At 33.9% G+C, this 116,500-nt stretch overlaps 12 protein-coding genes and 2 long non-coding RNA genes across 19 annotated transcripts; 9 read left to right on the top strand and 5 right to left on the bottom strand.

Moving 5' to 3' along the window:
• Positions 1–8,363: 8,363 nt before the first annotated feature.
• Positions 8,364–8,958, top strand: LOC106426861 (50S ribosomal protein L7/L12-like). Its single transcript, XM_013867590.3, has one exon. It carries the CDS (start codon positions 8,364–8,366, stop codon positions 8,853–8,855), a length of 492 nt encoding a protein of 163 aa, XP_013723044.1. The 3' UTR covers positions 8,856–8,958.
• On the bottom strand, positions 8,846–11,568 carry LOC125580500 (probable amino-acid acetyltransferase NAGS2, chloroplastic). Its single transcript, XM_048745006.1, has 9 exons — positions 11,056–11,568; positions 10,880–10,967; positions 10,608–10,816; positions 10,375–10,526; positions 9,860–10,301; positions 9,682–9,779; positions 9,498–9,609; positions 9,269–9,428; positions 8,846–9,198 (listed from the first exon to the last, which is right to left on the bottom strand). Exons 1-9 carry the CDS (start codon positions 11,425–11,427, stop codon positions 8,981–8,983), a joined length of 1,851 nt encoding a protein of 616 aa, XP_048600963.1. The 5' UTR covers positions 11,428–11,568; the 3' UTR covers positions 8,846–8,980.
• Positions 11,569–12,626: 1,058 nt separating this feature from the next.
• On the top strand, positions 12,627–14,845 carry LOC106426867 (heptahelical transmembrane protein 4). The gene is made up of 4 exons (XM_013867597.3): positions 12,627–12,855; positions 13,051–13,270; positions 13,340–13,592; positions 14,104–14,845. The coding sequence occupies exons 2-4, from the start codon at positions 13,059–13,061 to the stop codon at positions 14,755–14,757; spliced, it is 1,119 nt and encodes a 372-aa protein (XP_013723051.1). The 5' UTR covers positions 12,627–12,855; positions 13,051–13,058; the 3' UTR covers positions 14,758–14,845.
• A 3,889-nt stretch (positions 14,846–18,734) lies between these two features.
• On the top strand, positions 18,735–20,120 carry LOC106426822 (light-inducible protein CPRF3-like). The gene has a single exon (XM_013867553.3). The coding sequence runs from the start codon at positions 19,128–19,130 to the stop codon at positions 19,866–19,868; it is 741 nt and encodes a 246-aa protein (XP_013723007.1). The 5' UTR covers positions 18,735–19,127; the 3' UTR covers positions 19,869–20,120.
• A 1,021-nt stretch (positions 20,121–21,141) lies between these two features.
• On the bottom strand, positions 21,142–23,307 carry LOC106426792 (growth-regulating factor 2-like). 2 transcript variants are annotated; one of them, NM_001316085.1, is given in 4 exon segments: positions 21,201–21,759; positions 21,844–22,093; positions 22,256–22,447; positions 22,605–22,989. In NM_001316085.1, coding segments are annotated over 4 exon segments (1,386 nt in total).
• A 9,252-nt stretch (positions 23,308–32,559) lies between these two features.
• Positions 32,560–33,000, bottom strand: LOC106426805. Its single transcript, XM_013867534.3, has one exon. The coding sequence runs from the start codon at positions 32,998–33,000 to the stop codon at positions 32,560–32,562; it is 441 nt and encodes a 146-aa protein (XP_013722988.3).
• Positions 33,001–39,528: 6,528 nt separating this feature from the next.
• LOC106426845 (AP2-like ethylene-responsive transcription factor ANT) lies at positions 39,529–42,402 on the top strand. The gene is made up of 8 exons (XM_013867573.3): positions 39,529–40,096; positions 40,238–40,763; positions 40,855–40,937; positions 41,080–41,088; positions 41,193–41,281; positions 41,396–41,520; positions 41,609–41,685; positions 41,769–42,402. Exons 1-8 carry the CDS (start codon positions 39,760–39,762, stop codon positions 42,188–42,190), a joined length of 1,668 nt encoding a protein of 555 aa, XP_013723027.2. The 5' UTR covers positions 39,529–39,759; the 3' UTR covers positions 42,191–42,402.
• Positions 42,403–43,993: 1,591 nt separating this feature from the next.
• Positions 43,994–46,681, top strand: LOC106426862 (squalene epoxidase 3). The gene is made up of 5 exons (XM_013867591.3): positions 43,994–44,385; positions 44,676–44,787; positions 44,861–45,035; positions 45,323–46,265; positions 46,355–46,681. The coding sequence occupies exons 1-5, from the start codon at positions 44,182–44,184 to the stop codon at positions 46,469–46,471; spliced, it is 1,551 nt and encodes a 516-aa protein (XP_013723045.2). The 5' UTR covers positions 43,994–44,181; the 3' UTR covers positions 46,472–46,681.
• Positions 46,682–54,059: 7,378 nt separating this feature from the next.
• Positions 54,060–56,756, top strand: LOC106432488 (1-aminocyclopropane-1-carboxylate synthase 8). The gene is made up of 4 exons (XM_013873327.3): positions 54,060–54,925; positions 55,075–55,206; positions 55,319–55,479; positions 55,583–56,756. The coding sequence occupies exons 1-4, from the start codon at positions 54,779–54,781 to the stop codon at positions 56,550–56,552; spliced, it is 1,410 nt and encodes a 469-aa protein (XP_013728781.2). The 5' UTR covers positions 54,060–54,778; the 3' UTR covers positions 56,553–56,756.
• Positions 56,757–62,116: 5,360 nt separating this feature from the next.
• Positions 62,117–65,367, bottom strand: LOC106426789 (transcription factor MYB87). Its single transcript, XM_013867521.3, has 3 exons — positions 63,335–65,367; positions 63,111–63,240; positions 62,117–62,974 (listed from the first exon to the last, which is right to left on the bottom strand). Exons 1-3 carry the CDS (start codon positions 63,468–63,470, stop codon positions 62,323–62,325), a joined length of 918 nt encoding a protein of 305 aa, XP_013722975.1. The 5' UTR covers positions 63,471–65,367; the 3' UTR covers positions 62,117–62,322.
• A 413-nt stretch (positions 65,368–65,780) lies between these two features.
• LOC106426827 lies at positions 65,781–69,777 on the top strand. 4 transcript variants are annotated; one of them, XR_001285380.3, is made up of 3 exons: positions 65,781–68,849; positions 68,927–68,965; positions 69,271–69,777. It is a non-coding gene; the product is annotated as an uncharacterized LOC106426827 (long non-coding RNA). The 4 variants fall into 4 exon arrangements; XR_002654950.2 differs by having other exon boundaries at positions 65,787–67,952; positions 68,098–68,849; positions 68,927–69,777; XR_007318212.1 differs by having other exon boundaries at positions 66,049–68,367; positions 68,686–68,849; positions 68,927–69,777.
• A 12,518-nt stretch (positions 69,778–82,295) lies between these two features.
• Positions 82,296–83,854, top strand: LOC106426807 (homeobox-leucine zipper protein HAT22). The gene is made up of 3 exons (XM_022694402.2): positions 82,296–82,942; positions 83,039–83,118; positions 83,208–83,854. The coding sequence occupies exons 1-3, from the start codon at positions 82,490–82,492 to the stop codon at positions 83,521–83,523; spliced, it is 849 nt and encodes a 282-aa protein (XP_022550123.2). The 5' UTR covers positions 82,296–82,489; the 3' UTR covers positions 83,524–83,854.
• A 3,139-nt stretch (positions 83,855–86,993) lies between these two features.
• On the bottom strand, positions 86,994–88,727 carry LOC106426844. Of its 2 annotated transcripts, XR_002654771.2 has the most exons (3): positions 88,001–88,727; positions 87,398–87,837; positions 86,994–87,253 (listed from the first exon to the last, which is right to left on the bottom strand). It is a non-coding gene; the product is annotated as an uncharacterized LOC106426844 (long non-coding RNA). The 2 variants fall into 2 exon arrangements; XR_007318210.1 differs by having other exon boundaries at positions 87,398–88,727.
• A 14,197-nt stretch (positions 88,728–102,924) lies between these two features.
• Positions 102,925–106,358, top strand: LOC111201828 (EPIDERMAL PATTERNING FACTOR-like protein 2). Its single transcript, XM_022694165.2, has 3 exons — positions 102,925–105,536; positions 105,623–105,657; positions 105,732–106,358. The coding sequence occupies exons 1-3, from the start codon at positions 105,455–105,457 to the stop codon at positions 105,981–105,983; spliced, it is 369 nt and encodes a 122-aa protein (XP_022549886.1). The 5' UTR covers positions 102,925–105,454; the 3' UTR covers positions 105,984–106,358.
• The last annotated feature ends 10,142 nt before the right edge of the window (positions 106,359–116,500 follow it).

Raw genomic sequence — 116,500 nt, 5'->3', positions numbered from 1 at the left:
TGATACACATTGTTTACGTATATATATATAGCTTTTGCATTTGAGAAAAAAAATAAAAATATGAAAAAGTAGTGGGAACTGCTTTTGATATATGTGGCTTTCACTAGAACTCTCTCTCCCTGCATCTTTTGATGAAGTTTTTTGCCTCCCCCATGTTAGTATTGGTACGATCTTTTAGCTTCGCTTTTTAAGCTAATCCTTTTTTTAATGTGCTAGTAGCTTCTTTTGGTCTGTTTTCTTGTTTATAAAGTCATGCAAAAAGCAGATTAATACAATAAAAAATCTACTGGTTGTCCCATTTTGCTTTAACTCGAATCAAAACCTTGTTGGGTCCATTTTGTTACCGGACTTGACCATTAAACACATCTACTAAAAAATGCCTAACTTCATAGGAATGTCTTTAATTAATCCCATGATGTAAAGGTTAGTTTTGAGGATCATTTTAAACTATTTAATTTTTCCAATTCGTCAGTGATAAAATCGAGTGTTGTAAGAAGTAGAAACATGATTTATGTTAGTGAAATTAAAGGAAATAACGCATCTGCATTGACTAGTGTGTAATGCAGCATGTCCAAACAACCGTAAATTGTGTTACTTACGGGCTACAGCTAAACTATATCATCAAAAAAATATGTAAGATTTGATAAAACTTATTTATAACTTATAAGAATAATATATTTACGTGCCTAATTAAATCAAATCATAAAATAAGACGGTGGAGGTGAAACCAAAGTGGTGGTAGTTTAGTGGCAATCTTTTGAGATTTGGTGTATATCAACATCAGTCATGTGTTCGATTTTCTCTGAGAACTAAATTATCACTATTTAGTCAGTTTGGGTTTGAGATTCATCCCAAATGGTTTACATGGTGGGCCGTAACAGATGATCTGTCTATTTTCTGGCATTAGTTGCAAAATATTTCAAACTCGGGTAAAACAGTGTGGTATGCTTTCATACTAGTCTACTATGTAACACTAACTGCGTTCCTCTCGGAGCTGACCGAATCAGCCGATAGGACTTATGGAAAAAAAAAATAGATGGTGAATATTAGTTCCCTCAGTGTCCTTATTATACAAACATCAAATTGAGGGTCCTTGTGTATGTATCACTTCTACATGGACAATACTGTTAATTTCTTTGAAAAGCTTGATTATTAAAATCTAAACACGAATTATATATTTGTTTGTCAGTTTAACGTCGAGTTCAAACAGGAAAACATGATTTCATTCGTCTATCAGTCTTTTTGGACACAAAACAACAAATCATATAATATGTCGCAAAAAGATTCACTGTTATAAATCCATGATATGGATATGTGGATTGCCATTAACCATTAAGGAGGTTTACATCTGACCCGACTATCCGGTCCGTCTACACCCGTCTCCGATCCGTCTACATCCGACCAAGACTAGTCAAGATGAAGACTCATTCAACCGGAGCATTTATGAGCTTTGACCAAGTCTAGATATTTGTAGTCAAATGTATTAAATATGTAGATTCTCTCCTTTGTGTAAACCCTTATGAACCTCCACTATATATTGATAGTGAGAGCTAATGAGAAAGACACAACTTTCACAACAACACTTCTCTCATATTTCTAACACGTTATCAGCACGATTGTGCTCTCCACCTGAGAAATCTCTCTCAGCCGGCGATCCTCTTTCCGGCCAGCTCCTCCGGTGCTCAGCCTTTGCTCCACCGGCGCTCAGCCTCCTCTCCAGCAGGCCACCTCTCTCTCTCCGCCGGAAAACTCCCCTCTCTCTCAAATTCCGGCCAACTCTCACGGTGGTCCTCTCAGATTCTTGTGGTGAAAAAGGTAAACAAATCAAAACCTTGAAATCTAAAGAACACCATTATATCTGAAAGAAATCTAGGATCTATATGAATCCATAACTTATAAACAATCTATGGATTTAAAATATTGATCTTGTTTCTATGATCCATATGATCCATATGAAACTTGATTCTAAAAGTATCTTGAATCCATAAAACTTAAAATTCTCTAAAGGTTCTATGTTTCTCTAAAAACTTATAAACTTATCAAAATACCTAAAGATCTACATGAATCTTGTTTATAAAAACTTATGAATCATAAAATTATTAGAGAAAGCTTAAACCTTTTGATTCAATCCTTTTGTTTGGCCATTTTACCAGATGTGATAAACATAAGTGTATAATCTGGCCAAAACAAAACTCCATCAAATCCTTGCTGTGCCATTTTCGGCCAGATCTCCTAAAATCAGTCAACCCATCAATAAAATCGAAATTAAAATCATTCATTGCATATCCTTGACTATTAATATTTATTTTGTAACTATCAAAGTTTTAAAAACCTTTTATGATTTTATAAATGCATAATCGATTTTATAAATGCTTGTTTGAATTTATTAAGTGCATATCTTTGACTGAAAATTATTTCTAAAGTTTTATAAGCCATAGTCTTGATATGTCATAAGGTAGAATAAAATCTGGTTGAAATCATTTGAAATCATTTGATCATATTGTTAATTAAACCAACCATGAACAGATTTTATATCATACTGAATTTTGATCACATAGTTTGCTAGTTAAAATAAAACTTGATCTAGTTTCATCCTTGAACCTGATTCTATGATTAAATTATGAACTGATCATTTGTATACCTGATAGTATCATTTAGTAAATCATTAGATCGAACTTGAATCATCCATGAACTGACCTTTGCATGCATCCAACTATCATATTGTTAAAACTGGACATAGGTATCACATAATTGAAACCAAACATACATGTTCGCATAGCTTTAGCAATGATGATACTAGTGCGTCTGAAGTGGTTCATGTTGTTTGCATCTAAATGATTCACACTGTTTGCATATAGTTAGACAAAATCGGTTTCCATTTAAAATTTAGTACATTTGCTTTATTCAAAATTATAAACCAAGTTTTAACCGATTTTGAAAATCTACTTTGGTTTACAAATATCTTGAACATTATAAAAGTTATTTGTCTTGTCCATGATGCATTTTAATCCATCCATATTGATTGACAAAATTTTTATCTTAATACATATAAAATATTTTCTGAAAATAAAATGCATAATAAATCATCAATCTCCTTGGCATATAAATTCAAGTCCTGAATTATATTATGAATCCTTACTCCTTTATGGATATTTGATTCAGATGTCGAAAATCAACAACCTTGAATATGCTTCCCTCAATCTCTCCGGAGATAATTACCTCCAATGGGAGCTTGATACCAAAATCCTCTTAAGGTCCAGAAACCTTGGTGATACTATCACTGAAGGCACTGAGCCATCAGACAAGGATAATTACAAGGCACTTGTTGTCATTCGCCATCACCTTGCTGAAGGTCTCAAGGACCAGTATCTCACAATTGAGAATCCTCTGGAACTTTGGACAGAGTTGAAAACCAGATTTAATCATCAGAAAACTGTGATATTGCCAAAAGCCCTTTATGATTGGAGAAACCTGAGAATCCAAGACTATAAGTCTGTGGAAGAGTATAACTCGGCTTTGTTCAAAATAGTCTCAAAGTTGAAACTTTGTGGTGAGACTATTACTGATGCTGATATGTTGGAGAAAACATTCTCCACATTCCACACCAGCAATGTTGTGCTTCAGCAACAGTACCGAGAGAAGGGTTTCTCCACTTATGCTGCCTTAATCTCTTGTTTGTTGCTAGCTGAGCAAAACAATGAGTTGCTCATGATGAACAGTGAGCTAAGGCCTCCTGGTGCTAAAGCATTGCCTGAGGCACATGCGGCCGTAGAGCCAAAGGATGAGACTCCAAGAGAGTCATACCATGGTCGCATGAGAGGCCGTGGTAGATGGCAAGGTCGTAACCGTGGGTTTCAACCACGTGGCCGTGGATATCAACCACGAGACCATCTTGGTCGCAGCCGAGGCCGAGGCTATAGCCAAGGTCATCAAGCTAACCGTGGGTATAAGTCCGACTTCAAAATCCATGGCTCGAGCTCGACCAAATCTGCTTGCCATCGTTGTGGGATGACCAATCATTGGGCTAATAAATGCAAAACTCCCCAACACCTTGTTAAGCTCTACCAGGAGAGCATAAAGGGCAAGAACTCTGAGGCAAATTTGGTCCATTATGATAATGAGAATGATCTGGATCATGAGGATGATCAAGCCCATGACAAAGATGATCATGAGGACTTTGAGACTTCAGACCTCCTTACAAGTGGCTGAATATGAAGATTTCGATATCATATTGCTTTTGTCTTTGCATTCTTGATTTGGCTTTATGTCTTTTTCCTATGTTCTATGACTTTGGCAATTTCATTTATGAAATAAAGTTTTTTTTTACTTTATATATATGCCTTATACAAAGTCACACTATATTAAAAGAGTGCCAATATCAATACTATAGCAGGCACGGCCAGCCTTATTGAAGGCCATGGCCCGGCCACTTAGTGATGCCTAAAGGCACGCATTTAGAAATTTCTAATGCATTATATTCTCCAAAATCAAAGAGAAATCTGTTAAGTTTCAAAGACATTCGCATGAATGATCTACATGTTGAAACTAGGGGCGAGGGAAAGAAAGAATTCCTCTTGATTTATGAAAATGCCCAAGGCCATAAGAAAGTCCTAGAGACTATCCCTGCTATATCAATAGGCCTCTATTGTGCCAATATAAAATCGAGTGAGGCTAACACTTCAATTCCTAATGAGTTCAGAGAAGCCTTTAAACAATGGCATGAAAGGCTTGGCCATCCTGGCAGATCCATGATGCGCAAAATAATCTCGAGCTCAACTGGCCATTCCTTGAAAGATAGGATAACTATCCCTATGAGCATTACATGTATTCCATGCTCACAAGGAAAATTAATAATAAGGCCATCACCTGGAAAGGTGAGTAAGGAAACATTAAACTTTCTGGAAAGAATACATGGTGATATATGTGGACCAATACACCCACCTTGTGGGACATTTCGATATTTTATGGTCCTCATTGACGCATCGACCAGATGGTCGCATGTTTGTCTATTATCATCTAGAAACTTAGCATTGGCAAGACTATTGGCACAGATCATAAGACTGCGAGCCCATTTTCCAGATTTTCCACTAAAGACTATACGTCTTGACAATGCAAGTGAATTCAGTTCCCAAGCTTTTAATGATTACTGTATGTCCATGGGGGTAAGTGTGGAACACTCCGTGGCACATGTACATACACAGAATGGATTGGCCGAATCCTTCATTAAAAGAATCCAGTTGATTGCTCGACCATTACTCATGAGGTCGAAGCTACCAGTATCAGCTTGGGGACATGCGGTATTACATGCTGCTGAATTAATACGCATAAGGCCATCCAGTGAACATAAATATTCTCCATCCCAATTACTCTCGGGTCATGAGCCAGACGTATCCCATATCAAAACATTTGGATGTTCTGTGTACGTCCCTATTGCACCACCACAGAGAACAAAAATGGGACCTCAAAGGAGGATGGGAATATATGTTGGTTTTGATTCTCCAACCATTATTAAATATCTTGAGCCTACTACTGGAGATTTATTTAAGGCCAGATATGCTGATTGTCATTTTGATGAATCAGAGTACCCAACATTAGGGGGAGAAAATAACAAGCTGGGAAAAGAAATTGTATGGAATCAAACATCCTTATCATGGCAAGATCCTCGGACTCAATCATGTGATTTAGAGGTCCAGAAAATAATTCATATGCAAAAGCTAGCTAATCAATTGCCTGATTCCTTTGCTGACCCGAAAAGAGTGACTAAGTCCTATATACCAGCTTGTAATGCACCAATAAGTATTGATGTCCAAGATGGACACAATCAAGTGGCTACAGAGTCTAAAGCACGTCTTAAGCGTGGTAGACCAATTGGTTCCAAAGATAAAAGACCTCGGAAACTAAAGAAAGGTGCAAAAGAAACCGAGGTCATAGATTGTCCAGACAAGGCCGAAATGGCCATGCCTAAGGTACCAACCAATGAGACTCGGGACGCCGAGCCTCATGGTACTGAAGGTGCTAATGATGAGATCTCAATTAATTATTTAATGTCTGGGACAAGATGGAACCGGAAAGATGTCGACATCAATGATATATTTGCATACCAAGTAGCCCTTGATGTTATGGACTTAGATGAGGATCATGAACCCACGTCTATACTAGAGTGCACTCAAAGATCAGATTGGCTCAAATGGAAAGAAGCCATAAACGTGGAGTTAGAATCTTTTAAGAAAAGGAATGTCTTTGGATCGATTATCCGGACACCTTATAATGTTAAACCAGTGGGATATAAGTGGGTATTTGTGAGGAAAAGAAATGAACATGGTGAAATTGTAAGATACAAAGCACGGCTTGTTGCACAAGGATTCTCACAAATACCAGGCATCGATTATGAGGAGACATACTCCCCTGTGGTGGATGCAACTACATTTCGATTTTTAATAAGTCTGGCCATCAAAGAAAATTTGGATATGCGGTTAATGGATGTTGTAACCGCATACCTTTATGGTCCACTGGATAACGAAATATATATGAGATTACCAGAGGGTGTTGAGCTCAAAGCTAATAAAGGTTCTCGAGAAGAACACTGCATAAGGCTGAACAAATCCTTATATGGACTTAAGCAAAGTGGTCGAATGTGGTATAATCGCTTAAGCGAATACCTTGCCAAAGTTGGCTATAAGAACGACCCTATCAGTCCATGTATCTTTATAAAGAAGTTTGCAAACAAAGGATTTGTTATCATAGCAGTGTATGTTGATGATTTGAACATCATTGGAACCCCTGGGGAAATCGCCCAAACAGTTGAATATCTCAAGAAAGAGTTTGAAATGAAAGACCTAGGTAAAACTAAAGTCTGTTTGGGGTTACAACTTGAGTACATAAAAGGAGGAATCCTTGTGCATCAAAAGGCATATACAGAAAAGGTACTCAAGAGATTTAACATGGACCAGGCTCACCCATTGACCAGCCCAATGGTCGTGAGGTCCCTTGGAGTGGACACTGACCCATTCCGTCCTAAGGAGGATGATGAGAATGTCCTGGGTCCAGAAGTGCCTTACCTCAGTGCCATAGGAGCGTTACTGTATTTGGCTAGCCACACTAGACCAGATATATGTTTTGCCGTGAGTCTCCTAGCCCGTTTTAGTTCATGTCCGACCCAAAGGCACTGGAATGGAATTAAACATATCCTACGTTACCTTCAAGGAACTAAGGATTTGGGTCTATTTTATACCAATGAAACCAAAGATGGTTTAGTAGGCTTTGCTGATGCAGGCTACTTATCTGATCCACACCATGCTCGGTCCCAAACCGGTTATGTGTTCACTCATGGTGGTACTGCAATATCATGGCGTTCCATGAAACAAACTATAGCAGCCACATCATCTAATCACTCAGAAATCTTAGCCATGCATGAGGCAAGTCGTGAGTGTGTATGGTTGAGGTCTATGACTCAACACATCCGATCAGATAGTGGAATGGTCGAGGACAATGGTCCGACCATCATATATGAGGATAATGCAGCCTGCATTGCTCAACTCAAAGATGGGTATATCAAAGGTGACCGAACCAAACATGTACTACCCAAGTTCTTCTTCACACATGAGTTGCAGAAAGCCAAGGAGGTCAGCGTCACTCAAATCCGGTCAAGTGAGAACTCAGCCGACCTCTTCACCAAGTCACTTCCCACCAGCACATTCAGGAAGCTTACGCAGCAGATTGGCATGTGAAGACTCAAGGACCTTCAGTGATGTCCAAATCAGGGGGAGTAATGTGTGTTGTACTCTTTTTCCTGTCCTTGGTTTCCCTTTTTACCACATTGGGTTTTGGGTTTTCCGGGAGAGGTTTTAATGAGGCAACGTTAGCACATTACAAGCCCGATATGGTTATGGCATCCAAGGGGGAGTGTTATAAATCCATGATATGGATATGTGGATTGCCATTAACCATTAAGGAGGTTTACATCTGACCCGACTATCCGGTCCGTCTACACCCGTCTCCGGTCCGTCTACATCCGACCAAGACTAGTCAAGATGAAGACTCATTCAACCGGAGCATTTATGAGCTTTGACCAAGTCTAGATATTTGTAGTCAAATGTATTAAATGTGTAGATTCTCTCCTTTGTGTAAACCCTTATGAACCTCCACTATATATTGATAGTGAGAGCTAATGAGAAAGACACAACTTTCACAACAACACTTCTCTCGTATTTCTAACATTCACCAACTTGTTTACTAGTTGATGTTTATGTTCAGAGCCTTATTAAATGGGCTACGTGAAGCCCATACGATTTAATGAGTAAAATGAAATGAAACTGGACCGACGGAGAAAGTCCTAATCAAAAACCTCCTCCTCACCGGCGAAAATGCGAGCTCCGATCTCCGGATTGCTATCTAGATCCATCGGTTTCCTCCACCGCGGTCGTCCTCTATGCGCCGTCGCCGCTTCACCCGAAGCTAGGACGAAGAAGCTCGAGCGAATCGCCGACGACTTGCTCAGTCTCAACAGGATCGAGCTCTACGACTACTCGATCCTCTTCAGCCACAAACTCGGCCTCAACCGCTACGGTTCCGCCGTGTCTTCTCCCGCCGGAGATCTCCCCGCCGATGCATCCGCCTCCGCCGAAACCAAAACCGCCGAGAAAACGGCTTTCGATGTGAAGCTGGAGAAGTTCGAATCCGCTTCGAAGATTAAAGTCATCAAGGAGATCAGAGCGTTCACGGAGCTGGGATTGAAAGAAGCGAAGGAGCTCGTTGAGAAAGCTCCGATCGTTGTGAAGACAGGTGTCACTAAAGAAGAAGCTGAGAAGATGATGGAGAAACTCAAAGCCGTTGGTGCTACTGTTGCTTTGGAATGAATTAGAGTGATTATTTAAGTAACTCTTATGATAAGTTCAGAATCAAACAATATGAAAGTGTGTTTTTACAATATTGCTCTGAGTTTTACTTTTGCTTGCTTGATATGTTTTTTTTTTTTTCTGCATTATATCCTCAATACTGAAATGCCACTCCTATCAGGTAGTAGCTTCTTCATGTAGTACTTTGATCTTCTAGAGAGGTTGATTCTTTGCCTTCTGGTCTCTGGTATGACCTCGATTGAACACTCTTGAAACCCGCGTCTCACGAACCAATCTGCTGTTCTTGTAGTAAGCAGAAACAGCTTCTCTAACCCGAGCGACGAAGCTTTCTTCTCAATGTAATCTGCAGAAACAGATTCGTGTGTGTGTCATTGATGTTTTCTCTAGCTTTTGATAGCTTCAAACAGTCTTACCTAGCAGTTTATCGCCTTGGCCTTGACCGCGGCAATCTGATGCAACGGCAATCGCTGCAACTTCTCCGCATTTGTCTTCAAAGAAGGGAAACAGAGCTGCGCAAGCGATGATCTGACCTTCTCTTTCCACAACCACGAACGATTCCAAAGCTCGCAGTAACTGCACTCAGAGATCAAATCATTAACACCAGAACGATAAAACACTGAGATGGGTAAGTGTTTAATTAACCTCTTCATCGGTTCTGCGAATGAGAATCCCAGATTCCTCCAAGGGTTTGATGATATGTCTAATGCCTGCAAGATCATCCACTTTGGCATCTCTGGTTCCTTCGTACACATCACTGCGGGCAATGCACATAACAGACTTAACAACACTGTAAGAACGATAAAGATCAAAAAACAAATGTGTATACCTAGCAACCATAGTCCCCATCCCATCTCTTTTGAAAAGTTCTAGCAATAGAACTCCACTTATAGTCCCATCCAACAAGTGAACTCTTTTGACTCCACCCTAGAAGCAAAGCAAATGGTCTCTGTTAAAAAACGGTGGCCAATAAGAAACAAGACCAAGGTTTTTCATTAAACACTCACTCTGCAGACAAAAGCAGCAGCAGCCAACTCGGAGAGATAACCGTTTAACCGACTTAGCCTCTCTTCACCACCAATAGCAAAACCTTGCTCACCAGACCACAACCCGTTCCCATTCTCAAACCCAACACCGTTCTGAAAGATTGGAGTGTGGCTTCCGTTTCCCCAAAACGGTGGTCTCCCGTTATGAGGATAGGTATCCTTACCGTTGGTGTTGTTGTTGTTAGGAGGTTCGTGGTAAGTGATGCTTCCATCTCCAACTGCTTTTACATAATTAGCAGCAATGTCGCTTTGTTGCGCCCGTTTCCTCACTAACATATCTGCTTCTTGAAGCGTCAAGAAACTAATCAGATGCCCACTCTCATCAAGTATTGGACCGTCCATTATGCAAATAAGCTTGTCTGCTCCTATAGCTAATGCACAAGCTGTAGCAACCTCATAGGTACTGCCAAAAGTAAAAGGTCTGTCAATTCTAGAAGAGTCTAAATCTTTTTTAAGGTTAAGTAGAGTGAGCATACTTGCAATTCAAGACTTCTCCGGAGCTCGAGTGGCCCAGATTCCTCAACAAAACTACAGAACCACCGTCAAGCCTCTCACAAATCCGGTCTACATCTATCTTCTTCACTTCACCCGTCGCTCCAAAGTCAACACCATCAACAACACCTCTTCTCTGCACCACATCAACAACAAGACAATCAGTCATAGAAACCGAATATAATGAACAAAATCAAGAAAGTGGAAAAAAACTCACTTTTGCTGCAAAGAAGTTACCAGTATCAACCCTGACACCTATATCATGTAAGCGACTACTATCACCATGCCTACGGATATTGCAAATGGAAGGTCCAGGAGATAGTTTGGCCTCGAGCATCACTGATATTGCTCCAGCAGCTTCCTTAGCAGCCTGCAAAGATGCTTCATCCGTTACTCTGTAACGTCCCACATATGTAGCCTCGCGTCCTGCAACTCACTTATTAGGCTCCTAATTGAACAAAACTAGATTCAAGGTTATCTATTTCTGACCTCTCTCAGACAAAAGCTGGTCGATTTGCTCTTGAGTTCCAGGGACTAGGACAAATCTTATCCCCAAATGATGAAGAAACGCAATGTCCTGCACACAGCTTTCACTGAGACAAACAGTCGAACACCTTGTGTGCTTTCTTTTACATAAATAGTATGAGGGAAAAAACAGAAGAAACCTTTAAAATGGGGTCACAGTAAGGGCCGTTAATGATCTCGCCGGAGATAACAACGACGAAGGTGCAGCCGCGGTGGGCCCATAGATAAGGCCAAGCTTCACGGAACCAACGCACGAACTCTTTGTCGTCTACTGGATGCTCAGCCTCCACATCGCCGCCTGCACTCGCCGCGTAGTCGTACATATTGCATTTCGCCGCCAGATGAGATACAGAACCAACCGGTTTAAACCATCGAGGGATAAACCGGATTTTGCTAGGTTTGAGCTTATTGTTCGGTTTGAAAGACGAAGATTCGGTTCTTGTTTGGCGAAATTGAAAAGGAGCGTAGAAGTTTGAAGAAGAAGCAGAACCCAACAATGCTCCTCGCTCCATTCTCTTTCGGAAAATTCAACTAAATTTTCAAAAAAAAGAATTAACAGACAGGAGACGGCGGTCTATAGTCGGAGATGGCGGCGGTAGTTGCCAGATTCTTTTAAATGTCTGGTCGTGAGAGTTTTGTGTCTTTACGTGGGGTCAATGTTGTTCGATTCCGGTTAATGAAATGGTGGGAAGTTGGTTCAACCGGTCACTCCTGCAGTATAACCAATCTCGGTCTGCATCTTAGTCAAAATGGGCTTTTAGTGAATGTTTTGGAGTGCTCTACTGGGCTAAACCCATTTAAAGTCACCAGATTGGGCTTATAAGGAATGTCTTAAAGTTAACCCCTGTTAACCCATTTAAATTGTCACTACAGTACGGTTTTGAGGAATGTTTTAATGTTAAGATTGCATAAACCCCCTAAACCCATTTAAAGTGTTACTAAAGTGGGCTCTGAGGAATGTTTTGTAAATTGTTACTCTTTTCCTTACGCCAAACATGATATGACTTTTATATGAAGTGATCCTGACGAAAGAGTGTCAAGTTATATATATTTTGGGATTACGTACCGACATAAAAGTAAAGGTGGAAAATAACAAGCCAGAGAGAACACGAATATCTCTCGGTTATCCGAATCAAGTAAAAGTATATAATATTCCCACGAGACACCTAAAGATGCTCACTCCTGCACGGTAGATATTTCGTTATGGTGATTGTGACCTGTTACTGTTAGGTCTTTTCATTTATGCAAATCATACATAGACAATTCACTATGTATGTTTTTATTTTACTGAAACACTTCACTATATATGTTGCGATGAAGTCATTATAAATCCCTCTTTTCCCTTCAAATACTCAAGAAAGCATAGCATGATGAATTGTTGATTCGTGTTAGATAGCATTTTCATGTAGTTTATATCAGAATTTTTATCTATTTTCGTATAATTTCGTGCCAAATACCTTAACTTATTTTATAAATCATAAAACCTCCAGAGAGAGGGAAAAAAAAAACATTATTGTACGAGTTGTTTGTTAACCGAATTCGATGTTTTCCAAATTCCTCGTACGGCAAAACGTAGAAATTAAATTGCTTTGGACCAAACTAAAACAAACAGAAAATAAAAGGGGCCCCACGGTAAAATGCAAACAAAAAAACAAGTGGTCCAAATTTGAAAAGATATAAAAATATCAAACCAGAAATATAATAATAGCTTTGTGGTCTCAGAGCCTCCATCGTCGTCCTCGTCTTCCATTTCCCTTTTACTCTCTTCCTTGTTTTCTCGCTTTAACATACCAAAATAGAATCTCTCTCTCTCTCTCTCTCTCTCCATAAGATCTATTTTGATCCACTTTCATTCTCTCCCTCTCTCTCTCTCTATTGCTCGTTGTGATCTCCTTCTCTCCAAGTCTTGACGAAATCGAACAACACCCTTCTGGATTCAGGTAATCTTCTCTCATTTTCCTTAAAACCCTCTTTATATTTAACCTTATTTCGATCAAAAGTACGATCCTTTCGCCTTCTGAATCAGCTCAATCAGCTCCTAGTTCTTCGGAAAGTTTCAAGATTTTAGCATAAAGCATCCGTCTTTGAATCAGATTTTACATCTGTTTTTTTTGGTTGAATTGATCTAATCTCAGAGACAAAAATGGGTGGCGAGGCAGAGGTCAAGGAGCGTTTACAACCCAAAGGGAAGAGACTCTGGCAGAAAGTGAAGTATCAGCTCGTGGAGTATCACGCATTGCCTGCTTACCTCAGAGACAACGAGTACATCCTCGGTCACTACCGTTCCGAATGGCCCATCAAACAGATCCTCCTCAGCATCTTCACTATCCACAACGAGACCTTGAACGTCTGGACGTAAGTATTGGATCAAAGCTTTCTTGTCTTTAAACGTTGAGAATCTTGAATTTTGGGGAATTTTTGCAGGCACTTGATTGGGTTTTTCCTGTTTCTAGCGCTTACTATATACACAGCTACCAAAGTCCCCAGCGTTGTGGATCTTCACTCTCTTCAGCACCGTTTGCCTGATCTCTTGAGGAAAACGGATCTTCACAAACTTCACTCTGATTTAATGTCTCGCCTTCCTTCTAGTCCTTCTAAGTGGCATGTCATGGAGCTGCTTTATAACTGTCTCCCTGAACGATTCTCTCATGGCAACTCCACCGACATGTGTGTCCTGGTAATCAAAATACTAAAAAAAACACAATCTTTCTTGTTTATTGCAGAAAATATGATCAGTGTTCTATAATGTGGCGTTTTCATGTTATATCGTGTTTTATGTGAATTTATATAGTTAGGAAGCATAATAGTGTTCAGGAGGCGTTTACGGTAGTTGACGGGGTGCCCTTTTCATGTTATATCATGTTTTATATGAATTTATATAGTTAGGATTAGTATTCTAAAAATCAGTCTAGGCAGAGCCTAACCCGCCTAGTCGACAAATAAGGTATGAGCGACACAATTTTTTTACTGACTTTTTCAAAAAATCAGCCTTGATGCCTGCCTAAACAATAATCCTCTATACGACGTCTAACCACCACCTAGCGATTTTTAGAAAATTGGTTCGGAGACGTAATAGCATTTAAACGGACATTATATGAATTTTAAATATTAATATTCAAAAAGTTAAACTATTATTATCTCAAAAAGTTAAACTATTATTATCTTTTTCTTTGTAAATTGCATTGCAGCATTCTGTGAAGGAAGATCTTGCAAACATGATAGCTCCTTTAATCTTCAGACCAATCACCAGATGGCCCTTCTACGCATTTCTAGGCGGCGCTATGTTCTGTCTATTAGCAAGCAGCACCTGCCACCTCCTCTCCTGTCACTCAGAGCGTGTCTCTTACATAATGCTAAGGCTTGACTACGCTGGAATCGCAGCTCTGATCTCCACTTCCTTCTACCCACCTGTCTACTACTCCTTCATGTGCGATCCATTCTTCTGCAACCTCTACTTAGGATTCATAACGATCTTGGGAATCTCCACGGTGCTCGTCTCGCTCTTACCTGTGTTCCAGAGCCCTGAGTTTCGCGTTGTGAGGGCCTCTCTTTTCTTTGGAATGGGATTCTCTGGAGCTGCACCGATACTTCACAAGCTGATCATCTTTTGGGACCAGCCTGAGGCGCTTCACACGACGGGTTATGAGGTTTTGATGGGGTTGCTTTACGGGTTGGGAGCTTTGGTTTATGCGACTAGGATTCCTGAGAGGTGGATGCCTGGTAAGTTTGATATAGCTGGACATAGTCATCAGTTGTTTCATGTTTTGGTGGTTGCTGGTGCGTTTACGCATTATAGAGCTGGGCTTGTGTATCTCAAGTGGAGAGACATTGAAGGATGTTAAATTTGATGATTTTAATCTTCTTTTTGTAGCTTCACGAAAAAGTTGGATTGTGTAAAGTCTATGTGTAAGCAAATGTTTTTTTTTTTAATTTACCCTTGATCCTAACCCTAACACATAGGGCCGGTCATGTGTAAAACAAGATGAAACATAGGCCTCGAACCCTCAATTTTTTTGAAGAAAATTGCATAAACTTGCTCCAAAATCTTTGAAACATAAGCAAGTTTGTAATAAAACAAATGCAAGTTTGTAATAAAATAAATTTTTATTGAAATCTTTACTAAATCGTTATAGCACCAAAATCTCAGGATTCGCCATGCCAACACAAAACTCTAACACTAGATGGTTCACTCGACTCAATGCTTTGCACCATATAGAACCTTAATGAATCGCAATAAGAAGAAGGAGAAAGAGTCGATGAGGGAGGATCTTGGAAAGTTTTTAGAGAGTTTGAAATAATGTCTTAACAACACAGGGTTTTAATCATGTTAGATTGGCGGGTTGTGGTGATCACTGGAAAGGCCCAAAATGTTAATGTGTTACGTGAGGTTAAAGCCAACCTTGGGTTTTTATTGTTTGGGCCAAACTTGCCAATATAAAGGCCCTATGCAATACAGGCCACACCATGAAGAACTCGAACATCACAGATTCACAGGTGGTGGTCTACTTCATTTTGTTTGTTCTCGGCCTATGATGGAACTACGCATGGGAAACAAAAATCTCAAACGATCTCACGAGAAACCGGCCGACCTTAAAGTTGTAAAGCAAAAGAACAGTAGACACGTAACAATATGCATAAATAATATTTGACCATATGCATGCATGGACATACACGAAGCACATTGTCCGTATAAAATAACCGAGCTATAATCAAGGAGAACCCTAAATACCAAATGACGAGACGCGCAAAATCTCAACGAACAACCCACCACAGACATAGAAAGCAAAAAGACATTTCTAAAAAGCCATAATTAGTGGATTCGTTACGTTGCTTTGCATCCATTAACTCATACGTAAACACGCACACAAATAAAATAAAAATATGTATTCTGGATATGAAGCTGACGTTGGAAGGTGACAAAAACCTACAACATTAAAAACAGAAATAGTTGCTGTTACAACTTCTCATAGTAATGTAGAAACAATTTGTTGCAATAGAGCGCAGAACTTTAAGATTGATTTAAGCAAAAAAAATAAAAATAAAAAAAATTGATTGATATATATTTAGAATTTTATAAACGTCATATATTTACAACTAAATAGATGTTGTCAAATAGTACAATTTAAAGGGAAAGAGTGTTGCATGTTAACATCCATTTCCAAATATGACTTAGCGACACGTTAAGTTTTGTACCAATTTACAAAGTTGTCGTTATATTGCTCATTTTCAGTAGTGGTGAATAACTTTCTATGCGTAAATTTTGATAATTCTATAAAAGATAGATCTTACTTTAATAAGTGTTTGCCTGCCCCTCGACTTTAATAAAATATTTAATTAAACTTTATATAAAATATGACCTAACCTGTATCCGTCGGCTTATAACATATAGACAAGCGGTGTACGTATCCAGATTATATACGCATCGAAACTGATACCCCCTCCGTTTTTTAATATAAGTTTAAAAATTTATGTTCCAATTATATATAAGTTTAAAAATTTGTGTTCCAATTATATACGACGTTTTCGATTTTCTACGTAAAATCTATTAATATTTAATATTATATGATTAATGATGATATACTTTCTATTTTATTATTGGTTGATTTGTAGTTAGGTAAATAATTAATGATGTTTTTGTCTAGAAAATATAAAAAATTAATAAATTTCTTAATCTATGTGCGCATTTCTAAAACTGCAACTGAGGGGTAAGTCTTTTCCTCAAGCAAAAGAGAAGTTCGTTGATTAACGGAAGGGTAACGAATAATGTATTCTGAATGATTCGCAATATCGCATGTACATTATTTGAATTATATCCAAGAAAGTACTTATAAAATTTTCCAGATGCCAGTAATATATAAAGAACTATCGATGGAAGTATATAGTTTTCTATTATTTTTGATGGGAGGTTTTAAGTTTAGAGGTTTGTATTAAATGTAGTAACCCCATTTCTCTTCATAATAGCCGACATATGTATATGTGCAATGTAATGTTGATTCATACTATAAAAAATGAAATTGGGACATTGTTGAAAAAGCTAATATCTAAAGCTTTATTATTTGAAAAAGCTAATATGTGAAAAATGAAATCGGGACATTAAAGTTTGATTTCACATGAGACCGAACTAAGACTTATAATGTACAGATTCACATAATCGTATAACGATATATATTTATATATATGCACTGGAACATCGATCTCGATATAAATTAAATTGGAATTATTAAAAAGCCATTATATGAAGCTCTTTTTACTGGACACTAAAGTTTGATTTCACATGAACCTAGCATGAGACTGGCTAATTAGAAAAGTATATTTGTATATATGATGTCTTTTATACTTTATTATATACGTATGATCAAAAGCATGTGGCTGGTGCTCCACATATACTTTTTAATCCTAAATGAGCTAACTAAAGTTAATCAGTTTTCTGATATAATTATAATAAATGGTTATAGTTCAACAATTAAAAACATATGTTGATCATTGTAAATGATTTTTTTCTTAAATAATTTAAAAACTTATTGTGTGATCTAATAAGCACAAAATTTCCATCCTCGTTAATTATTTTTGCCTTACAACAAACAACAGAAATTAGAACGTTCTTAAATGAAAGCTACTGCAATATATATATATACGTGTGTGTGACAATATGAAGTGATATGATGCATTTTAACCATAATACAATTCAGCGTTAAAATTAGTGATTCTCTTTATGTATTATTTGAGATTAGAATTTCATTATGATGTCTTTCCACTTTTTCTTATGCCGAAACCTTGGAATCGGAGACCCGCCAAAGCACGAAAGCCAAAATCTTTCTCTTGTATACGTCATTAGTCCGATCCTTTGTAGAAACTACCCGTAATAACAAACTCTTGGTTTTTTTGGGTTCTCAATATTTCTATTGAATCAACTAAACCTAATAATAATCTAGCTCTAAATTTTCTATATACATTGGTAGATTATTAACTTCTCACATTTCACTGTTCTCAATATTTCTTCTGAATTACCAACTAAACTTAAAAATCTCAAAATTTCTATATACTTTGAATCGGCATATTGATGGTTTATCATTCAATGTTACCTTATAGCAAGCAAGTATATACTTTTGGTCGTAGGTTATAGCCTTATAGGGTTCTTTACATAAAAGTATTGGTCTCATATCTCATGCAAAGCACCAGTTGGGTTCAGTTTATGTGAAAGTGTTCCTTAGATTCTCTATTTCTTTTCGGTTTAATTATTTTTACTCCACTCTTTGTCTACTTTTTTTCTTTCTTTTGTAGATTGAAATGATGATTCTAGTCCCTCTTCAGTGTCCATCCCGTGTAAAAAGAAATCAAGAAGATTTCTTTTTCTTTTTTTTTAAGAAAGATGACTAAACAGTGAACATCCAAGAACCAACTCTATCGTGGCTGTCAGTATCATAACAAGTTTACGTTCACAAAAAAAAATATAGGGGGGTTTCTGGATTTGAAGAAAGAAAAAGAGTTGATTGTGATAATATCTTGTATATAAAAATTCCTTATTTGACAAAAAAAAAAAATCCTTATATGTTGAAGTAATTAGAAACCCATGGCTGCAGTGAAAAAATGTTCATTAGAGAGAAATAAAAATGAATTATGATCAAATAAATAGATTGGACTACTTGGGTAATGTTTTCCTTAATGAATATAATATTTTAAATTAAAGTGTATGTTCAACATTTTTTCCTGCCGACTACTGGAGCCACAATAAACAATCCCAAATAAAATCAGACGAAGTATTCAATTTCAATTTGAAAGGTATACCTTTTCTAGAAATATAACAAAATCTGTCATTTACAATTAGGTCTGTATAGATATTAGAACGTGTAAAATGTGGATTGTTAACTTCATCACCAAGCTATTACATACATTTGGTTTATTTGAAAATTCAAAATTTCTATAAAACAAACGATTGCTATATGGACCTCAAACGAGCAATGGTGCCCCACAAAATATTTAATGCTTTTACAAAAGTTGGCTCCAAAAATTAAAATTGCAAGTTTCTAACCCCACCATAGTGCAAGATGACTCAAAAGCTGTTAATACGGTTGGTATACGGTTATATACAGTATTTACATATGACTAAAATACCCCTCTTTGTTTGCCCATAAATATCAGCCTCCAACAATGCAATTCTTCCCTTTTCCCCCGCTAATCACTCATCTCTCTATTAGAAAAAAAATAAGCAATTATGTTGTCCACAGTACCGGCAATTTCCTTCCTGGAACCGGGGACGGTTAATCACTTTTCAGGTTTCCAAACCGGATTCACTCCTTGGGAGGGGGACTGCTTTGATCTCCTTTCCATGAACCATTTTTTTATTGAACCGGCCGTTCCCAGCCCTTGTTATGGTGAATCCGACTCTGGTCTCGTTAGAACTAATTCTGGTTTTGATGATATTAAAACCGGTTCTGACGAATCTTGTGCCGGTTTCACCAAACCCGGTTTTGACGACACCGTCAGTTCACAGGGCCTACTGTGCACTCAAGGAGACAAACTGGACCCGGATGACCCAAAACAATGGACAGCCATCGCGAATTTTGAACCGGGCGAGAAGAAGCATAACCGGAATAAGCTGATTCAACCGGAGATGACCGACGAGAGGAAAAGAAAGAGAATGGAGTCAAACCGGGAATCAGCGAGACGGTCAAGAATGCGTAGACAGAGTCACATTGATAACTTAAGGAACCAGGTAAATCAGCTCGATCTGGAAAACCGTGAGCTCGGGAACCGGCTCCGGTTAGTTATATACCACCTTCAACAAGTGAACACGGACAATAACCGGCTCGTGACGGAACAAGAGATGCTCCGGTTAAGATTCTCGGAGATGAGGCGGATTCTGATTCTCAGACAACTTCAACAACAACAACAGTGGGAACTCAATAACAGGAGAATGATCATGTCTGAACAAAACCCATCTACGATCATATGATTAAGTAAATAAAAGATTTGAAAATCTTGAACACTAAGATCAAAGAAAAAAATATCCCTCTATGTATATGAAAGGTTAGGAAGAGAAAATGATAGTTTTCGAATTTTCCTTTCTATTTTGCAACTCTCTGAGAGAAGAATGAAAAAACTTTTTTTTTGTTGCACTATCATAGGAATATATAGTGGTCATGGTATTGTAAATAACTCAAAGAGTTATCAAATTATTGCAATGATATAATATTATTCGTACTTAGTGGAAAGCTTTTGTGCGCACTAACATGACATCAACGCCAATGGCCCAATGGCCAATGAGGCTCATTATGTTAAAGTAAGCATTTACTATTATTTGTATTATTATTAAGTTAAAGCGCTAAAGTATTGAACCAGCCAACATAAAAATTTAAAAGGTTTTTTTTTTTTGTCAACATTTAAAAGTTAAAACCCCTGTTCTGAAAATCGGCCGCGCCTAGGCGGCCGCCGTCACTCTTCGGTCTCGATTTATGCCAAATCGGTTAAAAAATTCGGATATCCGATTTTCTCCGCCTATACCGTCTAAATGACCGCCTAGGCGGCCGCCTATTCTATTTTTTAAATTATTTTTTTATTTTTTATTTTATTTTTAATAATATTTTTATCTATTTATTTGATCTAAAATTTTATAAATATCATTTATATTCATAATTTTGATGAAAATTACACTATATTAAGTTTATATATTTTATTTGTGTGTTTTATACAATCTTAAACATGAAAATGTATTAATGTTATACACAATTAAAAATTAACATGTTTTATAACATAGTAAACAATCTAAAAATTCCGCTCCGCATAATTTTCGATTAATCTCTGATTTTCTCTTTAGGCGCTAGGTCCAACCCGACCGTCCGACTAGCGCTTCCAACCCGACCGTCTGACTAGCCCTCCCGAACATGGGTTAAAACAAGCCATCTCAAATTCCCAATGCTAATTAAATTTTATCACCACTAAATAGATAACAATCAATCTGCCAACCATCACTAGTTCACTACTCATATCGGCCCAAAAACTGCTTGATCTTGCACTCGGCCCAAACTATTCTTCTTCTAGGCTTTGGGCCTTTGCCTTTGCCTTCGAATGGTCTTGTTGGTTTCATTTGTTGTCACAATTACAGAGCAAGAAAACCCTAGTTTGGATCAGACCTAAGGAATCAAAGGTATTTTAACTTAAGAATCAAGACGGATATTATATTAGGTTATCATTAAGAAATCCAAAACGAAGAACAAAAAGAAGAGCAATGCACCAAGAAACAAATTAAAAAAAAAAAAAAAAAAAGACAGCCCGCTCATGACTAGTTTCAGGTTGTGTAATGAAAGTAGTCAACATTGTTGTTTCTGTTGTTGTCCGCAATGGGGCTGGTTACAGAGCTGCTGTTAGAAAGCGAGCAAAACGTGGACTTCTGCAAAACACCTGTAGGAGAAGATCCCAACGTGGGACTACTCGTTGTGCTGTTAAGTACTTCCCCTAAAGGACCTCCTAAGGAGTTCCCCCATGAGATTGGTATCCACGTATTCACCTTTCTCGCAGACTCCAGTGTCTCCTGCTGGCTTTGGATCGGTAAGTCTAGCCTGAGAGGCGAGAGTGCGGTTTTGTCTTGAGCGGTGGAGGAAGGAGATGATGATGCAACTGGAATTGACATTGAAAGCTGCGTCCAATCCGATTTCAGCTCTTCAGGCCAAGAGCTCTGGTTGTGATGATTCCCCGAAGGCTTCTCTTGGTTGCTGCTAAAGTCTAGGTACGAAGATGTGAGCAATGAGGAAGAGGTCACGTGACCAAACCCAAAAGGGCTGTTGTCGTTGTTTCTCTGTTCCTTGGGTTGCAAGTTAACGTTGGATGGATATATCACATTCTGGACTCTGTTTTTTGCAATAATAATATGTAAGCAAGCTATTAACAACATGCCAAAGTATTGAAAAGATACGTTATGTATATATATATACCTGTTGCTAGGTATTTGTGATGCAGTGTTACGCGATGCAACCGCTTTGGACGCAGCGGTTTGGCCAGGTTGGACTTCCACAGGCTTTCTTGAACGGTGACGGCCTCTGTTGATGTGTCTTTCGCAGTACTTCTGTTCAGGAACAGCGTCTTTTGAGCACCGCCATTTCTTACCGTCTGTTCTACGGCATCTCCCTGGCTCAGGATCCATTTTACCTCCTGCGAAACCTAGATGGAATGTTCCCCATCCAACTGCACAACAGCCAGAGATTTAAAAAAAACATTTGTTAAACTCACTAACCAAAGGTTTAAAAGAGTTTTCAACCAAAATGACATTAGAGAAAACACTCTAAGGACTGTGTTATGAAAGACACAAGCATTGGCCACAAATCTTGAAAGGAGTAAAGAGCTTACAGGAACTGGGAGGAAATGATCTATAAGGGTAAAAGGACTTTTGGATAGAGATGAGCAAACTAGAAGGAACAGGGACATTGGCTGTGATATACTTATAGATCAAGGCCTGTTGCTCTAACTCAGCCCATTGAGTCAATGTAAAAGGCCCTTTCCCTTGCATGCTCATCATCATTCCACCAGAACCATATCCTCCTGCCAGCATTCCACACAAAAATGTGATTAAAAAAAAAAAAATCAAATCAAAGCTTTTAACAGTTTTACATAAAACCCATTTCACCAAATCCAATCTGAACCCAAACCCATGTTTTTGTTTTTCAGAAAAACATAATAATAATTAAAAAAAAAATACCTCCTGAGCTTCTACAATAAGGAGGTGGAAGCTGGTGAAGAAACGGCGAGAGAGAGTTCTTGTTGTTATCCAAACCGACGTATTTACTGAAGTCGAAAGCTTCTGGTTTATCTGAGAAGCTAAGCATGTGTTCTTGCCGGCGAGAGTCAGAGGAGAGAAGAGAAGCAGATCTTGTAAGAGGAATGCCTTGATGAAACGACATTGGTCTGCTATAAGCTGCGTAAGAGGAAGGCAAGTGTTTGTCTTCAGCTATTGTTCTAGCTAGCTTCGAGCTTTGTTGCAAGCAATCCTCACCGTCGAATCCGGATCTGTCTTGTTTGGATCCTCTAAGCTCTTTTAGACCCGGTGACCCGTTAACATTGCCAGTTACCGACCCAAGATCCATTTAAAAAGCTATAAGAACTAATAAAAAAGAAGCTAGATAATGACTTGAGAGAGACTTGCCATAGGAGGTTGAGCGAAGCTCAAGAAGATGAGAGATGGGGAGAAGAACGAGGCGGAAGTGTAACGTTTGTGTATACTATTAGAGATTTTTTAATGTGAAAGAGATATTATTATTTTTTATAAATGAAAAAAATAGTAATACTTTAAAATAATTGGTTGAGAGAGATGAAGCTTTGGGAGGAGACAAGAATGGTGTACCTAAAAAAAACACATTCCGGATCTCGGACATGTTACAACATATATATCCATGCTTTTTATTATTAACCTTGCTTTATATTCTTCTTCTTTGTTTAGTTCTTTTGCTTCAAGGGTACAAAAAACTTTAGCTTATAATTTCCTCCGTTGGGACTGGGAGTATTATTACAAGTAATTTATATGGAGTATATATATCGACGTTGGTTAAATATTTAATATCCGAGTTGAAGTCTTAAGTTTTGTACAACATGGTCCCAAATCTCATCATTTAAGTATGGTCGTAGTTTCTCTGTTTGAACGTAAGATGTTCAACAATGTAGGCTATTTGAAGTATTGGGACATTTTTCCCAATTTGTATGCGATTTATTTATTGGGTTTTTATTTTGGTTTTTACTTAATTTTCTTCGATTGTGATCTATATGCATGCTAGCTGTAACGGTGTTGAAAAAAGGAAAAAGTAGCTGTAACCTGTGGATTTATTAGATAGTTTTGGTAACATTCGTAGGAAGTTATTTATGATTTATAAAACAAAGTAACATTGTCTATATGATGTATACTTAAGAGTGTTGTAATTCTTTTTTTTTGGGTAAAAGAGTGTTGTAATTCTGAACCGTAAATTTGTGATGGAGCTTCACTAGAATTTGAAGAAGGAAACAAAGGGTATACTTTGAGTGGGATTTACAATACATATGTATAATGTGTATCTAATACACTTTAAGAAAGATCTGTTGGCATCAGTGATATTTTTAAATCTATGAAAAAAAAATTGTCCTATTCAAGTAATGAATAATAGAATTGAGTGGAGTACCAAATATTTACCAAGAATCACGTGGTTCCAATGATATTTTTGGACCATCTTTGTCTTCGCCTTGATGATTTTGGTTATATGGAGTGGGCCACTTTATTCTTGATACAATGTATTGAGTGATATTAACATCAACCGTGACTGACTACTACATGTTCGGACACTAGGTGTAACTAAGCAAAAAAGTATAACCTTGTTTGATTAACGGGGCTAGTAAGCGTTTTTGGGTCGACCATGAAAGTACTACGATAACGTTACAAATTATCAAAGTTTACGTATAGCTAAAATAATTTATTTACTACTTTAGCAATATATAATTATGAGACGTTGTGTCCAAGCTTGCATAAGCAATTTGAACAGCATACTTCTTTAATTTATATCTCATGAGATAATATAGAGGATTAACACGAATACAAGTGCTATCTATGTATACACATATGATGTAAAATAGATGTCTATTGAATGGTAAAAATAGTTTAATCAGTGCAAATCAAACAGATTATTCAAATCGAATGGGATAAGTGCAAATTTCTTTAATATATCATCATAGGAGGTGCGTCAGAGCATATTTATCTCTAAAACCCATTTGGGGTTTTTTTTTCCCTGATTTAAAAAAAAAAAAACGAACCAATCGTAGGCTACCACGTGTCAGTGGGATCCGCGAACAGTGTAAGAGGCATTCTTTATTTCGTGACTTTTGACAACGTTTCTTGTTTCTTGTTGTTTTATGGGACTCACACCGACTTTTTTGTTAAAAATCCTCCCTAAAGACCTCCGATAAAGATACTATAAGATTGTCGCTTTGGTTGAACTCTGGTTTAACAAATGTACAAATAAGAAGCACAGAAAAGTAGAGAAGCACAAGACTAGTTGAGAATTCGGCTGCAACAACTAACAACCGACAACGATTTCGGAGTTCACTATAACTTGAGGCTACGAGTGATTATCTTGAGAGAATGTCAAAACAAAAACAAAAAAAAAACATATATAAACAGTAATAGTTTGGAAATATTATTAGATCATGATATATGGTAGGAACTTTTGTGAACTTACATTCACATCCAAAGTTTGCAGTTGAATTGGCCATTGCAATTTATTATAAGTTCGAGATCAGTTGAATTATTTCGAGAAAGAAAAAGGAAATGCATATGAGAATATTGACGCAGCTTATGGAGAAAGTTGAATTTAATAATGGAAATAGATAGAGTGTTTTACTACCAATACCATCCGACAAGAAACGTATATGTTAGTTAAAAGCTTTGCTTGAATGTCCTAAAGGGAAACTAACTCCTCACAATAAAGTCACGAGTGGTGCGCATGCATCGATGATGTAAATAATCACTAGTTCAGCAAACATACGATTACAAATTAACATTTGATCGAGTTTACGTTAACCATAAAATTCTGTGACATCGTTATTTGCATTACTCCATTTTCACACTATTTAATTTGTAAGATTAACGATAAAACGTGCAATCCCAGCTTTCTAATACTTACGTTGTAGAATTCACAAATATTAAACAAATATTTAATTTTAATTAGCAATATAATATTTTCATGATTAGCTATTTCCCAAAATTTTAATCGAATCAAAATTTAATAGACACGATTAAATTTCTTTAAAATTTAAAATTTATCATTATTATTTAATTAAATTGCATTTGAAATGTAAACAAGTATATATATTTTTTTAAAAAGTCTAAAAAATGGAGGACGAAGTATTATATCAGGGTTTAATAATTTTACGGTTCCGTATCAAAGAGATTCTAAGTATCAAATTAAAGACTTTATTGTGTTCGTAGCATCAGGGATTTTTAGAAAAAATAAGTTAGCTAGTACAATGGTTAATCATGTCTTTAGCCTCCTCTTTCGCTTGGGTTTCGACCTATATCCTCTGCTTCCAAAACCAAGATAATAAACAAAACAAAAGACGATAAAGCCAATTCTTTATGCAACCAAGGCATTTTGGGGGGAATGGATGCAGACTTTTAAAATCATAAAATACCCTAATAGTTACACTTCTTGATAGTCTACAAAAGCAACAGATGTTTCAAATAAGGACTCGAAATTGTATTTTAATCTTTTCTCGTTCTTATATTTTTCTCGCGTGTTCTGAACTACGCTAGGCGTTAGTCGGACGGCGATCCCAGAACTAACGAGTTAACAAAAAAATTGAAGATTAAACAGAGTATACGCGGAGCCTAGTTTTTATATATTTTAATCATATAGTACGTATATATGATAAATATGTGAGGATGTACCAACAAGATCATGTAGTCTAGTAGTCTGTTTTCCTACTTACAGTTTAAAGCACGTGGGTTCAAACCAGTGTAAGCTCATTTACACTCATTTTTTACGATTTTCGTTTAATGAATACAAAATGACAATTTTACCCTTATTTTCAACCTTTGTTTCTAGGATCTACAGAGCTTCAATGTCGCGTCTTTCAATTTTTTTTCACGATTTTAGAGATTTTGCAAGCGATTCTTGTGGGTTTTATAGGAATATGATAGATCTATAACATAAACTATGATTTAGCACCCAAAATTTCGATCTTTTGCGTGAGTTTTCAATTTGCCGCCTAAACCCACCGATTTCACCTCTACGCCACGGTGACCTTCCGATGACCCTTTAATCGGACGAGTTCTCGGCCAGGCGGGCACGTTTTCGAACAGAGCTTTTTTCATAGACCAAAATAGATACTAATTTTTTCACACATATATATATACAGATATTTGTGCGAATTTTACATTGATCAAGCATGTTCTTATGGATGTGCTTCTTTTTTTTAAGAATGTTAAATTTATTCGAATAAAAAAAAACTTTCTTACAACATGCGTGCTTCTGTTTTTGTTTTTATAAAGATTTAATCTGTGTAATGAAAAAACCCTTTTAAGAATATTCAGTCTTAAATCGATCTTCAAACTGCATCTGCAATTAATAATCAGTCTTTACTGTTATACTGTATAAATTAATTCTATAAACACTAACTAAACCTCTTAAAGGTTTAATTTCATCTCAATTCTCAATATGAATGTGTTTCGTTTTCAGTGACAATAATACAATCGGAGTATATTTTATTAGCTAATTAATTAAAATCGGAGAGATAATAATAAGCAGGAGGAGCGTGATGTTGTCAGAAGTATTTAAATTTGTGGAATAAATGTTAAAGAAAAACCCTAACTAAGGAAAACAAATCGTTTAACGGTATATACATATATAAATATGCTTGCGAATATTATGGATTTAGCGCTAAAATACTCCACAAACAACAACGATTTAAAACATTAGCGCCAAAACCATATATAAATTGAATAAGTTTTTTTTCTTAACTGTATTTCGACAAGAAAAGTTTTCATCCGATTGTTTGGAGTTTTGACGTCTCAATTATTGATTTCAGAATGATAATATATTTTACTTCCCCAAAAAAGCAATTGACAAATAATAATTAGCCAAAAAAGAAACAAAACATTGGGAACAAGGAAAAAATAGTGGTTAAAAAGGTAAATTTGGGTAAGATGTGGTGAATAAATGAAGTCGAGCATTGAGTATCGTGTAGGAGAAGAGGGACCCATTGAGAGTGTCGACGTGATAGGTGAGAGATATGATAGGCTCTCTAGTCTTCTTAGGGGTTAGACTTTTAGATTAGTAGACAGCTAAGTGGTTTTGTCGTCAAATCCGTTTTTAAGACTTTGGTTTTTGGTTTTGGTTATAGTCAAAGCCTAAAAGCTCATGCGCTACTCTACTAGTACCATGCATGTGCATTTACGCCTAGAGATTACTCGCATCTCTTGTTATTCTTTGATGTCAAATGCTTTCGGCCGATGGAGTGGGCTTCACAGCCACCGTCGGTTCGGTTTTGTTTTTTAATTTATTTTTCCGACTTATATGTCTTTCTGGGAGGGAGAGGAACCGTTGGATTCTCCCAAGTTTGGCTCCGGGACATGGAGGTTTCTACGGCTCCGTCGTCTCCGACTGATGACCCCGGGGTGTGGAGGCTCTGAACTTTGCGCCGCCGGCTTTTGATATGATGGTTCTGTTTGATGGATTTGGTGGTGTGATGTAACAGAAAAGATCTCATCGCTGGACGATTTGAAGCTCTCTGTTGGTTAATGTTTCTGATTTGGGAGAAACTCCTTCGTTTTGTGTTTGTGGCAAAAGGTGTTGAATGAGATCTCGATAGGCGATTGATGCTCTTCAATGCTTGGAACACAGAGATGAAGGGGTGATTTGAAACTGATGGTTCGTTGATGGTTCGTTGATGGTGATTCTGGTCCCGGTAGGTTTCCGGTGTCTGTTGTGGCGCCGTCGAGGCGGAGCTCCGGTGTAAAACTCTGATCGGTGGAAGCATGGAGGCGATGTCTTGGTGTTCGACGCGTGTCTTCTTCTTCCTTTCGCTATATACACGTGTTTGTTCACGTGTTTTCGTCCTGAGTGGTTTTGGCCGGGCTTTCTATGTGCATGGACTTTATGTTTTATGTTGCCCGTCTGTGGGCTTTGGTTGTTTAGTTTTATCGTTTGTGCCTTTGGCTTATGTTCGTACCTTATATTTTTGGTTATTATAAATATCATATCGCAAAAAAAAAAAAATCAAGTGACCAAAGTATATATAATATAAGATGACTTGAAACAGAAGTGGTTAAAACATTTGAGATTTTAGATCTGATGCGAGATTAATTAGATTTAATCAGCTATAGGATATCACTACAAGAAATCAATGAAATAGCGATGGAATTTTCTGTAGCTAGAAGAGATAATCTGTAGCGAAAAAACAAATAGCGACAGACGGCAACGGATGAAAGCGGTGGCCTCAGTGTCCACGCTAAATGCGAGTCCTCGCCAATTCGTAGCTAGCTTGCAACGGATTCGCGACAACAATGGTCTTCGCCAATAGCAACAACATGGCCACCGAATTGTCCGTTGCTTATTGGCGACGTTTTTGGCAAAGGATTTCCATATCTAATAGGTACAATATTTAACTACAATCTATCCGTAGCAAGTTGTAGCAGATATATAACTACAGATTTGATTATAAATGTTGGATTCCAACATAGAGAAAGAGACAAAGATTTTGGTAATGTCATGGCAAAATAATTGATAACGCCTGAATATTGTTAACAATACAAAAATAAGACCATATTGTTTAAAGAGATTATAGTATTATTATAAGAAAAAATCTAAAATTCCCAGGCGTAACCAAAATGTTGATGTCAAACTTTTTATACACGAGAAAAAAATCTAATACTAAGAGGTGAAATTAAAGACAACAAAAGTTGAAAATGTTTGTGTGGAGATGCTGAGATGGATCTGACATAGCTTCCACTTCAAATCAGAGAGGAGCATGGACTGAAGAGGAGTGGAGAGGAGCCATGACGATGGAATATCAGAGAGAAAATTGAACTGTGGATGAGCATAGAGGAGACTGGACTGTGACCGCTAAAGAGACAACCGGAGATGAGCCTGGGCTACCACTGGAGAGGAGGAGACCACCAAGGAGATGACCGGACAGAAGACCACGCCTTACACAACGGGAGCATAAGGACGTGATGGAGATCGCAGAGGAGATAGAATAGATGAAGAGATTAGCAGATCTGGAGAAGAAATGAGAGATAGAGAAACAAAAGAGATGAAAAATAAGAGATCGATAGATGTGAACAAATAGGAGAGAAAGGAAAAAAAGAAGAAAAAATATATTAAAAAGCAAAGCATTTTATCCATTAGATCAAACTTCATCAATGGTTGAGATTTAACCCTAGGTTATCCTCGTCTTCTTACACTAGCCAATACTAATCTATCTTTCTTATTTTAATATTATACATATATGGCTGATTTAAATATTTGTATATAAATACAATTGTTATATAGTGTGTTGAAGTGGCTCGTTGGTAAAAGCATGTGTCGGTGCTTCTTTTAACTAGGCATAAACACTTCATATGAAAACCAATCCAAGATAAAAAAAAGAAACAATGGTTATATCATGGTATTATAGTTATTATTTAATTACAATAACTAAAAATTCTAAGCTGGGGTTAAATTTATGATACAATTAAGTTTTGTAATTTTGGGAATATGGTTTTGGGTTTTGAGAATTGGGTTTGGAGTTTAGGGTAATACATAGGGTTTTTTTTGGGGGGGGGGGGGGGGGGGGGGGTTGCTAATATTTTTCTGGCTAATGATGTTTATTGATTACTATCAAAGAGTACTATATTGTATGCAAAAAAAGATGGACAAGAGCGGAACAACCTCCGATCATGAAATAAATTTATGATTAAAATGAGGTTTAAGATTAAAGTTTATGGTTAAGGTTTTCAAAAATAAATATTTGGATTTATGATTAAAATGACTAGATTTAACTTCTCTATATAAAGTTTAACCCTTAAACTTTATAATTAAGGTTTGAGATTTGGAAGCTTAAGGTTTGAGATTGATATTCGAAAATAGATTAATATTCGAAAATAGATTAATAAATTTATTAGTTTTCATAAAGAGTAGATCTTAGTTTTTAGTTATATTATAGTACTTTTGTAATTGAGTTTGGGGTTTGAGTTTTGTGTTTATGATTTAGGTTTAAATGATATATTTAAGGTTGTGTGTATTAGTTTAGATTTTTTAGTTTTTTTCTCGCAACAACTTATTTCTAGCTAATGCATCACTAATTAGCTACAGAATATCTACGAAATCGATCCTTAGTCATATAGTTTCGGATTGCTACAGTTTAGCTACAAATTTAGCTACAAAAACAAAATTATGTGTTCCGTCGCCATCTTTCGCCATTTCTGTAGCTAATATATTTGACTACGGAAATTCTTTCGCTAGTCCATAGCTATTTCAATGAATTCTTGTAGTGTATCCATATTTGTTTTTTCATATACCCATTAACTACAAATGCTTTACTCTGTATGTAATATGCATCTGTTGTACTAAAGATATGAATACGTCGTAATAACTAAGAAAGTCTGGTCTAATGGTATATGCATTTGTAGTATACGAGTAATTATTTGGGTGGTAAGGTGAATCAATATGGTTTGTGTTTGTTGTTAGGAAGCATGGTCGTATAAACATGCATGGGTCCAAATCGTATCTTCAAACAAGTTTTTTTCGCTAAAGAAACAGATTTTATTAACGAGAGACCAAAATGAACGTATGCTTTACATTAAAATGGAAGGTTCGTAGAGATGAGGCGGAGGGAGACATGGGCACAAATAAGACATCAAAGCATGGGCTCCATTCTATAGTATTTTCATATGCCCCTTCTCTTTATTGTTATTCTTAATAATTATTCGATATAAATCGTATAATTATGGGTCTCCATTTCAATTTCATCCATTGTGTCCAGATTACACTCATTCAACGTACACGTCGCTCTTTCCCGTTATCTCTTCTTTTTCTGTGTTTCCATACTCGTGGTGATTTTTGTTCACGCATATACTAGAAAAGTATCCTTTATCCGCGACAAAAGAACAAGATAAATATACTAAGATATTACGAAAGATCTATAGTGACGTCATATTGTCAAGTGTGCATTCTGGTTCTGGTTAGGAAAACCTAGTCTTTTCATTTTGTAAACTATAAAGTAAGAGTGGACCACTAAAGACCATTTAAATCAAGGACCAATACATATTCTAATAAATTGAGTGTAATTTTAAAGGCCTTTTAAGCATTCTTCTCGATATAAAATAAACAAGAAGTTGTAAGAAAATTTAGCGCCAAAGCATTAATGGGCTCAATTGATCAAAGTAAGTAACTAAATAAAGGCCCATTTGAAAAATGGGTCCAAAATGATTTACTACTATTTCTGAATATAATTTTTTGACGTTGCCTGAAACAAAATTTTATAAACGAAACTGCAATCGATCCGTAAATACTCCTTTTGTAATCTATAACAATAATACGTAGATCTTGACAAAAAAACAATAATACGTAGATATGCAAAATAGTTTTCCTTGGTATCTTACTGTAATTTTAGTTTGTAAATTTAAAATTATCAAAGAAATTCATCTCTGTAATTAATTTATTCAACCCCAGACGCAAAAAAAAACTTGCTATATAAATGAACCAAAAACATGGATCCAGAATTTGAAGACCAGGTCTGTTCGTGGATATAATTTAACAAATGATTCAACCTGTCCACCATAAATTAAAATAACAATTGACAAAATTTAAAAATTTAATAAACGAGAGTGGAAGAAAATGAATGGCTGTCATATTCAATACATTCCAATTCTAACTATTGGATATTTTTAATTTGTTTTGTTATAAACTAAATATATATACAAAGGGTAAAACCAGGCACAAAGCCCTCTCTTTGGTCTCATTCTTATTGCTTTTTTCATGAAAAGCCAAAGCCAAAGCCAATAAACAGTGTAAAGAAAAAATATTAGGAAGACAATTCAAAAGGGATCTTGCAGAACTCGTGAGGGGCATGTATCAGTAAAAGAGGCACCTTCCTAAATTATTAGGTTTTTTAGAGTTTTTTTTTTTTTTTTGTAAAACCTGAGACTTTCATTAAACTTAAACATTGTTTAGAGCCCATAGGGCTTGTTTAGCAACATTATCGGCCCAAACATTAGCCGTACGATTAATAAATGAAAAAGAGATTGACTTAAATGAAAGAAGCAGAGAGTAGATATCTCGAAGCACACCGAAGATCTCAAGCTTGTTCTCCCTCTTCTTGATCGTATTCATGAGGATTTGAGAGTCAGAGAGTATTGAGACTGCATCGAGGCCGTGAGAGAGGGCAAAGTTTATGGCAGTTATTACCGCCAAGGTTTCCGCCATGAGGGGCGAGGAGACCGAAGTCAGGCTCGCTGAGTGCTGCGTTTTCGAGATCCGATCATCAATGATCCAACCAAGCCCTGCTTCACCCGTTGATGGATTCCATGCCGCATCGGTGTAGATAGACATGAGTCCAGCAGTATTAGGATTTGGTTCGACTCTGATCACCGGGATCATCGGTTTTGGGGATGGGCACGGTTGCGCCCTTATCCATTCTTTCGCTTCTGTAATCGCCTTCAAGATTGTCTCTTTGGGAGTTAGGAGTCATTTTTCAAACAGGAACAAATTTCTTGTTTTCCACAGGGACCAAACGATCCAGGCTGCAAGGGTTCCAGGTCCAATCCCCACTGGTGGGAGGGAGGGTAACATCCTAGCCTTTTCCCAACCCTCAATGGTCGTAGCGGCATCTTGTAGGTTGAAATGACCTGTAAGTGGAGCCAACTCCCAGACTTGTACCAAACGGACAGTGGAAAAGAAGGTGCGCGACTGATTCTTCTGTATTGCAACGCTTACAGAGAGTAGATATCGGTATGTTTCTGATAGCGAATTGTTCTCCTACTGGTAGAGCTCCATGTAGGGATATCACTACAAGATATCGGTATGTTTTTGGAGTTTTCTTTATTATACAAATTTTCTTCTGGACGACTTTTGTGACTATAATCAGAAGCATGATTGATGAACCCCATGGATTTAAACTTTTGTGACAAATTCAAAACTCACATACTTTGATATGTGATAATCAAAGCTTCTTCTAAAATTTTGGAGTAAGATTCATAACAACTTGAACGTAGACTTTTTACTAACATAAACATTTTGCAATCCAACTTATTACAAGTTTAATCTTATAGACTTCTGGCCTTGCAAGTTTGAGGAAGCATTATATATTCTCTATTTTATTTACGTATTATTAATAACCAGTGCATATAAATAAGTATAGATGACCCTGAATCAATGGTAAATTATTTGAATCATGAATCTAGAAAAAGATATTAAAATTAATAAAAAATGGAAGATCATGGATTGCTCCTATTCTACTATGCATGATTTTTTTCTTTGCAAATCAAATCCATTAGTTTTTTTTCTTTGCAAATCAAATCCATTAGGGTTGAACCCAAAAAAAAAAAAAATCCATTAGTTTTTTTTTTCTTTGCAAATCAAATCACAATTTTGTTACCCTTTAGACAAAGGAGAGGGACTTCGCCAACTTTACATATCCCCAGTGGCTTTTTGTCAATTTTCGCGAAAGAATATCTAACTAATAAACAACATTTTAACAAAACAAGAATCTTCGACCAAAAAAAAATAACAAAACAAGAATCTCTGATTACAGAGTTTTTTTCAACGGAGTGGAATAGCTATGACCTTTTTGCATGTATAGAATACGTAGGTTTGCTTTTTTTTTTTTTTTTTTTTTTTGGAGCAAAAATACGTAGGTTTGCTTCTTACAGAAAATACACCATTCCTTTATTCACTAATAGTAAATGTGAATGAATCTAATAACTAACAGGAATAGTTTTTTTGTATACCAGACGCGATGACGCCAAAGGATGGATCCAATCCATGGGTAATGGATATGCAGAATAAAGAGAGAATGACATAAGGATTCAGATGTGACATGACATATTGGCCTCGATTACTTGGACTATGACATTTCAGACCTACCGATTTTTGCAGTTCTTAAATAGTCGGATAACATTTTTGTCATTAAAATACTTACAATGTTAAAAGAGATCATTACAATTTTGTTTTATAAACAACCCTGTCCATTTTTGTTTACTTTACAGTATCCTACCTGTTTTTTGTTGCATTAATATAGTTAGATTTGTGTAATTCTATATAGTGGTGAATTTTCACGATTAGTAGCAGTTAGAAGTGTACCAAGCTTGCAGGTTTTGGGATTAGTGTTGTGCCAAAAAGCTATAAACTTGCTTTAGCTACGTAAAAAAATGTTGCTAGTGGCTTAAAGCTATCAATACTATTAAAAGAGAAGGAGTACTAAAAAATCTACTTATAAAATTGTTTGCACTTATTCATTTTTAGTCTAACATATTACTTATAATCAAATATTATAACTAACCCTAAATATAACAACCAAATAATGTCCTTAACATTTAAAAATCTACTTTAACTCACTCAGCCTTTGATTTATCTTTCAATATAAACCAACATTTAAACCAACTTCCTACAATTATATCTATTTTATCCTCTTCCATTATATCAAATATTTGCAATAGGTAAGGTCATGTTAAATATATATTAATCAAACCAAACCTATACTTTTAGGTCGGTTTCAGTTTATTTTTTTAGTCGGGATAAAATATCCAGGCATAAAAGAAAGTTATATAAGAGTGTACATATAAAATCTCAAATAAACTAATTCATATATTATATAATTTTAAAAAAAATTCTCTTCTTTGGTATAACATGATTTTGTATTATAATATAATCCGAAAAACTTGCGCTTCGAAAACGCGGATCAAAATCTAGTAATATAATTAAAATCCAGTTTAGACAGGAAAAAGAAAGAAAGAGTTAAATCAATAGTATCAGTCCTTTCGGGAACATCTGATTAAAATCAATTGTACTGTTTTGTGATAAGTAATTAAATACATATGAAAAAGGCCCCCAATGGAGTTTATTTTATTTTATTTTCAAGCATGCGAATCGCAATAAAACACAGAAAAAAATAAATAAATAAATAAATAAAAGTAGAAGACACGCTCTGTTAAGTGGTCGCTGTCTTCACTCTCTAATCTTCTCTGTGTATTTGGCAGTTGAATTTCTCTGCATCCAAAATCTAATTTTAGATTTCGTGTTGGATTCTCAATACCTTCACAAACCCCCAATCTACCCCTGTCATCAAACGTCAACGTTGATACCTCTCTTACATTATATTTAAATACAATGTACGATATAATTTAATTTATTATGATTTTAATGATTTGTCTATAATTGTGTTTCTCCTTTCTCTGTCACCATACATGCAAAATCTCCTGCATTCTGTCTCGTTCGGGTAATTATGTAAATAATAGTGGTCCTAATAAACATCTTAAAATTTGATCCGTTCGAGTAAGAAAAGTTTTTTTTTATGTACGTGTGTTTAAAGTTCAGTAACTATCCACATGTGAGATATATATTTTTATATTGGAAGTATTCAATTAAATGAGTTTGGCATTAATGTTTATACGCTGACATTACCAACCAAATGTTTCTGCTTTTATGGATAGTTCTATATGTTGCACTTGATTATAGATACTATATAAAACTAGTTTTATTATAATCTGTACCCTGAAAAGTTGGACCAGAATGATATTCGTGGATTTGTTTTGCTCTGTTTAACCAACTAATGTGATTATGAGGGAGTAAACCTATTTATTGGTGTTTTATACACGTGTATTGACCTAGTACAATTATACAAATCTCAGTGAAACTAAAACTCAATATATGGAAGAATCTATCGAAAGTAGTTTTCATAATCAAACCAATAAATACGTACACTTCGGGGGTATAATGAAGCCAAAGAGTCGTCTCTGTCCTAAAGAACCTACAGCTGCTTCGCTCGTGAACATAGAGAAAATTGAATAATGCGATATATCGCTATGCGTTTACCGTTAGCGTTTTCTACCTAATTTTTGGAGGTTTTGTGTTATGTCGTCGTTTGATAAAAAGTTTCAAAAGTTTTACAAATGCTTTGAGAGAGAAAAACAATTAAGAAAACTGTTGAGCAGAAGACAAAAACAAAAAAAAAAAATTGGATACACAAATGGTACAATTTAAATTTGATATTTGGTGGAAAATTGATGATCATTACCAAAATCAAAGGAAGGGGACAAAGACCTCTTCGTGCATATGATTTCCTTCCAAAACAACTGCTCCCACTATCCTTTCCAACAAAATCATTCGCACTAGAAAATCTGTCTCTTGATCACTCTCTCATGCAAAATAATTTAACTCTCCTCACGTTATTTCTTTCGTAATCTCATAATATTGCTGTTTCCGGTTTATTATGTGACGATACTATATCTGGATAAACACCTTCATTAATTTTCTGCCTTATTTCTATTCATTTTTGTTTAAGGATATTAATATTCATAATTGATCGTATGTGATATCAAGTATTAAGATATAGTTGTCCCTTGAATCAATTAATTACTTCGTTTTCATGCTACTTTTTTGTCACTGAAAATTATGAGTGGCAACCCAAACGAACAAGTAACAAAGAGAAATTATAGAAAAAAGAAATTATATAAAACTGCCGGTATATAGAGTCGTCGATGCCTTCTAGTCGAAGGAAATTATATTCTCCTCATATGCTTTTTTTTTTTTTGAAACTTTTCTCCTCGTGTGCTCATTAAAGGATAATACAATTTAATGCTTTAATCATTAAAATAAAAGTTTTCGCTTTTAAAGATTAACCACCGCTTAATCCATCATTAGGAGAATATTAATTTTGATTAAAATTCTTTATCCAAATTAACCCTTTTTACAACAGAATGAAATTTGAGCATTATTTAATAAATTTACGGCTTCCAATAATTATATGTTTCAGCGTAACATTTTATCGGTTATCCAAATAAATTTTCTTATTAACAACATTGCCTGATTTAATCTAGCCTTGCAAATCATAAACTAAAAAAAAGTTTTTTTTCTTAGTTTGTTATACTTATTTAAATCCAGAAATAATATTTATTTGATTTTTATTTAAATTTCCTCTGCTGCATACTGCAGGTATTTGACCAACGACTATACATTAAAAGCAAATCATCCAGCAGAAAAAACGTTTTCATGTGGTCAGAATCAGATAAGTCTTCAATTTTTTTTAGGGAAAACTCTTAAGAAAGGTTGATAAAATAATGTAAAAACATATAATCACAAGGTTTAAACTATGATATAATCAACGACTCTGACGATTTTCTACCCAAGTTTATGTTTTATTTAGCTACTGCTTTATTATTCACAATAATGCAACACGAATATAGATAAGTATTGACTAAACTATTTCCATTATAAAATTGGAAAAGAGTGATAATTAAGTCAAAGTGATTAAAGATGGATGTGGAGTTCTTCCGCAAAACGGCGCCGTAGAGGTGTCTTATCCCACAGTACAGCTGGTTTGTGGCAGACATCATAGGGCCTACGTATATTTGAGCTTTACTGTACGTAAAGTTTTGACATATCTAGTTAGTTCTCACTGTTCACAAAAGTTTAGTTCGTAACGTATATAATTATGCGTGTATTCACATTACGTAAATTTCGAAGTTCTACGAAATGTGGAAGAAAATCATAAAAAAATACTCCTACTAATTTGTTCAATAACAGTTTTAGTTTAAACCAATTTATTTGTTTTATGCATCGGGATCTAGTTCAGCCCTGTTAGTTTACCTATAGCGGGACCTGCGATATGCAACATGCGACTGATCGTAAGTCACAGGTTGTTGTTCGTTTTGTTGTCGCGTAACATGCGACCTGCGATTGGTCGCATGTCGCAAGTTGCAGGTTGTTGTTTCTTTTGATGTCGTGCGACTGATCGTACGACCAGTCGCGGATTCCCATTCAAATTGCCAGAAAAAACAGCGACTAAAAATTAATAAAATTTTGATCGCGGGACTGGTCGCAAGTCGCAGGTCGCAGATCGCGCGACACGTAAACGAACATAGTTTTAGTCGCAGGTCGCAGGTTTAGTCGCATGTCGCAGGTCGCAGGTCGCGCGACACGTAACCAAACATAATTTTAGTCATAAGTCGCAGGTCGCATTTCGCGCGACACGTAAACAAACATCACCTTCGTCTTTTTCTTAAAAAAAATATCTCTTTAATCCAACCTGCTAAACTCTTTTCTTTTTTTTTGTAACTGAACCTATTAAACTCTTGAATACAATGTGTTGCTGGAGGTACAAACATGTCACATATATAGAGACAGCATTGTGTTGACGTATTATTGTTTGATGTATTGCGAAATCAAATATAAATACAAGTAGCGACCAGTTAGTTTAAAATTTTGGAAGGTTACAAAATAAAAAAATGAATTCAAAGGATGCAGAGCTACATATGTCGGGTCATTTAGAGCCGTGACCCAAAGGTTCATCTTAATTTCGACGGTCGGTCATGAGGAATTTTGGAGTTTTCTTCACCCTTTTGTGGACTTCTGTATAGTTTTTGTCGGTCTATAGGTTTGTATTCGTATCCACTTTGTTTTTTTTGTTCCTGTAATGATACGTACTCTAACGATTAGAACAACGTTTCAATTCCAATTTTATGACTATTTTCCGTTTAAAAAGTGATTTGTGCTACACAAGAAATACGATAAAAACAAAAAGAACAACCCTCGAATACAAAATAAATAAATATGTAGAATCATTTTACTACGATTTTTCAGGAGTTAATCTTTTTGTAAGAGAGAATTGTTATTATAATATATTTGAGAAAAAATATCCTATCTCATATTTGTACAATAATGCTGTTATCAGTAGCAAAGAGTGTTTTAGTTAGTACGTAGTTGTCTATTTACGCATCTCATAGCCATAACAGAGGTAGTATTAACTTTGAAATGTTACCAAAGACTATAGGAAAACATAATATAATGATAAGGTGGAAGATGAGGAATATGTAGGGCTAAAAGCGAGAAAAAAAAATGAAATTAAAAGTAAAGAAACGTCTTTCTCAATAAGAACACAGATCCCAACGGATTCAAATAACAAATCCTTGTGCGTTGCTCTTCGCTCCATATAATAATAGCCTCTCATAAACCCTTATCTTAAATCCTAAAGCCCCTTCCTTCTTTTCACTTCTCCTCCGAAACAAATAGAGAATAAAGATGTTGTGTTCGTTCTTTAGTCAATGATTGCGAGTTAACTCACCACTTCGAGAGATTAAAAAAATAGAGAGAGGACAAAGATATATTGAAGAGAGAATAGCAGCAAAAAAAAAAAAAATAGAAATGAAGTCTTTCTGTGATAATGATGATAGTAATACGACTAATTTGCTAGGGTTTTCGTTGTCTTCAAATATGTTGAAAATGGGTGGTGGAGAAGCTCTTTACTCATCTTCGTCTTCTTCAGCTGCAACTTCTTCTGTTCCACCACAGCTTGTTGTTGGCGACAACAGTAGCAACTATGGAGTTTGCTACGGTTCTAACTCAGCAGCAAGGGAAATTTATTCTCAAAGGGAAATGTATTCTCAAATGTCTGTGATGCCACTCAGATCTGACGGTTCTCTTTGCTTAATGGAAGCTCTCAACAGATCTTCTCACTCAAATCATCATCACCACACTCAAGGTGAGTAGAAATGTGAATATCAAATTATCAACAAGTTGAGAATCTTTTTTTTTTCTTGTGTCATGTTTGATGGGAACATGTTTGGTGTTAAGGATTTATATTGTTTTTACATTAAATCGTTTTTTTTGTTTTTTTGATTAGTTTCATCTCCAAAGATGGAAGATTTCTTTGGGACCCATCATCACAACACAAGTCACAAAGAAGCCATGGATCTTAGCTTAGACAGTTTATTCTACAACACCACTCATTCGCCAAACAACAACACCAACTTTCAAGAGTTCTTTAGCTTCCCTCAAACAAGAAACCACCACGAGGAAGAAACAAGAAACTACGAGAATGACCCTGGTTTGACACATGGAGGACGGTCTTTTAATGTAGGGGTATATGGTGAATTTCAACAGTCACTGAGCTTGTCCATGAGCCCTGGGTCACAATCTAGCTGCATCACTGCCTCTCACCACCACCAAAACCAAAACCAAACTCAAAACCACCATCAGATCTCTGAAGCTTTGGTCGAGACAAGTGCTGGATTTGAGACAACAACAATGGCTGCTGCTTCTAAGAAGAAGAGAGGACAAGAAGTGGTCGTTGGACAGAAACAGATTGTTCACAGAAAATCTATTGATACTTTTGGACAACGAACTTCGCAATACCGAGGCGTTACAAGGTTTTATTTTCTTATTATATTTAAATAAAATATTTGACTTTTGTTAGTAAATTTCTTGTATTTATTATAAGGGTTAATTCATGTGAAACAGACATAGATGGACTGGTAGGTATGAAGCTCATCTATGGGACAATAGTTTCAAGAAGGAAGGTCATAGCAGAAAAGGAAGACAAGGTTTATTATTTTATATAATTTTATTTTTTTCTTCAAGCTTGATATTGAAACTTTTGGGATATAAAGTTTTATTGGACATGTTACTGACACTGAGTTCTTATTTTCTCTATGTGTGATTATGATTTGATGATCCTCTTCACAGTTTATCTGGGTAAGTACACACTTCAATCTTCATGGATTCATTATTCCTCCTAAATTTTCTAGGGAAATAATAATGGATTTTGACTGCTTTTTGTTTGATTAAATCTTTTTTAGGGGGTTATGATATGGAGGAGAAAGCTGCTCGAGCATATGATCTTGCTGCACTCAAGTACTGGGGTCCCTCTACTCACACTAATTTCTCTGTAAACCATTTTCTCTTTCTTTTTAATTTTTATTTATTTCCAACTGTGTATCTCTTTGACTTTAATGTTTTTATATTAACGCTAATGGAGCTTTTTTGGGCGGGTTTAAAAAAGGTGGAGAATTATCAGAAAGAGATTGATGACATGAAGAACATGACTCGACAAGAATATGTTGCTCACTTGAGAAGAAAAAGCAGTGGTTTCTCTAGGGGTGCTTCCATCTATAGAGGAGTCACCAGGTACCTTTAATTTCATCTAAGTAACTTTATACTAATATATAGTTTTATTTATTTATTTCATATTGACTTCGTGTTTCTATTATAAAAGACATCACCAGCATGGAAGGTGGCAAGCCCGGATCGGTAGAGTCGCTGGAAACAAAGATCTCTACCTTGGAACTTTCGGTAATTTTCACCCATGGATGTATGGTCAGTAAAAATCCTTTTCACTTGCTTGTATCTCAAGTGATATTTTTTTACCCTATTAGGAACTCAAGAAGAAGCGGCGGAAGCCTATGATGTGGCAGCTATCAAGTTCCGTGGCACAAACGCGGTGACTAACTTTGACATAACAAGGTACGATGTTGATCGCATAATGGCTAGTAACACTCTCTTGTCTGGAGAGATGGCTCGAAGGAACAGCAACAGCATCGTGGTCCGCAACATTAGCGACGAGGAAACCGCCTTAACCGCTGTCGTGGACGGTGGTTCTACTAAGGAAGTGGGTAGCCCGGAGAGGGTTTTGAGTTTTCCGACGATATTTGCGTTGCCTCAAGTTGGTCCGAAGATGTTCGGAGCAAATGTGGTTGGAAATATGAGTTCTTGGACCACGAACCCTAATGCTGACCTCAAGACCGTTTCTCTTACTCTGCCGCAGATGCCGGTTTTCGCTGCGTGGGCTGATTCTTGATCCAATCTAATGGCTAACTCTGGTTTTCTTGGTTTAGGGTCCAAGTGTGTAAGTTTATCTCCGGGTTTATCCGGTTTGAATTATTGTTCGGTTTAGTTTATCGATATAAATAGTCTGCTTAGGAGCGTTATATGTTTCTTTTGAGTTGTATTCATGTGAAACAGAATGAATCTCTCTATAACATATGTTATCAATGCATTTCTTTTTACAAACCTTGCATCTTAGTTGCATATATAAATTATCAAATGAGTACGTAAATTTATATTGATAATTTTGATATTGTAGTCATCTGATCATGGAAAAGATCTTGGTGAAATCGTGGAAAATGATTTAGACCAACTCAAACAACACCAAATTAGTAGCATGTATGTTTTGATACTCAATTTACTTAGATAGTTATTTTTTGAAAACGTGAACATTTAGAGACTGATTTGATGGCATTGATGGTTTTGGTAATCGATTAGAATGTTAATATCGTATAAAGATAAGGCAAAAATATGAAAAGAGAATGTGCATGGAGATGAAATGACCCATATGTAATAATTAGGTTTCTAGTCACTTCAATATATTTTCCTCATACTTTGTTCTTTCTAGTACGTCGAAACAAGAAGATGAAAGTGAGTTAAATATGTAATGTGTCTCCAATAATGCGATTTGCTTTATTGACCATATCGTCCCACAACAATCCAACATACCTCACCACCTCATCTCTACATTCCCTTCTTTTGTCTCTTTTTCACACCCCACCCCAGTATCAGCTTTTACCTAAAGTTTCACCAAAATTTTAAAATATTCCGTCCTCCATGATTTTTAGGGAACTTTTCAATAAATAAAACAATTTAAATTAGTAAATTTTTGAAAAAAGAAAAAACTAGAGAGAATTTATTGATGCCACTTACTATGAAATAATGATGCCTGACGTAATATCACTGTAGCCCCATACGTGGGATAAATGAATGTGTGGTTGGTTCAGTTTTGTTGAACTTGAAAGCTGAAAGTTGAAACCATTGATTTTCATTTTACATACGTAATAATGTCTTTTGCACATGTTGTTCCACACGTGTGCATGAATTGGCCCAAACTCGGTCGTATGATGTGGAAGAGTTGGTTTTAAACCCGTAGATATGCGTATTATATCGGCCCATGGCCCATTATTATTTCCAGCTTAGGCCCAAACATTTGACTCGTTAAACAATTCAACTTTGTGTTGTGGTGGTTGATTGGTAGGAATAAGATTGTAGGGGTCGGAAACATTTAAGTCCACATAAAGTCATATCACATATGCTTAGATATTCTGTCCCAGTCGTATTTAATTGCACTTTAATTGTGTCGAAAATGTAACGTTTGTTTGTTATAGGAGATATGAAGGCAATATCATCCCACGTGTCTTCTTCTTCTGATAATTTTCGTTGTCACATGTGGGAAGGTCATCGTGATCGACAGGTTTGGGGTATATTGGTATAAACAACAAATTAAACCATACCGTAAGAATAATTATAATTAGCATTTCACTACAAAAGTTAAGGTTAAAAGAACTTGAAACACACAAGACATGTCATTCAACCATGTGTTTAAGGTTTGGTTATATTGGTACAAGAAAACAAATTAAACCATCACTGTTAGATAGTATATGATAATTAGCATTTCATTACAAAAATTAAGGTTAAAAAGAAGTTGAAACACACGGATATCTAACTGGCTAATGTATTTAGGTTGATTCTGTAATTACTAAAAATATCTTTAATAATTATGTTAACAGGTATTTATTGTAGGTTACGTCTTACCTATATTTTTAATTATTTTCGTCCTTGTAAACTTATGAAATTATTAAGAAGCCACGAGTTCGATTCACAACCACAACCTCTTCATCCTTGACATAATAATACCAACAAGATCGTTTTCCTTACACAAAAAAAAAACTACGCGTCGTTTCGTAACAACCCTCCTCGAATCACCGACATTGATTGGTCGCTCGCGAGCGGCGGAGATAAATGGCCGTCGATCACTTAATCCTGACAACATGCTTCGCCTCCTTGTTCGCGTCTCTGCTTCTCTACCTCCTGCGACGTCGGAGCAAGGAGATTGTGAGCAGAAACAACGAACCCCTAACGGTGAAACCTGGAAACAATGACGTCGATATCATCATTGTCGGCGCTGGTGTTGCCGGCGCTGCCCTTGCTCATACACTCGGCAAGGTAATCAAGAATTGTTTATTATTATTATTATAATTTATTGGTATACGTTTGTGTTTGAATCTTATTAAATTGTTTATTAATTTATTAGTATTCATTGTCTCTCAGCGTCATTGAATTCTTGCAACAGAAGCTATGTTAGGTTTAGTTCTCTTAAGGACAATCGTCTTAAGGATGTTATTGTTTTCGAGGATCAAGTTGCGATATGAAACATGGGTTTTGCTTGTTGCTGATTTTATGGTTCTCGTCAGCGTCACGGAACCAAAGTTAAAGTTCTTTTTTGGCTGTTGTAGGAAGGGAGAAGAGTTCACGTTATTGAAAGAGACTTAACCGAACCTGACCGGATTGTTGGTGAGTTGCTTCAACCAGGTGGATACTTGAAGTTAATCGAACTCGGGCTTGAAGGTAAAACCAAAATCAACCAATATAGTTCATCTCTATATTATTACAACGCTGACTTGACTTGTGTGTGTTGTAGATTGTGTGAAGGAGATAGATGCGCAGAGAGTTCTTGGTTATGCACTCTTCAAAGATGGGAAACACACCAAACTCTCTTACCCTCTTGATCAGTTTGATTCTGATGTGGCTGGTCGTAGCTTTCACAATGGTAGATTTGTGCAGAGGATGCGAGAGAAAGCTTCTACACTTCCCAAGTAAGAAGTACACTTTTTTTTATTAACCCGAGGTATTCCGAGCATATGGAAATACATAAATCAGTCCATGAGGAGAGATGCAGCTCATAGATAAACCCTCTATTCAAATATTTAAATGAGGCCTAAAGCATAGCTTTATATCCACATGACCACTAGATAAAGTGTTAATGGGGTGCATTCTAACCCTTGTAGCTCGCCAAAGTCCGCCTAAACGACCACCTTGTGGTTTACGCATTTATTTAGGTTGCTTATTACTATAAAATCTCACTTGAATTATTTTCTTTCAGTGTTAAAATGGAGCAAGGAACAGTGACATCATTAGTAGAAGAAAACGGAGTAATTAAAGGCGTTCAATACAAAACCAAAGAAGGACAAGAACTTAAATCATATGCTCCACTCACCATCGTATGCGATGGTTGTTTCTCCAACTTACGTCGCTCTCTTTGCAAACCTAAAGTAGAAGTACCATCAAACTTCGTCGGTCTCGTCTTAGAGAACTGCGAGCTTCCCTTTCCAAACCACGGCCACGTTGTCCTCGGCGACCCTTCACCCATTCTCTTCTACCCCATAAGCAGCTCTGAAGTCCGTTGCTTAGTGGACGTACCTGGCTCAAAACTACCTTCACTCGCAAGCGGCGACATGGCTAAACATCTCAAAACAACCGTTGCACCACAAGTACCTATCGAGATCCGAGAGGCCTTCCTCTCAGCTGTTGAGAAAGGTAACATAAGAACAATGCCGAACCGTAGCATGCCTGCTGACCCCATCCCTACGCCAGGAGCTCTCCTTCTTGGTGACGCGTTTAACATGCGTCATCCTTTAACCGGAGGCGGTATGACCGTGGCATTGTCTGATATAGTCATCCTACGTGATCTTTTAAACCCTCTTGTTGACTTAACCGATAAAGAGTCGTTGTCCAAGTACATCGAGTCTTTCTACACGTTGCGGAAACCGGTTGCGTCGACTATTAATACACTCGCGGGGGCTTTGTATAAAGTGTTTTTGGCGTCTCCTGACGATGCGAGAAGCGAGATGCGTCGAGCTTGCTTTGATTACCTTAGCCTTGGAGGGGTTTGCTCGTCGGGTCCAGTGGCTTTGCTGTCGGGTTTGAACCCGAGACCTATGAGTCTTGTTCTTCATTTCTTCGCTGTGGCTATATTCGGTGTTGGTCGTTTGCTTGTGCCTCTTCCTTCAGTTAAACGACTGTGGCTTGGTGCTAGACTCATCTCGGTACGTTGCTTTTTTTGAAAATACTAAACTTTGTTTTGTGTAGAGGTTTTAACGTTGCGTCTTTTTTTTTTGTCATTGTTGTGAAACAGAGTGCTTCGGGGATTATATTTCCAATAATAAAAGCAGAAGGTGTGAGGCAAATGTTCTTCCCTCGAACCATTCCTGCTATTTACAGAGCTCCTCCTGCTCATTCTTCTCCTCAGTGATGACATCATAAACATTGCTTTCAAGATTTTTCATGTGTAAGAATATAGCTACGTCGTGGTTGGTTTTGATTTGGTTTGAAAAATGTGTCACGTTCATTGGAAAGAAAATAAGACTTATCATGTAAAAGTGTATCTCTCTCTCTCTGTTAATTGTTAGAAACTTGTGTGTTTTGCACTATGAAGTTTGGTTAAAAAAATTTCTTTATCTTAGTCTACTTTTTGCATATTTTTAAATTTCGGTGATTATCAAATACAATAGCAATTTGACCCCAAAAAAAATATCAAATACAATAGCAAAAGCATAAACACCAAAACTATTTATCTATGCGCAAGTACTATTTTTTTTTCCTACATACACACGAGTTTGGGGCTATTAGCTGAGTGCTCACACTTGATGGGCTATACTACATGCAGTATAATTTACGTGTGAATCTGTTATCTGTGATATGGGTTTGGATTGGCATGTTATTAGGCTCTTACCATGATGTTCAGTTTTTTTTATATGATTCATTATTACTGTGTTGGTTTTCTGTTTTCAAGTCTAGAAAAACTTGCAGTCGTTATGTGAATTCTGCAGTGACTTAGAATGGTCTTCTATATCAGTTAAACATTTGATATATTTTTTATTTTAAGGAAAATTGTGAAAACTGTTTAGCAAAAACTTCAGAATATCCAAATGATTAATAGAATGTCAATCACCTTCAACTTAAAAACAAGAGGGAATGGGCGATGGATGATATGAAAACTATTGAAAGGGGTCAAAAATGGTTTGGAGCTATATACATTAAGGAGTGGAGCCCATTAGTAGCCCATTAAAGCTACCATTCATCATTATGATGTTGAGTTTCTTTATTATCATCATGGATGGCATCACCATATTTCAACCTTCCTAGGGGAGGAGTCGGATTTTTTTTTCTTCAACTAAAATGATTTATTCATTAGATCAATGAAAAAAAAATAACTAAAAGGAACAGAGAGCTTCTTGCGAAATTGAAATCTTTTAGCATTTTGAGAATTAGTTTTTTTTATTGTATTACATTTGTCTCATTATTGTTGAAGGACATTGCCATACAACAAAAAGACTACATATTTATGTTTCTCAGATGATGCATTCCATAATTTCAAACAAATATTTTGATACCAAATATATTGTATCAAAATATAAATTTTGAAAAGAATCTACTATGCTGACATCGTATTTCTTCCCCTTGTCTCTAAATCTTCTTTTAATGATTTTAATGTTTAAACTAATTACTTTCTTCGTTTCAGATTACTTGTCGTTTTAGATTTCGACACACAGATTAAGAAAACATTTAATTTTGTATATTTACTAGATAAAAACATCGTTACCAATACATTTAACCACATTTCAACTAATTAAAAAATAGATCAAAATATAAAAATCAATAAATTTTGCATTGAAATTATAAAACGACACTTGTTTTGAAAAAAAAAATTTTATCCTACAACGACAAGTACTACGGTGAGAGTATAAGCAAAGGGAGAAAATTATGTGCACTGAGCTAATAAAAATTTATACGTAAACCAATTGTAACTAGTCTTTTACCAAATGTTTGTAACTAATTCCTTTCAATCCAAAATAAGTGTCGGTTAGATTTCACATTTTTAATACAAATTAAAAACATGTCGAATGGTTTTATTTTGACTTGAAAAGTTAAATTAAATCTCCTCTATTAAATTTATATATTTAGTTTTTATAACAGGAAAAATACTATAACGAGAATTAATTTGAAATGAAAATAATAGTAGATTCAAAAATAATATTCCTACATCGATTTTAACCTATCACTCCCATACACAAACATGCCCCTACGCACGCTCCTACATAACGTGACTTACGTCTCCCATAAATTAAACTCTCTTTTTCTAACAAAATATTTCCTCACACATTGCTGTAAACCATTAATATCTCTGTTGACATTTTCAAAATTTTATTGTTCAGTCAATTAAATACGTATCTGTCCCAAATTTTTTTTTTCAATGTTTCCAATGTTTTTAACACATATATCATTGTTGAGAATATTGTTTTATAAAAATACTCATTTTTCTATCTAAAATTTTACTCGTTACTAAAAGCTAACAGTGCACCAAGATTTTTTTTAATGGTGATAAGAATGTTTTTAGAATTTTTGTTGTAAAAGACGATGCACACTGCTAGAGACAACGATAGTAAACAATTATGAATATTTGATTATAGTTAACCGTTTCAAGCATAATATGAGTAATTTGTCTCAGATTTTTATGGATAATAAGGATTTAGTTGACATAGTATGCGTAATTTCGTTGACTTGGACAATGTAGGTACATGTCGACCAAGTCTGCAACTTGTTAATGAGACCCACAAGGGACCAGGGAGTGCCTGATAGGAAGCAGATCAAGCATTTGCTTCGGAGCCGGTTAGAATAAATATTATTCTGGGGCCAATTATTCTAAAATCGTCATTGGTTCAGTGGTTAAGTACTATTTTTTGTATTATTTTTGCCAAATTTTTTTTATACTTCTGACCTAGAAAAAGTCAGGCACGGCCCCTGTAAGAACACATGATCAAGGCCTAAACACTACACAAATATGTAAGCTTCCAACTAATTCGCGTTTTGTTATTGGAATCATTCCGTGTAGTGTTGCGTGTTTTTGTTGACTCCAACTTGTACGGACATTAATTAACTCCACTCCAACTTGTCGCATCTTTTTAACAAAAACTAATCCATATACACATTCAACGTAATGAATTTCATTGACCTAACTACTTGAATAACCACCATAAGCAAGACTTATATGTACAGAGTAATATGCCACAAATACTGGTTAGCTTATGCATATCGAATATATTTGTAATACTTGTTTTTTATAAGATGGTGCATACGAAAAGATTTTAAATATTTGATTTTTAGGATTAGCCACTAAATTTTCAAGCCATGCCAGGGGAAGAAAGAGAGTCTACGTGTCGAGTGGACTTGAATATGGTTGTGGGCATGTCACTTCAATAGTCTTTAAATCATGGGAGTAGGTTTTTGTTACGGTTATGCTAAGCCAATTTTGGATTAGTCCCTAAGATTCTTATGTTTCATGTTTACAGCGGACAAAATAAACCGTATATAGAAGTCAAATTTTTACTTCAACCAAAGCAAGGATCAAGTCAAATTTTTACTTCAACCAAAGCAAGGATCAATTTCATTCAACAGTACTGGATAGTATTGTCGTTTTTGGGTCGCTTACCAAACACTATTGTCATCCGAGTCAAAAGTACGACATATAAAATTGGATAACATTTGAAATGTTGTCAAAACTACAAATATCGAGCTGTTTTTGTTTTTATTTAGAAGGGAAGGGAGACAAAGGAAGTAATGTAAAATTGAAGTGGAGGGGTTGAAGAAGGGTCCTACGTTATGGAGGAGGTGAAGCAAATTGGTCCATATAGTGTCTCTCCTAGGACATTCTTGAGGATCGGAGCAACGTGAACGTCACGTTAGTTGGCACTCAATTTGAATATAGGACCCAGATTATTTATCAGAAAACAACAAAATTAACTATTTATACATTGGCAATACTATAAAACCCACTCCAAGGAAATTCACATCGTGGCTATTGATTTTATATACATATACTTTGCATACACATAATATATGACATTGTCATTGTGGGACATACATGCGTTTGGGCATTCACGTGCTCACTCTTCAGTCTTCTCTTACATCCCTAGTCATATTTCTTAAAATTTGGGTCATTCGCCACGCTATATTATTTCATGAAACAAGTGCATTTTATTTTTAATCAAATTACTAAATTAAACCAGTAAACCCTAATTTGAATAGTATGCCATGTATCAATCTCCATAAATATACTAATTCACCGTCATACCAATGCTCTAAAATGTTCAACTATATTGCTTGTTTGTTTTTCCATTCCCCTCGAAACATTATAAATATCTTCAGTAAAAAAACATTATATATAATCTTAATCCAATCTTTAATTTGTGGAAATAATGTTTCAATGCTGATTTATCTCATTGTCAACTTTAAAATTAATTATACGTATTAAAAACATAATGCTAACCATATTAGTTTATGCTTTGGGATTTGCACCCCTTTTGGAATTATACAGCATCTTGTCTTCACTTCTTGTTGTTCGGCTTAAAGGTCACAAAGCGCATCAAAGAATCAGATCAAAGCAAGGCCTTGTCGGAAGATATACATATGGACCCATTTTTGTTGCATCTCAAGATCATATAAGGACCCTATATAATCCCCTCTTTATTCCTTGTTAGTTTTTTTAAAAGGATTTTTTTTTGGAACGACATTTTCCCCTCATTGTTCATTGTTAGTTATGGTCGATTTTTTAATAGTCACTTGGTTAGTTTTTTTCTTGTTATTTTATTAGTTTTTTCCAGTTACAAACATTGCACTGAGTTGTAATCTACTGTTGTGTTAGTATTACAAAACAATAACACTAACACAATAATAGATTTAATGTGATGATCTAATAATCATTTCTTGACTGGTATGAAAATATAATATCATATCTAACATATAAACTTATAAAAGTTATCGTAGCGGTGCTACGTGCACACGTGATAAAACCTTTCAAATTTGATTAGTATATAGAATTATATTTATGTTAATAGTAATATAGTATTGATTTTATTTTTTGAAAAAAAAAATTAAATCCGGATCTATTAAAAACACAGACCTAATTCCCATGTGAGAGGTATAACCCACAGATAGATCCTCTTCCGTGTATTCAAATGGACCGTAAGCATGGATCCATATCCGCGTGGTCACATGTAGAACTAATAATTTCGCACTAGAAAAGAATCGATCCATGGCTTGGACCAACAGAGCAACTCGTCCTCCAATGGAATATATAAATTTAACCGGACTATAACTTCTCAAAGGTAAAAGTACTAACTTTGAATTCAGCCGATATTGGAAATGCAGTGAAGAAACAAGAATATCAATATTACATCAATGAGGTTTGACAAATGATACATATATGCGTGCCTCCAGCCGAAGAAAATTCTTGGCAAGCTATTAAATGTTTTGATTCGGACCAAAGTTTGACTAAATCGACATATAATCAATGAATTATCAAACTTAACATACATACATTTGGAAATTCCGGTCACTCCAAGAGGAAAATCGTACAATAACACTTTTCAAAGAGTCAAAAACTTGTCGCGAAATACTTCTTTTTATAATTTACAAACTCTGAACGTCAAAAAGTGAGAAATGAAGCATCGTACGAAGATGCGAATGAACACCCGAGTATTAAAATTTTGAGAAAATATACACAGAGGACTTCAAGAAATCAAATATTAATCGACCTCTTGTTAACATTCTGTTCTAGAATCAAATATCAAGATATCATATTAGTTTAAAATACAGTACTAACTAATTACTTTCCTAATGCAGTTATGAAATGTCAATAGTTTCTAATTTACAAATTTTGTTTTAATAAGGTATTTTGTAAACAGGACATGAAATATTATACGGGTCAGGAACATTCGAGTTACTATCAAACTATATAATTTCTTTTCAAAAAATAAATAAACCAAACTATATAATATATCAGTAATTTAAACCGCATCGTTCCTTTTTTTTTACAAATAAAATATTTTACTCTGTGGATTTCTAATCAAACCGCATGAAAAACCTTTTTTTTGTCTGTATGGATTTTAAATCAATTAAAAGAAAATATAGTTTTTTTTGTAAGTCTTTAATATATTCGCTAAGAAAAAAAGCAAAACCCGATAGGGGATCCCATCATGTTACATTTCGCCTAAGTTTGATATTTTTCCAAGGACAAATCAAACTAGTATCATGTTTTTCATGCAACATTTATCACACGTTGAAGAGATCATTTTTACTACGCTGTTAACGACTTGACGTGTTGATTAGATAAAAGTTTGTTGAATGAGCAGTAGTTAACAAAAAATCATATAAATGTTGCACAAAATATTTAATTATGAGAAAATAAAGAAAATATGGAGATAAGGAGGTGTAATAAAAATTTCATGAAACATAATAATACTCCCTCTGTTTTTTAATATAAGTCGTTTTAGAGAAATTTTTATGTTCCAAATTATATGACGTTTTCGGTTTTCTATGTAAAATTTATTAACACTTAATGTTATATGACCAATAATAATATACCTTATATTTTATTATTGGTTGATTTGTGGTTAGGTAAATAATTAATGTGTTTTTGTTTATAAAATATAAAAAAATAATGATTTCTTAATCTATGTGCATAATTCTAAAACGACTTATATTAAAAAAAAAGGAGGGAGTATTTATTATCTTTTTCTTTTAATGGACATTAAAAATTGTAAGAACACCAAAATTTTGTAGGAGAGATTCTTTAAGTTTATGGACTCTATACAATTGTTTTTAATCATCTTTATAAAATATGGAATGACAGAAAGGTAAACATTTGAAAACTTAAAAATAAAAGTGCCTAATGTATTGAACTGGTTTCATAATTAAGGTGTGGTAATCACAATATATATGCTTACAATGAGACACTGATTATTAATCAGGGAGCTACAAACTAAGGGCGCGCGCGTTTACTGAACATTTAATTAAGTTTTTTTTTAACATGTAACTAAGTTGTTGAACAATAATTGTTTTAGTTTTATTTTCATTATTGTTTTTAGCATGTTACCAGCTGAAACAATATAAAAAGAATTAGTATAAAGTAAAACAAAAGTAACAAAAAAAAGAAAAGAAGAAGCAAACGCAATATAGCCGACACGTGTTTAAACTTTAAACTGAAAAACATGTTGCTAGTTAATGTGATTCGGCATCACAAGAAGGATCAATTTTCCAATAACGGGAAATAGTAAGATGACAATGAGATATATATGAAATTAGAAAAACGAGTATAATTTTCACACCTTAAAATAGTTAATTAGTTACTGGTCGGATATCCAACTATATACTCTTTTTTGCCAAAAACAGGTACTTATGCATTTATTAGTAAGAATTTATATGCTTAAGTTGGGCTTAGTATGTTCCGACACGTTTCCGGCGAGAAAACTAACTATATCAGTCGTTCAAAGATTTCTTGTTCTTCTTGTTCCCATTATTTTTAAAACCTTTTAATTTCGTTTGTACACGTCATCATGCATAATTGCTAGTATTTTTATTTGGTTAGAGAACATGATTACTATATTTCCTTAGCCTCGATGTAACGTTATATATCATTCCAATACTTTTTAGCTTTCAATTGTAGTATTGTCATATTTTATAGAGAGATATATTTGAAATATATAAATTAGTTTTACATAAATAACTAATCTTTTAAGATATATAAATAGACGATTAGTTGAGCGCGAAATATATATACAGCCGACACACGTCACAACATGTGTGGATCATGGAGCAGCGTGGACCAACATTACATAACACGGTCCAAAGGGTTCCTAAATGCAGCAATGACAATTTCACATGTTAACCTTTTTGACCAACTCACATTCCCAATTCTTATTATTTTTATCTGTAGCCAATATATGTTTTCTTTCTCTATAGGTCGCCTTATATCTCATTTAACAAGTTGAATTCTTTTTTTTTTTCATCAACGTATACAGATTCATACTCACTCTGTAAACCAAACCGGGTGATCTGCATCCATGTGAACGACAAAAAACGGTTGCTTCCTAACACTGCGTGCTAGTTTATCCGATTTTAAATTTTGCGTCTTTGGTACATAGATAATCTCTGATCGGGTGAAACAACAAGTTGATTTCTTGTTACATCACATTACTGTTTTTCCTTCGATCTACATAACTATTTTCATCCGACAAAAAAAAACATAACTATTTTCATTAATTAACCAAATTAAATAATTTTAATCTGACAGTAATATTAGTAAGTTAACTTTAAACTCACACAATCAAAAACAACTTTAGAAGAGAGGCGTAAACCGCTGTGGTAAGCGTAATAATAACTCTTGAAGTTGAGCTCGTTTGAGTGAGCAGGGACGGTGGATGGAAACGCGTGAATGGATTATTATTCTTTTAATTCTCTTAATTAATAAATACAAAAGAATCGACATGCGTAATTAATTCATATGCTAGACACACAAAATTTCTGTGCATGAAAAGTTGAAAACTATATATAAACATCCACACATGCCTAGTGACTTCTCGATCATAGCTTACCTACAACACTCACAATCCAATCAAAACACCAACTTTTTGTTCTCTCTCTCAAATCTTTGTTTCCATATCTACGTTCTCTCTCTCCCTCCATTTTATTCTCTTACACTCTCGCTCTCTAGAGCTAAACAATGGGTCTATTGTCAAGAAAAGTTACTTGCAACGCTCATGGCCAAGATTCTTCGTACTTTTTGGGTTGGGAGGAATACGAGAAGAACCCTTACGATGACATCAAGAACCCAGACGGCATTATCCAGATGGGTCTCGCAGAAAATCAGGTAATTTAATTAATCACGTACACTAATCACTAAAAGTTTAAAACGCAACGTATCGTAAATATATATACTCAACAATGTATAGCAGAAACTATAAAGTTTTTGAGAAAGAAGTTTATGTATATCTTATGATCTTGCTTACCCTCTTGCAGTTATCTTTCGATCTTATTGAAGCATGGCTTGCCAAGAACCCGGAAGCGGCAAACTTCGAAAGAGAAGGCCAATCTATTTTCCGGGAACTAGCTCTTTTCCAAGACTATCATGGCCTGCCTTCCTTCAAGAAGGTAAGATTATATATATATATATATATATATCGAAGTATTTTAAAATGAGCGGACAAATATTACTATAGTTTAGTAAACATGTTTATTTATTTTTGTCATAACTATTTTTCAGGCCATGGCGGATTTCATGTCGGAAAATAGAGGAAACCGAGTTTCTTTTGATCCGAAAAAGCTTGTCCTAACCGCGGGTGCTACTTCGGCTAATGAAACTCTGATGTTCTGTCTCGCGGATCCTGGAGACGCTTTCTTGCTTCCTACTCCATATTATCCAGGGTTAGTTAACCTTTTATTTTTTTGTCAAACAGTTGCTTCATTCACAAGTCACATGAAACTTACGCTTACTAGAACACTTTTCTTTTTCATTTTTAAATTACAGATTTGATAGGGATTTGAAATGGAGAACCGGAGCTGAGATCGTACCGATCCAGTGCACGAGTGCAAACGGATTCCGCATCACTAAATCCGCACTCGAAGAAGCCTACGAGCAAGCTCAAAAGCTTAACCTAAAAGTTAAAGGAGTCCTTATAACCAACCCATCTAACCCGTTGGGTACTACGACAACACGAACCGAACTAAACCATCTCTTAGACTTCGTGTCACGTAAGAATATACATTTGATAAGCGACGAGATCTACTCGGGTACCGTTTTCACTTCTCCTGGATTCATCAGCGTCATGGAAGTCCTCAAAGAGAAAAAGCTCGAAAACACCGATGTTTCTAAACGTGTCCACATCGTTTACAGTTTGTCTAAAGATCTAGGCCTGCCTGGTTTTCGCGTTGGAGTTATTTACTCTAACGATGATATTGTTGTCGATGCAGCGACAAAAATGTCCAGTTTCGGTCTAATCTCTTCTCAAACGCAATACCTCTTATCAGCATTGTTATCCGACAAAAACTTCACCAAGAACTACCTCAGAGAGAACCAAATTCGACTCAAAAAGCGGCACATGAAGCTCGTGTCGGGTCTAGAGGCTGCGGGCATCGAGTGTCTCAAGAGCAACGCCGGACTCTTTTGTTGGGTCGACATGAGACACCTGCTGAGTTCTAACACGTTTGAGGCCGAGATTGAGCTATGGAAAAAGATCGTTTACGAGGTTAAGCTTAACATCTCTCCCGGTTCTTCATGCCATTGCAACGAACCGGGTTGGTTTAGGGTTTGTTTCGCGAATATGAGCGAGGAAACACTAAAGGTTGCGATGAATAGATTGAAGATGTTCGTTGATGGACCGTCATCTAGTACAAGAAGTCAAAGTGAACATCAAAGACTGAAGAGGTTAAGGAAGATGAAAGTCTCTAACTGGGTTTTCCGGCTATCGTTTCAGGATCGAGAGCCCGAGGAACGGTAGTCTGTGTTTTTTCATTTAATCATGGTGTAATAAATATGATATTTAGGTCACTATTTATGTGTGATTGTCCGTCATATGTATTTTTATCATAATTTTATATTTTGGTATAGTTTTAGAGAGAAAGTTCACTCTGTCCGAACGTGAAACCGGATATTGCAGTGTGGCTTTTTGTATAATATTTTTCATATCTTAATGATAATATTTGAAAAAAAAATTGTCAAAAATTGCTTCAATTTTACGTTAAAACGTGCCACGTATTAAACATTTGCCGGCGAAATTTCTGGTTGAGAAGCCGTAATTTGAGTCCAGGCAATAAATCCGTTCATTAATTATTTTGTAATTAACTAAAACTTACTTCTTAGTCCTATAATGTTCACATTTGTTAATTTTCTGAATAACAAGGAGAATTCCTTTATTACTCTAGTTGACCATAGACATAAGTTGGTGCATTCAATATTAAATTCTCTAATCGCTTTAACTGGTTTTGAAGTGATCGATTTCGCTTAAATGACTTGTCAGTCAACGAAAAATACCATTGAAAGTCAAAAGATATACCCATTTTATATACTCACAGCCACGTGTGCATTCACAGACGTGACGATCTATACAATTTGCTACTTTCTCCGCTCTTCGTTTATAGACATTAATTATAAATATTTGAATTGATTAGATTTAATTGGTAGAAAATAATTTAAAAAATAAATAATAAATTAAACTATAAGCATATATTATATTCTTAATAAGTTTGAAATCTCTAAAAAATCTTACCTTCGAAAAAAAGATAATACTATATAATTAAAATTAATTACTACTTCATTAGCCGATTAATTTATAAGTGAGTAAATGGCGCGAGTACATTAAATGTTTGGTAGCAGAATAAGACCAATCTCAACTAGTACATCCTCTATTCATAAACTAAAGTGGAAAAAAATATACTCCCTCCGTTTTTTAATATAAGTCGTTTTAGAATTGTGCACATAAATTAAGAAATCATTAATTTTTTATATTTTCTAAACAAAAACTTCATTAATTATTTACCTAACCACAAATCAACCAATAATAAAATATAAGGTATATTATCATTGGTCATATAACATTAAATGTTAATAAATTTTACATAGAAAACCGAAAACATCATTTAATTTAGAACATAAAAATTTCTCTAAAACGACTTATATAAAAAAACGGAGAGAGTATTGATATGTACTGAGGAGTAAAAAAACTAAAAGGATTCATGGATTATAATATGTAATCAACATGGGAAGTTAAAAGATATATTGATCTTGTTACAGTTCACGTGATTGTTCTGAAACGTGGAAACCCAAATATTGGTTAAACATTTGTATATCATCCGGTATTTTAAAATTACTAAAAGAATATTGTACTCCTTCAAGATTATTCTATCAGAATAACGACCACAAACTCTTTTCAAGAACAGTAACACTCCAAAATTTATATTCATTAAATATGAGCGTATATGAAAAACCTAAAAACACTGTTATCACAGTTTCTTAATCTCGAATCTCTAAACACACATTTATACATTGTATGTAAAAATAATTTATACTAAATATTAATTACTTTAATAAATTTATATAATCGTGATGGAGTAACCGGTAAATAAATGCACAGATGCGAAATGGATGTCTTTGGGTAGTTGTCAAATGTCAATGTGTCATGTGGGATTCACATGGCAAAAGAAAACAGAGAACATCTGCTAACGTTTTCTGATTGGTTACTTCGCAAAATATATTCTACCATTTTCGACCAACCTTGTATTTGTATATTTGTCTTTGGTCGATATGTTATGTTTGCGTAGACCGACGCATCCTGGGCCACATGACCATGGTGCACGGGCCTCCGTTGCTTCCACGTCTCAACTATTAATATTTTTTGTTTGGGTTAAATATTAATATTTATTCGTAATGGTTTTTTTGCAGTATGACCATGGTTTTTTTATACGTAATGGTTGCAATTGAATTTTTATAATATGATTAGTTGTTATACATGTCATTCATTCCAGCATATATTTGCTACAGCTCTTTTACCATGTTAGTATTATAAAATACAATCATCATAGATATACGACTGTACATTTGGTTGGTTGAGTATTGGTGGAAAGTAATAATAGTAAAATTATATCAGTAACTTTCACATTCAAAAAGTAGATATAAATGAAGACATCTCTCTGGTAACCTAGAGAACGAAGAGGAACACTATGTTCCTTAGCATTCCTTAAATTTTTTAATATTCACCAGGAATAAGTTTTCTTTTTTATTCCTTTTCGTTTTTTATTTGTAGAGAATTATAGAACAAATATATTTTTTATTAATTTTGATAAGGAACCATCATTCTTCAAAATTTATTTCTACTCATTTTTTTCTTATCCATTCCTATTGTTTGTTTGATGGTTACCAGTCGCACCTATCTGTTTTTCGTTCACTCGTATTCTTACTAAGTTTTTTTAGGTTGAATCTTATGCCTACAACTACAACCGAAAGCTAAACACCTCTTTGTAGTAAAGAACACTAGGCAGACAAAGATCCCATAGTCACATTTTTGTGTTGGAGACCAATGGCATTATTTTCTTCGTGGAATAGTATATGTCTTGATGTTTGAAACTTTGAGGACATGACGTTACGTTTTTCAAAGAGCTTTAAGCTCTTCTCTATTATTTCAGTATTATAAGTAATTTTGTATTCGATGAATAACAAAGTTAAGTTTGAAGTTCGATTTATGTAAGTAACACCTTGATATGTATCTAAGTTTTTTTTCACTACGTTGTATGTGCCAAATCAATTAATCTTGCATCTATTATTCAAAATTCAACTCGAAATCATTCAATAAGAAAAGGTCTCGCTCTGCCTCTCTTGTATACCATCCACAAAATGTCGCCATGGAATGAGGAGTCGAAGTTGGAATTTTTCAACTTTCAAAGTTGTATATAATTCAAAGACAAAAGGCCGAAAGCTATTCTTGTCTCTGTAGAAGCTTTCTCCAACACAAAAGTTTACCTTTATATTCGTTTTATCAAGTAAAGAGTTTCTAATGTTCAAAAAAATAAAAGAAGAAGTAAAGAAATTATTTCTTTCTTCTTGTTAGTCATGAATAATTATATAGAAACTTCACGTATTTTCCTTTTTTCAATTTCACTTATAAAACCTTTGATATAGTGCCATTTGTGACAAAAAGGTCTTTTATCAAAAATAATAAAAATTATGTATGTAATAGCACTATGGTTACATTTAAATAAAAAAATATGTTGCAAACTACATTTTTATTAAATTAATTAATGTAGTTTCCATGCGAAGAAATCAGTTAGTAAAAATTAAAAAAACAAGTAACTAGAAATAATAAAAATTGACTATAACCTAAAGATAGTGAGAAATAATTAAAGTTGACTTCACTCCCTAAAGAACACACCCAACAAATACGCAAATCAAAAATGCAAACCCAAATACATAATATGATTAGTCAGTTGGGTCGAGATTTCTTGTGGGTTTGGGTTGGATTAGGTTTGTTTTTTGTGTTTTGGGTCGACTTTTCTTACTTGTTTAGAATAAATTTTATACTTTTTGGGGTGTTACTTAGAATCAAATATTTTCTTTGGATTGAAGCAGGGTTTCGTAATATCATATTCATAAACGTAAAATGAAAATTACGGCCTAGAAGCCCATGCATTAGAAGTCTGGTCCAGAACATAGAAACACAAAAAAAACGGGAAACTAAACTGATATACTTTTGGTTTTGGGCTTGACCCATTATAAGCTTGTATTGATAAGAGTTATAGAAACGGTGGGCAACCACCATTTTTTTCTTATTACATCTATATTATTAAAACTGAAGTACCTTTGGTATTGTTTGGAAACATGAATAAAAATTAAAACAAGAACTGTTTAGAAACATAAATAGCAGATTAACTATTTTTTTTTAATTTACATATTTAGCCATTACATTTACAATAATTAAATACTTCCTTTTTGTATTTTTTTTATTTACAGATTCTGCCACTGTATTTAAAATCAATTTATAATTGATTAGTTATAATAGTTGTTGTTTTTTATGGTGAAAATAAAAACACAAACTGAAATATATAGTATATAACTATATATTATATCAAATACTTTTTAAACCCTATTTAATTTAGTCAATATAAAAATTTCGAGAGTTCAATTTTCAAGAAAAAAAATATATCATAAAATTAATAATAATTCTTAGAAAACTAATGCAAAAATTTAAAATTTTAGTATGTAGTTTCATTTTAAAATAAATTAACAAATAAACAACAGATTAATATATGAATAGTACAATTACATCAAATTGTATCAAATTATAATTTTTTTAATATAATATTATGCACAAATAATAAGAATTATTATCAAACATCTATATCATAAAATAATATATTTTACCCTATATGTGAATTACAAAACATAAAAAACATACATGAGATATTTTTATAAAACCAGCGGTTTATGAATTTACGTTGAACATAAGTTAAATCAACCACCCGCGCGGGGGTGCGGGTCAGGTTCTAGTTTTTATTATGAACCAATCATTACCTTTTTAACATTATAAAAAAAAAGATTACAACCAATTTCTTTTAAAAAAGATAATAACAAAATATTAGCTTTAAGTCAAACTTTTTTTTTTCTTTTAAGTCAAACTTACAACCTAAATTCTAAAATAAAAACCTAAAGCTACAACCTCATCTAATCAAACCCTACCGATTAAAAATTATGGGATGCATAATTTCCTTTACCCTGTACCGAGTCGATCCGCAAGATGAACCTTAAACCAGGAACATGTGATATTTTTGTCTTTTAATGTGACAAGAAAATTGGTGGCAAAATTGTACTAGTTGATTTGTTTGGTATATGTCCATTTCAAACATTGCATCACCGCTGTTCACACAATCACTCATCATGCACCTATATTACATGTATACTTCGTGGGAATTTATTTGTACTTTTGTACCAAAATATTATCTCTTTTTTCCTTAATCCAAAATTTAACAAATAATGTAAAGTGATAATGACTTACAAAAGAAACATTTAACAAATAATTCAAAATGATAATGATTTTGACTTTAATTACAATATGACGATCTATGTTAGCGTTCGTATGAAATGGTTAAAATTTATACATTTATCTTTAGAAGTATCCAACGAAATCCAAATAAAGTTGATAACAATGTCTTGAATTTTGGGGATACTCACTACTGAGTCAGAAACAGATTTATCAAAGTCTCCCTAGTTTATTTTATGGTCACAGCTTTTTGATCTTTATGGTGTTGATGAATGGTTCCCTCCTACCTGCTCACCACTACTACATACGCCAGATTTTATTAAGTAACACTAAAAGATATACTGACGGATACAAAACCGGCATAAATCAGAGAAAGCCCAAAATAAAAGAAGCATACAAACATATCATTTGTGTGAACTGTAGAAATATCAAGTTCTAGGATTCCCATTATTTCAGCATCTACCTGAATTTTTTATTCACGACTCACGAGAGCACAAAAGTAGCTTTTCGCATTAATAAATAAACAATGACAACAATAGAATAAAACCATTTCATTTATTCAAACTGCAAAAAGGCAAACAAAAAATGTGTTACACACACTAGGGTTTTATTGTTCCATACCTTCAACATCTTAAAAGATAACACGTAAACAAATAAGATATTTTTTTCAAAAAAAAAAAAAAAAAAAAACAAATAAGATATATAATATTCAGTATCTAATTAATGATTAATCGATCATCTACTAATTATCTTTTAGAGGACAATCAATGAAGGAGTTGATTTCATGACCCAAGCAGTTATTGTTTAGCGTCTCCGTTCCACGAAACTCGAATTCTGTCGTGTTGTTATTGATTATCTCATCGAATAGCTCGTCTTGAAGATTCTCCAACCCGGCCATGAAGAACATCTCTTGATCACCATGATCATTGTCATTTATTGTGTAGTGAGACATTTGTAGAGGTGAATTAGTACAAATGCTACTACTACTAGTGGTCATGGAGTTCAAGTGTGGGGATGCGTGATGATGATAAGAAGACGAAGCTGCATCATGATCAATATCAAGCCAAACCTTGTTTTGTTCCCAAGAAAATGATTCCAATACCGGAACCATTCTTTTTTCTTCCATGGCGAAGGATGTTATTGATGGATCCACCATTTGGTTGTGTAAGGTTTGGTGCAACGGCGGTTTCGCGTTCTCATCATGAAACATTAGGATCTGGTTTTGACTAAATGATGATCTTTTCGATGTTGTTTCCGGCTCGAGTCTGAGACTAAGTTGTTGATGAATTGCCTTCCCTTGCTTGCTTAATAGCTTCTTTTTAAGCCTTGTGTTCCAATAGTTTTTGATATCATTGTCTGTTCTTCCTGGTAATTGTGAAGCAATGATAGACCACCTTCATCAACAAAATCTAATTAATATACACCAGTTTTAAATGCCGCGTTGTATATGAAATTTCACGAATCATGGATATATATATATTATAAAGAAAGATGTATATATTATAAGAATAAGAAATATAAATAATAAACCTGCTTCCAATTGTAATGTATAGGCTGCAAATGATGTAATCTTCTTCATCAGTGAAGCTTCCATGCTTTATGTTAGGCCTCAAGTAATTAAGCCATCTCAAACGACAACTCTTCCCACATCTCTTGATCCCTTTTATGAAAATGTAAAATTGTTAACACTATACTGTGACAAACTATATTGTATATGAAACGTAATACAACTTAAAGTGGTTTTATACAAATACCGATTTTGTGAGGGAGGGCAATCCAATTGTTGCCGGTGCCATGTTTTTCAATGTAGGATTTAAGCATGGCGTCTTCCTCCGGTGACCATGGCCCTTTCTTCACCACCGTCTTATCACAGCACGGTGCTCTTCCCATCTTTTAAAAAAATAAATATATTTTCTGTTCTTACTCAATGGGGTTTGTTGTTGTCAAGGTACCACCTATCTTTCGTAGTGCTATCAATATGTATATATATATCAGGAAACTTAACAAAGAATGATGACAAGTGGATTTCTGTTTGTACGTATACTTATAGTGTGCAGATGAGGAAAAAGGTATCAGAAGAATCGGTCTCCTAAAACTCAAATAAATGTAAAAATGAATAGGGTTTTATGGGTACTTTAAGATTATTTCAAACAAGGAAAACTTTATCAAAGTAATGGTATACTAATATGTTATAAGTATTTTTAGGAAGAAAGTGAAGAAAATATATTACATAAAGAAAGATATAATGAAGAAAAGAAAAGAGACAACAAATGGCATTGTTATTCCCGCATGTATGTTATTTCAGCATCAATGTGTGGTAGCAGGTACTTTTTAATAATGGTTATGTTATAGTCCATCATATATATCCTCCGCTAATCTATTTGGTTTGATTCAATAAACAAAATTCGTTGACCAAAAAGCATACATAATCCATATAGGAATTCACCTTCCAGAGAACTAGGTGAATGAATTTGCTTATTTCTTTCTTAGCTGCTTATCGATATTTTGGATTGTGTTTTTAAGTCAAAACTGTTTCACTATGTAATTATGAATTATGTTTGAACCATCATAATCTTCTAGATGAAAAAGCAAATGGCTGACTTGACCTGAGACGCAAAGAGTAATGACAATAAAAATTCAAAGAACGTTTCATTCTTTGTATATTCCAGTTTACAAAAAAAAAACAAGTGGTTGCAAGAAAAAGTGAGAGAAAACCACAAACAAAATTTAACTAAAAGACCGTTTTCAACACGCTATTGAAGAATCAGTCTTCTCGACGAGTACAAATATCTTGACGGAGTCAAGTGATGTCAGTGTAAATTATATAATCAGTTAAATATAAACTCGTAAGCAAGCTCATACATGATACGTCTAAAATTAGATTCGTTCAATGGATGATATTAAGATGTAAACGAATACTGATTTTCATTGCAGAGAAAATTTGAACTGATCCTTTCTATTTCACGATTAAAAAACGTAAATATCCTCTAGTTGATCATGATATAGTGCCGACACATCTAAATGAGTAAGACAAATTAAGCAGGTACGACTTTTGAGTTATTGACTTAAGTATTTCAAGCTTTTTTTACTAATCCACGAGACAATTCTTGGATTAGGTCTTTTGGGCCAACAATTTACTTTTATTTACAGAAGTAAAGATTGATCGTGATCTTTGTCTTTTTGGTTTTCAAAGTAAATCGAAACTTAATGATTGAATCGATATGCATATATTCCTAGCGTTAAACAAAAGTCATTAGTTAGAGAAAATCTGTAAGCATCTGAACTTCTTTCTTAAATAGGAAATTATTCTGCTAAACTTTAGAACAAACAAGTGAGATTTCAAAAGATTAATGACCTAGGAATTGTTTTATTATTATAAGTTTGTAGTGGTGTGAGTGGTGTTGTTTTGTAGACTTCGTTTCTCCTCATCTCATCTGTTAACATCTTTTTATAAACTATATATACAGATGTTAATAAAATTATATGTGCATAAAATTAATTAATAAATATCCATATTAAATATACTATATAATTATGTCAATATCATTTAAATTTAATAATATAAAATAAATAAAATGGTTGTTTTTACTTATTTACCAATAAAAATTATTGTAAATAAACAAGAGTGATTATTATGATTTATGTGATTACTCTAATTTAACTATCACTTCTATATAAATGAGACAATTTTAAGAGCTTCTAAAGGGTGTTACATGGGCATAAATATTCCCCACCAATCATTTTGCCTTGTCAGTACGGGCTGGATCTCAAACCAATTTGAAGTTCCGGCCCAACCTTACCCCATTCCGGCCCCATTCCTACTACCTCCTTCCCGTAATCCTAATCCTCCACTCTACCAAAAGGCCATCGCTTTCCCAAGAAGGATGTATCGATCGTAAGACATGGAAGCGGCTCCGACTCCCTCAGTTTTTCACCCTATATAAACTCCTACTCATATTCTCTGCTCAACGCAAAATCACATAAACCCATAAAAGCATCCGGCGCTGGCTATCAAAGCAGCTAATCTCTTCATCTTCTTCTTTACTTTCTCTTCAAAGATATTTTCTGGTATGAGATAGTTGATATCATGTTTAATCCACAGACTAGAGGGATCAGATCGGATCGGAGTGAGTAGAATCAGAAATATGCATGCGTCTACGGCGTCAGTGTCTCAAGCTGGAGTTGGCTCTTCTTCTGTCATCTTGAGCGAGTCGATGTCTCGGTCGCTTCTACTGTAGCGACGGCGATCATTTCGATGGCGATTTAGAGTCTGAAAAAACTGATGACATGTCTGAGGATGACGAAAAGGAAGTAGACGGTAAAGCGGCCATTGTTTCAAAGGACACTTAGATCGTGAGGGTTCTTGCTCAAATATTGTCTCTGATACAATATCTAACTTTTTCAGGTTTGTGCAGGAATATTACATACATACCGATGCATCTTCAGTCAAATAATGTCTTAAAAGCAGCTACTCAAATAAGTCTCTGAGGTAAGCATTGTTTTATTTGTTAGAAGAAGAGTTGTCAGAATGTTGTGTCCTGCACACTGAAACTTTAGAGCGTGTCTACTATATTCTTTTACATCCCTTGGACTTAATAGTCTCATGTGTACAGTTAATTCAATCGGTGGTGAAGGGTGTACGTATTAACCAAAAAAGCTGTACTTGAACAGAACTGGAAGAAAGTTAAGACTGAAGAATGTACTGTTTTTTTTTTTTTGAACACCAAGAATGTACTGTTTATTAATTGTCATGCACCCTCTTTATTTTTTGCAGTCTCTGAAACCAGAAGCAACTTAAAGCGGAGCCAGACTATTGAAGCACATCCTGCTTCATTTTCTCAGTCTAAGGTAAAGTATGTTGTTCTTTTGTGAATTCATTTCAAGTCTAATATTTAAATGTAGTATGAAAAAAAACAATATTAATGATATGTACATAGGAATGTGAATCCTTCTATTCTTATTTTCTTTGAAATCAAGAGCTTCAATGCTGGACAGATAACAGCAAAGTCATTTAGCTTGGTGCACAAACAGGTTAGGTTTCTCCACTGCTTGATATTTTCATGGTTATTTTGCATCTTTCGCTACATTTGTAGGAAATAGTTTTTTTTTTGCAGGAATACCATCAGTTTCAAATAGGCAGGCAGATCCCTTTTTCCCAAATGCATGTTTGTAGTTGCATTACAAGTTAATTTAACTTTTGTAGTTTCTGGTGAAAAATCATAGCACATTTTTTCCCCACAGGTCTCTCACAATTTCACTTGGTATATGTTATCACTAAGCTTGACATGTTATTTGTATACAACTTAGAGACTGCTTCTGCTAATCTACGGAAATCTGATAAGTCCACACCCAATTTTCTTAGACTTTTGAAGCTTTCTGAGTTGGAGGGTTTTATGCCAGTTGGACAAGTTCTTTTGGCTAAAAATCTACAATAATACCTTTTATTAGTGGTCCAATGTGCATAACCTTATTTTTCAGTTTTTCACAGTAGAACTATCTATTTCAACTTGCCATGTGAAGAACACTATGCTATTGTATAACAGTTGAACAATTTCGAAAATCTGATTTGTTTCCTTGGTTCAGATGAGTGGACCTGTTCTCTTGCTGAAATATTTATAGTTAACGAACAGAACACAGTCTTAAATTTTCCGTTCTAGAAAATTTTTGCAAAACAATTTGTAGCTTTCGTTTCTATAATTGACGTGGTTTTTAATCTCTTCATTTTTTTTTAAATGGAGCAAGATTTTTCGTAGGTGTTTCTTTTTTTGCTGCAGTGTATGTAACAAAATAGAAAGAGTTCTTTCCCCAAAGAAAATTAGAATTAAGCTCAAAAGTTGTAATGCATGTGCATCAGCAGAAGTGCTTCAAAGTTCAAATGTATCTCGCATGGAAACAACAGGTCTGTAAGACATTTTGACCTCAGGTGATGATGATGATAGGTGGTAGGTGATTTTAGTGGCAATGATAATGAGGATAGGTGGCAGGTGGTGATGTTACAGTTGGTTTGTTTCTTGGTTGTCTCGATTAGAGACACAAAGAATGGCATGAAGCTTTTGATATACACAACTTTGCTATGTAATCTTTAAAAAAATTTATATCCAAATCTAATTATATAAAAGAAGGTTTGCTCTCTCACTAGAGAGACACGTAGGATGCCACATAGAAAAACCATCTCAGGGTGTTGTGACACGTGTCCCGACCGGTGTTGCGCTGCGTTTCATTTAATAATTTTGTTAAAGTACTGGGCTGCGTGTTTCGATTACCGTTTTGATACAAATTTGAGCCCCATAATTATTGTCCCATCTTGCATTCGTTTCTTCTTCCTCTTGTTGTTGGTTTCTGTGATTCACTTCATCTTCCCTCAGTAAATAGGTTCTCAGTTTTAATTCAGTTCTCATTTAATAGATTCTTTGCTTTCGTCAATTCTCTGAATCTGTAGCTATAAATAGATGTATTTGCATCTGTAGAATTTATCATTCTATTTTTCACAATCATATTAATACTGAAACTTCTGCAGATTAAGATGGCAAGCTCCTCTGTGCTCCTCATATATTGGGTGTAGATTCTGGTTCGATGTTGTAAAGAATGTCTAGATTCGACAATCTTCGATATAACTTTCTGTCTTTTGCTTTTGAGAATGAAGGGACAAAGGATAACCTTTAGTGGGCAAATTCTTAACTATGAGAACACAGTGGCACAAGTGGTGGAACTCCTTGGAGATGAGAATACTGCAGCTGATTTACGATGATGGTTTGGGAAGCAATAGCTATCTTAATAATTATTCCATGTAAGTTTTCTCAACCCGTTTTAGTCTGTTTCAGCAATATATTTGAATGAACAGTATTATGAACATGGTTTGTTCCAAATCAATATTAAGTTTAAAGCTTAAAGATTCCTGAAGAAAATATTCAAGTGTCATAAAGTAATTTGCCTAGGATTTCATGTCGGTTATAAAGTCTACATATTAGCTATGTTTGAGAGAATCGGGACTTTTGGAAAAGCGAATTCGAGATTTAGAGATATGAAAGCGTCAGTAACAGACTTGGTTGCATTGAGACTAACAAGAAAGTGAAAAGCTACTGGCTTGGTCTCAACGAGTTTGCAGATTTGAGCCACGAAGAATTCAAGAACGAGTATTTCGGGCTCAAGACTGATATAGAAAGAGGCGATGATGAAAGATCCTACCAAGAGTTTGCTTATAAGGACGTTGACGTCGAAGCTTTGCCTAAATCTGTTGACTGAAGAAAGAAAAGAACCAAGGCTCTTGCGGTAACCTAAAATCTTCAACTCTGATGTGTTATAGCTTTAATTTTTTTTTTAGATTTCTTTTTTGAATTGTTATGCAGGAAGTTATTGGGCGTTTTTGATAATTGCTGCAGTGGAAGGTATAAACAAAATTGTGACAGGAAACTTGACAATATTGTCTGAACAAAAACTCATAGACTGTGAGTCTGTGACACAACTTACAACAATGGCTGCACCAGAAACGAAAACGGCGATTCCAACAACAAGAGATGTTGTCTCATGGATTACACTTTTGAGTACATTTTCAAGAACGGAGGTGTTCGCAAGGAAGAAGATTATCCTTACTCTATGGAAGAAGGAACCTATTAGACGCAAAAAAAAAAATTATGTTACAGCGAAAAATGGATTAAATTGGTATATACTAATTCTCTTTGTTTTAAAACAGGATGAATCTGAAATGGTGACTATCAATGGGCACCATGGGCACCAAGATGTACCGAAAAATGATGAGAAAAATCTCTTGAAGGCGTGTGCTCATCACCTCTCAGTGTCGCTATTGATTCTTTTGGTATAGAGTTCCAGTTCATAGCGGTGAAAGATGTTTGAAATATTGTGTTTTGGTATATGAAGGGTGTCTTTGATGGGCCATGCGGTGTCAATTTGGACCTTGGTATTGCTGCAGTTGTGTATGGATCAAGCAAGGGTTCAGATCATTGTGAAATTTTTTGGACCAAAATAGGGAGAGAAATGTTGCATCAGGACGAAGAGGAACACTTATAAACTAGAGGCTCTCTGTGGAATCAATAAGATGGCTTCTTTCCCCCACTAAAACAAAGTGATAACATCATTTTATCTTATCTGCATTTCATCACTATCTTCGTAACAACATGAGATTGTTATTTTAATGAATAGAAATGTTGTAACAACTGTGAGCATTAACCAAAAATACGATTGGAAAAATAGAGAGCATTATTAAAATGAAAATTATTTTTGGACAACATTAAAATGAACATTGACGCAGTAAAATTTTTTTTAGTCAAATAAATATAAATTGGAAGCGAAACTAAATTAAACATATCATAACATTTATTCACATTTTTAATTACTCTTAAAATATAAATCAATAACTAAAAAGTTATAGTCACAGTAAAAAAATACATAGCTATAAGGCTATAACAATAACAAAGTTTTTTTCTTTAAAAAAGATAATAATAGAGATTCAGGAAAAGAAATATGAATATATATCATTTGTAAAATATATCACTACAACGTTGAAGTAACTAACATAAACATTGTGAACCTAACATTTTTATGGTTTTAAGAGAAAAAACAATATAAAGATGCACAATAGCTTCCTTAACATGAATCATCGGCTTCCGTAACACTTCTCACACTAGCATTTGCTCTACAAACAACTATAAACGGTAGGTTTGTTGAAAGTAAAATAGAACTAAATTATAATGTGTGGTTATTTATCATCATTCTAAGTTTTCAACAAAGACAATATTCAAAACATAGACATGAAAAAGCACGATGAAGATATAACCATCAACATTTCAACCAAAATATAAGAGTTATCAAAATAGATAATATATATATATATATGTATATATATATATATAAATGTATAATTGTAACATTAAAATTTTGAATGACGTATAATTGTAATCTTTGGTACTATAATTTAAAGATTACTTACAATTTAAATTAAACTAAGTATTTTGAAATATTCAATAAAATTTAAGATTTATTATATAATTTTAAAGTTACTAAACCGCCCGTAGGACGGACTTGCCCTAGTATACATAATAGTTACTCGCTTCTCAATCATTCAATATATTTATATTATTTTGTATAATACGTAATACACACAAAATAAATAATAATATGTAAAAATAATTTGTGTCTTTATCCTCCCGGCGCAAGACGCGGAGTTAATCGTATATTTGGAACCAATTGTGGTCTCCTATACTCAAGGCGTATATGTGTAAAACGGTAAAGCTGTAAATGTAAAACGACGTCATCACTTGCAATTTCGAATATGTAAAGGCCAATTAGAATCTCGGTCATATATATGGGTTTTAAATTATACAGTAAGAGGCCTAATTCCAACAGCTTGAAAGATTGTAGGCTATTATGGTTTGAACGTGAGCCTTTTTGATTTTATTAATTGTGGACCAAAATTTTACTTCCGAAACTTTTTGCCACCTAATTTCCAAATTCTCTAATGGTTCAAATTTAATTTATATATTACATTTGGGCTATGTTTATATACTTCGGCTTCATAATGCGGCCTTTTTCTAAGTAAAACTAAAGCAAATAAAGATGTAGGCAAGAGATAAAGTAAAATGACAATTCTAATAATAATAACTGATAGCGACGGCTGATGTAGAAGAAGATGTGTACCAATTATCAAAAGACATTCGATGTGAAAATCACCATCAGGAGTGAGGACCCAGATATCTTGCAAGATCTTTGGTTGCGAAAAATAACAAAATTGCACTGTGTTTCTTACGAAATGGAAACTTTTTCATTTTCATCTTTCTCCTGGTGTTACGTGGGATCCATAATACCGGTCCATATAATATATTATTTTACCTATTACCCAACCAACATACAAACTTACCTAATTGTAACCACGTATCAAACAGAAAAAAGTTTAAAATAACATGACGTCTATGGTTCTGAATGGTAAAAGCAGTCCAAGCATGACAAATCAAGTGGAACATGTAGATCAAGCGAGACAAGTGCAGATCAAGCAGATCATACAGGAGAGATGCAGATCAAGCGAATCATGCAGACAAATCAATTAGATCAAACAATTATTATAGTTTTGAATGATAAAAAACAGTCAAAACACATAATATAGAAATATAATACATAAACAACAATAAATCTTGTACTAAAACCATGTTACTGCAATTTTGAAATCAAAATATGAAAACATTGAACTTTGATGAAATCAAAATATGAAAACATTGAATTATATATATACTAGTATACATATTTAAATTATATTACTATATTTTGCATAATACATACTATAAATATAATAATTTAAATAAATTTAAAATTATATGATGAAAATAGAAAGAGAAATATATAATCAATGATAGTTTTTATGTTGTTAAAGTTATAATTAAGATAGAATGAAAATATTGTATTTATAAAGATAAAAAACTATATTAAAATAATTAGTTACTTGCAGATGTCCTGCAAACAACATCAAATGTATAGCGGGTGAGATCTGCAGATCTCCTGCTTTTTCCATAAAAAGACAAGAAAAATTAAACTGCATGCAGATCTCCTGCTATTTGCAACATAAAATCAAAAACAGTTGAATGGTAAATGCAGTGCGAGAAAACTGTCTTTATCCCATGCTTCCATTCGAACACTATGAGTATCGGTTTAACAAATCATATCAAAATGACTCCAAAATAATAAAATCGCTTTTAACATATTAAAGTTATAAAAAACGATGAAGGTGAGGTTTATTTGTCTAGGTAAGTAAAACACTCAAATATATTTTAAGAAATAATTTTATTCACCATGTAAACAATACTCCATCCGTTCCACAAAGATAGACTTTTTAGTATTTTTTACACATATTAAGAAACACATTAAACTATCGTAATAAATGTATCGTTTTCTGTAATTTTCAATTTTCAATAACTTTTAACCAATAGTAATTCAATAAAGTCAATTAATATTCTCGAATTTTACAATTTTTTTATAGAAAACATAAAAAATATATCTTTTTAAAACAAAATTTTTTTCTAAAAAATCTATTATTAAGAAACGGAGGGAATATACAATAAGTATAAGGGGGTTCGTTTAAAACGTCAGTTTCACGAGGAGAAAAAAGATCGTTTAATCATATACAAGGTGACCTAAACTATATATTACAAGACTTGACAAAAGAAAATGTTGATACCTAACAATGATGATAATAGACTATTTCGAAGGACGAAGACACGGAGAGACGCACCGACTTTATTAGGCCGAATCAAAAGCGAGAAGAAAGGTCATCGTTTCACTTTCCTCTCTCTTTTAACTTGCTTTTCACAACCACAGACACATATACTGATATACACACATACGTGTAAAACTATATCTATACATATGGTAGACAAAGCTTGCATCATTGCTGCTTGTGTTCACAAGTCTTTATAGACACGAGAGTCCGTCGTCACTGATCCACTGCAGTGACTCACTATTTTCCCTAAATGTATATGTATATTACACCCCAACAATTTCAAACTCGTATACACTTAATTGATTTGACATAACTTTTAGTAGTGAGGAATATTATATTTCTTTATAATCAGTGTAGTGTAAAATATCAATACAAAGAAGAAATATGAAACATTTGTGCATTATCATAATTCTTTGAGTTATTTTATTACTTAAATCATTTTTAGCACATAATTTTAACGAAAAGCCGAGTCTGCCGAGAAGCTCTATACTAACTATGCACGCAAATTCTTATGGTATTCTCTTACTCTTAATCTAGTCCATCTTTCTTTTGCTAGTGATACAATGCGAACCCCAGAACTCGATCTATATATTGTATTTCATAATAGTAAATGATATATATATTCCTTGAGTAGACTTGTGCTGTCAAAGGCTCAATGATTCGTCTCTTTACAAAGTCAAGATCTCGACGTGATTGACAGAATATTTATTTATATTCCTAATAATCATGCAGTTTTATGATCCTATGAATTATTGCGATTATTATTCATTTAAATAAACAATCATTCCCTTTCTCTATTCTCCAATATGGTTCAACTATTCGCGCGCGTTTACATTTGATATTCGCTACAAGCTTTTAAACTTTAGAACATACGAATAGTTGATACTTTTTTTTTTAAAGGCTAAGAGTTGATAATTTTTCACAAAAAGAAAAAAAAACATTTCTGTTCTTAGATGCTCTTTGTTAACAAAAAAAGAAGAGGGGTTTGTATGTTATTTTTTTTTAACAACAGGGGTTTGTATGTTTATAAAGTTCATTAAGCGTGCAAACTACGATAGCCTTTAATAAACACACGCTTAAGACATGATATAGTTAGAATAAGTTTCTTCCGACAATAATCTTCTATATATATATATATATATGTATAATATGTACAACTAGTATGTTTCACCCATGCTACGCATGGGTATTCTTTCAATGCTTTTTAATAAATTCAAAATACTATTTTTTCTTTATCCTTAATTAATAACAAAAACTTCTTCTTTTAGTTTAATTTAACTTGCTGTGACCACAAATTCAATATTTATTTTACATAAAAGTAAATTTTGAATAATTGGAGAGAATAAATTATGATAACTTGATATTTTAGTATATTTATTAGTAAACTAAATATATCAAAAGAAATAATGCATACTTTAAATATTATACTTGATTGACTAATATTATTATATAAATATACTTAACTAATTATTTATTTTATTTTATTTTTGTTTTAACAAATTCACCTAGATATGCTTATATATGTTAAGCACATGATGATTATTATATAAAATACTGATCAAAATTAGTCATTTAGAAGTTGTACAAATTCAATATTTAATAATTTGTCAACTAAACATTATTTTCAACACTTATTTTTGTTTAAATAGAGAAAGAATTATTGGTCAAGGTTTTGCATCTGACCTAATAATCAAAAATGAACAGCATGTGGGTTGAGAGTCTTCCTGTAAATTGTCACTCTCCTCCATCAATCTGCTTCAATTATCTAATAATCATATATCTTCATCTCACTTTTCTTTGGTTCCAATCTGAAATATAGAAGAAAATGAAAAGGTGTTCCCGGCTTCTTGACCTTTGATTAGAGAAAGAAACTTGTCACTTGAAGATGTGGTAACAATGATGATTCCTATGTAAAAAAAAAAACAAAAAAACAAAAGGAATTCAAAGAACATAATTAATTTATGAGACTTAAACCCTTTATCACTTATTCATTTGCTAAACTTTACCGCCACCATCAACTTGAAGATTCGTCTTCTCAAGAGAAGATACGATATCGTCAATATAAAAATAAAAATTATGACAGAGTTGAAAGCAGCAGTTACTTCATGGGAGAAATAAACTATTTGAAACCATTTTATAAAGAACTTGTTGCAAAACTGATTTTGATGTACAATGAGAAAGTGTAGATCATGGGAAGCAATAATTTTTTTTTTTTGCTTTTTTATTTTCGTTTAAAATAGAGATGAAATAAACTGTTTTGTCTCAAATCTTTTTAATTTAGATTTTTTTAATTTAAAAATGAAGTTTGAACCATGTGGCAAATTAAGATTGGTTGAGTGACTTGTGCTTTAGTATATAAGAGATACATCATAATATTCCTTTTGACATTCGGCAAAAAAAAAATCATTTGAAAACAGAAAATCCATCCTGAGTGCCAATACTTTCGCATATAATTCAAAGTATATATTCTGATTAACGTAGATAAAAACTACACCGTCAATTTTGGTGGCTTTGTTACAATCTAAACTTAAGATGGATAGATCTTTTGTGTCATTATTGTTACCCAAAACTGAGTGGATATTTAAAATGGGATTATAACAAATAAAGAAGCATCATCTGATGCATAGTTATATAAAAAGGAAAAGAAAATAAATTGAAAGAGAACGAAATAAAGACATGAAAAGCAACATGTCTGGTTGGCCGCGGAGCCGGGAAGGTGACAAAAAAAAGGACCAGACAATGCTTCTATCATTCATCCAGGTGAGTTCTTCCTTTACTATACAAATTATTGTCCAGAAACTAAATACAAACTCCTCTCTCAAAAATAAAAAAAAAACTAAAAAAACTGCATAATAATAAATTTCCACTACGTATTCTATCTGATTAACCAACTCAGAAACTTAGGACATGTTTTCCACGCTTTTAAACAAAGTTATACGTTATTTTCGATATTTGTTATATGTCTGTTGTTGATTTTTTTTTCTTTTGTATATTGGCCATGTGTTCCTTTAACAAATACTTATTTGTTAGTTTTAACATTTCATTTTACACATAACGCAAAGTACATGTTTCTCAATTATTATCGGATTTTAAATATTAGGTCCCTATCACTATAAAATTACATAATTAATTTTTAAAATAAAATTATTAAGATTGTATCTTATCGTATTTATACATTAATCGATGACAAAAAAATACAATAATCGTTTTTCTCAATTAACCCGGGCCACACAAATTGTCTTGAATAATATATTTTCATATAGTTACAAACTTTAGAACATAAGTAAACCAATTGAACCAAACCCAAATCAAATATAAAAATTAAATAAAACGGAAAAAGTAGCATCAAATCTTTTACGTATTTAAAGTTTTAAACCAAATAAATTCTGTATAAAGTATAAACCGATTACAAACTGATCCTTCTTTTACAGATGTTTCTCTCACCTTAACAAATTAGTTGAAGTTGGTAAAAAAAAAACAAATTAGTTGAAGAAATATTTAACTCATATTTAATGTGGGCGCTGAATCGGAATTAGATACTCTATCATACCAAATCATTGAAGGGACCTACATGTCTGAAACTGACACGTGTTGAACTTGACATACAATTATACTGTTTGCGAGTTTCGTAATTGGTTGGTCTTTCTCTTTTCTCTCATGTCGTGTGGATAAGTCTGTGAGGGATCGCATGACAGATAAGATGGTGCCCAAGTGTTGATGACATGAGAACCACCACTTTAACTTCTCTCCTTTTATCTATTTTCTCTCCTAATCGTTCCCACTTTTGTTCCAATTTTCTTATTATACATTTTTTGATCAACAAACGTATATCATGCATTTTTGTTAGTTTATGTTGTAGTTGTGGCTGAGGTTTGTTTTGCTTTTCTCGTTGAGGTTTGATTAGTCCAAAGTCCAAACCTATTTTAAAAATAATCTTCCAATCATCTAAACCCCATCCGAAAAGGTATTAAAAAATTGGGGTCACACCGTTATTATATAATTTTTTGTATGTACCAATACTTTTCTTATAATATGACATCTTTTACACTTTTGTCTTTATTCTTCCCTTCTTTTCCACATTCTTCTTATTGGTTTAATTCCCCCCCCCTTTTCAGAAGTCAATGTCTAAAAATTTTCCTACCAAATTTTGATTAAAATCATGTATTTATACTCAATGCCAAAAGTTCTTCATTTAAAATGAAGGTACATACATATACATATACACTAACATTTATTTCATGGTTTTGCACATCCAGGTAACGTATGAATGTTCATCTAAGAAATTTATAAACATATGTTGTGTTGATAAAAAATTCTGCATTTATATTATTTGGTATTCTATTTAAAAGTATTAAGTATGATATATTAAAAAGCTTATAAATTTAATAATTTGGTCGAAAAAACACTTCATTTGTTTCACAAAAAATTCTTCTTCTAAAGAGGCAAATTGGCTTTTCACCAAGCTATTTAAAATCAAACTGTAAAGTCAATTCATTATATATAAATAGTTTATTCAGTAAACGTATATTAAATATGTCAACCATACTATAAAATATATAGAAAATTAATCTGGATGAAAAAAAATAAAAAAGTCGCTATAAGGTTAAATATATTCCTAAATTTTTAAAATGTAAGATTGAATGATTCTTTTGCATTTATATCACACAAAGCTTGTTCATCAACTTTACCTTTCATACTAATAAAATAAAAATTGATAAATCTAGTTTTTGAATCTGATCTTTTTCATGCTCATCTTTTGTCGTATAATGTACGATTATTTTGATATGTTCTAGAAAAAAAAAGTGGGATAACATTTTAAATTTAGAAAATAAGATAGTCATGACGTATGGTTATCGGGAGATCGCCATTAGATTAGATTATCGGCCAATTCAATTACTAGTTCCTCGTCCTTGCTTTGGAAATTTTAGATATTGTGTCTCGTCTCTGTTGAGAAAATAAATATTGGATCTTTAAATCATGTCATGCTTTTTTCCACTGTTGACACCCGAGTCTTAAACAACGGTATGTGGTATAATAATACTAAGACTAATTAATTGTTAAATAATGTCATATAGCTGCTGACGTGTTAATGAGTTTGCCATACATTTTCCCTTACCATCTCTAATGGCTCACTATATTTTTTTAGAATATAACAATTTATAAAAAAAAATAGATATACTTCAATTATATTCTATTTTTAAAAAAACGATGACCAAAAAATAAATGGAATATTCTATTTACAGAGTTACCCGTTTTTACATTATTATAGATTAAAAATAGAATAATATTGAAGTATTTTTACTCTAGACTTTATTTTAGAATGGAAAAATAAAATAGAATTGAAAATGCTCTTAGGAGACAGGTCGGACCGATTATGAAAACCAAACCTACAATACTCCATCTGTTTCACAAAGAATGTCACTTAAACATTTTTTCACACATATTAAGAAACTGATTGAAATACATTTATGTTTTCATTAATGTCATCTATTTAACTAATAACATTTTAGATAAATAAAATTATTTATAAAATCAATATTTTTTTACAATTAATATTGAGTTAAAAATAAATATAAACTGCATTAGAATTATAGAACGACACTGTTTATTTAATAAGAAAAAATGGTAAAGTGATACTTAATATCAAACATAATGATTTATTATTTGTATGCAATTCAATTTATTTTCAGCCCTTTATTTAAATGTGTGCAGCTTGTCCAAATGGTTAAAAGTTCTCATTAACTCGAATACAAACCTATATCATCCACATTCTTAGAATATTCTAAAGTTTCAATTATTGTCTTTTTTTCAATTTCCAAACGACATAAATACCATTTGAATAAGCCAGAGAGATTTTTTATGGCAATGTTTGGTCCAAAGGCATCATCAAAAAGATCAGAAACGAATATTGAAATTGCATTTCTAACAAACAAGAATTTGATCCCAAGAAAAAAAAAAAAAAGAGCACTTCGAGTTAAAGACTGCACTGGTGTTCCAGGAAAAAAAAAAGACTGCATTGTTTTTAATTTAGTAGAAAATTTCGAAATTTTAAATTATTTTGTTCGATTTAGATGCAGCTGTAGTTGAATTAAATTGAAGAAATTAAGCACATATCTAATTTTTGATCAACTAACATATTTTTTTAATATCATGATATGGCTTACCCAATTCAAAAAAATCTCAAATGGATAAAAGGAGATGGCACAGACAAATAAACCAGTAGAAATAAAAATAACCGAATTATTGTTTTATCCAGGTATTCTCACAGGTACGCTTATGTTATTTGTGAATTATGGGTGACCTGCTTCTCTTGGTTAGTGCTAAGAAGAACAATTAAAAACCAAAGCCAATGAAACGTTCCACGTCGCCTTTCTTAGTTAAGTCCTTCAACACTTTATTAATTTTGTTTGGCAAACCGTATTCATTATTATTTCCAAATATTTCCCTTAAATGCATCCGTTTTCTACTTATTCATTCATCTATGAACTGACGAGGCGTCTTGAACTAGGCCTGGGCAAAATAACCGGAACCGAAGAACCGAAACTGAACCGAACCGAAATACCCGAAACCGGAGCCGGACCAATACCTTCAAATACCCGAACGGTTCCTATATTTTTATATCCGAAATAACCGAACCGAACCAGAACCGAACCGAGAACCGAACGGGTATCCGAATATATAAAAATATTAATTATATATACATATAACATCATTAAATATATATTTAAAATTTAAAATTCTATTAAAAGTATCTGAAAATAGTTGATGATAACTAAATTATTATAAAATATCCAAACTACCCGAAAGTATCCGAAAGTATCCGGATAGTTTTATCCGAAATATCCAAAGTAATCCAAAATATCCAAAATTTTTATGTAAATCATCTTAATTATTTGATATTTTACCCTAAATAACCGATATTTTATCCAAATTATCCGAACTACCCGAACTATCCGAACCCGAACCGGATCTAAATGAGAACCGAACTTTTTCCGGATATTTTCCGGTTTCTACATTTACTATCCGAACCGAACCGAACCCGAAACTATCCGAACCGAACCGAACCGAAAATAGGTCAAGTACTAAATGGATCCTCTAGCCCCTATCCGAACTACCCAAAAACCGAAATACCCGAACCGAACCGAACCGATACCCGAAATGCCCAGGCCTATCTTGAACTATAAGTGACTAGGTATGGAATTATTGAATTACATAGTTAGTCGATAAAATACACAGTGAAAATAAAAAGCAAGTAGAATTCACATTGGATAATTAAGCACCCAACACATCGACCAGATCAAGAGAACCAAACCTAAAATGAGAAAGTGGAGATCAAAATCCAAAATCTAAACAAAAGAAATTATAAGAAAATAAAGGGCCAATGTGTAGTGTGAGGGCTGAGGAGGTTGGAGATTGGTAGGCAAGCTGACATGTTACCCATATCTGCCTTGTTCAAGCAAAGCATGGAGTGGGAGACAATTCATGTAGTCTCTTAGTTAAAGTCTCCCTTAATCACTCTAATTATCATTACCCCATCTCTCTCATATACTACATTTTTCATCCATCTCCACCCCATGTATAACGTTTTATACTGACTTTGTTTCACAAACAAATATTTCTTATATAATTTTTTAAATAGGAATAATTAAAAACCGGTTCAAGCTTATATCTAATAAACATCTTATGACTCGTGAATGAATAAAAAATAAGGATGAAAAAAGCAAGAGTTTCGAGTAAAATTAGTATTTCAGCTCCAAGATATTTTACAAGATTAAAAACATAAAAAATATATTTGTCGGCAAACATAAAAGTTAGGTAAAAACCTAGTAAATTACATGATTTTTTGTCAAAGTAAATTACATGTTTAAATTGTTTCTAATGTTTCTCCTGCTTTATAAGATAAACCGCAATTAATATTTTTATTTGTTTTTTTATGGTAATATTCTGTCAATATTTTTTAAAAAAAAATTTAGTCAGCTTCATAACTAACTTTAAGGTTTATCACATATTTTTTATTTTTTTCAATCATTTGGATGAATCCAGACTGCTTCACTACGTTCAGTGCCTTCCACAATAGTAGTATTTTCCCACTTCTTGTAAGCCCACAATTTAATTATACATTTAGTAAATTTCAATTTGTAAGCAAGGTTTTGCATGCCATGGTGATGTATATACATTTTAAAATGCAGGTGGCTTATTATATCCATCTGAAAATATAAAGTAATATTCTATAGAAATTAAATGTTACAAAAAAATCTATAGAAATATATATTAAATAATAAATAATTAAATAAATCAGATGTCTCGGTGGTATATATTATAAGAATATACATAATCGAATAAATAATCTATCTATACTATTATTTGCGAAGTGATTTTTCGCAATCGAGTTATCACGTTGAAAGTTAGAGCGTCTAAAGTCAATGATACCATTAATAAATAATTATATTTGTTGTATGATTATCAATATCTAAAAATATTTTTTATTGTGTTTATCTTAAAAATATTTTACGTCATAATTATTTTTTTTAAAATTAAAAAAAAACATTAACTCTTTATAAATAATTAGGTTTGTCAATATAGTTAACCATAAATTTAAAACGAATTTCAGTAATTTTATAATTAATTATCTAAAAATTGTTTATATTGTGTTATCCAAAAAAATATTTTACATCATAAATGTTTTAAGACATTAATAAGAAAGATAAATCCCTACATAAATTGTATATAATTTTATGTTACATGAATGTTTTAAGTTTAATTTATGCAATAAAAATAATTTCTTAGAATGAAAAACTTTGTCAAAATTTGATATTTAATTTACTAAATTTTTTAAATGCATGAGTGTTTTCAAATTTATTTTATAAAAATATTTATCTTGTGATGAAAAACTCTGTTATATATAAAGATTTATTTTTAATTATTATTGAATATTTTAAAAGCATGAATATTAACTTATTTTAATGATTTTTTATTTGATAATGCATCTATTTAAAAATATTTTAAGAATAATTACGCCCGCATGTGCGAGAAAAACACGTAGTTCAATATATATTTAGGAAAACTAACATTATTAGATGTCACTTAATTTTTCTATTTTTTAAATTACTCTTTTTAGGATTGAAAATAAATTATACATATCACATTACAGCTATGAGTATGATGAGTAACGCATGTTTTGTCTAAATATTCTCGGTTAAAATAATTTTTGTTCTTCAAACCACGTTTATAAGAAAATATGGCAAAAATATCCAAAGGATATAATTTTGATACGATAAAAGCTTATATACGAATTTATAGAATTGGAATATTAGTTGCAAGTGGGATGCTCATTGGTCAACCTTTGTAAGTGAGAAAATAAAAAGGTAAGAGAACTGTGACATCATAAGTTCCCCCATTTATTTTTTTCAAAAATACAGAAAATAACCTAAGCAAAATGAATACATTCCTTTGATCAATTATAGAGTTAATTATAATTAGTAGCCACCCACCCACCCACCCATAAAAATATTAAAACAAAAAAAACCAAAAAAACCCCTCTCGTCTCCTTCTTAAAGGAGAAGCCTCTTCGTTTCATTTCCTTCCAGTTATCTTCCAAACTTCACCAAAAGAACTTCTTGACAAACAAATTAAAAAGAAGCTTTGGTTATAAGAAGAGAAAGTTCGAAGATCATTTTATCTCCTTCAGATGGGTCTTGATGATTCTTGCAACACTGGTCTTGTTCTTGGTTTAGGCCTCTCACCAACACCTAATAACTACAGTCATACTATCAAGAAATCTTCCACCACCGTTGAGCTCCACTTTGATCCGTCCTTGACCCTAAGCCTCTCCGGTGAGAGCTACAAGACCAAGGCGGTTGAGATGACCGATGCCGGCGCCGGAGACCAGATTTTTCGGCGGACTTCTTCTCACAGCGGAATCTCATCTTTCTCGAGCGGAAGGATAAAGAGAGAGAGAGAAGTTTTCGGCGGTGACGGCGAAGAAGAGGCGGAGGAGACGACGGAGAGAGTGGTGTCTTCGAGAGTAAGTGATGATCACGAAGACGAAGAAGGTGTCAGTGCTCGTAAAAAGCTTAGGCTCACTAAACAACAATCCGCTCTTCTTGAAGATAGCTTCAAAGTTCATAGCACTCTTAATCCCGTATGATATATTTAATTATTTACCTTTAATTAATCTAATCAATTTCTTCTTATTTACGTTGATCATTTCTTGATGAAGTTTTCTATAAAATAACAGAAGCAGAAACAAGTTCTTGCAAGACAGCTGAATCTAAGGCCTAGGCAAGTTGAAGTGTGGTTCCAAAACAGGAGAGCTAGGTAAATAAAATTGATTAAAATTCAAGAAATTTATAGTCCAGTTATTATTTTTTGTTTTTCATTTTTTTTTATTACTTTAAACTGGGCAGGACAAAACTAAAGCAAACAGAAGTGAATTGTGAGTTTTTGAAGAAATGTTGCGAGACTTTAACGGATGAGAATAGAAGGCTTCAAAAAGAGCTTCAAGAACTTAAGGCTTTAAAAATGTCTCAGCCTTTTTACATGCATATGCCGCGGGCGACTTTGACGATGTGCCCTTCTTGTGAGAGACTCAGCGGTGGTGGTGCCGGAGGAGGCGGAGGAGGTACGGTGGCGGTTGATGGAGAAACGGGGAAGGGAGCTTTCTCCATCGTCACAAAACCTCGCTTTTACAGCCATTTCACTAATCCTTCTGCAGCTTGTTAATTACTTACTATTAATTTGTTTTTGTTTTTCTTTCTATATATCCATTTAGAAATTAGTTAGAAGGTAACTCCTAGGGGAAAAGTTATATGTTAAAAATTGGGGAAAATGGGTATAGTCTTTATAGATAAGACTCTTCAACGACCCTACTTTATTTTTCGGTGGGATTGTTGGTTCATGAAGAAAAAAATAGTTTGTAATTATAGTTTTCAATTTGTAGAGAAAAAGAAAAATATTAGTAGTACTTACTAATCCATCTTCTTTTGTTCTTTTCTTTAAATGTATTAGTAATTATGATGTAATTTTGCTAGTAGTAAACATGAATATTATATTATTCTCTCCGTTTCTTTTTAGTTGTCGTTTTAAACTTCGACACACAGATTAATAAAACATTTAAGTTTATATATTTACTAGATAAAAATATCATTACCAATACACCTAACCAGATTTCAACCAATAGAAAAATAAATTAAAATAAAAAGTCAATAAATTTTGCATTGAAATCATAAAACGACACTAATTTTGAAACAAAAATTTTGCTCTAAAACGACATCTAATTCGAAACGGAGGGAGTATTAATTTTTTACAACTTTGCAATGATTTATTAGGTCTTCCTTAACAATTGATTGTTTGTTCATGCGAGTATAATGTTGATTTATTATATTTCTATCATAAGCTTATGGATAGTTACGGGTTACAATTTACGTTCACACTTACAACGATGTAGACTATTAAACATATCGCTTTCCTCCTTTTAAAATAAGGTTTTTAAAACTATATCCAAATGTTCACTCTAATTTTTAATAGAATTAAATTATCCTCCAATAATATTTTATTTTAGAGTGAAAAATAAAATAGTTCTAAGATACCTAGACTTATTCTATTAACATGATGATCGTGTATATAGTTGTAAAAATTTCCACTGAGATTAAAAATTACAAAGTTTCCGATGGTCCATTGTTCTTTACTGGTCATTCATCTAACTGAGACACTGGTGCCAACTTGGTTTTGTTTTCAACCGTAGAACCCAAAAATGGATATATAATTGATTGAAATAAATTTCCCACCAAGAAATAAAACACATTGAGAATCTCAAAAATTAGATAAGGTTAAAGGTGGTGATTAAAATGAAACGAGAAGGTAAATGTAGTAAAAAGGGGACTGAAGAAGGTAGTTATTTAATATTTTGATAAGCCAAACAATTCCCCCATTGAATCAGAACATTACTATGTTGATAACTTAAATCGAAATATTATTTTAAACTAAACATTTTCAAATTACCCATTTATTTGGCTCCAGACAATGATTTCAATTTTAGAACATCAAAAAGCAACATTTTTTATTATCATTTGAAGGGTGTGAATGATTTTAAGTGAGGGAGATAAAAGGTGTGGGGCTAGGAGGTTAGCTCACGTGTAATGATACATCTCCTTAAACCTAAGACTATTTATCCAACCAATAATAACAATAATAAATCATGGACAAATTAGAGGAGCCACTACACACAATGCAGAAACGTGTTCACATTCACATATGCAGTCAAATATTATCCATAAATTAGAACAATACTCCTTCCGGTTTCATCGTTGTACAGAAAAATTTTCGTTGCAAAATAAGTGTCGCTTTAGTATTTCGATGCAGAATTTATTAACTCTATTCAGCATATTATTTTTCTATTGGTTTAAATAGGAGTAGGTGCATGGATAATATTTTTATATGGAAAACATGCAAAATTAAATGATTTCTTATTCTGTGTGCAAAAGTCTCAAATGACACTTATAATGAAACAGAGGGAGTATAAAACAAAAATATCAAGCTCGAATAGCAAATTTTATTACCAAATATAAGAATTATACATCGATACGTTTTGGAGGGAAAAGGAAAACTAAAAATAAGTAATGAATGAATTATTTAATAAATAAGTAATAAATAAGATACGGTAGAAGTAGGACAGTTATTATATGAGATCTATCCAATACTAAATGTAGAGGTGCATAATAGATCGATATGAACATCATATTCAGGATTAGGTTCATCCCTGGATGAACCGAAAACAATTCCATAGCTTTTTGGTTGTTTTTTATTTTTACCTTTTTTTATCTTCGATTCTGTATAAAATTGTTCTTGAAGATTTGAAGTGGTGAGATGCTCTGTCTTTAAGGGGTAAGGTGGGGCATGCTTCACGTGATTTTCTCTTCGTTTTTTCATCTCGCGACCATGTTATTAAATACTATGGGATTAATTATATGATTTTTCATACAACATGGTGTACTTATATTTATTATACACGTATATTCATTTTTATTTACTTAAAAACATGAAAACGAGATGTATTTATCTATGAAGACGAAATGTATTTATTAATATATCTACGTAAACGACTGCGAGAAATATTCAGAACGTAATTACTCGATTCGTGAACACCATTAATGTATCATATTAATGCTAGTTTATCTAAAAGCCCATAATAAATATGGAGTATTTAACCACATCGTGGTGGTCTAGTGGTTTCCACTAGAAGAGGAGTTGCCCTGTTGGTCCAGGCCAGGGATCGACTCCCCTCTAGTGCGAAATTATTAACTCCACATGTGGCCACGCGGATATGGGTCCATGCTTACGGTCCATTTGAATACCCGGGAGAGGATCCATCCGTGGGTTGCACCTCCCACCCAGGGGTTAGGTCTGTGTCTTTAATAGACCCGGGTTTAACCCTTTTCTTTTACAAAAAAAAATATGGAGTATTTTAGAACTGTTTTAATGCAAAATCTAAACATAATTAAAAAAAAAAAAAAATTCTAAACATAATTTTTTTTTTGCTAGAACATAGTAGAACTGTTTTATAGACATTATTTTTGACACCCTTTTATAGGCTTAGGACAGGACATGCGCTTTGGTTAATAATTTTGAGTTTCTCAAACATTAAAATAAAGAAAAAATAGAAAAAGTAAGAGAGATGCGATGTTTAGCTCTTTCCAAAGTTATTCTCGTTTCTCCTCGAGAGCTTTTAATGTAATTTATCATTTTTTCTTTAGTTACCATTTTTCTAATATTAAACTTTTTTTAAAAGAGACTCAGCATTGTTCTTATCAATGATGATGAAATTAGAGCATCCCCATCAGTGAACTTCTCTTGGAGTTCATAAGAAATTTTTAATATTTTTTTGGTGGGACCATAAATAGTGTTGAACCTCTATTTATTGTGTTCTTGCATTAGTGAATTTCAAGCAAAGATTCATAGAAATAAAATATTATTATTTATATTTTTTTTAACTTTCAATTAATTAACAATACATGAATAAAATATAATAATATTTTTTAATTTTTTAAAATAAAATATTCAATACATTAAGAATAGATAACATAAAAATGACATAAAATTTTATTCAATACATTGAGAATTCAAGAACATACAAAGATTATTCATACAATAATTGGCATTATTAAAAATTTAAAAAATATAAAATATAGAAATACAAATTTATATTAATTTTTTTTATATTGAAATTGGTTACATAGTTATGACAGGTATATCAAACTTAACTAATTTTTTTAAAAACAATTAAACCTACACCTAAAATTCTAAACCCAAAGTTCTATCTCCAACGTCACCGTCTTCTAGTCACATACCGGAGCTTGGACCTTCTCCACTCTAAACACCTAATGTCCTCGCCACTAATGACTCACCCCATTTGCCACCTTCTCCTCCATCAAGCTTCTCTGCCTTGTTTACCTTCCTGTAACACAATACACAAACTACAGAATATATATTATATAGAACGCAAAGAGTCAGAGGCAGATGTGCATGGTAAATCGGACGATTTGTCTCAGGCATTAAACATCATCTCCAACAATGGAAGACAAAAAAGACAGCATATTACCTTGTGTAGTTGCATGATTCTATCTCTCCCAACCGTAAGTGCACGCCTTGACACTTCGATCAAATGAACCAGAGTAGAGCTCTGCAGTTCTGTGTCAGAAACATAGGGAAAAAACAGTGTTCCCGTGACATGTAAATGCATGTAGACACATAATCATAAAAGCTGAGACAAATTGGACCTTATGAACATGGCGATCAACTCCTCTAGTCGTCAAGTAACGGCCATCAGAGTTAACAGCTAAAGCATCTACAATTACAACAAACAGCAATCATGAATACAAAATGAAACCTTAAGAGCGTTCGAGAATTTGGAAGTACCACTCTGAGCAATGGTTCCAAGACAGTCAGTCTATAAGTTCTTCCTTTGTCACCACCATCTCCAAGCAAAACAGGCTCTGTCACACTCAAGAACCTCAGCTTATCAAAGCATCACTTGCATTACTGTAAACATATACAAAATACACATTCAATCAATTCTTGTGACTATATAAGCTATGAACTATCAAATCCAACAATCTGCTCACCTGCCAGTGATAAAGTCTCAAACTTTCACATTCAAATCAAGTTCCCATGACTAAAAATCAAAACTTTAGTAGAAACGAACCTCAGCTTGGCACTCGAACTTCTCACCGGACCCTTCACCGCGAACCAATTACATATCTTCTTGAGGTCCCAACTACATGAAGCGCCGGTTCTCAGACCACCACCACTGCGAGGAAGAAACACACAAGTAGATATATTGATTTCAATAAACATACACAAGAAATAAGGTCCAATTTGTCAGACCACCACCATTCTCCTCTGATTGTTACAAAATAGAAATAAAAAATAGAGAAGAATTGAGATGAAAGGAGAAAGAATTGAATCAATGAAATGAGGAGAGAGGAGAGAGGAGAGAAGGGGACGAACAATGGAAAGAGATGGAGAGAGAGTGGAGGAAGCTAAAGCTAGACTTATTACCGAACTCCAGCTTCTGTAAGAGACGAGGAGAGGATGTGGAGAAGGAAAGAGAAGACAGTGACTGATTGACACGTGGTCTGAACCGCTTCATACGAATTCACTACTAAGGATCGGTTCAATGAATTAAAGTCATTTTTCATTTTTTTAAATCAATTCGGGCCTAAGAACTTGAGCTCATGAACCCCATTACATCCTCTAATGTGCCTGCTCTTATATTCTCTATTTTTTGTTATCAAGAGCATCTCTAATCCCACTCCATAATTTACTGCAAAATAAAATATAAATTGAAGTGATAAACAAACAAAAAAGTGATTATTCCATAATGATTGATATTTTAGTTTCTTTTATATACAAATGATTTATGTTTTACATTTAATTAATGCATTTTATTTTATATCTAAAACATAAATAAAATCTGCAAATGTGATTAGTATAACTTTATTCAGAATCAATAAAATTAACAAAAACTAATAAATTAAAATATGTATTTAATTTTTATTAACATGTATGTAAATCCGAAAACATCAATATTTAAAATCTAGATGGAGTAATTAATAATATCATTGCAACGAACCGTTTAATTCTCAGCTGTCATGTGGTGCATGATGTGCCGTATACCTAATAAAACTGATTTTGATAACGATTAACATTTAATAAAATTATTTAATATACATAGACTGTGAAAGAGGACACCCAAATCAAAAAGGATATGCGGTTGAGATCGATCTCCACAAGTAATATGGATGCACTCTATGTTTTTATGGAAAGTTATGTAATAAAGGTACTATTTAATAGAACAATATTTATTTGGTTACAAGATAAATATTACTATTAAACAATTTTAAGAGAAAGATAATTGATTTTATCGGTGACTAATTTAATTTATAAAATTACTATTAATTAAATATTCTACTATTAATTTATAGTTATTATAATTATGAATTAGACATATTGTAATTATTATAGATTGTAATTTATTTTTATAATCATATGTGATGAAGGAGGATGAGATGACGAGCGTGTACCCAAGAACATAATAAGATTGGTGACCCTGAAATTATGGTGGTGGACCATTTAATGATGAGGTGACTTTCCGGAAAATCGGTGACTTTCTCGGAAACTCAATCTATTTTCACAGATTCGTTCCCTTTTGGTGTCCCATTTTCTTATTTTTTCTTTCCCTTCTAGGTTTGTTAGGATAAGAAAATATAATCCGTGTTTTAAAAAAAAAGTGTTTAAAAAAAAAAGAAAATTTAATCCAAATTCCAGTTTAACTCTATGATGTTCTAGTTTAACTCTATGATGCTTAATCCGCATTTCAGTGGCAGTCTTTTTAGTTTCCAGGCTTAGAATAATAGTAACCGAGAAAACGCTACCCAAAATATAATTCATACTCCCTCCGTTTCATTTTACTTATCCTTCGACCCACAGATTAATAAAACATTTAAGTTTATCTATTTACTAGATAAAAACACTATTACCAATACACCTAACCAGATTTCAACCAATAGAAAAATGGATTAGAATATAAAGTCAATAAATTTTACATTGAAATCATAAAACGACACTAATTTTGAAATGAAAATTTTGTTCTAAAACGACATATAATTTGAAACGGAGGGACTATTCTTTTTGATTGAAGCAAATATAAGTTTTTGCTTGCTTATCTTTCTTTTTACCTGGTTTTGCTGTCAAATAGATTGTGAACTATCTTTTCTGTGGAAAATCACTTATCTACCGTTGGTCTTAAGTTTTTTTTTTTTTTTTTTTGCTTAAGTTGTATTAATATTTTGTACAAAACCACTTATCTACCGTTGACCAAAACAAAAAATTGTATTAATATTTTGCTATAACTGTTAATTTTATGTTTAGCGCAAATAAGTTCCCAAAAAAAATGTCAGCGCAAAATATTGGTTATAAACCCAATTTATCTATGAAAGCCATTTTACAAGAAAAAACCTAACTTATCTAATTCATGATTTTCTATAGATGATTTATTTTATCCCATCAACTTATAATCATACGTGTGTGTCTTTTTTTTTTTTTTTTGTTCACCTCATACGTGTGTGTCTACAATCTACATGCATAGTGGCAAGTGAAGGTTCGTAGTTGGATCAGCAGAAACTAATATTCTTTTTTGCTAACTATATTTTACGATAAGTCTATAAGCATTAAGCATTTGACGACTTCAGACTTGGAAGATTATTAATCACTTTTCAAATATACGTGGTCATTGAGGAGGGCATGTATTTTATTTTGAAATGAGTGTGTATTAAGATTAGTATCATATGTTATTAATTACTATACTTATGCAGGTGACTAATTATATGGCGTTGTTCCTTTTATAAACCCAATTTATCTATGAAAGCCATTTTAATGTGCATGAACGTTATCAGTGTATTAGGAATTAGCAAAAGCCACGTGTCTATTGCTGGTTACATTGTCGGTTTGTCGAACTCTTGTTCCGACTTTTCAATTGTAATAAGTATGAATTTGGTAGAAGACTCCAAAATAATCGTATTTTTAATTTCTTGAATGTTAATTAGGTTAATAAATTTGATATTCGAAATAGCAAGTTAGGAACTTAGGGTAACAACTATCGTGTCATAGCTTTATACGCGTTATCTTTACCAAATATCAATATAATAGTATATATACTTTGCTTTATTTTGTAATATTTTAACCAATTATTTAGTTTGATTTTAAGTAGTAACTAATGGTGGCTGTAGGAAATTCTTCATCTATTCTCATCCGTCCCAAAATGCATAGTCCTGACTCCTATATAACATCCAATTCAACATAAATGTTGTTTAGAGTTTTCCCACGAATTACAAAAACTTTGATTCGTGCAACATAGCCGTTATATATAATGCATAATTTTGTCATATTTATTAGTAAATCAAAATAATAGTTGGTAAACTATAAATTTTGTTTAAAATCTGAATTAAAGTAACATTTTTCTATGAAACAAAAAATTAAAAGGCTAAATTGATACTCTCTCCGTTTTTAAAGATAGATATTTTGGTATTTTCACACATATTAAAAAACATATTAATCATACATTATTTTTAAAAAATATCAAATATTAATATTTTTTTATAACCAATAGTTTTTTTAATAAATTCAATTAATTTTATTAAAAATTACAATTTTTTTTATAAGAAACATTTTTTCTTCCAAGATATGGTAATAAATACATCTCGTTTTCATGTTGTTAAGTAAATAAATTTGCAATTATATTAACTGAGTATATCTTTGTGAAACAAATTTTGTTTTTAAAACTTTTATCTTAATGAAACCGAAAGAGTACAATGTATTTGAAACCGATGGAATATAACATAACTGCAGTTAATATATTTGGCATAGAAAGATTAACCAATTAAAAAGGTGGCAAAATTATAGAGGGCTACTAACGCGAAGATAATTTTTTTGAAGCTAATCAACGTTGCTTGCTCACGACGTCCTGAGAACGCACCATTGCGCGAGTTTATTGAAAGGTTGGTAGATGACGCCGAATAAATTTCAATTAACTTCACATATCATACAAGCGACCGAAAATATTATATATATATATATATATATGACTTTTATGTAAATAGTTTAGTTTTAAAGGGGTAAAAGAACAACATGATTCCTTGCGTTTTAAAGGGGGCAAGTAACTATCTAAGAACATGAGTAATCCGGGGTTTTTAGAATGGAGTTCTTACCGGAAGTTAAGACTTTAAGAACCGGTTCTTAACTTTTTTAGTTAAAAATTAAGAAACAGTTTCTTAACTTCCGCTAAGAACCCGGGTTAATCATGGTCTAAGAACATCAAGTTTATCACGAGTCTTTAGCACAAAATCCTAGATTAATATGACTACAATAATATTATAAAACTTAAGTTAGCTAAGGATTGGTTCTTAGAGGCGTGGCATCGTGCCATTGGATCGGTCGAAATTTTAATTTCACATGTTTTAAAATTTAATATTTTATCTTTATATTTAATCATGTATCTTTATATTTAATCATGTCATAAATAAAATTTTTTAATGGAGTTAAATATATTTAATATTCACAAAAAATTTAAAATTTAATATTTTATCTTTATATTTTATTGTATCTTTATATTTAATAATGTAATAAATAAAAATTTTAATTTCACATGTTTTAAAATTTAATACTTTTTAATTCCTAAGAACTTCAAATTGGAGAACACCATTGGACATACAATTTTGATTAGAGTATTTAACTATTCAAAAAAATTAAAAAAAAAGTTTAATAATGCTAAGGACTCTAATGGTGGTAACACCATTGGAGATGCTCTTATCATGATTTTATTTCCGAGACCTTGTGTTTAATTATTTTCTGGCATCCGCACATAGCATCCCCAACGCATTGCTATTTCCACTTCTATAATAGCATTTAGAGGCAAAATTATTCTAATCCACCTCTATTTCTTCTTCTATAATAGAGATCTCTATTTTTTCTTCTATTTATAGAGGAAGAAATAACATTCCTGTATTTTCTATTCTATATTTAGAAATTGCTATTTCAGATGAATACATCGTAGCATATCTCACTTCTATTATAGAGTTCTTGTATTTTAGAGGTGAAAATAGCGAAATACATTGGAGATGGTCTAAAACATCAATCATAAATATATGCTTTTAGAGTTTTGAGCTAGGCATATTTATGCTAAAAGAACATATCAACAATAACCGGTGTAATATAACGTTTTCCTATAAAAGCTAAACAAAAAATAGTATATAGTAGTTTATGTTGTGAAACTTAAGAGAATAGTTTCTTATTCTTATTGATCTTAAACATAAGGGACGCTTTATATATAGGGAATTACACCGTCATAGAATAATGGAAAGACTAGAAAAGGAAATCCAAATATGGAAAGAGTACAAATCATAAGTCTAAAGCAAATAGGAAATCAGCCAAGGAGAAAATTCAAGGGGCTGGCCGACTCTCTCTCTCTAGGCGGATGCCGAATCTCTCTCTCTAGCATTGGGCCGGTTATGGACATCCACAATATGGTTTATAACACTCCCCCTTGGATGTCATAACTATACAAAGATTGTAATACGCTTTGGATGTTGCCTCATTAAAACCTTACCAGGAAAACCCAAAGAGACAAAACCATGGTGAAGGAAAAAGAGTACAACACATATTACTCCCCCTGATGTGTACTTCACTGAAGGTCTTTCAGTCGACGCATCCCAATATGATGCGTGAGCTTCCTGAACGTCGAGATAGGAAGTGATTTGGTGAATAGATCAGCTGAGTTGCCACTTGAACGCACTTGGACTACTTGGACCTCGCCGGCTTTCTGTAACTCGTGCCTGAAGAAAAACTTCGGTAAGATGTGCTTCGTCTGGTCTCCTTTGATGTAGCCATCCTTTAGCTGAGCAATGCATGTTGTATTGTCCTCATACATCATGGTTGATGCGTCCTTGCCTTCGGACATCCCACAATCAACTCGAACATGTTAGGTCATGGACCTCAACCAAACACACTTGCGGCTGGTCTCATGTATTGCCAAGATCTCCGAATGGTTTGAAGATGTGGTCGCGATTGTCTGCTTCATGGAACGCCATGATATGGCCGTTCCATCATGTGTGAACACATAGCCTGTCTGTGATCGAGCATTGTGTGGATCCGAAAGATAACCTGCATCAGCAAAACCAACTAATCCTTCTTTGTTTTGGTTAGTATAAAATAAACTCAAGTCTTTTGTTCCTTGCTGGTAACGAAGAATATGTTTAATCCCATTCCAGTGCCTTTGGATCGGACAATAGCTAAACCTATATAGTAGGTTCACGGCAAAGCATATGTCTGGCCAGATACATCAAAGCTCCTATGGCACTGAGATATGACACTTCGGGACCAAGTACTTCCTCATCGTCCTTCTCAGGACCAAACGGATCCGTGTCCAAGCCTAGAGACCTCACGACCATGGGGCTAGACAATGGGTGAGACTCGGCCATATTGAATCTCTTGAGTACTTTTTTTGTATATGCCATTGATGCACAAGGATTCCATCTTTAATGTAATCAAGCTGTAATCCCAAACAGAACTTTGTTTTTCTTAGATCTTTCATCTCGAATTCTTTCTTAAGATATTCAACTGTTTGGGAGATTTCTCCAGAGGTTCCTAGGATATTCAGATCATCAACATACACTGCTATGATCACAAAGCCCTGGCCGAATTTCTTTATAAAGATACATGGGCTGATCAGATCATTCTTATTGCCCTTTTTCACTAGGTACTCGCTTAGCCTATTGTACCACATTCGGCCTGATTGTTTCAATCCATAAAGTGACTTGTTCAACTTTATACAGTGTTGTTCTCGAGAACTTGCTTTGTTTTTCAGTTCAATACCCTCTGGTAACTTCATGTATATCTCATTATCCAGTGGACCATATAAGTATGCAGTTACTACATTCATTAACCGCAAGTCTAATTTTTCTCTTATAGCCAGACTTATTAGGAATCTAAAAGTAGTAGCATCCACCACATGGGAGTATGTCTCCTCATAATATATTCCTGGTCTCTGTGAGAATCCTTGTGCAACGAGCCGTGCTTTATATCTCACTACCTCACCATGTTCGTTTCTTTTCCTCACAAAGACCCATTTGTATCCAACTGGTTTAACATCATAGGGTGTTCGGATTATAGGACCGAAGACACCTCTTTTCTTTAAAGAATTTAGCTCCACGTTTATAGTTTCTTTCTATTTGATCAAATATGATCGTTGAGTGCACTCATAAATAGACATGGGTTCATGATCCTCGTTTAAATTCATAAGTTCAAGTGCTATCTTGTATGCAAATATATCATCGATGTCGACATTCTTTCTGTTCCATTGTTGTTAATGTTCGTTCAAAGCTTTTATCAAAAAATATTGTTCAAAGTAAATTTCGAAATTAAAATATTTATGTATTTTATACAAATGATCAACCTATTTAGGCAATTGCGTAATTTTTATTTAAAGAAATAATAAAGAACATTAATAATAAATTTATGGTGAGTTTAATAAAAAGCTTATTATATAATTAGATGTATCAGCATATTTCTTTAATGATTATAAGAATCATCGTAGTGATGATAAGTGGGTACAAAAATAAATTGTAACGTTTCTCGATAATATCCGGGGGATAGATGCATTACTTATAGTTATAGCGGAGAAAATGAGTTTTAAATTTTCCATAAAGGAGAAAGAAGAGATGGGACTACTGAATAATTGGAACATAGTAGATTTACTAGATGCGGCTCATTGCATGTGATAACATATAATATGATTAGTCAAAAAGCAAAATATATGGTAGTGTATGCCCATTTTGCTTCACTTGTGATGTGCCGTGTTAAAAGAACTTTGAACCCTTTTAAGTAATTGATTGATGCATAGAATGTGGAGAACCATGTGATTTTGTCCCTCCTCCTCCGGACTCTCTGTCAATTCTACAACAATCTCTAGCCTTTTGTTGTTTTTATTAAAATATATTAATTTTGGTATACATAATTTATCTAATATAACCTAAGATATCAAAGTTGTTTTGTTAATCAAAACTACAAACTGTACTGAAATATAGAATATACAACTATAAAGAAACGAAAACTAGGAAACAATAAACTCAAGTAAGAGGCTCAAACCTTGGTTTAACTATACGAGTGGTTTCTTGGAGTATAGGTAAATCGGAGGCAATTTTGTACTGTGCGGTTTCCTGTTTCTTATTGCATATAAGGGAAGCTTGTATCGTTAATCTAAGTATCATAGTTAGAAGACTTTTTAAAATCTAATTAGTTAATCATGAATCACATTTTTGGGTATAAGAAAAACAACATCCAATTCGTTTTTTTTTTTATTCCCTCCATTTCAATATGCTCATATTTTATACGATTTTTGTTGTTACATAATAGATGAGGTTTTCACATATGTCGGTAAATTTATATTTATTAAAAACCATATAACAATTACATTTATAATATTTATATTATTATTTATTATTAGTTTTGAAAGAAGTAAAATTTTAATATATACGTATTGATATAAAATATCATCTAATATAAAATAAAGGGAGTAATTTGGAAATAATCTATGTCGTGGTTTTTAATTAAATTGTACTGGAAAAAAAACTTCTCTAGAAGTTAATTGCAAAAGAAAACTACATATCTTTCAGTTTTTAAAAGAAGCAGCAATGCAGAAAAGACTGCATTTAATAATCATTCATAAATTAAATGCAAAACTAAAAATAATTAATAAAATAATATAATACTGCATGCAGATTATTTGTGTGTTATATTTTTGTGCTCCATATAAAGGGGAGCAGAAGGGAGATGTGGATAGGCAGATGACCAATGGTTGTGTAGCATTTGTTTTGTTTTCTTTTTAATTTATTATCTATAAATGATGTAATATTTCATTTTATTGATTAAAAATAAATTAGACTCTATATTCAATAATACTAAGTAAAAAAAAATTCTTATTCTCTACGAATATATTATGACATATATATGTATGTTCATATTTCATTTAATTATTTTTATCAACATTTGTTTAATTAATTTTATATTTTTAAAAGCAGTATTTTTATCTTATGCATAATTAGTTCTTTTATATTTTTAGTTGATTCATATACATACATCCATTAAAAACAATTTAAAAAATTACGGTATGCTTTTAGTTAGTTTTTTCAATGAATTATAACAATTAGTATTTTAAAATAAGTTAGAGCTTCTGTTTAATAATACTCAGTAAACTTTTTACCCATTCCTTAAAAATATATTATGACACATATACGATTTTATTTTATTTTATTTGTTTTTATTCGTTTCCAACATATATATATTATAATACTTGTAAATATTATTTTTTAATTAAACTAGTATATATTTTTATATTAAATTTACATTATTTAAAAAAAAATACAATATCCAATCAAACATAATGATTCGGTAAATCAGTTTGATTAGCTAGATATTCATTTGTTATACACAATCTTTTGATTTAAATCTGTTTTGTATAATGTATTTGATATGTATTGTTATGTTTGATCTATATTCTCTTTATTCTAAAATATAAGATGTTTTGGATAGTACACATTTATTAAGAAAATTACTTTTTACGTAGAAAATATCATTAAAATTATAAAATAAAAACTATTTAACTAATTACAAAATAGAACTATTAAATTTGATTGACTACCCAGTTTTTGATAAACGTAAAATTACCTAAAAAATGAAAACAGCTTATATATTCGAACATAAAAATTATTCTAAACATCGTATATTTGAACATAAAGAGGAAGAGGAAGTAACTTTTTATCTGCTGCATCACGTATTCCAATCGTTTCAAATCTCCAAACAACACTTGGATCCATGAATTCCATGATCCTATTAGTCAAACCATTTTATCTTTGGTAGATATGTGGACACGTGGAACACTTCCTTTTGATTCAAGATCAAATTGTGGGCGTTCATGTTCCTCTAATAATTACATCCCTATATTAGAATTTAGAACACTGTCTCTTTTTGGTGTTTAAAGAAAAATAATACTGTTTTCATATGCATATAAAGTTAGAAAATACGTCTAAATTTTAACTAGTATAACTTGGAGTACAAAATATTGTGTATAATTATATCAAATCCTTTTCGAAACCAAAAACATCTGATGTACCATAAAATCCCAATATTGATAAGGAAATGGAGTATACGTGTTGTTGATTAGCAAGGAAGAGTTGAACAAAAAAAAGGATTAGCAAGGAAGATTTCTCAGTTAGTTTCTGCTGTTATTACTAACTTGTTATCATTTTAGACGCATGCGACTGTGACGTTATATGGACTGAATCAAGATAATTTTTTTGATTCATTGACACATCAGAAACTATAATAATATGTGCGGTATCGTGGCAATTCTTCTTTTTTCATTTTTCTTTTTGCTGTGGATATTTGATTAAATTTCTTCTGCATAAATTTTCTTTTATATATGAGATGAAAGTTAAGTGAGGAATCTGTTTTTCATCTCTTTTTATGTGTGAATTCTGTTAGAGCTATTGTTTCGTTTAGATTTTTCTTTCAGTGTAATAAGGTTTGATTTAGGTTTTTGTATGGTTTTTGTCTATGGTTTTATTTTGTTTTTTATAAAAAATATTGTCTTTTAGGTTATTCACATTGAGTCTAAGATTAGTAGCTATTGTTTAAGATAAACAGTAAAGAAACTAAGAAAATAAAAGCAAGAAATGGGACGGTGAAGGTAAAGTTTTTTAACCAATTTCAGTGTTCTAAAATACGCTATACGCTCGTTGTGCGGTGATCCAGCACCTAACGTATAGATGTATATGCGGACGCCTAAACGGGGCCTAAACGGATATAATATTTATCTATATATATATATATATAATTTATTGATGATTAATATGAAAATAAAAATAATATTAATACTAAAAGAATATAAGGTTTTCAATACTGAAATTTTTGAAAGATCCTGCTTGGTTCATGTTTGAATTTGCAGATGATCCAACCATACCAAAATCTCTTGAATGATTTTTTGCAGTTTTTGGAAAAATAAATGTGTAGTAAGAAATAACTGATCGTACTTAGCAACTAGTATAATTCACACTATAAATAAACTATAAAAAGTTCACTTACCAAAGACTATTATAGAATTAAACACTCCTAATGAGACTACATACCAACAAATAGACTTGAACTATTATAATATTTAAAACAAAACAAACATGTGCAGAACAAAAAAAAATGTAAACGTATAGACGGCACCGTTTGTGCGCACTATTCGCCGTGTATACGTCCGTTTTCTAACAAACCGTATTATAAGCCGTATTTGATGATTTCGCTACGTTGCAAGGCCGCCTAGCGTATAGTGACTGTATAAGCGGCTGCGTTGGGCGTATTTTCGAACACTGACCAATTTATACATAAAGTCCCAACTTCCATACAGTTGTGAACTGTTGCAATATAGTTTCTGTTTATCAAATTACATCATCACTTTTCATTTCCTTCTCCTATTTACTAATTAAAGAATATATAAACTATGTTATAAGCATCTGATAAAAGATGAAAGCAGCCAAAAAACCTGTCATTATGGAAGCTTCAAGTTGCATATAAAAGAAGCGAAAAGAGAAAGCATTAGCTTATAAGATGCTTAGCCACTACCACTCATCAATTCTCCCCGGAGAGAAGATATAAAAATTTGGACCATTCCAGTTATCTCTAATGGACCTAATATTACTTACTTTTTGATCAAATCAAGCCCTATTTTGTAGCCACTCGTGGTTCCCATGCTGATCTCGTATGTATTAGGGATAAATGTCACACATCGGATATTGGAAGGGATCTTTACTAATATATAAGATAGATGAACCACTCCATTTATCACCAATTGGTTTTAGGTTGAAAGTCCATCTAGCTTAACATGGTATCAGAACAACTCGATCCATGCAGTCCAATCCGATCCATTATCGATCCAGCCTAAAGTCGGCCCATCGATTCTTGCCTTTTGAGATTGACGCTCAAAGACCGATCTAGCTTAACAATATGATCATAAACCACTAATTACCATCATACTTTTGTCATCACATTCATCATATATATATATATATATATTTTTAATATAAATTTCCATTAATTGCTAACACCGGTACATACCCGAAGGATGCAAAAATGGGACTTACATCACAAGTGTGCCACAATTAAAACTAGCTACTACTACGAGAACTCATATGCGTTAGAAAAGAGAAAACCAAGTTCCCATCACATTCATCATATTTTGCCATCCTCATCATTGGCGTTACCTATCCCGCCATAAATATCAACATAAGAGACTTGCTTGAAACTTTATCTCTAGAAATTTATTGATGGGCCCATGTGAAGAGGTGTTGCTGCTTTACATAGTATTCCATATTTGACCCAACTTATTATGTATCTGTTGTGGAACTACCCAATCTATTTGGTCTCTATAAATTGGAAACAAGCCGATAACAGGCACATGACATGGATACGAACGCACATCTAGGAGACTAAAATATGGTCTTTACAAAATGCCGAATGGTACGAACCGGCTAGAATTATGATTGTTGCAGTAGAATAGCCAGCCCACGAAAAATGGGCTTAGGATCATTAATTATTCAGTCCCACACCTTTTCTGAAATATTCTGAAAAGTAGATTATTTATTGTAATGAGAAATTAGGACTCACACCAAAGAATTTATGCGTTATTAGCTATATACCAAAGTCTACTGTTTGGACACTGTTTGCTTTTTTTTTGGACTCTGATACCCCTATTTAGACGTAAAGAACTCTACGATTTCAATAGGTGATATCTTGCAAAAGATTTGATGAGATCTTATCCTCTGCATTCATATCTTTTTCTCTTGCTCCAAACTTTAGAATTTCAAAATATTTCTTTCCCGTCTTCTCTTACCTGCTCCAACTTATAATTACTTGAATCATCTTCTATCATTTCTCTCCGTTTTGACAACCGTTCACAAATCTTCTCATGTCAAGTCCATGTTTTTTTGGTTTGACATTTTTTGTTTGGATGAATGGTTGATATGCAGGAAGAAGCATCATACTCCAGCAGTGCACTGAAAAAACTCAAGCTCTGGTGGTGTACTGAAATCTCAATCTCGCCACTTTCGCTGCGTCTCCGGTGAATCTCTCTGCAGCTGCGTCCCTTATGAAGCTCTTGGTGAATCTTGCGGATTTTGCGTCTCCAGTCAAGCTCTCCGTCTCTGCGTCTCCGGTGAATCTTTCAGCCGATGCGTCTCCAGTGAAACTTTCGAGGTTGAAACTATGGAATCTGAAATAGATAATCACAATCAGGAGAAGAAAGATCATGAGATAGGCTTTTCTTGTCTCAAGGTTGAAGATATGGAAGCTGAAATAGAGAAACTCATTGTGACAATGACAAAGGAAGATCAAGAAGAAGATAAAGATAATGGCAAACTCATCGTGTCTCTGTCTGATATATACATGTGTGTGTGTTAAATATGTATGGTACCTACATGTTAAACCACAATCTTATTTAAACCACATGTTATTCTTTGGTTTGACATTTAAGCGAAGATCTTGTTTATTAATTGTGTAAATATTATATTAGCTGTATAACAATCTGACATTACCAACAAATCCAATTTTAGTCTCAAGTAACTCATTTTTTAAAGGTGTAAGTATTATTTTACCTGTCTAACAGTTTGACAAGTACCAATGAACACACATACTTAAACAATATACATATGTTTATTTCATATGTTATAGTTATGATCTTGATTCTTATAGTATCAAAAATGTGATATACAGAATTCAAACAACTTTTATCTCAAATAACTTATTTGTTAACCGTGTAAATATTTCATATGTTTCCAAGTTGGTTCACAGAGTCAATATGAGTCTGTGCATTGTTTGCTGTCAAAAAAAAAAAAAAAAAACCGACATTACCCTACAAATCATTTTTATCCCAAATAACTCATTTTATAACCGTGTATATATTATATTAGCTGTCCAACAATTTGACATTTCTAAGGAATACACATAGATAAACATTTTAATTGCATATAACATTTTATTAAAATTGTTAATAAAATTAGTAGCACCCAAATCTATTATTAGATGGCTAACCATTATAATAGCAAGAAATGCAACTTCGTTCGTGGGTTACTGTAACACTTACATTAAAAGAATAAAACTGCACTCCAACAACTGTTATTAACGGAGGATAGTCTGAATTAGGTCACTCCGACAATTGTACGACAATTTTGAATTTGTCGGCGTCTGAATCTCGCGATATAACGAGTGCGCAGAAAATTTATCAGAATAATTCTTGAATACTCATCGATGGATTTTGATAAATCAAAACCCGACAGTTCCAATCTTGTTGGATATGTATTGGAAATGTTTCAAGAAATTGCTGAGAAATTTTAACTAATTTCAAAAAAAAAATTGTTTGATTGCACAAATCTATGTATTTCATCAAACTTGGAGCTTGGGATTAATCCAGTATCAGATGCTAGACTAGAACGTGAACAATTGAATGCCAATGAATCTGAAATATATATATATAAAATATATGTATGTATCTTCTTCCTTACAACCAAATTCATAGCGTTTCTAAGTTTCATGAACATCACGCCGTTAAAGAAAGAGAAAGGATTAACACTCTGTCGATGCTGCTTGAGTTATCGTCATGGTCATTACACAAAATAGTAGTAAACATGTGGCTGGGGTTTAAGCAAAACTCTCACTATAACTCTTCATATATCGAGGTGACCCAAATAAATCTAACCCAAATCTTTACATAATCTTTTGATATCTTTTTAAAATATTCTGACAGATACTATTGTGATCTCCTAATAACAATCGAGCATACAATAGCCCTATATAGGGTTATAATAGTCATTCTCCAGCGATCTTATCTACAAACTTTCTCTTTTTTACTGTTATGGGCATGTACCTAATATCAGTATCTTTTATGGTTTTTAAGCCAATTACGGTCAGGGTTTGAGTTTTTATTTATTGGTTGTAAGCGACCATGTTTTCATAAGTTTAAAATAGAAAATGTTTAAGCTTGATTTAAAAAAGAAAATGTTTAACAGCGGTTAACTGCACATAGCGATTGAGAATATAATTGTTTTAACCACTGAAAAAAAAAAGAATTGGGAAGAGTAAGCGAAACGTGAAATATATGTGTCGCATAAACTCCCATCCCGGGTTAGAGAGAGGAGAGAGAAATTGAGAGAGGGTTCCCGGCCGATGGCGAGGCTCCTTTAGCCACCGTCGGTCCGGTCTTGTTTTTCAAGTTTCTTTTAAACGTGGGTTTATGTTTTTAGGTTATAGATCTGTTGGATTTAGTCTCGGCGGCGTACCTATCTACGGTGGCCGTCCGATTTTGTCTCGGGAAGTGATGGCTTTTTCAGCATCTTCTTCGCCGATCTCTGTTTCCGGGAGACGGTGGCTTCTTCAGCACCGAGATCGCCAGCTTTTGGTTCCGGGAGGCGGTGGCTCTCTTAGCACCGCTAGCGCCGGCTGGTTTCTTGAGTTACCCCACATCGATCTATGAATCTGAGCCTCTCTTGTTAATCCGCCTCTCGTTTTTGAATCTGGTTCCGCATGCATGAATGTCGGAGATGATGATCGATTGTAGGCGGTTTTATTCTCTATTAAATTCGTAGATCCGACTAGTTATGATTCTCGGTATGCGTTGGTTGTATACGAATCGCGGTGGAAAGTTGGTTTTGAATGGTTTCGGCTCAGATTCGATGACGGCGTCGCGGTTAGCCGTCGTATCGCGGATTCCGGAGCCGAAGGAAGAAGAGAGGGAGGCGCGCGCTTCGCGCGGATCGAGCGGCGCTCCTCAAGCTAGAGTTTTCGGAAGTTGGGCCTTTTGGCCCATAATGTTAGTTGTGTTTTTTCGCCTTGTGTATTTGGGCTTTTGTAATGTTTGGACCCTGACCTTTTGGGTTTTTAACCTCCTTTAATAAATTCAGATGGGAAAAAAAAAAAGAGTAAGCGAAACGTGATGACACGGTTCTATATGAATATTATTTAATCAATTTATTTTTGGTAAGAAATTATTTAAATAATGAATATGTAAGAATTTTGGTGAGAAAAGTGCGAAAAGGCAAGGACGCACTGCATTGGCCGGTCAGGTGAGGTGGGTCCTTTTACTGCTCCAGTCAGTCTATTACCACAAGAAACCGCAGAAACCAGAACTCAAAAAGCAACTCAATTTTATAAATTACTGAGAATATAATATATAAAGTACTTTAGTAATTTAAAAGAAAAATCTAAACAGCTGTGGAAGAATGTCAGTTCTTATTAAAATCCTTGAATATTTATTTTAAGTTTACAAAAATAACAAATTTCGTTTAAATTTCTTGTCTTTTTTTTTTTTATAATCCAGGATTCCCCGCTTCGCGGATCATTCCATGGACCCGGTTAGGCAGCGGGTCAGCTTCACCCGGGAGGGTATTCCCTGAGCCCGAAGGCCTAGTACCCGCTTTTGTGACAGGGATGAGCAGTTCGTCTCCGACTGACGTCGAACCCAGAATTGGCCCCCAAAACTCTAACAGTAGAGCTGGCTCATCCCGTCAAATTTCTTGTCTTTTGACCCTTTTTTTTCTTTGAGCAACCTTGTCTTTTGACCTTTATCTTTTCAATTTCTTGTTTTCTTTTAGATTCATAATGGTCTCATTTGTATACTAATTTAACTTAATCTATTTATCGTTTCAAAACTTTAATTTAGCTTTCTTAGGTATTTTTAGTATTTTTATTTGGTTAATTATTTGATATCTTAAATGTTCTCTATACGTCAAAATAGATTTATTCACCCTGCTCTTTTATACCTACGTAATTTATCCTTTTCACCTTATTTTTGTTATCGGAAACTTTTAGCCATACGTATCAAACTATACATACACATTTAATAGAATCCGACTCTCGTTAAGCTATACTCCCTCTCTATCATTTTAGTTAGTGTCTAAGGTTTTTACACAAAAATTAAAAAAAATACAAAATTTTATGAAGTTTATCTTAATTACATAAAAGTAACATTAAACAAAATTAGTTTAACCAATAAAAAAAATACAATATTTTATAATTGGTCACAACATTTTAATGATATTAAATTTTATCTAGAATAACGAAAACATCACATAATATGAAACAAAATAAAAATCCCTAAACACCACTTAAAATGATACGGAGTAAGTACTACCCACTATAATTTAAACAGTGTATATAAAATATGGGGGTCCCGGTATATTTTTATTTTTCATCTTTTTTATTGTCACGATTTAATTTTTCGTCTTTAAATATTCTCTATACATATCTTTGACGATGTGATGATACAAAAAAGTATAAATCATATTCATATATTATATATATCATGTCAAGTCATGTAGAACCCTTACATGCATATATGTCCGTGCGTGTAGTATAGTTTAAGGAAACATTCCCTTCAAAGGATAATAATCACTCTCCTTTTGTTTCCCTACTTACATAAATCTTCTTCTACGCATCAAGACGCAGTGAGAGAGAAGAGAGAGAAAGTCCGATTGTTTCTCCAGTAAACTGCAAACCGACCTTGTGTCTGAAAATGGCGTTGTGCAGGAAAATGTCAAGTTGTCTACTGATTTTGCTGATTCTTATTTCGACCTATTTCAGTCTAATGGCTAATGGTAAATGGGTCAACGTCACATTTCCATATTTTCAGACCAAAATTTCCAAAATCTTATTCTTCTTTTACTTCTTATGACATTTTCAGGCAGACCAGAGCCAAGCTCGTATGAAACCACTACTGTACAGTTCTCCAACCTCCTCAGTTTTTTTTTAAAAATTAAATTGGTTTTGAAAATGTCACTAATTTTGGACAGGGAGGTGATCAAGACCTGAAGATGCTGATGAGAGGTTTAATAGGATCAAGTCCACCAAGATGTGAGAGAGTGAGATGTCGTGCGTGTGGACACTGCGAAGCAATACAAGTTCCTACTAATCCTCAAACAAAGCTCCGTCACTCTCCTTCCTCTGAGATTATCAATCTTGATTACACCAGAGGAGACGACAGTACTAATTATAAACCAATGAGCTGGAAATGCAAATGTGGTAACTCTATCTATAACCCTTAAAGAGATTTCTTACTCTTGATCGATACATTTTATTTCTTTGCTTTTGGGTTCAAATTCTAAAATATCTGTGTACATATATATATGCTTTAGTTGTAATCTTCAGAGTTTCTAAAAATTCTGCGTTTATTTTGATTCTGATGTTGTTTATTATTATAGTGTAGTTAACAAACAACAGAGATAAATAAAACTTGTGTTATCAAAATTGATTTGTTTTTGTTATTATAGATAATGGGTTTTAATTTACGAATCGTGAAAGTAAAATCTTTTAACAATAAAGGAAATATGATTAGAAGAACACGCATCGTAAACAGAACGCACGGAAACCTATTTTCAAGACGATTCTGACAAATACCAATTTTATGGATGAAAGTTACATCACACACGTACGTATGCATCATGTAAATACATTATACATGTTCATATGAGCTTTATGGTTGGAAACATTATTGGTTTAGTCCAAAAAAAATTTGTTGATTTGATAAACACACAAATATACTTGATACTTAGTTTTTGTCATCGATAATACATATATCCATAGAGATGATGTCAAAATATTAAAAAGTTCCATAGATGATGGACAAATAATCAGTCGTTTTGCTGTCGTCAAACGTCGCCGTTTTAACGACTGTGTCATCACATAGGATTTTGGTTGTACTTTTTAATCAAAAAGATTAATTTATTTTCTCAAAAAAGAGATTAATTTATTTAGTGACCACTGGTGGATTTTCTGCGCCCTAGTACTTGTTTCAGTAGTGCAAACTGCAGAGGATTAAATTATTTAGTGACCACTGGTAATTTATTTAGTGACCGCTGGTAATTTATTATATTTCCCTGAATGAAATATTCAAAGAAAACCTGAAACCAAAAAACTAAGATCTCTTGACTAATTGAGCAGTGGAAGAAAACTAATGGATACATTGTGATAGATGTACTATGATATATACAATAGTTCGTAGATTGAGACATATTAAATGATTAATCAGCATCTACATATTACAAAACGATGATAGGTATTATGTCTACTTTTAAGTCAATGATTAATTTCTACTTATAGGCCATAAGTTATAGCATGTTTTTTCGTTTTTGTCAGATTTAACATCTGGAATATATACACATTAACATGTAGAAGTTAATATGAGATTGGGACAAACACTATTAGGCATAGGGAAAATTAGAGAGTGTGATATGATGGGATCGGTCATGTGGAAAGACGAAGGGAATTGACAAAACAAAAGGAGAAGATGTGTGTTTGTGTCTGTGGGGTTTACCCATTTCAGAAATCAAGCAAAGCAAACAGTTCTGAATCTCTTTACTGTTTTTCCTTTGAATGACTTTACTTCATTTTTTTGTTTGTTTTCATTTCATTTATTACTAAGTAATAGTGCAACTCAATAGTTGAATAATCAGTAAACATATTTGGAATTGGGTGGAGACCCATGTTGTGTCAATCAGAGTCAGTATACGCCTGCCACAGTGCTACCGATTTAACTAATCTTCAACGCCGCTCCAAATATTTAATATGATATCCACAAAATGAGTCCCTTATAAGATATTTTTTATCTTGAGTCCCTTATAAGATTTAACATGCAGAAATTATAGCACACGTTATCAATTTATCATAGTATGGGTATAAAAACATTTTGTAATATCACTGCTTAATTCTATTGTATTTTTTTTTAACACCAAACTTATATTAAAAGCTCAAGGAACATAAGAGTTTACAACTGAAATAGAACACTACAAGAAAACAGGGGGATTCTGATGGCCGAAATCGTCGGAAATTCGTCGGAATCGGTCTATTCCGACGAATTTCCGACGAACCCGTCCGTCGGTATCGTTTCGTCGGAAAAAAAAAATTCGTCGGAATTTCGTCAGAAATTCCGACGACTTTCTGACGAATACCGAGAAACGTCATTCTGACGAACTTTCGACGATATTACGATGCGGCTACACGAGACCAGAGTTCATCGGAAAACTACAATTCCGACGAACGTGGTTCCTCAGTTTATTCCGACGAACTTTGGGCGTCGGAATTTACCGACGGACATCGGTCGTCGGAATATACCGACGAACCACGTTCGTCGGTATATTCCGACGGAAATGAGTTTGTCGGTTAATTCCGACGGATATATGTCCGTCGGTATATTCCGACGGAAATGAGTTTGTCGGTAAATTCCGACGGATATATGTCCGTCGGTATATTCCGACGACCGTTGTCCGTCGGTATATACCCTTTTTTTTTACAAATTTATTTTGCATTTTTATATATTTTTTGATATTAATAAATTTAAAAAATTGGAAATTTAAAACTAATAATATTATAAAATTTAAATTCATAAAAACCGAAATAGGAAAAAAACATTCATAAAGTTTAAAATTCATACAAACCGAAATAGAAAAAAAAACATTCCGAAAGTTTTATAAAGCCGAAATAAACTAAGATGAACTCGAAGACATCAAACGATCTAGCTTCTGCATAATCTCGGTGTTGAACTTCTTCTGGAATGCCAACTCAGCAAGGATAGTGGCATTCTCCGAACGGATAGTGGCATTCTCCGAAAGGATAGTGGTGTTCTGCTCCTCCAATGCCCCAATCCGTTCATCTTTGTCATGTAGCTCCTCGAGAATCATGGGATCGGCATACGGAGCTTGCGAAGAAGATGCCGGATACGAAGAAGCACGACGGGCCAACCCAACTAAACGGCCTCCTTTCCTTTTAGGAACCGCCTACAAAAATATTTAAAGTAAGTAAATATGGACAAGTAAGTAATCGACATTATAAAAAAAATATATTAATAAAAAAAATTACCTTTTCAACCATCTCATTTATTTGCAATAGAGACAGGTTGGTTGAAGCTCCCGTGGAGTCGCCGTCATCAGAGAGAGGCTGAGATTGAGAAACTATCTCAGCTTCCACCAAATCAACTACACCTCTGATCACGGGGTCCTGAATTTGACCCGTCGTCTTGTTAGTGTGAGCCACCTTAATGAGTTGGAGACGATCAACGGGATTACCGTCATTTGCTTCGATCTAAAAAAACCGCCATTATTAGCCAAAAAATATATAAAATATTTATTTAAAAAATATAAAGATAAATAATAATAAAAAACTTACAAGTTCATCCTCCTTAGTAGACATGGAGCAAGCGCCGAGGTTGTGCACATACATACCTTTCCCGCCACGATCGCTCTTCCGGTTCCTGGAGTTCCTAGAAGACGTCTCTGCAGTGTCTTCCCTCTCCCAATGAGCTATCAACTGCTCCCACCCCCCCCGTTGATGAACCGTGGCTTCTTGTTCTTCTGCCAAACTGTCTTCCACGCGTTTATCTGCTTTGTGTAAGAGTCCATGGCCTTTTCGTTGAATTTCTTACGGACTGTTTCCGTAAGATCGGAGTGCCAGTTGAACTCTTGCTACAAAACAAACACAATTTAATAAGTAAATATATGTAAAAAAATGTAAAAACTTAAAAAAAATGAAGGGTTACTATACCGCAAACTGACGAAACCACAACTCTCGTTCGTCGGAAGGGATCACACTCCACTTTGGATATCCAAAACGGAGCATGGAGTACATCATCTGGTTGATGCTCCGGCTAATGCCATTTTTCGACTTGGTGAACCTTTAAAAAAAATACAAGTTAGCAAGTTAATTAAAGCAAAAAATATAACGGTACAAATAAAAAAAATACTAACCAAGTGCTATGGCCTCGTCGTGGGTTGAGTTGGAGAAACGGGAGATGCTCTCGACCTGGTTGTTGAACCAATAGATGAACCGGCATGACCCCCGGATCCTGTTGAGCAGCAGCGTGAGGGGCAGCGTGAGGGGCAGAGGGAGCTGGAGCGGGAATATATGCGGGAACCGAGTCATGAGACGATACCGATGCACGGGAACCGCTCACCGAACTACGTCGAAGACGGGCTGCGGGGCGGGCTTCATCCTCGGCCCTAAAAAAAAAAATTAACCCATCAAACATATTTTCATTTATATATTTACAAAAGGTTTTATAAACGTTTTAAAAAAAACTATTAAACCTTTTATATATATATATATATATATATATATATATATATGTATACAAAATTATAAAAAATTTATAAATATAGAAAAATGTTGTTAAAAATTTATAAATGAAGAAAAATGTTGTTAAATATTTATATTTTTAAAAAAAATGTTGTTAAATATTTATTAGTGGAAACTTAAAAAAAAATATAAAAAATTTTAAAATTTTAAAATTTTTACTATACATGATTTACATATATATATATATGTATACAAAATTATAAAAAATTTATAAATATAGAAAAATGTTGTTAAAATTTATAAATGAAGAAAAATGGTGTTAAATATTTATATTTTTTTCAAAAAAACGTTTTTAAAAATCAAAAAACGTTTTTAAAAATCAAAAAACGTTTTTAAAAATCAAAAAACGTTTTTAAAAATCAAAAAACGTTTTTAAAAATAAAAAAAACGTTTTAAAAAATCAAAAAACGTTTTTAAAAATCAAAAAATGTTCCAAAAAAAACTAAAACAACAATCCTAACTTATATATCCTAAACTATCCATTCAATCCTAAAATGTTCAATCAAACAACCTAAAATCCGAGATCAACTTCCAAAACCCTAAACAATTGAAAAAAAAAGGTTTGGGATGATTCTTACATGATTTGGGGTTTGGGGAAGAGATAGGAGGGTGAGGAGAGGATTCGCCGGTGAAGAGAGGCCGGAATCGCCGGAGAGTCGCCGAAATCGCCGGAGAGTTTTGAGAGAGAGAGAGGCCGCGGAGATAACGAAGAAGAAAGGAGAAGGGTTTTTATTTCCGTGGATTCCGACGGACACGGGTTCGTCGGTATTCCGTCGGTATATTTAAAATATACCAAATGCCGATTCGCGAAAATTTTCAAGCGGTTTGGTTCTCCCGGGCTAATTGAAATTCCGACGGAACGTGTCCGTCAGTATTTTCCGACGGACACATTCCGTCGGTATATTCCGACGGAATTCCGACGACTTAGTGTTTAGGGTGTTCTTTTCAAGTTTCTAAATGCAAAATCCAAACCTTTGATAATATATATAGTATTTGCATAAAGATTTAACAATAAAAATGTTTTATAACACGATTTTACACAACAATATTTTTTGTAGTGTAAGCTTATATAAATATGATTGTATAAGTACATAATGTTAAGATGAGATGTTATGAAAACAATGATATGCATACATAAATATTTTAATGAGTTGTTATATTTGAACGGTTGCGATCTAATACTATACTAAACACTTATTATGTGTTATTTTCATAGTTTTGGCATCTAAATTTATAGATTTTTATGATTGAAACTTTATAGAAAAACATGTCGTCGGTATTTTCCGACGAAATACCGACGACCTTTCCAATTTTCAATGAAACCCGTTGTCGTCGCTATGTCGTCGGTATATTGCGAGGGATTTCCGACGGACCATTAAAAAAAAAAAAAAAAAAAACTAATCAGAATCTTCTGAATCTTCATCAAACTCCCCAACCTCGGCTTCCGGCTCTGAATGTACGACAGCATCATGTCCAAACACAGTCAAATTCTCAACGAGTTGAACATTTTCCAAATCTTCAACTGCCTGGGCGTTGCTGGTAGACTCTGGTTGCAATGGTTCATCATCATCAGAAGTTCCATCCACTCGTCCTCTTGGGTTGATTTGCGTTACAGTAACCCATGGATCGTCTCTGTACGTCACCCGAGGGTAACTGATGTAGCACACCTATACATATCAATTATACAAAGTATTAGTTCAATATATAACATTAATTAATTATATTGGTAAAAAATTATGAATATATTGACATACCTGATCAGCTTGCGAACCAAGAATGAAGGGATCATAATATTGAAGTTTCCGCCGCGAATGAACTGATGTAACACCAAACGCATCAATCTTCACTCCTCTATCTGGGGTGGTGTCATACCAATCACAATAGAATACTACACAACGCAATCCAACCATTCCAGGAAATTGGATTTCCAATATTTCTTTTATGTTGCCGTAGTAGACATCGTCACCAGAAGAAGATGAAACACCAGCATCATATGTTGTCTTAGAATGACCTTTCCTTGTGAATGCATATCCTCGCGTACAAAATTTAGGATATGATTTGACCACATAGTTTGGTCCCTGCACAAATTCGCGTATCCAATCATCGAACACAAGACCTCTGGCCAAACCATCATTCACCTATAAAAAAAAACATATATGATTGCAAAATTAATTAGTTTATATATATTAAATTTAAACTAATCATTTGCATAGGGTAATAGGATATATGACTCACATAACTACGAAGCCACGCAGCAAATCCGTTATCTCTAAGTTGTCGAAGCTCATCTTCTGTTGCATGCCTGTGAGTCATACGCAACTCCGCCATATATACACTATATACAAAAATATTATCAATATGAAATAAATTTATTGAATATTAATCTAACAATAAATGAATAAATATTTTTACCTCTCATATTGTAGAACATCTTCACAGTTGGTGAGCAAATATGTTTGCAAATGAGCGTTCTCAGTGTCCGTAAGTCTCCGCTTCGTGAATTTTCCACTAAGTCGTCCTATTTCCTTGAACATGCTTGGGACAGTAACATGATATGTTGCTCTCTCCCCTCTATCATCATGCCGAGCAGGTCTTCGGTGTTTTGTTTGCACTTCTGGTGGAAAATAATTTTCAGCAAAGATTGCAGTTTCTTCATTGATCACCTGTGCCACTATAGATCCTTCCACCCTGCTTTGATTTTTGACCATCTTCTTCAGATGATGCATATAACGCTCAAAAATATACATCCATCTGTACTGCACAGGACCACCAAGTTCCAATTCTCTTGCGAGATGAATAGCAAGATGTTCCATTACATCAAAGAATGATGGAGGAAATATCTTCTCAAGGTTGCACATGCTGACTGGTGCGTTTGTCTTCAAATTATTAATACCCTCTTCAGTCAATACTCTGCTGCATAAGTCACGGAAAAAAACACTAATCCCTGCAATTGCTTCATGAACATTACGTGGCAATAATGCTGAAAAGGCAAACGGAAGGAGGCGCTGCATAATTACATGACAATCATGACTCTTCAAGCCAGTAAACTTTCCTTCGCTTCTATCAACGCAGTTCCCCAAATTTGATGCATATCCGTCAGGAAATTTCACTTTCTCTGTAATCCAATCAAAGAACTCTTCTTTTCTAGCACCATCTAGCCGATAAATGGGAAAAGGGGCCGTACCGTTCTCATCAACGTGAAGTTCAGAACGATCACAAATATCGACTAAATCCAACCTTGACTTCAAATTATCCTTCGTTTTACCTTGGATGTTAAGGACTGTGTTCATCAGATTATCGAAGAAGTTCTTCTCAATATGCATGACATCTAAATTATGCCGCAATAGATGACTCTCCCAATATGGTAGATCCCAGAAAATACTCTTTTTGTGCCAGTTATGTAGCTCTCCAACCGCATTGACTCGAATGTTTTCATGTCCACCTACATCTGGCGTCCTTTCTGCATCAAAATACCTAAACTGCTTCAACAAATCTTTCCCACTAACTTCCTCAGGTGGACCATCAAACACCTGCTTGTTCTTCGTAAACGAAGTCTTACTCCTGCGGTATGGATGATCAGGTGGTAGAAATCGTCTGTGACAGTCAAACCAACACGTTTTCCTTCCGTTCTTTAGTTGGAAAGCATCTGTGTCATCTTGACAATATGGACATGATAGCTTCCCATGTGTTGTCCATCCAGATAACATACCATATGCTGGAAAGTCACTTATTGTCCACATAAGTACTGCCCGCATCTGAAAGTTTTCTTTGCGCGAAACATCGTATGTCTCAAAACCATGCGCCCATAGTTGTTGCAACTCATATATTAGTGGTTGAAGAAACACATCTAGTGATCTTTTAGGATGATCTGGCCCGGGGACTAGAATTGAGAGAAACAAAAACTCTCGTCGCATGCACAAGCTCGGCCGTAAGTTGTACGGTGTCACAATAACTGGCCATAGAGAATACTGCCTTCCATGCTTTCCAAATGGGCTGAAACCATCAGTAGATAATCCAAGATAAACATTTCTTCTCTCTTCCGCAAATTCTGGATATGTTGACTGGAAATGTTTCCAAGCCTTTGCATCTGAAGGATGTCTAATCTCACCATTTGTGGAATGCTCTGCATGCCATCTCATTGCTTTTGCTGTGCGCTCACACTGATACAACCTCTTCAATCTTTCCGTCAAAGGCAAATACCACATTCTTTTGAATGGGATCGGAACTCTTCCCCTCGTCTCCTGATAACGAGGTTTCCCACAAAATTTGCATACATTCCGTGTCTCATCCGCTCTCCAGTAGATCATGCAGTTGTCAATACATACATCTATCACTTCATACGGTAGTTGAAGACCTGCAACAAGTTTCTGAACCTCGTAGTATGAACCCGGTGCAAGGTTATCCTCAGGTAGAATACCTTTGACAAAATCAGTAATCGCATCCATACATTCTTCAGCCAAATTATAGTCTGTCTTAATACCCATTAATCTAGTTGCAGATGATAAGACTGAATGACCATCTCTACAATTTTGATACAAAGGTTGTTTTCCTGCATCCAACATGTCAAAAAATCTCCTAGACTCGGGGTTTGGTTCTTCCCCTCTATAATGATCATGTACCATCTGCTCAGTACCTACACCATAATCTATATCCGTTCTAGATTCTTCTAACCTAATATCAGGCTGAGGTTCACTAACAGGCTGAGGTTCGCTAGTACTACCATATTCATAACCAGTTTCCCCATGAAGGTACCAAACTTTATAATTACGTGAAAACCCTTTCATATACAAATGAGTCCAAACATCAAATTCTTTTATAACCTTATTATTATTGCAAGAAGAGCAGGGACATCTTAACATACCACTTTTTGCATCCGGTTGCTGTTGAACAAGCCTCATGAATTCTCCAATCCCTTGAACGTATTCTTCCGTAAGCAAATTGGTGTTCGGATCCAAATGAGGTTTATCCATCCACGAACGATAATAAACTTCTGAAGACATGATTTTCACGGAATTGTTATGACTAAAGAGAATGAAGAGAGAATGAAGTGTGAATGAGTTGAATGAGGAGGGGTTGTATTTATAGGAAATTGCTTACGGACCTCCGACGACTTTCCGACGAAATTCCGACGGATATAAAGAAGTCCGTTGGAATTCCGTCGGAATTGTCCAATCCCAAACGGCTATACAACGGTCATATGTATTTGTCGGCAACGGTCACATGGTTCGTCGGAATTCCGTCGGAAAATACCGATGGAATTCCGGCGACTTTGCTGTTAATCGGAATGTCGTCGGAATTCCGTCGGAATATACCGACGAACTTCCGACGACTACAACGGTTACATTTTTTATCGGAATGTCGTCGAAAAGTCGTCGGAAAATTCCGACGAACCGTATGTCGTCGGAATTCCGTCGGAAATGGCCGACGGAATTCCGACGACTTCATTTTTTTGGATTTGGTCGGAAATTTGTCAGTATTCCGTCGCAAATGTCCGACGACCTTGGTGTCCGTCGGAACCTCCGTCGGAATTCGGTGTGTTTTCTTGTAGTGGAAGATTCTAGAGCCCATGCTCGACGGTACAACGAAAGTAGAAAGCATTATGAAACATAGAAAGATAAAGCCTATAAGAGGCGAGTCAAACTCAGCAAGATGAGTCAAACTCAGCAAGACGAAGAACCCCAAAGAGGAGTTTCACCCTAATCCCTAAGGCGATTGTTTGCAAGAACAATTGATAGTCAGAATCGACGTTGATACACTAATAAAAAGCAGCTGGATTGTTACCTGCCAAAAGCTTTTGGTGAGAAGCTCCAGGACCTTGGGCAACACCAAGAGGAAGAAGTCCTATATGACTGGATTTGATAGCGAAGTTGACATGATTAGTTTTAAACTCAACAATGCTTCTCAACGAGACTAGGTGAATCTCAAAAGCTAACTTAGCCTTCATAGGGACACTTAGGACAATGGAGTAAGATGACAGATTGAATGGTTTAATCGTGTCAAAACTTCAGACCTCAACATTACCGTGTCGAAGCCAATAGTTTGTAACCGAGATAAACCTGAGCATATTATCATCACACTCGCTCTGGTTGAGCATGTTTGAGCAAACGTAGGATAAGAGGCAGAGTGTTTCAGCACGGTCGAGTCTCCTTGCACAAGACATCGAAGTGTTCCTCCGATTTGTTGGAATGAGAGCACATGGCAGTGGAGAAAGAGATATCACAAGGAACACTCCATTAGGGGGACGACTAGGTGAACCAGAGGTACGCAAACGGAAAAGTACTAGATGCATTTTGAGGTACAGTACCTTCTTGTCCTTGAGAATCATAAGCTGGCCAGACACGCCGATCACATAAATTGATGCCATCCTGCAGGTTTTGGGCTCTAATATAATGCAGCTAATGGGCTCTAGTGGTGCTGTATGGAGACGGCGGCGTTG

Source organism: Brassica napus, chromosome C1, assembly GCF_020379485.1.
Source record: "Brassica napus cultivar Da-Ae chromosome C1, Da-Ae, whole genome shotgun sequence".
NCBI classification, from domain to species: Eukaryota; Viridiplantae; Streptophyta; class Magnoliopsida; order Brassicales; family Brassicaceae; genus Brassica; species Brassica napus.
The sequence above is the reverse complement of the archived record's forward strand: the minus strand, read 5'-3'. Positions and strand labels throughout refer to the sequence as shown.

Bases quoted from the DNA above. Each gene is read 5' to 3' on its own strand.
- LOC106426861 (XM_013867590.3), top strand. From the start codon at position 8,364: ATGCGAGCTCCGATCTCCGGATTGCTATCTAGATCCATCGGTTTCCTC.
- LOC106426792 (XM_013867522.3), bottom strand. From the start codon at position 22,989: ATGGATCTTGGGTCGGTAACTGGCAATGTTAACGGGTCACCGGGTCTA. The intron at 22,448-22,604 runs GTATTTTTTTTT...GAATGCTGGCAG, and splicing joins TTATTGTAGAAGCTCAGGAG to GAGGATATGGTTCTGGTGGA. The intron at 22,094-22,255 runs GTAAGCTCTTTA...GCTGTTGTGCAG, and splicing joins ATCATTTCCTCCCAGTTCCT to TTGGATGGGGAACATTCCAT.
- LOC106426789 (XM_013867521.3), bottom strand. From the start codon at position 63,470: ATGGGAAGAGCACCGTGCTGTGATAAGACGGTGGTGAAGAAAGGGCCA. The intron at 63,241-63,334 runs GTATTTGTATAA...TTTTCATAAAAG, and splicing joins TGCCCTCCCTCACAAAATCG to GGATCAAGAGATGTGGGAAG. The intron at 62,975-63,110 runs GTTTATTATTTA...TTGTTGATGAAG, and splicing joins TACATTACAATTGGAAGCAG to GTGGTCTATCATTGCTTCAC.
- LOC106426862 (XM_013867591.3), top strand. From the start codon at position 44,182: ATGGCCGTCGATCACTTAATCCTGACAACATGCTTCGCCTCCTTGTTC. The intron at 44,386-44,675 runs GTAATCAAGAAT...TGGCTGTTGTAG, and splicing joins TTGCTCATACACTCGGCAAG to GAAGGGAGAAGAGTTCACGT. The intron at 44,788-44,860 runs GTAAAACCAAAA...TGTGTGTTGTAG, and splicing joins AATCGAACTCGGGCTTGAAG to ATTGTGTGAAGGAGATAGAT.
- LOC111201828 (XM_022694165.2), top strand. From the start codon at position 105,455: ATGGCGTTGTGCAGGAAAATGTCAAGTTGTCTACTGATTTTGCTGATT. The intron at 105,537-105,622 runs GTAAATGGGTCA...TGACATTTTCAG, and splicing joins TTTCAGTCTAATGGCTAATG to GCAGACCAGAGCCAAGCTCG. The intron at 105,658-105,731 runs GTACAGTTCTCC...AATTTTGGACAG, and splicing joins GCTCGTATGAAACCACTACT to GGAGGTGATCAAGACCTGAA.
- LOC106426822 (XM_013867553.3), top strand. From the start codon at position 19,128: ATGTTGTCCACAGTACCGGCAATTTCCTTCCTGGAACCGGGGACGGTT.
- LOC106432488 (XM_013873327.3), top strand. From the start codon at position 54,779: ATGGGTCTATTGTCAAGAAAAGTTACTTGCAACGCTCATGGCCAAGAT. The intron at 54,926-55,074 runs GTAATTTAATTA...ACCCTCTTGCAG, and splicing joins TGGGTCTCGCAGAAAATCAG to TTATCTTTCGATCTTATTGA. The intron at 55,480-55,582 runs GTTAGTTAACCT...TTTAAATTACAG, and splicing joins CCTACTCCATATTATCCAGG to ATTTGATAGGGATTTGAAAT.
- LOC125580500 (XM_048745006.1), bottom strand. From the start codon at position 11,427: ATGGAGCGAGGAGCATTGTTGGGTTCTGCTTCTTCTTCAAACTTCTAC. The intron at 10,968-11,055 runs GTTTCTTCTGTT...AGCTGTGTGCAG, and splicing joins ACTGTGACCCCATTTTAAAG to GACATTGCGTTTCTTCATCA. The intron at 9,199-9,268 runs GTAAGACTGTTT...CTGTTTCTGCAG, and splicing joins CCAAGGCGATAAACTGCTAG to ATTACATTGAGAAGAAAGCT.
- LOC106426845 (XM_013867573.3), top strand. From the start codon at position 39,760: ATGAAGTCTTTCTGTGATAATGATGATAGTAATACGACTAATTTGCTA. The intron at 40,764-40,854 runs GTTTTATTTTCT...CATGTGAAACAG, and splicing joins CAATACCGAGGCGTTACAAG to ACATAGATGGACTGGTAGGT. The intron at 41,282-41,395 runs GTAAACCATTTT...GGTTTAAAAAAG, and splicing joins CTACTCACACTAATTTCTCT to GTGGAGAATTATCAGAAAGA.
- LOC106426805 (XM_013867534.3), bottom strand. From the start codon at position 33,000: ATGATCCCGGTGATCAGAGTCGAACCAAATCCTAATACTGCTGGACTC.
- LOC106426867 (XM_013867597.3), top strand. From the start codon at position 13,059: ATGGGTGGCGAGGCAGAGGTCAAGGAGCGTTTACAACCCAAAGGGAAG. The intron at 13,271-13,339 runs GTAAGTATTGGA...GAATTTTTGCAG, and splicing joins GAGACCTTGAACGTCTGGAC to GCACTTGATTGGGTTTTTCC. The intron at 13,593-14,103 runs GTAATCAAAATA...ATTGCATTGCAG, and splicing joins CCACCGACATGTGTGTCCTG to CATTCTGTGAAGGAAGATCT.
- LOC106426807 (XM_022694402.2), top strand. From the start codon at position 82,490: ATGGGTCTTGATGATTCTTGCAACACTGGTCTTGTTCTTGGTTTAGGC. The intron at 82,943-83,038 runs GTATGATATATT...ATAAAATAACAG, and splicing joins TTCATAGCACTCTTAATCCC to AAGCAGAAACAAGTTCTTGC. The intron at 83,119-83,207 runs GTAAATAAAATT...TAAACTGGGCAG, and splicing joins TTCCAAAACAGGAGAGCTAG to GACAAAACTAAAGCAAACAG.